General features: G+C 39.6%; 6 protein-coding genes and 1 long non-coding RNA gene across 11 annotated transcripts; 6 read left to right on the forward strand and 1 right to left on the reverse strand.

Annotated features, from left to right (window-relative positions):
* Positions 1–7,399: 7,399 nt before the first annotated feature.
* On the forward strand, positions 7,400–10,426 carry LOC137276642 (uncharacterized). Its single transcript, XR_010956577.1, has 2 exons — positions 7,400–7,490; positions 9,450–10,426. It is a non-coding gene; the product is annotated as an uncharacterized lncRNA (long non-coding RNA).
* Positions 10,427–25,409: 14,983 nt separating this feature from the next.
* Positions 25,410–44,775, forward strand: LOC137277648 (solute carrier organic anion transporter family member 2A1-like). Of its 2 annotated transcripts, none has more exons than XM_067809485.1 (10): positions 25,410–25,814; positions 33,266–33,987; positions 35,432–35,518; positions 36,108–36,305; positions 39,476–39,640; positions 40,054–40,231; positions 41,241–41,367; positions 42,202–42,356; positions 42,689–42,753; positions 44,160–44,775. In XM_067809485.1, exons 2-10 carry the CDS (start codon positions 33,267–33,269, stop codon positions 44,411–44,413), a joined length of 1,950 nt encoding a protein of 649 aa, XP_067665586.1. In that variant the 5' UTR covers positions 25,410–25,814; position 33,266; the 3' UTR covers positions 44,414–44,775. The 2 variants fall into 2 exon arrangements, with proteins under 2 accessions (XP_067665586.1, XP_067665587.1); XM_067809486.1 differs by lacking the exon at positions 25,410–25,814 and adding an exon at positions 32,608–32,850.
* A 5,285-nt stretch (positions 44,776–50,060) lies between these two features.
* LOC137277649 (splicing factor 3B subunit 6-like) lies at positions 50,061–53,931 on the forward strand. The gene is made up of 4 exons (XM_067809487.1): positions 50,061–50,121; positions 50,830–50,948; positions 51,341–51,479; positions 52,812–53,931. The coding sequence occupies exons 1-4, from the start codon at positions 50,098–50,100 to the stop codon at positions 52,899–52,901; spliced, it is 372 nt and encodes a 123-aa protein (XP_067665588.1). The 5' UTR covers positions 50,061–50,097; the 3' UTR covers positions 52,902–53,931.
* Positions 53,932–55,500: 1,569 nt separating this feature from the next.
* LOC137277655 (uncharacterized) lies at positions 55,501–69,336 on the forward strand. Of its 4 annotated transcripts, XM_067809496.1 has the most exons (6): positions 55,560–55,583; positions 57,985–58,023; positions 58,510–58,610; positions 58,754–59,111; positions 59,623–59,811; positions 66,031–69,336. In XM_067809496.1, the coding sequence occupies exons 3-6, from the start codon at positions 58,550–58,552 to the stop codon at positions 66,317–66,319; spliced, it is 897 nt and encodes a 298-aa protein (XP_067665597.1). In that variant the 5' UTR covers positions 55,560–55,583; positions 57,985–58,023; positions 58,510–58,549; the 3' UTR covers positions 66,320–69,336. The 4 variants fall into 4 exon arrangements, with proteins under 4 accessions (XP_067665595.1, XP_067665596.1, XP_067665597.1 ...); XM_067809494.1 differs by lacking the exon at positions 57,985–58,023 and having other exon boundaries at positions 55,501–55,583; XM_067809495.1 differs by lacking the exon at positions 57,985–58,023 and having other exon boundaries at positions 55,551–55,587.
* A 186-nt stretch (positions 69,337–69,522) lies between these two features.
* On the reverse strand, positions 69,523–76,967 carry LOC137277659 (33 kDa inner dynein arm light chain, axonemal). Its single transcript, XM_067809503.1, has 6 exons — positions 76,814–76,967; positions 75,484–75,626; positions 74,970–75,139; positions 74,358–74,536; positions 71,542–71,706; positions 69,523–70,272 (listed from the first exon to the last, which is right to left on the reverse strand). The coding sequence occupies exons 1-6, from the start codon at positions 76,892–76,894 to the stop codon at positions 70,237–70,239; spliced, it is 774 nt and encodes a 257-aa protein (XP_067665604.1). The 5' UTR covers positions 76,895–76,967; the 3' UTR covers positions 69,523–70,236.
* Positions 76,968–77,008: 41 nt separating this feature from the next.
* Positions 77,009–85,414, forward strand: LOC137277656 (ER membrane protein complex subunit 2-like). The gene is made up of 10 exons (XM_067809498.1): positions 77,009–77,075; positions 79,077–79,190; positions 79,447–79,511; positions 79,695–79,780; positions 80,969–81,026; positions 81,268–81,353; positions 81,844–81,985; positions 82,960–83,070; positions 83,526–83,630; positions 84,153–85,414. Exons 1-10 carry the CDS (start codon positions 77,051–77,053, stop codon positions 84,243–84,245), a joined length of 885 nt encoding a protein of 294 aa, XP_067665599.1. The 5' UTR covers positions 77,009–77,050; the 3' UTR covers positions 84,246–85,414.
* A 9,225-nt stretch (positions 85,415–94,639) lies between these two features.
* Positions 94,640–100,302, forward strand: LOC137277651 (AT-rich interactive domain-containing protein 1A-like). Its single transcript, XM_067809488.1, has 4 exons — positions 94,640–94,750; positions 97,092–98,664; positions 99,075–99,143; positions 99,682–100,302. Exons 1-4 carry the CDS (start codon positions 94,685–94,687, stop codon positions 99,885–99,887), a joined length of 1,914 nt encoding a protein of 637 aa, XP_067665589.1. The 5' UTR covers positions 94,640–94,684; the 3' UTR covers positions 99,888–100,302.
* The last annotated feature ends 5,018 nt before the right edge of the window (positions 100,303–105,320 follow it).

Here is a 105,320-nt window from a genome sequence, read left to right on the forward strand (position 1 = left end):
TTTTGTTGTTGATAAGCAAAGGTCAGGCCTACTGACAACTGATCCAACAGTTCAAACAGTTCTGTGTAATGCAGGCATGTCACGGAGTGCTGTTGCAGGAAATGTTGGTTGTCATCCATCTCCTTTCGGTCGATTGGCCTGAGGCATCAGCAAACCAGTGAAAGGTGCCAGAGGAACGGCGAGTAGTAACCGCAAGGTGTGATAGAGCCCATAGCGAACTCGCAAGGCTTCACCCGTTCAGGTTAAATGGCGTTATGTAAGCAGTGGCTACCACATCGTCGTTTGTCCAGAAAGATCTAGAATCGGCCATGTTAGGAGTCACATATGACGCCCCTTGCCATCCCCAGAGCAAAAAGCAGCACGACATGTTTGGTGTCATACTTGACAACACTGTAATTTAAGGTCATAGGAAACGGTCCACTAGTCTCTCGAAAGTCAATTTCCTTTGATCATGAGTTGTGTTTAGCGCACGAGAAATGTCACATCGGCACAACGGAATGTTTTTGATGAAGTACCGTTTGATGGGAATTCATTTATGATATGGGGATGACGTTCCAGATAGTTGAACCCACTCAACATAACCACGAATAACTATAAGAAGTGTGCATTTCTTTTGTTAATAAGACCCAGGACAAAACCACCAACAAGTTAATCCAGATTTCATTTCTCCCTTTCACAGGAATACAAGGAATATAGTACCACAAAACACTGAGTGAGTGAGAGATTAGTTTTACACCGCACTTAGCAATATTCTAGCTATGGGCGGCGGTCTGTAACTCTGGAGTAGACAAACCGGTGATCAACAGCACGATCATCTATCTACGCATTTGGGAACCGATGACGTGTCACCCAAGACCACCCTATCCCGTTAATCGCCTCTTACGGCAAGCATGGGTTACTGAAGATCAATATTCAACCCGGACCTTCACGGGTCACAAATACAGATTGACTACTATAAAGAGTAACATTCTGCTGTTTAACATACGAGGTCGTGCATTAGTCTTGTACTAATTTGGCACGTTATTTCATTAGCTCTGTTTGGTCATCCCTTTTTGAAGATCTGTGTCGTAAATGATCTTCAGCAGCCCAAGCTTGTATGAGGCAACTAAATAGATCGGGTGGTCAGGCTCGCTGACTTGGTAGACACATAATACTGTATTCCAGTTGTGTATATCGATGTTCATCACCCTACTGTCTGGTCCAGACATTTAGCTAGGACAAGTGAGGCGTAAACAGCAAACAAACAAACCACCTCATGTCTAACTTCATTATTCACGATTTCCGGTGGAAGAGGAATCTGTAGTGAAATTGCAGTGCTTAACTGTGTGGGGATGCAATGAATTGTCGATTCACAGGAGAAACGCCGAGAATGGTAGAGACGATATATTGAAGTTTCATTGTGTACACATAGCTATAAACGACAGGAATAAGAATAATCTGAACATCCGAACACCATCTTAAAAAGAGACTTAGAGAATGAGAAACTTAAAACTTAAGTTTACTTAGACTGATGACAATTGATAATGAAGACATTCAAGGGGTATTTGTGTTGGTTTCCCTACTTTCCAAATGCACGCCAGAAATAAATACAAATAATTACTTCTATGACGCGTCTTCGCTGAGAATTTTGTGTCTAATGACAAGCTGATGCACACTGTATCTCTAACGTTGAAGAATGTCCACCTGATCACAAAGGAGTGATGAATGTCGACACAGTGCCGTTGCCCCTCGTCTCAATACACCGCTGATGCTTGTCGGTGCAAGGACATGTTCTGTTCACTTCTGGTATGGTCTGAAAAACCAAAGACGAATATTAGTTGTTTCTGGTGTCCCTCGCTGTGACACTGCTGAAGTATTGCCGAAAGCGGCGTAAAAATACACCCACTCACTGTTTGGATTCGATTTTCTACAATTTATGAAGAAATGTATCTAAGATACCACAAGATGTGCTAATGTCAAGCCATGAATGTGCAACAACTCGTTGTAAAATGATTCACAATGCATCTGGCTCAATAATTACTCCTGTCATAAGTTTTTGCGTTTATTATCCACCGCCGCAACGCGGGTGCGGGGCACTATGTATTCAGTGGCGTCTGTTCGTCCGTACGTACCTACGTCCCGATTCTTGTTAACGCGATATCTCATGAACGATTGTACCCAATATCTTCAAATTTGGTGACCGCCTACACTGGGTGATTACACGGACACCAGTCAGTTTCGGTGACCTTGAGCTCATTTTCAAGGTCACCATGACAATTTGAACACTTTTCACACTCTTTAACATATCTCATGAACTATTTTATTTGATGTCTTCAGATTTTGTGACAATCTACGTTTGGTGAGTCTACAAAAGGGGATTGTCCAAACACCAGCCGATTTGGGTGACCTTGATCCCATTTTCAGGATTACCACAACACTTTGTCTACTATTAGAACTTATGTTAACGCAATATTACATAAAACATTGCAACCAATGTTCTCAATTTTGTTGACAGCCTACATTGGGTGATTATCCAGACACCAGTCATTTCACACACCTTGTGTGTGAGCAAAAAGTAAAGAGTAATGAATATATTATAAATATTTCATTCTTCTTTAATGGTGGGGGGCATTGCAATGTTAGTGACAAACACGTGTTTAGTGCTGTTCTATAACGCACAATGTGGCTGTTAAAATATCAAGTCCGTACCAGACAGCCAAACTTTTCTAGCGGGAAAGCCTAGTATTGGGGTCTACACGATTTACAGGTTTTACGTTTGTCAGAGCTCGCTGTACGACAAAACACGCTTTATGACGTGTTTACAAGTATTAGAGGGAACGTAATGCTGCAATAAGTGCTCAGATGTATCAGATAATACTGATTAATCATTATGTTTCCAGTTACGTTAATTGGTCTAAAAACTGTGGTCTGGTTACTGCACTAATAGGACTGAACCCAATCAACAGGAAACGAGACAGTTGTGAAATCAATGTTTTGGTTTTTCTGTAATATACCGTGTACACATTTCGCAGTTAGCATAAAATCATTTTAAAAACCTTTGTGACAGACTTTGTCTGTGGTGTTTAAAAATTATATTCGTGTTCATGCCCAGACCAGAACATAGTTGCTATTTGTTCAGCTACAGTTTTATTCTGTAAAAAGGAGAAATATTACCCAATCATTGCGATATCACTACGTATAAAGAGGTTGGTGATCCTTTAACTTTTAGCAGTTGATTAACATAATATGTTCATCTTTTCTAACGTAAGATAGCAAAACTGTAATTCCTGAAAATGAAGAACTTCGGAGACGACGGGTGTCTTGTTTCTTTTGCTTGTATATACAGTTCACAAGAAGTTAAGGAACGTGTCTTTTCCTGGTGACAGTAGTTAATCTTTAATATCATGGCATATGAGCAATAGTCATATGGAGGCGTTCTTTCACTTTTGTGTCGTTTATGTTTAATTGGTATCACAAGCAACGTACCCGGTCGTCCATCCGGTTCGATTCAACCCACTGGTACAATGAAGTAATTCCATTCTAATATACAAACTATAAAATTGTAACATTTTATGGTGGGTAATACTGAGAAAAACATTAATACTACTGCTAGTATGGTCGGGTCGATATTCATTTCTTCTACCACTATTATATCTGAAGTGCTATAGCAGAACAATAGTGGTAGAAGAAGTACATACTCCTTTCAGTTCAACTGACAATAATGTTGAAATGTCATATAATTTACGGCACGTTCATAAGCTAAATGAATGCCATTCATTATTCATTTGCGCCCATACTTACTATCCCTTTTGTCCATATGTCGACACTGCATGTGTTAGTTTGAACATTGTACGTAAACTTGGAACAGAGACACATGCTTCTACACAGCTGGGCACAGCCAATCACACCCAGCACTCGGGGAGCTTCTACATCCGTCTTTCTCGCTGTTACCATGGCAACAGAAACAATCAAGGCGACGGCGGACAGCATACGGCGGTTGAGGAGCTAACAGTTTAAAAGCGAAACAAAACAAACATGAGTTAAAACAAGAAGACACAAAACGAGAGATGACGACTGTTTGTCTTACTCTGTTAGTTTGTAATTCCACACTCAACAATCCTGATGTATTCTGAAAATAATTCAAGTGATTGACATGAGCGACGTACACAATACTGGACACCATGCCGAAACATAAGTCTCATCAGAGACCATATAATAGATGGTCTCTGGTATCATTAACCTATTCAGACAATGACCTACTTTTCAGTCAATCCGAATTTTCACGTGTGAAAGTGAAAATAAAACAACTTTGGTTAAACTGAATTCCTATTCCTTGTTTCATACGAAAACGGTTTTTACAAATGAATTTTAATATTAAAGTTTAATAACAATGTCTTTCTAACTTTATGTAGAGGTTAAGGCAGTATGCCTTGTTTGATGAGGTCGTAAAATGATTCACAATGCATCTGGCTCACTGTACGATGTGTTTGCTAGGATTAGGAGGTGTGAGTGCTTAGGCTTATCAATTCAAACTGATTAATATTTATGCATCCATTTAAATGCCATAGTCTAAAATTCTGTACTGGTTATCGCACTACGTTGCGCAATAGAACGGATCCCAGTAAACAGGAAATGAGACTGTTCTCTAATCAATGTTTTCACATGATGACATGCATCAGCCAAATCAGCCAGCTTAACCGGTTGATACCGATCGTCAGATACCCGGATCGCCACAGGAGAACATGGATGTGTATTGACTACGAATGTGCACAAGACGTGAATGTGTTGGTTGAAACGGTTATCACACCTATTAATGTTATATTTATTTTATAAGAGGAACAAGGATTCCTGACTGCGCTTTGAATTAGTCGTTGGACAACAGCTGACCTTTTGTTAGATAATTGGCCAGGTTTACTAGACGAGCACAAATGGAGACGTTTTTCAACCTTACTTCTGTGCCAAGTTCCGACTGGACATATGTTTGAAAACAACAGCTAGAAACTATTCCTGATTCAGTTCGTAAACATCCGAGTTAGAATTGTTCGTCAGAGTCCCAAGCTGACTAACGGGTGTTGAGGTTTGGTTGACACATGTCATCGTATCGCAGTTGCGTAGATCGATGTTGATGCTGTCGATCGTGGAATTGTCAGGTCCAGACGCGATTATTTAGAGACAGCTGCAATAATACTGGATTATTGCTGAGTGTGGCGTAAAACTAAACTCACCCACTCACTATTCCGGATTCAGGAACAACGATACGCTTATTTCAGGATATTCGACACAAACGTCTGCACATTCTTGAGTGAAATCACTATAAACCCAGGTTCACTGTTAATCACGCTGGACTGGACTTTACGTTTTAATTTGGAGGGCATCTCGAAACAACGTCCACATTGCAACACCGTCATCATGTATACATTTATACATTACAAGAAATCCCGTTCACTGTTGCATGATTGGTGTCTATTTAAAACTCATGATGATAAGTTAATCGAATCTGATTTTTGCCGTGTGGTGTCAACTCAATCACGTAACCAGTCTCCCAACTCAAAAAGAGGAAACATTCGTTTGATGATGTGTCACAAGTACATTGCCAAACCGGGTGACATTAATTTTGAGAAATTTTATGTTGGATCACGTTCATTCCGTGTTATCAATGATATGCTTAGGTTACACAATATATGTGTAATGCCATATTTCCGTATGAGTGAGTAAGGATTTGCGCATCTTTCAGCAATATTCCAGCAATATCACGGCGGGGGACACCAGAAATGGGCTTCACGTATTGTGGGAAATCGATCCTGGGTCTTACAGCGTGAGGAGCGAACGCTTTAACCATTACGTGTAAAATATATACATACATGAGTAGGAAAACCTATCATAAAAAAATAGTGGGACCAACTATCCAATAACCGTATACACACGTAATCATAAAACTAAACGCATTTGATTCAATCTTTAAGATTTAATATACCTATATTTATATATACCTATATACCTCAGGTAACATCATATGTGTTACAGGGGGCGTTGTCCACTGTGTCCACCTCTGGACTGGAAATGGACATGGCTCTTGGATCAGTTCTTTGTAATCGTAGAAGATGACGAAAGGCCAACTCACCTTATAACGACGTCCAGTCTCCCTTTCAGATACACGTATAGGAAGGGTAATGGTAGACGTTTGTGTGAGAGGGAAGAACGCTATGGCAGTGGAAATGTCACTAACTAATGATTGGAAACAGCTAACGCTGCATATTGGACCATAACACTAAAGAACCGATTCTACATACATCAACATGCATCATTGTCAGTGCATACCCTGTGAAGGTATAGCTTACCTTGGAAACACCTACAGTATGTTGTTTCTTAGAGTACACTTGCTTGCGTTATTCCCACGGGAGAAATGTTTCTTGATCAAAGCTGTGCAAACCTTTTCAGCATAGTGGTCTTACATTCACACTTTGCTCACACGACTTACGGATTATTTATTAATATAGGTTTTCTCTGAAAACTATTTTCGGTGATTCAGATTCACGGCGTTGTCTTGAGATCATCGATACGTTCAATCACTGTAGAGTAGAGTGCCTCAATGTAACTACACGAATAGTTTAACCCCTTCTTAGCTGAACAATGGTGACGGTGAAAAGCGTTTATAATTGAAAAATAACGGTAATCACTATCCTTGTTTCTGTTTTAATATATGCATACACCTTTTGGAAATGGCCACACGGATCTAATATATATACAAGATATGAAGACGGTGGGGATATTCTCATATTCCATATGAGAAAAAGAAAATATATCCATACAGATGGAACATTTCCAAAGGAATGGAATAAATTGTCACATTTTCCCTTAAAGTCTCTTCATCCGCTGTTTCTTCCTTGGCTTCATTTCAGTTGTAAATCTTGTAAATCCGACTTTCTTTGCTTTGTTTTAGTAGTATATATGAAAAAAACCGCCTACTGATAACCTGGTTGTAATACAACACGTTTCGTTAAATCAGAATGGTTTTATTGAAGAGGGCGTACAATTGACTTCGATAACTCTGGCTCTCACTCGGGTCCCTCCTCGCTGTCTGTGGCTGGTGGTATAGCTTGGTGTACGTCGGTTGTCCGTCTGCCCTTCCGTCTGCTGTGTCTGAGTGACAAAACTCGTTGTAATAGGCAGTGACTCGTGGCTTTTTAGGCTTCCAGATACTTCCTTGACTTCATCCTTCTGGAAAGTGAAAGATGTCAAAAATCGTCTGTCTACGCATGAAGATCAAGGTTAGAATTGCCCTTCAGTACACTGTAAACCATCACTGTAAGATATACGGTAGTTCGCTGTAATATTTTAACAGCGCTCCAGCGTAATATCTAAATACGGTAAAGTACTGTCAATATTACGTTCGTACCGTAAACAGATGTTTTGTGGGATCGTGTACTTGAATGCCGCCATTGTTTGAGGTTTGGGATGGGCTGACAGGACATCTGACAACCGCATGTCAACTGATATGTCACAGGTTACTGGTATGGAATATGATATAATTATCTGAGGAAAAGTACGTTGGTTTATGCTGTATTGATTTGCAGTATAGTCTCATGTCTTTCCCAGGGAATATGCGTTGTCCGTCTCCTTGAGTTTTCCAGTTGTGCACGAGGGTTATGTTTGGTTGCAAATGTTGTAGTTTTGAAACGTCCACGCTTAGGCACTATGTTGATATTACCACTTTCACCCAAATGTTCCAAATATACAGTTTCCATGCTGTTTCGTCACGCGTGAAAGGGTCCTTGATATACTTACTCAGCATTCAAATCTCGTACACTGAGAGATCATGGACAATTACATGTGTGTAGGTCAAAATCTACTCGGGTCTGGACATGTTTGAAATGTAGTATAGAATGGTGTGGAAGCCACTTTGACAGTCTAAGTAAGCATTTATCACTTTTAAGAGAACACATGTCTCTACACGAGGAAGTATTGTGTCCGTTTCAGAACTGGGGCCTTCGTTTTAATAAAAAGTCATCATTTTCTTCACATTTATCTCGCAAGCACCAAACCTCTGATATTCAACATATCTCTGTACACCTACTTCAACAAGCAGAAAAGGATGTTGAAGAATCCTACCAAGCTATAGGCTGCGATGAACACCTCTCAAGAACTTTGACTGACTCGGAACATAGTGCCACCACAGCTGTTGCTGTGGGTGAGCATAATTATCTCGACGTCATAGTTCCATTACAGAACAAAGATATAGATGAAAGTGATGTATCTAAAAGTCAAAATTGGAATGATGAAGGCAGTAACTTTTGCCCCATCACGAACGCACAATATTTGAGAAACTTGGCATCATTTTATTTGAAATTAGAAAGCAAGTATTTGCTTCCAGTTTCGAAAATCCAAAGCATTATTGAGGAGTTTAATTCATAGTCAAAAGTTTGTGAAACATGCTGTCACAGAAACGTAAAGAGTATGTGGGACAGATAATGATGTTATTGAAAATTTTAGAGAGGAAATTCAGTCACGTGGTATGTTTTCTGCCTGTAACAATGGACCATTAGAATGGACCGTAGAACTTCGAGAGATATTCCTTGGATATAGCAATAAACAGTTGCGGAAAACATTTCAGTATGTTTCAGGAACTGAAAGTCTGTTAGCACTGTATAGATATCAGAGAGATTCTATGAACTTGTGTCAGAAGAGATTCGTGATGAAGATGTTTTAACAAGTCTTCATCAAGGATCTATATTTAAAAATCATCCCATCTTGAGTAGTGGAGAAGTCTGTTTTGAGATCTTGTTGTACCAGGATGCTTTTGAGGTTGGGATCAGCAAGAAAGAAACATAAATTGATTGGCATGTATTACACCCTAGGGAAACTTTCCTGCTTATCGCCGTTCCAATATAAATCATGCGCAGCTCGTATTATTATGTAGGGAGGCATATCTTAAGGAAGATGGACAAGACAAGATATTTTCAAACCTATTGAGGGATTTACATGATGTGGACGTCAACGGTGTTGAAACTGGAGATATTAAAGGGGTAATTACCAGAAAAAAGTGGTTATTACCAGTTTCAAAAGTGGTAATTACCAGAACAAAGTGGTTATTACCAGATTTAAAACAGAAAATTCAAAAACAATTCTGCATATTTACCTTAAATTGTGGTTCAGAGCCATGCCCCCAGAAGCCTCTGTTCTACTTATCAGGGATTTCAAGCTTAGATTCACTGAAAATAGATGTTACCCTTGTCCTGTCTGCTTGTAGATGTTAAAGGTATGTATGTGGCCTGTATCTCAACCCTGGTCCAACCCTCCAGTATCAAGATGAATGGCTGTAGGATAAATGAACTGCTGCTGGAAATTAGACAGACTAATTGCAGACTTTCTGTTTTTCCTAAAACCGTAAATGTAGTTTACTTAGTCCTATTTATCTATTGTGAAAAACTTTGATAATGCAGAAGCAATGATGCTACTGCTTTCATTTCCAGATGCTTCGTCCGCATTGATCCAGACATGGGATCAAAAGGTTGCAGGGAAAAAGAAAGAAGAACTCATCAACGAACTTGCCGATTTTGAATGGATCGAGGCCTAAGAGGGCAAAGTCTAGCAGTTGGAATAATGATTGGTTTGCATTAAGGGATTAATAATACTTTAAGGTAGGAGGATGGATATCAGCGATGTGGTCAAAGGTTCAGTCGGTAACAGGAGAGAATATAAAGTGGCTCGGGTTGAATTTTGTTTCTTTATTTAACATTATTTGAGGACTGTCATGTCATGATGGGTAGCTTATAGGGTTTGCAGGGGAAGTAAATGGGTCATGAAAACAGTTGCATGTATATGGGATTGATAGAAAGCAATGTTTTATAATTATCTTAGGAAACTCCTCAAAATGCAAGATCTACAAACTGCCAATGTATATTAGCTTCAGTTGTGATACCTGAATTTCTTGATTTCGTGATTTTTCATTATATTGAAGTTTCCCAAGTACAAGTTTATTATGGGATACAATTTTCTGAAGTGTGCTTTAATTTTATATGCAAGTTGACTTGAGTTCATTGAGTTATTTGCTGGAAGAGAAATACAAAATTTCATGTTCAATGATAGCCAAACATGTTTTTTTTCTAGAAGTTGTTTAGATATTGTTTGTTTTCAGTTACTACATTATCAGGCACTGGTTGCCATATATCAGTATTGATTTTGCTGGTGCTATATTAGCAATATGTTTTTTCTTTTGCACTTTACCTATATCGTCCATGAGCTGTTGCAATCTTTCATCAAATGAAAGCATATAAATGGGTCATTTTCCAATAATATTGTTTTACATTTGACCAATGTCAGCCAACATAAATCCCAAAGATGTTATTTTCAACTGTTGATCATTGTGATATTGTGTCACTTACAGTGGCTTGTCCGCCCTATGCTTGGACTCATTTTTTTTCTTCTTTTAATAAAACTTAAAACTTCATTTGAGTCGTCTTTTGTAGACAAGGATATATATTGGAGCATCTTATCACAGAGGTTGGATGATATTAGGTTGAAGTTGGTTGAGTTAATACCCTGATAGTAAAGTTGAAGTAAAGTCTAAAGTTAAGTAGAAATACATGAATGTGCACACCACATTGTATGGTAATTGTTACCTTAGTTTACTGTTATATTATATCTTAAATGCTATTACAGGTTACTGTTATGTTTACGTTATACCGTGTTTTTACGGTAAAAGTTTGAAAGCCCAGCTGGCAGTAGTTTACCGTAAAAAATATAGGAAATGTTTACAGTGACACTGTAATTCTTACGGTAGTGTACTGTAAAAAATTACGGTAAATACTGTTTCAAATTGCTGCTATTTTTACGGTATACCGTGTTATTTACGGTAAAAGTTTGGCAACCTAGCTGCCAGTAGTTTACCGTAAATAACTACAGGAAGGCTTTACAGTGAGTTGCCGTAAGAGGCGACTATCGGGAACGGGTGGTCAGACTCGCTGACGTGTTGACACATGTCACCGTATCTCAGCAGCGTCCCAAATGCGTAGATCGTGCTCCGTCGCCTACTGTCTCTGGTCGCCCAGTGGCAGTGACAGTTTATATATTAACTGCCTTCTAGAGCGAGTCGTCATCGATCATAATCACCCAGTTTTCTGATCCCTCGGAGCATGCGTGGCTATCGTCACGGTACACTGGTCCTTTCGTAGAATAGCTGTGTTAAACACGCCCCCCAACCATGTGGTCATATTGATTAAGACGCATCCGCTCCTAAGCTGAAGATTTTATTTGTATTATTAATTATCATCACTTATTCATGTTGTTCTCCTTTCTTGTTTAATTTATCCGTGAAGGTCCGGGGTAGAATAGGCCTTCAACAACCCATGCTTGCCATAAAAGGCGACTAACGGGATCGTGTGGTCAGGCTCGGTGACTTGGTTGACACATAAACCATAAACAGTTGTTGTAGAAAGTGAATGCTCGATATTTTGTAGTTCCACTGAAAGTAATTCCCACCAAACAATGCCACCAGGGCCTGCAGAAAACAAACGCTGTGGTGAGTTTTCAGTCAACTTCGGGCCTAACGACCGACGTTAATTTCGAAAGCTAGCGCTACCTCCTATCGTAGCATTGTGATTTAAAGTGCCCTGGTCTGTTACAATACCAACAAAGCGGTGCTGACTGAATTTACTATTCCACCACGCCTACATCATTTCGCCCTATGCCCCGGTGTACAGCAAAAATATCATCATTTTCTTTTCCGATGGTGATCCAGCTCCATCGGTTCAGGTGCAGCCCTGCCCCTCCCTCCAACCGTTCATGGGCCATAACTTTAAATCGAGCCTATGGTGACGGCTTCATTATTTCATTTTGTGCCTTAGGCCTCCCATCAAGAATCCTACCAGTTGACGATCTGTTGCACTATTACCAGTCTGGCCATGGCTTACATACTTCACTTCCGCTATGGCCAATAGCCCCGCGGCAAATACTTGAACACATTTTTCCTGATGCTGTTTTACGTCCTGTAGTCGCTACTGAGAATCAGTGACTTCGGACTGCCTTGCTTGTTTTGTTTTGTTTTGTTCATTGTGGAAACTCGCTTAGTGGACAATGACAACGCTGTCCAGAAAGCCACTAATCCTATTCTGTCATGGGGATTCCTGCCCATCCTCGATGATACACCAGCTGTATATATCACGACCTTGTGGTGATTGTCCCAGAACATATGATATTAATTATCTTCATATATTGAATAAATCATGTGTTTGTGATAAGCACTTTCCACCATGTGATAAAATCAGATTGACGTTTCACTTATCAGTTCGTTGGTAGTAAAATATCAAGGCACACCGAAGAAACTCATTATTTTTTAAGATAATCTTTTCTTTTTGGATCTCACGTTGAATAATTCAGTATGTTATTTGCTATACTAGAATGGTATGCAACGGTATGTCTCTGTTGAGGGACCGGCTCCGTGGTGCGGTGGTTAGAGCGTCCGCCCGGAGAGTGGAAGGTCGCAAGTTCGGTTCCCTGCCGCAACATACCAAAAGACGTCAAAATATGGTGCTTGAAACAACACTTTACATATGCAGAACAACAGAAGAAACGCAAGGTTCGAAAAAATGAAATGTCATAAAAGTAAGCGTTCATATTTATGTCTTCTAATTATAAACCTGACAAAAACAGAGTCGCGTTTCTTTTGAAGATCAGTATATTTTCAGAAATCATTTGAATTACTGAAATATTGAATTAAATCGTATATAAAATACTGTAGGGTCAAAAGTTGAGCAGGATCAAAGGTTCAGTGCAGTTCAGTCACAACATAGTTATTCAACTTAATTATCGTGAAAACTATAAAGCTGCTGAGGTCAATATTTCAGTAATTCAATTGATTTCTGTAAATATGTGTAATTTTGTTTCTTAAATTTCAGGAATTTTCATATTTCTTGTAACATATATATGACACACTTGATATTTTAACGACATACTTTGTTTTCTAACTTCGCTACCACACCAAGACCCATCCAACAATTGTACTGCCTGAAAATCTCAGTTTCAGTATTCTGGAGCAAACAATTGAATTTAAGAATTTAAGGACACGGTTGTCTGGTTCATCAAATCTGTATGTCCAAAACCGATAGGTGTACAGTCATCGAAAAAACTATTTCAACAGTCACGAGATATGTTTGTATCAACTTTATATCAAACACAGATAGCTGCGAATATCGACAAAACATTTCCGATCATGTCATGAGATTATACCAATAAAGAAACAAATAAGGAAATGCTCTGTCTCGCCTGCGGCACTCATCACACTCATGAAAAGGCAAGTGATTTTTCTACACAAAATGATACGCCAAATACGGGAATTATATGTGACCTCAATTTGGACACCGATGAGTCAAATTTGGACGTCTTCCACCATTAATCTTTTGAAAGGACACATGAAGATCCGGGTAGAATAGGTCTTCAGCAGCCCATGCTTGCCAGAAGAGGCGCCCATGCTTGTCGTTAGAGGCGACTAACGGAATCGGATGGTAAGGCTCGCTGACTTGTTTGACATGTCATCGGTTCTCCGATCGGTTCTGCGCCGATCGATGTCCAGTCTCGCTTATTTACAGACAGCCGCCATACAGCTGGAATATTGCTGAGTGCAGCGTAAAACTAAACTCGATCGCTCACTCACTCTGTGAAACCTTACTGATGCTTTGTATGTTTAAACTTTGACCGAAGTGCCACATGACGCTCTTTTCACAGATTTCAGATCTTATGCACACAAAGTCGTTGCCACACAGTATAATTATTGCTAGGCATTAATGAGGAACCTTCCTAATCCCGTGAGGAAAACGTCATTTATACTATTACTGTAGACCCGGTGTTCATATCTGCGCTGACCGTAATACGTGAAGATTTATCTGTGTCTGTGCATAAAACAATGTTACCGAACATTATTACAAACACAGAACCTCGAAAGTTCAAAATGATGAAGAGCTTGAGTGAGTGAGTGAGTATGGTTTTATGCCGCTTTTAGCAATATTCCAGCAATGTCACGGCGGGGGACACCAGAAAATGGGTTTCACTCTCTGTAGAAGAGCTTGAGACTATTGGAGTCTTCAAATAGCTATTGACATCTTCTACGATTCTTACCATTTTTTTGCCATGCTATTTGGAGGCATGGCTCTTTCTGTACATTCGTTCTTATTTCACCTTTACCTCTTTACCTTTGACTTTGTTAACGATGGACCGTAAAGTAGATTTTACGTTAAACTATGGTTGACTTTGCTTGTGTTCTTTTTCATGGCAGTTCCGTTCCATACAGATTATTTCATTTGCATATCTTTCACTAGTTGCCAGTATATCAGGAGACTGATGGTTGGGCTTTTGCCTGTGTCTGAATATACACGTGTTAATCTGAAAATGGTTTGTATAAATGCCTTACCTTGTTTCACAGACCATCGGCATCCATCCAAAATGGACTACCCCAATGATAGTGCCGGTTAGCCCAGCAGCAATGCAGGGCGTTCCAACAATGACGACTATACAATTAACTTGGGCAGAATTTATGATTCACCGTAACACGTACATTAATCTAGCACTGACGCACTCGCAGTCAATGAAACCCGTGAAGGTCCCGGGGTAGAATAGGCCTTCAGCAACCCATGCTTGCCATAAAAGGCGACTATGCTTGTCGTAAGAGGCGACTAACGGGATCGTGTGGTCAGGCTCGCTGACTTGGTTGACACATGTCATCGGTTCCCAATTGCGCAGATCGATGCTCATGTTGTTGATCACTGGATTGTCTGGTCCAGACTCGATTATTTACAGACCGCCGCCATATGGCTGGAATATTGCTGAGTGTGGCGTAAACCTAAACTCACTCACTCACTCGCAGTCACTGAAACATCTGTATATATACCTTAACGACACTAAGACGGAATGGTCAATATTAATCGTAAATCAATCCTTAAAAGAATCCTGTGTGAAACCAACTAACGACAACTGTGATATAATCGACAATTGCATAGGTTTTTACGTTTTGGGGCTTATTTTCAAACCAAAGAAATCATCACAAAATAATTACAACGGCATTAAAATTGCAGTAGGAATAAAACTGCAATAATATATTTCAGCAATAATATCATAGCAATGAAGGACAATGGTGATATTATCACATGGAAGGTGTAAGTTAATGTTCTGCAGCCCTCTCTTCTTGCAGGGTTCTAAGTTGGATTATACTTGATGCTCCAGATCCTTTGAAATGAGTCGTCATTTCAATCTAAAATCACTAGTCAGTGCAACACGTCGTAATAAACTAAGGCTCCCTCAATTTCATTACGACAGCATTCCGGCTCATTCCGTCTCAGGTGTGAAGAGAGTATAACAATGATGTTTGACCGCCTCCATGGTATATATAGTGGTTAAATCTCCGTCCAGAGACCTGAAGGTCAAGGGTTCAATAACTGGCCGCGTCATACCACACGACGTTAAAATATGGTACATGTTAGTGTTGCTTGGCGCTCAGAACTAATGCGTACAAGGACTAGTCGGCTCGGAGTGTATGTGTGAGGTATTCGTGCCTAACTGTGGCACGGTATCTCACTGAGCTAGCGTTATGAAACCTGCTGGGCAAGCCAAAACATTGGTAGCAGAACAGTCTAATTTCCTGTATACTGGGTTCCGTCCTATTGCGCAGCTTAGTGCGAAAACCATTCCAGAACGTTTTAGACTGGTTCATTTAACCAGATCCATTCACATTAAACAGTATGATTTGATACGTATTGACACTTTTATGTTGTAACGCTCCTTCTAATCCTTGCAAACACATCGTACAGCGAGCGCTGACAAACGGAAACCTTAAAATCGTGGAAAACGAGGCTCTGATGCTAGAACATTTTGGCGGTCTGGTACGGAACTGATATCATATCAATCTGATTGTGCGCTACAGAACTACACAGATTGAGCGCAAAAACACACAGCAAGTGTAACCAGTGAGCCAGATGCATAGTTAATCATGTACCTCATCAAAACTGGTCAGTCTGTGATTTCTTAGTGGCGGTATGCTGCCTAAATTATAGAACTATGGTGTTATTAAGTATTAAAATTAAAATTCTTTTGTAAATACCATTTTCTTATGAAACAAGGAATTGGAATTGGAATTGTCTATTTTCACTGTCACACGAGACAATTCTGATCGGCATAAGACTCATGTTATGGTGTGCTTGTACACGCGGCCACACATACATACACACGCACGTAGTCATATGAGCGACGTGTGGTCAAGTAAACGTTAAACACCACGTCCTCCACTGAAATGTAACAGAACAATGCAATAAACTTACAATGATGTTTATAATGAATACCACTGCGACATATTACCAAACTAAGAAAGTGTGATCTAAGTACGGTGGCCGTGTATCTATCATGAGCAGTTTCTTTGAAAACACCTTCGTTGTACTAAATGTTGCTGTGTATACTTTTGGCTGGACCTTGACTGCGGAGTCAACACATTTCTCTGTTGCACATCCCACGTCTCAACAGGACATCCATCCCCACACAAGTGATATCAGGACAGTGATATCAGAAAGCTGACAGACAAATATTGTAAACAACTTGGTCTCGTGGTTTGGCGTGATATCTTAGTGCGCGTGATATTTGTGGAATTCGGGAGGTAATTGTTCATAACAGCTATGTAAAGCAAGACAGCTAGGTGTTTTATTGGACGCGTTCAGGACAGGCATCTTATTGAATTCAGCCAGGAACATTCAGCAATTCATCAGCTGCAACCACACCTTGTCGTTAGGGCACAGTTTATATTTCTGTGTTTCTCATCGCCAAGACAGGCTGTAATTTAGCCGCTGACCAGAGAATAAAACATTTTTTGTTAATTTCACCTGCTCGAACTCAAAACCTTATGGAGGTCGCCACGATGGTTTGTGGATGATTGGAACCCAGTCCGTGAAACCAGACTCCTAGATTGCTCTTTTCTTTAATAAAATACGAAAAGAATTCAAAGTGCAATAAATTATGTAAAAGATGAAAGAGATACGCTAAGCACGATAAGATATGGATATGGACTGAAATATATTTTGCTGAGGTATTCTGGTTGACCTCTTTAGAGATTACGTTTAATGTGAGTACATTTTCATCATCACAATGAACATTTCGGATCTCTATGCTCCGAAGAATAAATGTTGAAATGTCTGCAGAAACTGACTGGAAAATTGATACATAAAACTTCTGACACGTGTGAGATTAGAAAACTATGTGTTGGAGATACAAATTGTGCCGGAAACACAAATTAGCTCAACACAATATGTATTTTGTGGTAGTAAACAGATGCAAGGATAAGCACGTGCAAGATTATGTCTGGAAGCTTGATAGTGTTAACGGAGTAGATCAATAAAGGTGTCCTTTAAACGAAATTGTGCGGGGAATCAGCTCAACACAATACTTGCTTTTATGACAGTAAAACATATTCACAGACATGGTTATTGATGTTTTATGTGCAGACATTGCCGGAGGTTTTATACGAAATCAGGTTGACGCATCTTCGTCATTCACATCTGTGGATTTGAGGACTTAATGCCCGGAGGGATTTATCATCGTCGACTGGGAATGTGAAAAAATAACCGGTGAGTCAGGGAAAACTGTGCAAAGAAAATTGAGGTAAAATCTAAACGAAAATGTGTGACAAGAAAAAGTGGGGACATAATCCTAGGTAAATGCTGAAGAGAGAACACAATGTTGGCTGAGCGTTTCATTGTTTGTCTGTTTTTTGTTTAACATCGCACTTTTAACCCACACGAGGACGACTAAGGAATAACAAGTCTGGACACGAGAATCTCGACTTACATTTTTAAGGAGAAGTACGCCCTGTCAGCATTTCAGCTTAATGTGAACACACATTACTGTCTCCAACACACCTGCACAGCCTCGAACAAGACATGTGAGAGAAACAGCCAAAGTTGTTAAATATGTACATAACGTCCATCCCTCCATAAAAATTACTGAAAAATGTAACCATGTTCGAAAGGCCAGATGATCTTTCTTTGAAATCTTGATGAGGAGATCATCTACGTCAAAAGTAGAGAAATGTAACGCCAGAGGCTAGAGCTGTTAGAATTATGTTGACAGTGTACTCCGAGAACCACTTGAAAGTCGGTTCGAATTGTGGGTGAGATTTTCCTTCAACTGCCGTGCAATTCAAAGGCGATCATGCTCAGTGGCGTTACATAAACACTATTTTGTTAGCGGCTGATACCAGAGGATATTGTTTTAGCATACTTATAGCGCACATAACTAGTACGTGCTCGAGACGACATGACATGCCTAACCGAACGCCGTGTGTCATCACTGAACTCAGAGATGCGTTCACACAGTTTTCACAGCACCAAATGGAAGAGAGCTTGTGTGTTCATTTATTTGCAAACATATGTTCAAGATATATGGTTGGAACTGTACAATCGATATAACGTATTCGTACTTCTAATGAATGTGGAAGGCGACCTATCGCCTTTTCACCAAATGTCACCAAACACCGACATTGCACCCACGTATGTTGGCGTTGGTCAGAGTACCGACTGTCTTTCAACTGCAATATATCTTTTGTTTAGGATTAGGAAAGAACAGATTCTAGTAATACTCGCGGGTATGAGTCCCATCCCGGATTCAAACCCATACTCTCAGTCGGATACATCTAAGTGCCAGAACACAAAACATTACTCATATTGTAGATTTCACTAGTTGATCCATTCGTGACCAATTCGTGTTATTCCGGGACAAGCCGAATGTCTTCTTGGGGGTTACGGAAAGGGGCGAGTGAAATTGACTTGGCTAGCATTTCTCCACTTCACCAAGCCAAAGCTTTACTGATAAAAACATATAAATGAAGACTCGCCGGTCTTTTTGTTTTACCAGTAGCGTAGACTTCCTAAAGTGGGGAGTCTATATGGCCCTTCCATTCTGATACATCCACCAGATCCCTTCGCCGCTATAGTATAAAGACCCGAGAGTATCATTTTATAGTTGGTCCTCAGTACTTTACTCTGTTCGAAAAATTACTTGATCGAGTGGTCAGACTCGCTGATTTGCTTAATGCATGTCATCTGAGTAGATCCACACCCATAATGTCAATCACTAGATTATATGGTCGTTAAACAACAGCCAAAGATTTCGTGGATTAAAATCGGAAAGAGTACTTTTAGAAAATTTAGGGTGCAAACGAGGAAGGCCTCAAAAATACACTTAATCTGTGACAGTGTTTTATGTGCACCATGCATGTTTGACTGGGGCATGATATTGAAAAACGCACCCTTCGTATAACAGATTCCCGTGTCCATAATTCAACAAGAGATAGACCTGTCTGGGGTACAGGGAGAATGTCAACATTCTTATCGTATAGCGTTATTCTTACTTCTGGTGACAGCTATTAGTGCTCGTTGCCCCGTCATAAGAATATGCAGGAGGCCATGTCATATTTCTGTCAATTCTTAGGTCAATGGGCAGTCTGACGGCACAGAGTATAGTTGTTGAACCTGGGTGTTGTATATGATGATTTTGGCCAAATGTCTTCGAACACTGCCGAAAATTATTTCTGGATACACTCTCGGGATCTGTCTCCATTTGGAGACTGGTACGTCGTATTCGGAAACGCCAGTAGCCATAGACGAGGAACGCTTTGGCAGCTGTCATGGAAAAAGGAATTGCGTCGGATCCCTAATCAAGAAGACTCACCTACTCTGTTCGACGTCGGGTTCGGGCCTGCATCACTGCTAAGGGTGGCCACATTCAGTGTTGAACAATGTATGCTGCCCAGAAAGTTGTAGAAGCTCCCAGTCGATTCTTCGATTGGTGATCGAATACTGGATAATGCACCCCAGTGTCATTCATGTGATTATAGATCAAGAGCTAGGTCGTTTTTCTTTTTGTTGTCTATTGAATACTGTTGCTGAATGATTGCTCTTTACAATAAAACATTTAATGTTACCATATTTTGCAAAACTTTTGTTTTAGACCAGAAAAATGTTTGGTGGCGTTTCTTAAAAATGTTTGGTGGCGTTTCTTTCTTTCTATTTCATTTGCACAGTTTGAAACTGGCAAAGCAGCGACCGTGGTTTTAATGGTAAATGTACAAAAAGGTTCAGGGAAGGCGTCCATTTTGAAAACGTACATGATTAGCGCAGTAATTATGTGCTTGTTATGCGACACTCTTGACCAAAGTGAACATTCAGATCTTTGCTTAATTTGTGTAGTAGGTAAATATACTAGTATGTGTTTGTTTGCAGCAGAATGCTAGTTATGGTGAAGGTCGGTAAATAATCGACCCTGGGGAAGACAATCCAGTGATCAACATGAGGGGTTGTAAGGGTGTGATTTAGGTAAATACGCTGATGACTGACAACCTAATATCTCAAACGTGGGACGATGGTCAAAAGCTCTGACCTGCCAGTATGTCCGAAATGACAAAACAGTCTCATACATACGATATAGAGCTGTCAGCTGTTGTTTCCACAGGGCCTGACCAGCCCGATGCCCTCTAAACATATGTTATTATGATTAGATGCTTATTATTCGTCATAAAAACAACTCATCGGACTGGCTGTTCGTGGAACTGGGGCACCTTACGCAGTCTTAGCGGGTCATAGTATGTCAGTTGTCACACCCCAACTGACCCTCAACTACCACTCCGCTGGCGGTAACAAGAGACGCTGGCATTGTTTGTGACTTGCTCTACTCGCGATGAGGGATTCGTGACGTACTTCAGTAACGGTGAGTGGAGGGTCTCGGGGTTACGGGACGCTTACAATACATTGTACCACTCAGTTCACTTGTACTGGTTGCTTTTATGATACACGTTAAGCGCTGTTAGAAAACAAAGGATTCGTGAGATATGGTGAGTAAGTGAGTTTTACGCCACTTTCAGCAATACTGCTGCTAAGGCACGGCGAGGTACACCAGAAATGCACCTCACGCTTTGTACCCATGTGGGAAATCGAACCCGGGTCTTCGGCATGAACGAACGCCTTAACCACTAGGCTGTATGGGCCTGTGCTATGTAGCGAGTGAAGCAGACAGGTAAAGTGATAACAAATTGAGTGACAAAAGCATGTGCGAAACGTGGCATTTAGTATTTCAGTAAAGTTTGGTGATCAATGTGCCTTTATATGCGACGCATGCCACCCATGGCAGTCATGAAGGCTTTTAAGCCAATAAATGCCACCTAAAACAACCAAAAAGAAAACTGGCATAACAGTATATAATGTCACTGGCGTGGTTTTAATATTATAGAGTAGGATCTAGTGTTATGTTCCCGTCAGTGGCAAGATATAGTGTGTAAGTTTAGTTGTACGCCGCACTCAGCAATATTCAAATCAGCGAGTCTGATCACTCTATCCTGTTAATCGCCTCTTACGACAAGCATGGGTTACTGAAAACCAATTCTAACCCGCATCTTCAAGGGTTGACAGTCATACTTTGGTGCCAGGTTGTTTGTGTTACAAGCCATTGTGGGCGGGGCAGCATGTGCTCATTTCTTCGATAAACACTTGGTATTATCAGGTAGTCATTCTTAAACATAATGCTCATGATCCGGTCGGACTTGTGCGATTTATACTCTTATTAGATTGCTTTCAAAATGTTCGAGGATGAGTGTTGTTTTATGCTATAGTTATATTCCTACCACATCACGACTGCCTCTGCACCATGGAATTTTGGTGAGACAAGCCAGTTGCAGCAATACAAAATAGTACTTATGACACAACCGATAGCATTTCAGGATACGTTATAACCCTTCTGGGTGAGTTTGTGGGTTGTCGTTCCCTTTATGTAAATGTCAGATAAATGTCAGATCAGTTTTATCAAGGTGTTACAGTTAAATGTACACATGGGAGGACAAATATTGTATTGCGAATTTGCACGCCCGCGCACACACACATACACACAAACATACATATACGTGTGTGTGCGTGCGTGCGTGAGTGCGTGCGTACGTACGTGTGTGCGTGTTTGCGTGTTTGCGTGTGTGTGGTATTCAGCGTATAAAAGTACCACCAAATATTTAATTGCATTAATATTTCCAGTTTACAAATCTACCACATATATTCTGCTCAAAAAGAAACGCAAAAGTGTAAAAACAAATTGTGAGGGCGTGTTGCTGAAATTCATAAAAATACCAATATGAATTTCTCTCAAGTCTGCATACATCGGGAGCGGTCATGTGCGGCCTGAAGGAAAGTACTTTAACTTAATACCACCAACATGAAAGGAATGTGCAACATGAACTGTTGGATTATGAAAGTGATGGGCTTTTATTCGTCTGTCATCACAACTGCAAATCAAAATGAAAATCAAAAACATGTCAGACGGAGAGTAAACGCAACAGCGCCAACTCAAACAGGCCACTCGGCTTTTGCCTTAGTGAGGTTTACCTACGTATCGCCAAGAACCAATACAGGAGTATGGAGACGTTATCAGATGTGACCTTTCTTGATCTACAGAACAGATAGATGAACCGTTTATCCACTAGGCACAACTTAACATCGAATTCAGGCGTTATCCATGACTGATAGCTGTTGCCGTATACACACGGTGCAAATGATCTATCAATTGCTGTTTGATAAGTTTGACGAGTATACAAGGTAACCACAATCAATCACCCTCTGTCATCCAAGGATTACATATCTAGTACATAACAATCGGGACGTCAAAACATTTAAAATCTTGCACAACAAAATATGCTGCTGAATAGGCAAAAGGAGAAGATTCACATACTGAGATTATATATGATCCAACGCTTTGTGTATGCGGGTTATGTGCGTGTATGCGAGGTTATGCGCGTGTATGTGCACTATGTGCGTGTATGCGGGGTTATGTGGGTGTATGCGGGGTTATGTGCGTGTATGCGGGGTTATGTGCGTGTATGTGCACTATGTGCGTGTATGCGGGGTTATGTGGGTGTATGCGGGGTTATGTGCGTGTATGTGCACTATGTGCGTGTATGCGGGGTTATGTGGGTGTATGCGGGGTTATGTGCGTGTATGTGCACTATGTGCGTGTATGCGGGGTTATGTGCGTGTATGTGCACTGTGTACGTGTGTGTAGGGCTATGTGAATACATGCGGGGTTACAAGCATACAAACAGGGATATATATGCTTAGGTATGTTAGAACGTTAATGTAGCTTGTAAATGCCTAAGATATCGACCGGCACGTGCTTTCCTTCAAATCTGGTGAAATTAAGCATCGTTGGTCTCGGGGAATGCCTACTGGTCGTGACTGTGATAACAGAAAGAGTGCTTGGGAAACTGACTATGTTCGAATAATGGTCATCCATATTTACACACCACAACAAGTCCTCAGGCGGCTTGAACTGTGTATGACTACCCAAATGTCCACCCAACTTGGACGCCACTTTGTTAACTATGGCATATGATATTTACGTACATGCTTATATCTTTCCAGCTGTGAATATTCAGTGGCCAGCACTTACAACTAAAATAAATATCCTTGCCAACCAAATTCCGCGTGAACTGCTTTGAAGCTAGACGCATTCGTGCAAATTTAAAACATCCTTATTCAGGAACTATGAAGCTATAAAGCAATCTGCAGTGTCCCAGCCTGCATGCAAGGCAATGCACAACACTGAGACTGCGTTGTGCGGGTGCAGAACGACTTCGCAGCATTGACAAGCAGGAAGGGGTGATGTTGGTTCAACTTGACTTGTCAGCAGCATTTTACACAGTGGACCACGACACGCTCCTCTCCTCTGTGTTGCCAGTACGAAGTGAAGTGATGGAGTAGTCTTTAACTTTATAAGCAGGTGTTTAGAGCCAATGAGTAGGTACTTCTTCTCCTTATTCAACGTCAAGTAGCTAGAGATCATTCCCAATTTGATTTCCTGAATGCAGACCTCACGCTTGTTCATACTGAAGGAAACACAAAGATGCTTGACTTGTAGTAATCGTCCTCCTGTGTTTTGACACATTGGGCGTGTTCCGCTTAGAAACAACATTAGAAAGACATGCAGGAGTATAGAACCAACCCTATTACTATATCCTTTTAAATGGTAATAGGGTTGGGTCCGTACACTTCTAACGCTGTTTTGACCTCAGAGACTGCTTTGTCAGCTGTACAACGATGGTGTACTGTCACGTGAATAAAGCTGAACAGAATTCGCGGAGTGCAATTGATTTGATGGATGCATCCATCTGTAGCCTGTTACAGTGCTCGTGTCCAGTCTGACGTGTGAGTCTGTCAGATACCATTTACCTTACAACCAGTTGTTTCAGAACTAAGGAGGAAATGGTGTTGCAGCTATGTACACATGCATGTAACGAAGGCATGAATGGATACATATTATCCATCGAGGAAATAGTTTAACCAGTTAATTGTGTACCGTGCCCGTAGATGACGGGAGTAATCCGAAGGCTCGTGTATCGACATTAATTTGGCGCTCAGGAAACCTGCAACCGTTTCATATACGGTTTTCACGCAGTTTATATTGGTTCTGAGTGTCATGAGCGAATTTGATCACATAGCAGTTCAGGGACTGAAGATGGGCCTATATGGATCTGTATCTGAAGAATCATCATGATAATGAGTGCATAAGGTCATGTAGCTTCGTCAGTTTATCCACCAAACTACTTGGCAAACCAATCTCACAATGGCTAGGCAATGATTTTAACCTGTAAGGTTTTTATTCAAAATGATTCGTGGAAGTTTGCGTGTCTCTGTAGTAAAAGTACCAGATGTGCACTCTGAATGTCCAAAGGAAATAATTTTTTATACCGATATCCCTGATTGTGCATGCCTTTATGAATTCATGACAAGGATCTTAAGTAGCAAACATTAAAATGAAGTAGGAAAAGCCATTGATGCTTGTTGTTTACTATTCATGTTTGCATATTGGAAAACTACCTGAAGTCAGAATCGCGTAAACAACAGGTAGGTATGATCGAGCGAGTGAGTGAGTTTAGTTTTTTTTATGGTTCAGTCCATAACAGCTCATCCCTATCCGTATCATTTTAATGAAATATAACCATTGCATACCTGTCCTGAAAATAGGGTACTTGAAAAACAAACACGCGCCCTGTTCGTAGTCGACAATTCTCCTGATAATGGAAACTGTCGTATTTTACTTGTAATATCGGTCAGTGGATTGTCTGCCCCATAGGTGATCACAGCTGGGTCACGTCAAATAAAACCGTTGCATGCCGTTGTCCTTAAAGTAGAGGGTACCTGAATAACGAAAAGCGCGCCCTTTCTTCTCCTGATAATGGAAACTGTCTTATATTTACTCGTAGTATCAGTCAGTAGATTGTCTGCCCCACGTGCGATCACAGCTGGGTCACGTCAAATATGCAGTAACTTAGTTTTTAGATGGATAGATTAGTCTACCGTCATTCATGGAGTTGACAGTCACAGTGAAACGTGATGAGAGATATTACACGCCAGTATTAGCTTGGAGCTGTGTGCGCAGTAAAGTTGTCAGGCTGCTGAGGGACTAGCGAGACCCCCTTGAGTTATAAATATTAGTCAACCACCACAACACGGGTACATACAACGTGTTTGACTGGACGTGTGTTATGCACACATGGGATACTTGCCGCCAACATAATACATATGCACAGTTAGGGCTGCATTACATTGTCGCAGAATGAAACATGGATATTGTATGGGAGTGTACTGGTAGACATTTGCCACAGGCAGTTGTATTTATGATCCAGGTTTGGGGCTTGACGTGGACAAGGAATGCCCTACATTGAGTTTTAACTTGATATACTTACGTGAGTATATATCCAGTCAACACAAGCATCTGAAGATACTCCGCGGGGTGTGAAACCAGACCGATGAATCTACCTGTGCTTCTAGCTTAAGGTGAGGGCATTTTTTTAGCTGACGTTTTATGTTGTTTTGAGATGCACCTTATCAGGCCATCAACTGTATGTTGTATTTGGGATTACACCTTCTCAGTATAATTATAGCATCCCATTACAGTAGTATATATAGTACGTGATCTGAGACACCTGGTGTCCGATAGTAGTGGCAGGGAGCGACTGGCCCCAAGTCTGATTTATTTACTTAAGTTAGAGTTTTTACTCAAATTTGAGAAAATACATATCCCAGAATGTAATGAAATTGATATGACAGTTTGAGTGTTGTGAATATATTGCTTAAGGTGTTTGGACATTTTCCATTTTATAAAACATGCATTTGTGTTTAAAATAAAGCAGTTTCAAGTTGTCAAACTCAGTTTGAAATTTGAGTAAAAACTTCAGTTTGATTCGAGAAATCAGGGCCTGAGCGGGTTAGATCGTTGACTTTGTGTGCGGGTGGTTAGGTGACTCTGAGAGTGTGGGTTCGAATCCCAGATGGGACAAATTACAAGAAAATGTAGTTTACTAAGAAAGTGTAATCCAGTATACACAAGGTTATATGTGACCACCATCTAATTGACATTGTTTATCCGTATTCTCTCTGCACTGTGAAAATTTGTTTGTTGATTTTAATAGAACTTGACACAAACAAACAAGTATTTATCTCCGCTTTATTTTTTTTCGTTCAAGACATGCTAAATTCTGATAATCATCAATTACTCAATCAGTTGCATCGCACCTTGCCACAATTGGGTAATTCGAGCACCTTTGTAGTTCGTCGGACAACACTCACAGCATCGGACAGTCATCAATCAATTCGCGTTATAATCTTTTGCATTTCACTTTGACACATATATGGGCATATATCGAGAACCTCAGCTGGTCGTTGGACAACACACAAAACAATCTGACATTGATGTATTACCCCCTGTAGTGAAGTTCCTCCCATAAATTATCTCACGACATTCATGTAACGAGCACTGTTGCAATTTGGAATAATGCTGACTCACCATGCATGGGAGGGCGGCATGGACATAATCAAATCTGGACCAGACAAACCCTTTATCAAAATCACGTGCAACGATCCGTGAACATTGACACGCTATGTCACCGAGTCAGGCCATCCGATCCCCTTAAAGAAAATTTAGTTTTACGCCGCTTTTCAGCAATATTCCAACACAAATCACACATCGTGACCATGCGGGAAATCGAACCTGGGTCTTCGGTGAGATGAGCGAACACTTCAACCACTAGGCTATCCCACCGTCTCTTAAATACATGCGAAGAAAACATTTACCTGTGATTGTATTCTAATCTTGAAGCCTTGGGAAACACTTGACTAACTTCAAAAGAATTAACCAATGATATACGTAAAACGTCATAACGTCATGGAAGCAGGGAAACACCGAGCTCGAAAAACTAATTCTTTCTGTGCTCCCATGACATTCAATACAACACATTGAAATGCACTGGTATGACGTTCTATATTTGTTATATACCCTCTTATCGTGCATGAATCTGTTACTGATGTGATAACGTAGCGATAGATGAACCGGCAGGGGCTCAGTACGGAATCTGGAATGCACTACGCAATATGACGCCATCCGTATTCCATCCCTGTATTACTATCCTAAGACTACAAGGTGTGTTACTACTGTTTAACTTACCCGAAAATCCAGTTGTTTGAGTACCTAGTTCACTTGGAATCGGCTATTACTAAAGAAAACCCAACACAAATGTCAAAACACATAGCCATGATTTTATAAAATGAGGACTCTTTGAGAGAGCGTCATGTTTGTTTCACATTGCCAATGTAGCGTTTTATCATCTGTTAAACATCAACTGAAATGTCAAAACAGCGGGTTTTGAAATCAGTGGCCACCTGCTGTAAGGCTCCGCGGTTTCTGCTGGAATGTAAGGAACGCATGGTGATGCAGCGTCACAACCGGAGTCACGGATTCACATCCATATCTCTGTCACGCGCAGTCGCGCAATCACTTTTGACAATTCTAACTAAGATACTCCAGAGGCACATGGATTAGTGTTTGATATATTTCACATACCTACTCTTAAAACTCTAGCTTGCAAACGTTAAAGAGTGAAACTCTTTCTAATTCTCGGGTAACATACATTCATCTTAGACAATGTCAGCAGTACAGTGACGTGCAATAAGTGTGGTGATCTGGCTAAGGTGAAATGGATGAGGTGATCTGGGCATGGGGGAGGTAAAACGAACTGCATAAATGTGAAATTTATTAAATGAACTGCATCGTCACAAGTTGGTGAGTTGAGCCAGGCGAGGCGACATGCTGTTGTGAAACTGAAGTCAAGGTGACCTGGTTGTGGCGAACTGTTTGGGGTGAATAGTAGAGATGACAAAATGGGAAGTAAAATAAATGAAGAGTGAGTGGATAAGTTGGGGGGGGGGGGGGGGGGGGGAGATGTTAATACCTGGCACATTCATTGCAAGAAAAGTTTCCAAATTTCTGGGCCTTAATGTAACGGGCATGTTACTCTACCGGGTGGGCATTTTGCTCTGGGGCTATAGGGTGGGGCATCAGTTTTGTACATAAGTACTAGGAATGAGGTTCATCAGTTTTGTAAATAAAATGTAATTTTAAAATCATGCACATAATATGGGAAGGGGGACACTGATTTTGTATATGACAAATTTTAGGGTGAATCATTCACATTGTACACGTTTCTCCATACAAATCATCAACGTCCCACCTAGCCCCAAATTATGAACGGACCCAACTTATGAACGGATATTCCAGCAATATCACAACGGGGTACACCGGAAATGGGATTCACACGCTGTACCCATTACAGGAATCGAACCCGTTTCTTTGGCGTGACGAGCGAATGCTTTTACTCTACTGCGCCACTAGGCTCACTCCGCCACAGCCGCCACCCCAATCAGTACGTTCTAATCAATTATAGTAACTGTCATACATACATAGTGTTTGCGTTATTTTCTTTATGTCACGTTATTTTACACCTGTCACGATGAAACCCTTTAACAATATTCGCCTACTTGTGTAACCTCGTGTTGGTTTGGTACACGTGACTTGGTGTACGTGTTCAGTAATAACGGTAGTAGATGTGTTGAGACTTTGACACGTGATGTATTGAAAGCGGGTCGATAGGTCCAAAGGATTCAACTTGCCGCAACCACGGCCCCGACTCGGCTATTGTGAAATCTGAGTGACACTTATATAACCGGGGTAGACGTCGGGTCAAAACGCTGTGAGTGAAGGAATTGGCTGAACGCCCAAGTTCGTAAGGTGAAAGGCGTGATCTAGGTGAGGTGCGTAAAACGAGTGAGTGAGTTTAGTTCTACGCCGCACTCACCAATATTCCAGGTATATCGCGGCGCTGGGTAAAACCAACTGTATAAGGGGTAATGTAGAAGGGAAAAAGAGTGTGGTGAACCGACGGTGAGAGATTGGATGTGGTGAAACGGTTAAGGTGAAATGGATTAGGGGTAACGTAGAATAGATAAAGAATGTGGTGAACCGACGGAGAGAGATTGGATGTGGTCAAATGATTAAGGTGAAATGGATGAGGAGTGATGTAGGATCGATAAAGAGTGTGGTGAACAGGCGGGGGCAGGTTGGATGTGGTGAAATGAGTAAGGTGAAATATATGAGGGGTATTGTAGAATAGATAAAGTGTGTGGTGAATCGTCGGTGGTGGTGGGGGGTGTGGGGGGGTGGAGAGATTGCATGTGGTGAAGTGATGAAGGTGCAACGGATGAGGAGTGAGTGAATACGGGTTTTGACACCTGGGATGGAATTCACACAATGTGTCACAATTTTAATAGAATGAATACAATCAGTGTCTTAGGCGTTGTGAGTGGATGCGTTAATCACTATGCTACCCCAATCACCACAAATGTGAGAGGATATGGGTGAAGTAAAATGGACATGGTGAACTGGAAAGGTGAACTTGGTGTGTGTAAAATAGGTGAACTTGAAAGGTAAACTGGGCGATGTGAACTAGAAAGGTAACACGGACGAGGTGGACAGGAAAGGTAACACGGGCGAGGTGGACAGGAAAGGTAACACGGGCGAGGTGGACAGGAAAGGTAACACGGGCGAGGTGGACAAGAAAGGTGAAAACGCATACTCCGGGAAGGTTCATAAATAACTACTTTTCTTTCACAATTGAATGCTACTTTTTTACATGATTACAAATAAACCCTCTTACGTACTGTTGTTCATCATTGGAATTTAATCTTCATGTAATGCAATAAAAGGAAACAAAGAATATCTATCTTGTGAGAGTACTCTCCAAATATCTGTGCCTATGCCCCGTTGTGAATCGAGTCAGAGTCGTCGACGCGACGAGCAAACGCTTTAAACTAGGCGAAACAACAACAACACAACACACCCCACCCCACCCCTACCACACACACCACTCCTGTAATAAACGTTATCAAAAGTACCTTCAATTCTGTTATAATAATTCTTGTTATCATACTTATAGATATTTTGTGCGTTGTCATTTTTACCACAAGGATACTTTGACAACAACAGGCTCTCCATGAGGCTGTATATAGCCACTGTCTAAAATTTCACCTCAACAATATTCGCCTAGATATATAACCCTTTGTAGACTTGGTACACGTGATTTGGAGTACGTGTTTCCTAACAACGACAGTAGACATGTTGACGCTTTGATTCGTGCTGTGGTCGATAGGACCGTGTAGGTCCGGAGGATTCAGCTACAAGCAAACACAGCCCCGACTCAGCTGTTGTGAAATCCCACTGACATGTATATAACTAAAATAGATATTGGGTCAAAACGCTGCCAGTGAATGAATTGGTCGAACGCCTGTTTGTGCCAGTAGTCTCATGTCGCCGCGTGTCAGTGAGGAAAAGCTGAGTGCCATGCCATGACGCTCTTTTCTTCTTTGAGGAACGACCCGTGAAGTTCTGGGGTAGAATAGCCCTCAGCAACCCATGCTTGTCAGAAAAGGCGTCTATGTTTGTCGTAAGGATCGTCTAACTGGGTCGGGCGGTGAGGCTCGCTGACTTGCTGACACAAGTCATCGGTTCTCAATAGCTCAGATCGATGCTCATGCTGTTGATCACTGGATTGTCTGGTTCAGTCTCGATAATACAGAAAGAATATTGCCGAGTGTGGCGTAAACCTAAACTCACTCACTCTCGGAGGAACACAGCATGTGAAGACGTTTGTGTCTTCATTTTGCGCCATACAATAACGCGGGTCTACATGGAGGGTAAACTGAATGATGTACGTGCAAATACAAATACGCAGGGGAAAACATGGTATATATTACATGTTATGTAACACAACAATATCAATACAGTTACGCTCTCGTCTTCATTTTGTACAACAATATACAATGATGATCTTCCTCCTTGTGAAGCACAAGATCAATTATCTAGCCTCATGTAAGAATGTCGAGTTTTGAGTGGTCCACGTGACTGATAAAATACCATGTACATCCATCACGATCCGCCAGAGGGAATATAAAAGTCGTATACTCCCGCTGCGAAAGTCATATCACTCTGCTACGCCTCGGTGACGACGCGAAGTGAGAAAAGCGTGCATCGACAAGCCTTTAGTAACGTGCGGTGCGTTGTGGTCAAACGATCAGCTGGTGTCAACATGAGAGCAAGTCGATTCGATGCATGTTTTGTTTTGATTTAGTGAAAACATTCAGCTAGATAAATGCGTTATGACATCGTGTCTCGGGAAATACAACCTTACTCGGGACTGATAAAACCCCGTGTTTCCCTCGACACGATGTGATAACTTTTAATATTGCTCACATCTTTTTTTGTGTAAGTGAAGCTGCCGTCTATGTAATGTATACATATAAAAATTGATTATGAAACGCACGTATTTTCTCACACTGAGCGACGTTAATGTATTGTGCATAAACTTTGAACAAAATTTCCGTAATATGTGAATTTTGTTGTAAAAAAACACAGTTGAGGCGAAGCATAGCCAGGATTATATAATCTTGTTTATTTGAACATGGTGCAGATTTGGAAAAGAACTTTTCTTGCACGGACGTAAGTTTCAGAACCCTGTACATATCTTGTTCACGGAACTGAAGAAAATCGTCTTGTAAGTCCTAATACTGATTTTTTTTTCTATCTGTTTCCACGAAACCTCCCTACACACGAACACTTGACTCATTGCGCCTCCTCATTCCTCGGATAAATCTCCGGATTTGATTCCGAGGATTCTTGTTCCATTCCTCATGGAAAGGAGCCGTCGATTAATTGAGAGTAAGGACAGATGGGTCTCTCCGTCGAATCACGATGGCCGAAAATGCCCCACAGATGCACAGTGGGATTGGGATCAGGGCCCTTATTCTTGAAACGTTCGTAGCCCTAAGCATTGTTAACTTTGATCGTAGCCAATGTGTTACGAATGGGCTTAAGAAGTTCTTAGGGCTACGAACGTTTCGAGAATAGATAGCTTGGAAAAGTTACGAGATCTCATAAAACGGGACAGCGGCATTGTCATTCATAGGGATGGGTCTTGTGGCTACAGGATGGTTATCAAAATGTGGGACAACAATCCCCCCTAGAACCTCCTTGTGGTACTGAGACCCATTAAGGTTTCCAAGAAGGTTCATGTTAATTGCAACCCAAGGCAATGCATCCCCATACCATGACTGATCCTCCCTATAAGGAATTACGGGAGAACCACAACAGTGTTCCTTTGTCCCAAGTCACGTGTACCACCGACCATCCAATAGGAAACGACTCTCATCGAAACATTAAACCCTCCGCCATGATGAAGTATTTAAAGGTACAGCGAACAAGTTGAGTTGGATACGCATGGTGGGTCCTCTGGCCCCGTATGTTGCTTCTTTCAGCGGATTCCTGACGGTCCTTCAGGAAATAGCTCACCTTGGCAGCAACTGTTGCCTTTACGGTGTGCTTGAGTCCAGTGAACAGCGCCTAACATTGCCTTGATATGATGGAAGGGTCGCGCCCGACTCAATATCCGATTTGTCTTAGGGACATTCCCGCATTTCGCATACCTTGGTACAGAATATTTAATTCAAACTGAAACGATAGAGTGTGACATCTTATCAGCAAAAACGTGATTTCAACGCCGTTTGAGCATGTCAGTTTACGAGCACTGCGCGCCGTTGCACGTTCATTGAATACCTCCAAAATTGTTAAGATATCATTCAGAAAATTGCTGTTTCTTAATTATAGATCTGTGAATTGGGCGGTGTTTAATTCAGTTTCCTAGGAATGCAATTGATAAAAGTTCTTCGAGAGGCATTTTTTCCAATTTGTTGGATCTTCTGCTTGATAACAGTGTTAGTACCTGAGCCGAAACGTCGCACTCATGGCAATAAAGAAGTTGACTACCCTTTGAACTTGGTTTCCCTTCATAATTGATAGAATCATGAAAAACTACAGTGTCCATAAACATGTATTGTCATTTCAGAATGACGACAGAAAAGAAAGGCCAAAATGGACTCCCTGTTCCGAAGGTGGAATACAAACTGGAAACAAAACCGGACAAAACTGGCCTATCAGAGAAACATCCGAAGTCAAATGATGTAGACACAGAGTGTGGGCTATTGGTGTGTACTCCTCACAGCCTCCAGCGCTGTGCGAACATTGCAGCGTTCACTGCATCGGCGGGTGCTGTCTCACTCTTCCTTCAGACTTTGTCCACATACATCGCCACTCAACTCACATCCCTTGAAAAACAGTTCGGTTTAAGCAGCACAGACAGTGGATTCCTCGTAAGTTGCAATGACATCGGCTTTCTCTCGACAGTGCTATTTTTCAGTCATTTCGGAAGAAAAGGACACGTACCGCGAATCTTGGCAGTATCTGCAATCATCTATGGACTGTCAGGCATTGCTTGCAGTCTTTCACAATTCATTCAACCAATGTCTCTACCAGCTGGCACCAGCGGTGGTAATTCTTCCTCAGAAAACGGCGATGAGTACCTGTGCACACCAGACGGAAGTAAAACCAGACAGAACGAGACATGCTCCGTCGACGAGTCACGTGCTTCCGGTACCGGTCATTGGGTAACATATCTCATCGCAACGTGTCTCATAGTTCAAGGGCTGTGCAAGGCGCCCCGGACGCCGCTGTCGACGTTATACATCGATAACAACGTTAGCGACAAGAAGAAAACAGGCCTGTTTTTAGGTGAGCAACGATATGTTTATATTTTAATATAATATTATAAAACTGAATGTGTCATTTTGTTGTTAAACGCCACATTCAGCAGTATCACAGCTATGTGACCAGGCGATCCAGTGATCAACATCACAAGCATCGATCTATGCAATCGGAACGCAATATGTGTCAACCAAGCCAGCGAGCCTGGACATACAATCCCGTTAGTCGCCTCTTACGACAGGCATGGGTGGCTGAAGAATAGGTGAGAGTAGTTTTAACCCGACTGTAATTGCTCTGGGGCATCATCCTGTGTCATCATCCTACATCCTACCTGATACCACCTTCCCTCAACCCTGGGTTAGAAAAGGTCCAGTGCCGACCATAAGACCAAACTGATGAATCAGACTTGGTGGTTGTTTGTCTTCGTGCCAGAAGGCGTGAATCGTTGTCCATACCGTATACTGAAGAAGCACCTGTTCAAGACTCGATAGCCTGCAGGCCGCCGTCGTATACCTAGAATATTGCTGGACGTAGCTCTAAACAAACAAACGTTTACACAGATAGGACTCTGATCTATGACCAAGGAGACTGAAGGCCATATACGGCAGACTTGTTTCTGTGTTCAGTTCTCGATATGAGTACAGACCAGCCCTTTCCTGGGATCCACCAACTCAAATACGCTGGCTGTACCCGAAAATCGAAAAACTGATACTGACCTCGATTTACGAACATTATCCCATTTAGTTGAATAATCTTGGTCTGGCTGTATACCTACAATGCTTTTGTAAAAATGTTTCTTGACGTTTACCAGCAAATGGAGGGATGCAGCTGGAGATTTGATAAATTTCACCGTGCGGATTACATCCGGTTATATAATATACCCCTTTAGAGAGGCGACGAAACATTCATGTTTAAGCAATACGTGTTATCAGATACATTTGTCATGATGTTAACGCTATCTTTTTTATTTTAAATACCTGAAGATCAAAACAGTACTTTATAACATCACATAATTCCACAATAAGTATATTTTGTATATATGGTGTGCAAGAACCGTTGCTACTGCTTCTTCTTACGAGAAGGTTGACACTTTATCGTTGTAGAAAATAATGTCGGTGTATTCCCAGAGTGCCCCCGCCCCTCGTGTATAACATAATAACCAAATTACGGGTCCACTCCTGGACAACTCTTTAAGAAGCTGTGAACGTTGGGGCCAGTATGGAGCAGCTTATTAGTTGTGAAAGTAGGAGTTTTTTCTGCTACTGTGAATTGGTGACGTTGTTACGAAGGTGTGAGCGTCGTCAAAACAAAGCACTAATCTGCTACCGTGAAAAGATATTTTCATCTAAGCTGAACATGATGCTTACATTCACGCAAATGAACGTTTAACCTTATAACGTTCTCCTTTCGTCACGTTTAGGCCACCAAGAATGTTTCTCTAATGGATGTAGTATTTATCATGTGTTCACAGGTGTGATAACGACACTGACTCTGTTCGGCCCTGCCTTGTCCTTTGCAATTGGAGGCGTATTCAGCAGGGTACCAGTGGACTTGAAGGGTACAGTCGCCCATTATTGTCTCCACGGATTGAATGATCGTGTGAGTGAGTGTATGTATGCCTGTGTTAGTGAGTGCATGTGTGTCTGTATGAGTGAGTGAGTGTATGGTGGAGTGAGAGAGTAAATAATAACGCCCCCGTCAATAATATTCAAACTAATGTGCAGATGAGTTCTGTTACCCTATGCAGAAGGTCCTCTTTTGTCATCCTTGACAAACACGGGGTGCTTTTCACAACACGATTAATATTTTCGCATATGATTACAAACAAGTGAGTGTATAGACAGAGTATCTTCCAACGCTTAGTGCCGGTCAAAGACTACGTGTAATATATATGTCCATTTCGAAACGGAAATATTTTCATATATCTTTATCTACTAGATAACGAAATTTCAATATATTTCAATAAACATGAGATAGCCGGAGACGAGATGATTTTGATTCAAACTTGCTGGGACCGTCAATGTACCCACGGTTTGCTCTCTTTTCTACACTGACGTCTCTAAGAACTTCCAACATTGAATTTCTGAGTGCTGAAAAAGTTGTGACGTTGATGAAAGACGGTGACGTTAGATTAATCTCATCACCAGACACGTCGCTAACGCCATCTGACCCTCGATGGATAGGGGCGTGGTGGATGGGGTTCTTGGTGTTTGGCAGCCTTGCCGTGGTACTGGCGCTTCCCTTATTCTGCTTCCCCCGGAGACTGAAGACGTCTTGGAAAGAGAAACAAGCTGAGGCGGCTGCTCAAGAAAGCAAAGAAGAGAGTTTCTGTGAAAAGATTAAAGGTACGTATGGTTCCGGCGGAAGTAGTACATGCGATTTGGGGTCTGATTTGAGGTGTTGAGCGTGGGTGCATGGCGCCTCGCTTATAGGTGTTTGTGTACAGAATCTTTGTGTTACAGAAAATATAGCTACAGGAAATAAAAAACCCGTGAAAATAAGGGACAGAATTGGTCTTTACGTCAAGAAGGAAAAACATGACGCCCTTGCTACTAGTTTTAACTCTGTTATTACGTTTTGGCATAGAAACTGATTTTCATTGGACATTGAAACAAACACCCTTTACTTTATCCTGCTCAGACTTTTGCAGGGAAAAAATAATCATAAAAGCTATATTTATGTATTTAATCTTGCCACCAAATGGTGTAGGTTTCAGAAATACAATAGAGTAAATGTCAGCCATGTGACCTATAAAAGTTCACTTTTCCAGTGGACCAGGAAAGGTCATGTTCTACATCGTCCTTTCTGTATTCTCATACATTTAATACTTAATAGTTTAAAAAGATATCTGTTCACATTATCACGAAATCTGACGTTTGAAAATACAGTTTTCAGCAAGTTGATGGCAACTGGTAAGGTAATACAATCAAGGTGAGCAGATTTCTCAGAACGAACGGTGTCGCAAGATAGTCACTGTACATTTCAGTCTAGCCCAAGTCAGGTATGTTTAAAGTAGGTCAGGACTTACCTAGATACGGCATGAGCGTACAGATCGTGACAACAATGCATAAATTTCAGACGGTGACAATACATGCTTGTACCTCTTGGTTTGGTCGGGGCGGTCGTCACACCGAAGACCGTTGTTTGAATCCTCCATGGATCTACTTTTACAGTGTGATCAGACCTCATCTAATGTTCGCCTCAATATTGCTAAGAGCGGCATTGAACACATTCCTAACGCGCTCTCCTGTGTGTCACGCCTGGGTTCGATTCCCTACGTGGGTTCAATGTCTGAAGCCCATTTCTGGTGTCCCAGTAAAGTAAAATACCTTCGTTTCGTAGAGCTGCACCTGTGGTTAACATCAGTCAAAATTCGATCAACGTTCAGGGTTTTATTTATCATGGTGATATTATTGTTAGTTCCGACACAAGCTTACCTCTACAGATTTGGAACTAAAAATTACATATTTACATGTTCCTTGTCAAATCCTATCAAATCAGGTGTCATTCATTTATGCCAAAAGTCAAGGTCAAGTGACTTAGTGACTTTTTCACTTTCTCTTGAAGATATCGTTCAAAAACTTTATCTTGAAGATAACATTAATAACGTGTGGTGTTACTGACTGTTAAAATGTATAATGTTAGGACAATGATACATACGTTTTTTTATGGTAGAATGATGGACGTTATGTGTTTCAGTGTGTGAGGTAGCTGACTGTGACAATGTGTGATGTAACTGACAGTAGTACAATGTGTGATGTAACGGACTGTTACAATGTGTGAAGTAACTGTCAGTAGTACAGTGTGTGATGTAACGGACTGTTACAATGCGTGATGTAACTGACAGTAGTACAGTGTGTGATGTAACGGACTGTTACAATGTGTGAAGTAACTGACAGTAGTACAATGTGTGATGTAACAGACTGTTACAATGTGTGAAGTAACTGTCAGTAGTACAGTGTGTGATGTAACGGACTGTTACAATGCGTGATGTAACTGACAGTAGTACAGTGTGTGATGTAACGGACTGTTACAATGCGTGATGTAACTGACAGTAGTACAATGTGTGATGTAACGGACTGTTACAATGCGTGAAGTAACTGACAGTAGTACAATGTGTGATGTAACGGACTGTTACAATGCGTGATGTAACTGACAGTAGTACAATGTGTGATGTAACGGACTGTTACAATGCGTGAAGTAACTGACAGTAGTACAATGTGTGATGTAACGGACTGTTACAATGTGTGAAGTAACTGACAGTAGTACAATGTGTGATGTAACGGACTGTTACAATGTGTGAAGTAACTGACAGTAGTACAATGTGTGATGTAACGGACTGTTACAATGTGTGATGTAACTGACAGTAGTACAATGTGTGATGTAACAGACCGTTACAATGTGTGAAGTAACTGACAGTAGTACAATGTGTGATGTTACTGTTACAATGTGAAATGTGATTGTGTTACGTGACACATGACAAACAGTATCGCAAATTGTAATGTTACAATTGTTACAATGTGTAACGTTACTGTGGGTGTTACAACTTGTGCCGCTATGGCGTTACAATGTGTCACATGCCTAAAATTATTGCATTATGTAATGTTACCCATTGATAAAATGTTTAAGCTTTCTACAGTGTGTGACTTCACTTTGATACAATGTGGAACATCACAGTGTTACAATGTGAGACTTCATTGTGTTACATTAGGCGACTTCACCATGTTACAGTATGTGAACATACGACAATACTGTTACAGTTATGAGGTTACTAGCCGTGTTATATTCTACATCACTTACAGAATTACAGTAAGTAATACTACTGAAGTTATTTTGTTACACGAGTGACAGCAACACACTGAGATAAGTTGCACACTGTTGCTACGAGTAGTACTCCCTAGTTGCCATGTGTGTCCTGACCGACAATATCATAATGGATAACGGTCTTTACAATAGATGATCTGGCCACTGTGAAAGTTTAAATACTAGTATACATTGGCGTAAATCTAACGTCTTGAATATTGCCCTTGTAATAGTGTGCTTGTTTGTATGTCTGTTGTGTAATGCCACACTCAACAATAGTCCACCTTCACTCTTCGAAAACAGAAACGCATATACTATTTTTAGAGGAATTTATGACATTAGTTCAAGAGCAATTGTTTCATGTAATTTCAATAGCAGAAAAGTGAACATTCACACGTCTATAAACAAAGAGTTCGACAATGGCAGCCTTGATAACTGTGCTCCTGTTTACTTGAGTCCACAAGATGGCGTCAAAGCGATTACTCTGTTTGGCCACCATTGGAAGCCAATAACATGGTTGTATTAATAGTAATAACATGGTTTTATGACCAGTTGTGGAAGTGTTTATGGCGTTGTTTGACGATGACGTTGACGTCGACGTCGACGTCGATCGAGTTCATCCCATAGGCCGGTGTTCTAGGCAGTGTATATGAGGGCGTTCTGTAAATAGTCGGGTCTGGACCAGACAATCCCATGATCACTTGTTTTACAGACCTGCCGGTGTCAGTGCTGCGGGTACTACGGAACCCAATGTACACCTGTTCCCTGTGCGGCATCATTTTCATCAACTTCACGGTGGGCGGATATGTCGCGTTCGGCCCGAAGTACATGGAGACGGAGTTCGGGATTCCATCATGGCAAGCTAACATTATACTAGGTAGGATATGCTGCTGACAATCACGTGACTCTGTCCTGCTGTATATTTTACAGTCTGGTATATACTGAACAGCAAAAGAAACCCAGGTTTCGAGAAAATGAAATCTCATAAAAGCAAACATGCATGTTTATGTCTTCTAAGATCTTGACAAAAAGTAGCATGCGTTTCTTTTGCTATTCAGTATACTTTACAGTCTCATAAAGAAACCCTTTTGTAGCCTAATCCTGTTCTATAGTAGATAGAGTCACATGATGAAGTTACTGTCTGTGACATAAGTTTTTACGGTTTCAGTTTATAAACAGTGGCGAGGTAAATAGACGTACCGCAATGTGCTCGTGTCTTCAAAAATGTTCTGTTGGAAAAAAATTCTTTGTTTTTACATTATTTATTCTAATAATATCTTACTTTCACAGGCATACAGGCCGCTGTCTCGCTGGGTCTGGGAACATTCATCGGGGGATTCCTCACGTCTAAGTTCCGCTTGAATCCCCTGGGGTGCTTGAGGTTTGTCGTCGGGGTGTGCACAGTGGCTGTTGCTCTGGAAAGTTTGAACTTCATCTTCGGCTGTGACAACCAGCAAATCAGAGGACTGTTAGTTCAACTAGACTACTATTTTATACTCTAACAACTTTATTTGAATACTATCCATAATACTGCTTCCACAATGGGAATATGTAGTAATACTATTTCCACAAAGTGAAAGTGTTAATGCTGCTTCCACAAAATAAACAAATTAATAATACTGTTTTCACAAAGAGCGTGTTAACACTGTTTCCACAATGTTCATAACATAGTAACACTACCCATAAAGTGAACGTGTTAACACTGCTTCCACAGAGAACGTATTAACTGCTTCCACATGGTAAATATACCGATAACACTGTTTCCACAAAATGAACGTGTTAACACTGCTGCCACAACCTGCTATAGTATATTAACAGTACTGCCACATAACTCTCATCACTCTGTTACAGTCAATATTCTAAACCGTTTGCACCCTGAAAAACATGGTACATAGTTAATACTGATAGATGACTTCGGAAATGCTGCCTGTTGTTATCCTGGCTGGTTCGCGGCATTGTAGTGTATTAGTGTATTAGAAAGGGACTAGTTCTAACTAGTGTATTAGAAAGGGACTGGTTCGGCTCGAACGTAGTTTAACTGAAGTAGACTAACACTACATAAGCGATAATAGCCCGGGTTGTAACACGTAACCACTCAAATATGTATATGCACTTTGCTGTAAGTGTGATAGTCTTTAATGAGGTATAAACACGTTGCGCCTCATTTCATGAAATCATTAAAACTCTAATCTTTTCTTTGTTGTCACACATATCATGATGCAGCATTTTGAGAACATATACGTATCTGTCAATAGAACCGTAACTATGAATGGAGCCAGTATATGAGAGCCTTTACTTGAGTGACATTAATAGTTTTGTTTTGTATGTTTGTAAGTCTTTGTGTGTGTTTTGTTTTGTATTGTTGCTTTTTCTCAAAAGGTTATTGTATCGCATTTCTAGCATTTAGGCAAGCACATATTGTCTTCTGTTTAATGTAGGTTTTATATGCTTCGGTGCATGGATGTTTTATATTTAAGGTTGCCGGACAACACAACGGCTGATTGTGACTGTGAAGGGGTCAAGTTTCTGCCTGTGTGTGGTGATGTCTCACGAGAAACGTATTTCTCGCCGTGTCACGCAGGATGTCGCGTCCAAAACGAGACAGTGGGTTTCTCATTTTGACTGTCATCAGTTTCTCTGCCTCCATCACCCAGACCCAATTCTTAATAGTTCATAGTTATAGGGCTGTCTGAAATTTTCGACAATCGGAAATATCGCCAACAGAAACGATTACTAAATTAAATGATTATCGATATGAACATTGATTTGTCGATTATATCGAAAGTTACCATTAACCTGTTCTCATACAATTTAAAAATTTAGGGCTTTATTCATACTTCTAAATTATGTTCTAGCCTCTGTTTTGTTAATAAACTATAGAATAACATGTTCCCCACTCACTAGTGATGCAAAATATGTTCATTTCTTTTAAACATTTTGCTGAAAGTTACATCTCCGATATGCGCCGATAATCGGTCGATATTTGGTTAACTTATTGATGTCTGCGATCAATAGCCAGACCTACACATTGTAACACTGGCTATATATCAAAGTTGAAATAGATCCGGTGGTTCTCTGTAAATGAGTATTGGGTGACATCCTGACAGTTGATGAAGCTGAATAATGTCACATTGGCTGCTGATGGTGGTAGTCATTTGCAAACCTGACCCAGCATCTAATACAGCGACGTAGCTACAATTATGTCAGAAAGGCCCGGACTTACATATAACTGTTGCTGAAAAGGTTGGGCAAGCCTTCTATGCTATCAAAATGTAAAGCTATCAAACTTATAAGCTTACACGAAATTCAAGGGCAGTATACAATGTACCAAGCTTTCTAAACGTCGAATAGTTTTGCTCTGTGCATTCTTGATCAACCATATGAATACTTATTATTTTGCCTCAGCTACATCGCCTTACCATGCTGTTATTTCTACAGACTTACGTAGACTGTTCGATGGAGATGGGAGGAAGGGTGACGCCAGGCCAGTGTGACTCCGGGTGCCCCTTCCTCTACCCCTACGTCATCACGACGGTATTCTACGGCTTGGTGGGGACTCTGTCCATCATTCCGGCCTACATCATCATGCTCAGGTACAGGGGTTGATATACAGGGGTTGATATACAGGGGTTGATATACAGGGGTTGATATACAAATACCCTTCTTCTTGTTTTAGACGAGACAAAATGCTGCCCCAAACCTTCACCAGTATTTCCTGCAATATCCTTGTTACTGTAAACCAGCTAAATATGACCTTTTTCATACAGTTTTAACTATTTTATAATTATAATGATTTCGCGCTTCATCTCCTATGAAAATAATATTTACATTCCTAATCTGTTTTGATGGATCATCATAACTGATAATTGTTTGAGGTTGACATATTCTACAATACAATTATGGTTCTCGTGGCCATTATTTACAGGAGTGTTGGAGACAATGATAAAGCTATGGCCATTGGGATTCTGAGTTTTTCCATTTCCTTGCTGGGTAAGTAGGGAGAGAATGTTCATCTGCTTTTGATTATGTTATAAAGACGCCATAATTATTTAGTATTTGTGCAATCTCACGGCAGGGAGCACCAGTAGATAGACTTTCCACCACGGAGAGAACGAGTGTGGAGTGGGTTGGATTTTTTTTAAATTCATTTTTGAAAGTTATGTTAGATGAACAGCTAAAGGGGAATACTTTTCACATAATTGTCACTCGGCATCTGTTGTCTTAACTGAATGACTTTAAGCTACTTGTTTGTTATATTAAAAACGTTATGTACAGAAAGATTTTCGCCTTTACCATGTCAACTGCCTGGCGGTCGCTAGGGCACTATGGCATTATATAACCTGGAAATATATACACCGAGATTATTGAACCCATAAAGCAGGAGTCGATCTTATCAGCATGACTATTTGGATGAACCATGCATGTAATACCATTGGGTGGTCAGAGTCTGTGAAGACGGGCATGATTTTCACACGATACCAGAAATCAAATCTACCCTGAAACGAACTGATCACTAGAACTTGTTGACAGCCCGCATGGTATCAGCAATGCCAAACGCTATGGATATCAACAAGGGTCAATAAGTTAACACAACAGACTGAAATATCCTTATCTGTGATTTTATCTCTGTGGTCGCCTCTCTGTAGAAACTGGTCATGTACTTATGGAGCAGATGGCCTGTCAGATCAGTAAGGCCATGTATGGAAAGATTGTTATGTATTTCTCATCTCATTTTCATGTATTTTTCACCCGATCCAAAAAATCGTCCTGACCCAAAGATTTGTTTCTATTTTTTATACTAGGGAAAAAGCAACTCTGACACTCAAAATGTGCATGAATTTTTCACACTTCTAAGTCTGGATTTTCTATCAGAGAGAAGGTGTAAATTTCCACAGAAAATCAAGGCATTTGAGACATAATTCAATAAAATGTAAAAGTCAAACTCACCCGGCCGACCCATATTTTATTTTCAAAAGTGAAGACGAACAAGAATATTTTTATGTGGCCTAAAACCTTGAACATCGCAATTCGGAAGGGAAATAGTATCTATGGGGTTTAACCTTTTGACAAATGGTAAGGTGATTTCGGGAAACAGCAGAGAGGCACAGCTTGTGTGGCACTGGACAACGACAACCTCACAATGGGGTTAACACTACGAAAGGGCAATATTCTTCGACGGGCTCCGGTCATACCTGCTCAACACCTGAAACACCCCGTCGATACTCTCACGATCTCTGCCACGCCCTTTGATCGTAGGAACTGAATAAAGTACCAGTGAAACCTTTCTTAAACGTTTCTGCTGTTGTGCAACAAAGAGAATGAGAATTGTAACTGATTTCTTAAATGATTGTGAAATATAAAGGCTAGACCTGAATATCAACTCTCTCTTATTTTAGGTTTCCTTCCGGCGCCAATAGTTTATGGAAAAGTGATCGACACCACCTGCACGCTGTGGAACTTCACGTGCGGCACACGGGGCTCATGCGCCTTGTACGACATTGTAGATCTACGAATGAAGATCATTGGCATGAACGTTGGGCTGCGCGCTACCTCGGACTTTGTTTTCATAATTGCGTTTTTGATTGCCCGGTTTGTATTAAAGGAAAAGGAATTTTCTTCTAGCAGTGAAACATCCGATACACGACTGTGAGATAGACGTCCCTCTTTGACTGATTTTACTTTGGTACGTTCCAAAGTTCCAGAGTTTTTGTTACTTTTTGAATGAAATATTTACATATTTTGCAAGGTTCCACGCAAGTATAGACAGCGCTTCACTAACATTGATTGAAATAAGTGCAACGTATTTAAGTCAATAAGTGAGTGAATACATATTGTATATTGTAGCCTAGATCTCCATGTCCATTTGGTGATTTACGTGTGCATTGGCCCCTTTTAAACAACTCATTTTCATATTTGCGTCCTTGGGAGATCAGCAGAGATATGCCAAAAACATTCTGTAATAAAGCATGTATTCAACTTTGCTATTTTGCTAAATAAAATACATGAGCACTGTTTCACATCGTTTGTCTTAAGAACCACTCTACAGTCTGTTTGGCTCAAAAGTGAGTCGATGAAATTCAATCAATGAAACAATGGTAGTAATTAAAACATCACACCAACTCTGTGTGGTTTCTTAGGGAATTCATGTCCTAAAAATGGAAAGGTGTTTAACCAATTATTATAAACCTACTGACGAAGTTCACAATTTGTTACGAGGGAGGAGTGGAGAGAAAGTGACAGCCAGCGTTTCATTTGGTATTTTATGTTTATTAGTTTTCGAGTTAAAATGCAATTCATCGGTTCGCTCTTGAGCCAACTGTAGTTAAAATCCAACGCCGATGTATAATAAAAAAGACTGCCTAATCTGGACCCAAGTGAACCTTGAGGATTGGTCTTCAGCAACCCGTGCTGGTCTCAATGGTGGTCGTGTTTGTATGTCTTCGTATACCAACTACGTGGACAAATGTCAATCACTGGGTTTCCTGGTTCAGACAAAACTGTTTATGTGCAAAACCTTTGAATAAACATTTCGCTGACATCAATATCTATCTGCATTTTACTGCCGCTTTATTCAATCTCTACCACTTACAAAAGCAACGAATGTATTAATTTTAGAACAATATCGACAGCCACATTACATGGTATTCGATCCGAGATATGTCAAAAGCACGACATATTCATATATTTCTAGACCTCCCGTCTCTTCATGGAAAAGTGAGTGAATGAGTTTGGCTTTAAGCCGCTTTTCTCAATACCCCAGAATTATATACACGTGGGACCACAGGAATGGGCTTCACATATTGTACCCTTGTGGGGAATCGAACCCAGTTCTTTGGTATGTCGAGCGAACGCTCTTACCACTAGACTACCCCACCGTCCCTCAAGGAAAGGAAAGCTTTCACAACGTAAGACCATGCAGGATGTTGACAATGTAAGACAATGTGTTAAATGTGTTAAAGACATTACGTTGAAAAAGTGCTATATCAATACCCCGTATCAAACCACACACGCCAGGTGACAAGCTCTGTAATGCTATATCGGGTGTCTAACGAATGATTTCAAATTGTACCTGGTTACCATACAAAGTAGCCTCACATGTAGTCATTACTTCTACCATGGATAATGTCTGCTTCTACGATGATAACGGGGCGTGATACCAAAGTTAAGAGTCATCTCAATATTTCTAGTTTCTGAAGAGCATAAGCTGTATAATACCGGTCTAGTGTTATTTAACTGTGTTATCCTCACCTTGCAGTGTGTGTGATATTTTTGGCGATAACTTAATATCTACGGTAAGGAATGCTCGTAGATCGTTCTTGTCGTTTTCATCAATGTGTCTTAAGTAACTCTTCATAAGGCATGCTTCACAAGAAAAACTGTAGAGCAGGGGGAATGCTCCAAACAAGGTTTCTAGTTACAAATCCTTTCCAGTCAAAATGATTGGCACACTGCAATGATTTGGATGATCAAGTTATCAGAGGTGATGTGTCCCTGTCCTTTCTTGAAAGTTATCTATCAGTTATGAACACATATACGATATGAACATGAACTTTACACGAAAGGACCTCAGAGCGGTGTGTTTCTTGTGACACGATGTACCTAACATCCTCCAGACAAGTATACTGTTCTTCTGTTGCCATCGCTTCTTTTTATTAAGTTTCAAAATGCATGCAAGTATGATTATAAAGTAATTATGATTATGAGACCAAGTATAAAGACGTATATTGACAAGTGTCAATACATACTGGTGAGTGAACGTTACAAACCAAGTAAAGTTAGCAAGTGAAAGAAATTTATCGCGCAGTATTTTCAGTTCGACACCGACCTCGCTTAGGTTATGTTACAGGTTGTGTCATGCAAACTCCTTTTGGTAATGATTCAAATACATATTTATGTAGTTTTGAGTTTCTAACTTGGTGAAAACAAACCATAATCTCATTAATTCAAAAGGATTCGACGTCACGATTTTCATAAATGGCGGCGCCCTGTCTGAGGATGAATGCTATTTAAGTTTCTTTTCACCGACATACAAAAGCAAAATTACTTTCTGCTGGTTGTAAAATTTTTAATAGCATTTTGATGGGTTTATTTGGGTTTTTTTCTTTTTTTTTTTTTTTAAAAAAATGGTGTTCCGTTTATGACTAACCTGAAGTCTTTCACATGCTGTGATAAAAAGAGTACCAAAAAATTGAGTTGCGTTGTTCTGTAATGAGAGACCAGTTTCTATGATCGTGTATTCAAAAAAAATAATAATAATAAAGATGGAAAAAACGTCATCAAAATATTAACACAAACATAAATATAAAAAAAAACAAAACTGTTGACGGTAGAGTTGAAATTCAGCAGATTTGTATTTACTTGGGACATTTCTCTTTGCTATTTAGCTCATACTATTTAGGAGATAAATAGTGTGCTTTGTTCAATTTCCTGAATTCATTGGCATTCAACATAGGCACATTTAGTTTAAACCGACGGCCAATGTATTCATGTGCTGTTATTAGGCCATCATTTTCAGGGATGTCGAATACTATTCGACAAGAATAATTAACCAATCAGATTGCAGGAAACAGTCACTATTGGTTTACAACTGACATTTGATGGAGGCTATCGACTTCAAAGGTTAATGACGTGATTATAAGTTATTTTTAAAAAATGTGTAAATGATATTGCTATAAAATGTTAACCTGGTTAACAATAGACTAGTGATATGCTTTTTTTAGTTTAAGAAATGCTTTTGGACAAAATGATAATTTGCTCTCAGAATTAACCTACTATATTTCCTTTCGAGATACGAAATCAGTTGTTCTTTCTGATGGCTTTGTTCATACAGAGAATTTAGGGCCTCGATTTTCACTGGAGGGTTCACCTGCTGCATCACCCTTGGTTGCCCAGTTATATGAAGGGCGTTGTAGAAAACTTTAGGACTCTTGTGGTGGGCTTTCAGGAGTATAGACTTCCCAGTGGCGTAGACGCCAATCCAACCTCAGAGATACGCATGCGTCTTAAATCAGAGTCGATAAAGGAACTGTCAGAGAGTCCTTTGGTGAGAATCGGCTTCATAAGCATATAAGCATTTAGATCTTAAGTCCTCATAAGCTGGACATATCATGACAAATTAAAATTTACCTTCAGTCATGTCGCAGTGTTTTTATTTATGAGATAAACATCACGTGTTGACCAATTTCCGTGTGTTATTGGATATTTGAACATTTGGAACCGACATTATAAACAAAAAAGTAAACCAAAGGATTTACTGTCTGCACTCGTTTACATCAAGTATGGGTACATCACGTACATTTACGTCACAATATGATTTGAATGACGTGACCACTTTTGATGACACAACAAAACAATTGTTTACGAAGTTTCTATGTGTCAATACGCAGCGACCGGTCTTGCAGTTTCCGTGAATCAAATACCATTCTAAGATGCTTCGGTGAAAGATCAAAGGCGCCGACAATACTTTATCAGACGATAACGTGCACTTTTTGCATTACGTCACAATGTGGTGACGTCACTGCGCCATTCCTGTCTGCCCCCTCGTAATCGAACTTTTTTGCATACGTCACAATGTAACCGACGTCACGATGGATGTCAGTTGCCATCGCCTCGTACAGCCTCCCACAGTAAACTGCTTCGTCACATCCCGTTTCTTGGTTTGCAGTTGCATCAAACAGCTAACATCACTGGTGGAAACATTACGTTTATGTTTTCCGAAAGATAAAATGTCTCATAGTTCGACTCAAAATTTTACAGAGGCGCGGTAATGTTTGCAGTGTTTACATTCCCTCAATGCAATCATGGAATGTCTCATGACTAGTCATCTTCAGCTGAATGTACTGATCTAAACTTTCGTTGGTAGTAGAAATCAGACGGTTTAAGAGAATCACATATGTAATTAAAATGATCTAGAGAAGATATTAACCCGAACGTAAACCGTCACCAAACTGTTCATCATTTGATTCTTCAAAAGCATTTAGAAGTTGACAGGACATTTTTTATGGATAGCAACTTCTTGAGTTTATTTTTCACGACGTTTCTTTTCACGACGTTTCGGGGCTTATCCTAGCCCCCTCATCAGGTTGAGCTGAACTGAACAGTAAGGCTTAACTGTTAACTCTGCCCACGCCCTCACAATGCTTATGACGTCACAATGTTATGACAACATACCAGTAGCTAACAGGAATACCATGACAACATAATAGAATTAGAAGTGAATTGTTACAACTAATATGACTCATAGAATGAATGCACATATTTGAGAATCTTATCCGGCCTTTCAACATTAGACTAAAAGAACACAAAACTTCAGTTGAAAAATCTGACCTTAAATCTGCACTCTCAGAACACATTGTTAAAAATCAAAATCACTCTATCAACTGGTAACACTCTCAAATCTTGGCGTCCAACGTCAGTATCTGGAGGAAAAGAAAACTTCTTAAGTCAATCTTCATTAGAAGATTAGTACCGGAGATCAACAGACATCTAGGGGTTTACCTCCCTAGTGCCTGGTGCATCACCAACAAATCATAGTAAATAGACCAACAGGTTCGTAGGAAGATATGACAAGTAACCTCTCTGGGAAGAGAATGGGGCACCCATGGATGAACAATAATTACGCAAGCGTCCTCGTACTTTAACTATAATAGTTCAGGGCGAAAGTGTGCTTTATTACACTCTATATGGTGGTAGAACTAACTGTATTTCTTAATTTGATCATCTATTTCAACCAATCAGAATCACTACGCAGTGACTTTTGGTTTACAATACGTTATAATATCGCTCAAGTTCAACTTGTAATCTGACCATGTCAATACGCACTTTCACGTCGATATAAAGAACAGTCATCATGCGTTAAATCCAATTCCGGTTGTATGTTGAATTTGAATTAAATATAGGAATCATATCTATTGCTACAAAGCAAGCTAGATTTTCCACATCCACATCATTTCCACGGTAGTTCCACTTTTCATAGCGTGAAATTTGCCACCTTTCCTGAAAACCATACTTTTAGTTCTAGACAAATATTAGTTTCACTGAAATCCCAAGATGATAGTAATATTTCAATCTCGATTCTTAATTCCAAACCTTTTTAGACATATTTAATGAATTGTGATGTTCTGTTCCATGTTCATATTTATATTTATGCAGGTAACGCGACGGGGGTGAAAATGTTGTTCAAGATGAAAGAGATATTTTTCTTCTCTTGAGTAATAGTAACTGGTGTTGGTCATTGAATGCGCAATCGGCAAATGGAGCGCAGAAGCCCAGTCAAGTATCGCAGCGCTTCTGATTTCAGTTACCAGTTTTCTTGTTGACAATAAAACAGTCAAGATGGCGATGAGCAAAAGAGGAAACGTAAGTTTTAGGCATTATTTCGATTTTCTGAAAATGATTTTGAGTAAAGAAACCACAAGAGTTACTTTCGAGACATGAAGTTTACATTTTGTGCAAATTGGTGGCGTGTTTAGTTCAGCGTAGTGAATGAAACTTGAACAATCAAGTCCTTCAGTTTTCGTGCTCGTGTGCCATTCGTCGTGGCATGTTAAAACATTGCGTGTCAGCATAGGGTAAATATGAAACAAATCATCTAAACAGAATTGGCTTCTGCGACACCAGACACCAGTGTGTCCATTTTCAATCATCCGCAAATGTTTTACTTTTACAGAAACGAGAATCACTCGAACTATCGACACACGAAAACGTGCTAAATACGTTTCAAACGGCCAAATTGAACCCCAAAACAGACATTTCTTTAGACTTTACCTAATGTCTTATTATGATTTAGTTAGTTAGTTCCAAACACATGAAGATATAAAGAGACTTTGACAAGCTTTTGCCTGTATGTGAAGTGTATAAATTGTGCATTTTTTAAAATATAATTTATCTTTTAAAATAAGATATTCAAAATTTTTACATTGATAACAGGTATGGTAACTCCTCATTGCCACACTATCCTTATGGTGATAATCTATCAGTACAGCCAACGTGTGGTATTGTTATTTATAGTTGCTGTCAAAAGTATAAGTTCAGTCACATCTGTACATTTATTTGTAAATATTGTAGGTGCGGCTCCCGCCTGAGGTAAATCGCATTCTGTACATCAAGAATCTTCCATACAAGATCACCGCAGAAGAAATGTATGATATCTTTGGGAAGTATGGAGCAATCAGGCAAATCAGAGTGTAAGTATAGAAAATAGTGTGTGCTCAAAAATGTGATCTATATATTTCATAATGGACATCTTTGTTGATGTGATTCTAGTTTATGACATACTTATTATTATTATTGTATTATCAAACCATGTTTATCATATTATTTTCCTACTATACCCAGGAGTTCAAGAAACTTTCACTGGTACTGGTAGAATTGTTAAAAATCTACTTGGGTCGTTTTTTTTCAAAATGTGTCTCATTGTTTAGAAATAGTTACAATATGTCTTGACACTAATAACAGTATGTATGATGCTGTTTGATGATGCAGCAGTTACTGACTAAGGTAAACGATCAATATTTGTGTCTTTTCCTTCCTGCTTGAGGACTCTTCATGCTAATAGTATGCATTGCTTTGTGTACAGGGGTAATACGCCAGAGACGAAGGGAACAGCCTTTGTTGTATATGAAGATATCTTTGATGCCAAAAATGCTTGTGATCATCTCTCAGGATTCAATGTCTGCAACAGATATCTTGTTGTTCTGTACTACCAGTCAACTAAGGTAAGCTCCTATTTAAGACCCACACATCTTGCACATTAGCTATGCTCTGTTGCATTTCTTGGCTTGCATAGACATGCGAAAGTCCTGGATCTCCTGTTCACCCCAATTATGGTTCACAATGCTTGTGGGTATCACAAGATTGGTAAATTTTGGAGGTTTAGATCATTTGTGCATGAAATGCTGTTCAAAATGCCAGTTTAACGAAAGTCAGTTCCCCCCCAAAACAAAGTCACATATTCAGTCAAAGTTAATCATGTTTACTGCTATCTCTTACTATCACCGTGAGTATGCTTTGCTACGGTTGCAAGTATTGACCCAGCCTCCCCACGCCAAGGTTGGTCCAGGCAAAGTTGGAAAGCCGATGTATGGTGCTATTTTTTCTTAATTTTACATTTGTTGATAATTACAGTGCAAATCATAAGAAACGTTAAATGGTAATGGGTCCTGTGAATTTTCATGGGGTCAGACAGACATCTAAAACTTACAGGATCAAATGTCCTGTTATTTTGGGTTGCTGTCCGTGAACACTGTTAACATGGTTAATGATGTCTTAATATGGTCTAGTTGGCACATCATTGTGACTATCAGTCCCTCATCATGTAAGACACAACCATACTTTTAAGATGGGTACGGGCATTGTTTCCTGGGTTTTTTTTTGAGATTTGTAAAGGGTGGAGTGCCTAGATGCATGAGTGGAAAGACGTAGAATTGATTCTACAGATCTTTGGAGCCTTGTCATTTTATAGTTGATATATAACAGCATAAGAAAAGGATATGTGGGGTGATTGGAGATGGTCAGAATTGACTAGTTGTGGGTTTGAATCCCAACCTTTCTCTTTGTCATGGTCTTTTGTAATTCAGTCCTGTCCTCAGACTTATTTCTTTCACTGGCATGTTGACCATCTAAGACTTGTATGTTCCCTTCATCATTACAATGAACAGACCGCTGTAGTATTAGCGCAGTGTGTGAAAAATATTTAGTTATGCCCAAATGAACTGCCCCATTAATACCATAGTGCATCCTCCCAAAAATGTAGAAAATTCTTATGACTACAGATTCTTTATCTGTTATTCAGAGAAAATATTTTTAAGGAAGGTAAATACCGTTAAATGATGTGAAGATGTGTACAAATGATGTTCAACGAATAACTCTTCTTGTTTGTGAGATTGCACACACTTGAAGTTTGCTACTCCGAGATTAGTGAAACATATAGTGACACTTATTTCTTCCAAAATCTAGTTATTACAAAAAACACTATTATATTAGATAAAGACTTGTGTATCTATCGTGAAATAATTTAACATATTAAACTCTCTCCTCTGTGTTTTCAGGCATTCAAGAAAACAGACACTGACAAGAAGAAGCAGGATATTCAGGACATGAAGGCTAAATACGGACTGAGTACACCAGAAAAGAAGTGACTGTCTTATAAACTGGATGTACATAGTGTAAATACATCAACAAACATCATCATCATCATCATTCATCACCAGGAGCATCCACATATTTCCAGGATTACAGATTCTCTGTAAAATCAGAGTGGCTGCATTAGATCATGTACTGTCTAAAAGCTCTATAACAAAAGTTTACTGTGTTGTAGACAGCAGTACTTGCTGTCGTGTATTAGAAATCAAGGAAACAAATCCACAATGCAGTAGACAAGGAGTTTCCAGTTTGATATTTCAAGTAGGATGATGTGGTGGTTTGAGACTGTGTGAAGAGAAGTCTAGAGTTCTGGAAGTCCAGTTGATCATCTACCCTCAACTAGCCATCCATGCAGGGCTTGCTCTCATATGGTGCTGTAAACTTGTTGATCATGCCGATAGATTTTTTCTGATTTTTATTGAAACAATTTAGGTAACATTTTTAAAAGCATGATTGACTTACAGCCATTGCAGAAACAGAGGTAGAGGGTCATATGGAATTGCAAGAATCACTACACAATAAATATGCAAATGAGATCAAAGGACAGGAAGTACTTTTAAGCCTCAGACGGATCAAATATCTGCTTATTCAATACATCATTAAAAGACACTCCTATTACTTTGAGGGAGGGAATTCTTAATATGGGATGGTTTCCCCACTGTCACACACTGGGTAGTTCAATCAAACGTTTTCATGTGGGACAAAAATACGTTGGAACATTGACTATATTTATAGATTGCCCCATAAGAAAAAGTGGTCATTACCTTGTGTTTTCATATTGTAAAATGACACGTTAGAAATTAAGAATATAGGATTCCTGATTATATGATGGAACCCTCAGGTAATATTCTCTATTGCTAAGCATTTAATGTCTCATGTCAGTGTGATTCTAATTCAGTTTGCAAAGGAACCAATATAACTTTGACATTTGTGTAGAAGTAACCTGAAGTGATTGATGTTGATACAAGGATAGATACATATTTCTACATGTATGGCATAAATGAATAAAACATGTGAATCCTGGCAGTACTGTTTGTCACCATTACATGACATTACATCAATGATTTATTCAGCTGGAAGGTTTTAAACATTTGTCTTGTCATTATTGGTGGCTATCTTTCCAAGTTGTTTCCATTTCTGCAAGAAAATCAACGCATGTATTGAGACGAGCATGCTGGCTGTTAACAAAATGTATTAGTCCGCTAACCGAGTGCGCTTGTTTGTGTAACTAGCCCACTGCGATATATGGCATTTTGCATATTTTATCTCGGAGTACACATGAATACTAGAGACTGCTGATTGTAGGGGTTGCATGTTAGAAATGATTTCATTGTTATCTTGGATTTATTGCTTGGTTCCATACTCATGGGCTACTCAAAGTGTTACAAGTCATGCCTGTATAACGTTGGGCTGTCAACTGGATTGGGTTGGGGATACAATAATGATTTACAGTGATCAGATGAAACAACAACTGTATCTGCAAGAAATATTTTGTGGGACAGTCATTTATTGTTCTTATATTAACAATTAAAAATCTGCTTTAATTACTAAATTTAAAATGTATAAGTTGCCCTTTAGACTGGTTGAATGAGTGGCCATTTTCAAACTTTAATTGTCTTACTGACCATTTATTCATTATTTATTTATACTTTTTAGAATAGTTCAGAGGAATATACTTGATAAAAGACACGATGATAACATCAGTCCTTGTACATGTAGTTTGCAGCTTGTAATATTAACTAGTATATCTTTAGTATCAGTTTCTTTCACTTCCAAATTGTTGCCTAACAGAAGCACTAAAAACTATGCTGTGTTACATAGATGTTTATTCATGAAAGATGTTTGTGGGAGTTTAATCACAGGCACTGTAATATCAGCAACCATGATATTGGTATCATCTGTCTTCAGCTCATTATCAATCAAGGGTCCCAGTCGGCTATGAGAGGCCAATGCAGGGTTGTGTCCCTTGGGCAAGGCTCAGTGTAATGGCTCATTTTGAACAGACCGTACCTAGTCTGTTGTTTCTAACAATACACCCCATGATTATTGTCAGATATGAAATACACAAAATGTGTTTGAGATCATCATGCTGAGTGGCATGATTCAGCTTGGTTGCTCATATTACTGTTGACATCAGTTTCATGGTGGTCACTCACTCAATAAAGATGTCTTTGCTGCGAGAGTTTACTAGATCCTTAAAAATTTGGAGACTACAGAGTCTTTAATTTGTAAATGTCATATGGTACTTTAAAAATGCGTGATCCATAAAAATGCAAAATCCATAAAGTCTATGGACATGTCAGATCTATTCCATTGTTCTTGTAAAAGGCTGGACCACAGCACAGACCTCATAGTCGTTTTACAATCAGATACACACTCGCATACAAATCATTTGTGATATCGAAATGCTATTAACTTATTTCGAATCAAGCAAAGACGTATATTCATTCAACTGTACTAAGGGCATAGATAGGATGACGACCCCTTGTGCTTCTGTCGTGAAAAGCAGAACTGGATTCTGTCTCATCATAATAATATCCTAGCGCATAGAAAGACGCGAACCATTTTCACAAGACGCTTTCCGTGATTTCAACCAATGAAACTACGACATACTTTTGCTTCCAGTCACTTCCGGTGTCACCAGACGAAAATCGACTATCTTGAAATGATAACAATTTGTAAGTAATTATTACTCAGCGGGCAGTGTTTTGTGGATGACCGCTGATGTATGTACAAATGTACAAAATTAATTTATTGAGTAAACTGTTGTTTCGTGTGCATATTCTGCGTAGAAGGGACACACAGACAGACAAACATTGACATGTGCACGTCTCGAAAACATGTCAGATTAAGATCCAGCTGATCATGAACCATGATGAGGCAAATTTGTGAAATTACATACCCATTTTTTACCATTAATTGACACCAAAGAAAACTTCCTGCAAAATACCCAACGCTTCTCTACTGGGAAGGGGTGCTAATTATATTTACTGTAGAATAACTCCCGTTTCTTAGTCAAAATTTGGGTCCTAAATTGTTGCCACCAGCGGTAAAACGATAGGCTCTCGACTCTGATACATTGCTTATAATTATGACCTAAATATGTAACATATGAGATATATAGTTTGATCATATTTATAAGTATATCAATACCGAGCGCCTATGTGTGAAACATGGAGTCTATGAATGGTGTCTTAATGTAAATATTTGGTTGTCTGAGTTACCCTACTGTGTTTTGATCACGGGAAACTAAACCAGTACTTTCAACATCTGTAGTTGGAGTTGTCACTTGTGAAATGACTAAAGACCTCCCTGAAACTAATTGTTACAGGCTCAATTACATTGTTGGCTACAACTGAATTGAATTTATGCCAAAGCTCCACTACATGTATGCCATTTCAGTGGTCCTTGCATCACTGTGCGTCCCTCAAGAAATGCAGATTTTTCTCAGCTTCCTTTCTACACCTTTGGATATACAGTACTCCGAGCAGCATTGCATCTGGACAGTGTAATTGCGTAATTTACTCAGTTTCAGTTAACAAAATGCAATTTTAATTTTTGATGCACCACATGTCACGCAAAATTAATATTATGTACACAGTTTTGTACTAATGAAGTATGAACTTTGTAGTTATTATCTCCAGGAAATTATGGTTAAATTTAGTATCGAATATTTGAAATGAAAGACAAACAAATTAAGGAAAAACCCAATGCTGGAAATATATACAACCTTAATACATACAACTCTGTGGATACCCGCATTTGAAAAGTTGATGAGTTGCATAATCCACATTTGGTAATTCTTAGATACTACACTGCAGGACACACTTAGGCATCAAGTAAAGACTGCAATTGATACCACACTAGTTAGGTAGCAATGCATGGTAATGTCAGACCTTTTTGAAATTTCTGAAGCGTAGATATTACAGAGCACATTCTCAAAAGAGCGGTAGATACAGCTCTTTTTCACTAACAACTTGAAATGCTGATTTCATTTCTGAGAAAATAATAGGTCATGTATCCTGAGTTTTATGCAACACAGAAATGTGCATCCAATACAAGCAAATAAATAGAATGGATGCAGAAACATAAAAATGGATGAATGTTGCATCCATTGTGATGCACAATAATATTCTGTTCAGACTTTGTGTCAAGAAATGTTAAGTTCATGTAATTAAACCTGAACATACCAACTACATTATGCCTAATGCCTGATTCCAAACTTTGATAAAGCTTTTCGAAAGACTGTGAGTAAGGTGATAAAAATTCTAAAAAGTCAGTTTGAAAATGCAGTCCTGAAATTTTAAGATTACACATAATGCAGATTCTGACAGTGATACCTTTCTGTGTGAACTATGCAGATTCTGATACCTTTCTGTGTGAACGTACAGTAACAAATTATATTGGAAAAAGCCAAATTCAAATTATGTATTTGAAATATAGCGTGATAAAAAAACCCACATGCGAAATTGGATCGGTATTCAGACGATTCACTAACGATTAACACCCCATCAATGAGCTGCACAGTGATTAGGTTCATGCGGCTTGAACTGAGAAGGCAGCTCGTAAAAACATGGCAAGTGTTGCAAAGAAGGATTATCACTGTGGTCAGAGTTGATGAAAAAGAGATGTTTCTTGTATTACAAGCATCTTGGATCTACAGGAATGAAAATACACACTGGCCCCGTTCTTAGTTGCGTATTGGCAAACCAAGTTTTCAAGAGAGTGCAGCATTAGAAATACTAATTTCATTGTGAAAAATTGCTCAGGTTGAAAACTGAAATGTTTTGATACATGTCTCTAAACAGAGAAAAGCATGTTGATTGTGGTAAGCAGTCTCTGTCACAGACAAAACTCATTCTATCGATCTGCTAATGGCAATATGCAATATACAGCTTCAATCATTGACAGCATGTAGTTTGAACTTAACACATATCAGGCTACACACCATAAACAAAATACATTGATTTATGGCTACTGCACCTGGGTCTGTCTCTGTGACATTCTGTTACACAGAAAGGCAGGTGTGATACTTGTGCACATGACATGTTGCAAACCAACTGCATCCATATTTCTCAGATGACAGGATCGGAGGGGAGCCGGTGTGAAACCCAGATTGTGAGTTTTAAGTCCTCCTTTGTACTTGGATGAACAACAATACTAGGATGAACAACAGTTTCCAACCACACAGAAGTTCACCATCTCAGTATTTGTTGATTAGATTGAACGCAATTGCAGACAATGTATTTACAAAAAACAACATCTCTATATACATTCTATACCTCCTCCTATTTTATATGATGCGACATTTCGGTATGGATTTTTACACCGTGTCACTGTTTCTTGACAGTGGTACATGAATTCAAGCTGAAATTTTTATCATATACAATAAAAAATGTTTTTTAATTATGTTTGTTGGCTGCCATTGATCTGCCACTTCTTCCATGATGTTAAGTCCGTAAACTGTTTGATTTGCATGGCCTTGCATTAAGTGTATGGGTCCAAGAACGTGCAGAAAACGCAATGAATTTTTCCAAGTGAACTAATACCTCCATGGTACTCATGAGGTCAATGTAGTGCACTGATATAGTGATTATCCACTAGACAGGAGGAGGGGCTGTGATTCTGGTATGCTGGAACCGGGATGCAGACACAAGGAGTAAGAGAAGAGCAGCATCTCCGTGTAGAATTGGAAATAACTCCAGGTGAGAATTTTCTTGTTCCAGAATGGTTTTCATTACCTTGTGGAAAGTTCTAGTTTGAATGGTACCCTGGTGTTTATGTTGCCCAGAATCAATCATTTCCAGTCCACAGAGATATGGTTTAATTGTCTGATGTCATATTTCAGGTAAAGTGGAAAGGGAAGCTGTTTTCCCAGTTGACTACTTCACAGAGACAGTAGTCACATCTGATGATACAACTGTTATTCCCACTGTTGTATCCACTGAAGACCCTTCTGTTGCTATAGCAATAGAGTCCAATGAATCACCGGTATCACCAGATCCTGGTGTTGTGACATCCGTGAGCCTTCCTGCTGTACCCAGTGGGGCTGTTGACAAGTATGTGTCAACAGCAACCTTGTCATCGGAGGCGTTGGCTGGAGGTGCTGATGCAGTAGAAGGCAAAGTTGTAGAGGTCAAGGTCATTCCAGTTGAGATGCTTTATGATGGAACTCTTTGGTCTCAGTTTGATTTCACCAAATCTGGGTAAGAATAGTGAGAGAATTTTGGGCAGTTTGTTTTGTAAATGACCATACTTATGGTTTGTCACTTGCATTGGTAAAAAATTCATAAGCCATGAGGGCGGTGGGATGTTGCATTGGTTTGCTTATTGCACTGAAGACCTGAGAGTTTGGTACCTCCTGAACTCTTGGCACAAATCAGGAGAGTGCCTGGATTCTCCACCAGGAGCACAGCAATTCTGACAATCTGGGTAATGCATAAGGCTGCAGTTTTGGAGAGCCTTCATATTCTCTGAAAAGATATTTGTGGGTTCGACTAAGCAGCGTCTCCTGGGAGATGTCCCATTTGCTATCTGGGAGGCATGTAGAGGGGGCAAGGGCTGACTCTGCCACGATCACCCGAACCCTCTCTGCTGCATCTTTGTCTTTAATATGTAAAAAATAATATTTTTGAAAGTGCTGTGTCCATCCACAAGGTGCATGCTTACTCAATACAGGAAATATGGTAATAATATATGTTTGTGATAATGTTGTAGAGATGAAGAGATGTTTGTTAGTGAGAATGACGTCTCCCCACTGACTCTATCTGATGGTGTGTCTGATGTGGCCCGACAAGTGGAGGTGACTACCAAGTCAGACAGCATGTGTCTGTCCATCAGGGACATCACTAAGAGAGAGAAAGATCGGATTAAGAAGCGAGAACTCCGAGCTAATCCTGTCTTCAGGTAACAATGGTGTTATTGCAGGGGCAGGGGCAGGGGCAGGGGCAGGGTTTTACCCAAGGTCAACATTCACTGCATAGTATTGACCCATCTAGATGCTTCAAACCAGGAGTCTCGTGAAGATCTGAGTTAGAATTAATCTTCAGTAACCCATACTTGTTTTAAGAGGCAACTAAGAGGGTCAGGTGGTCAGGCTTACTGTCGTGGTTGACACATATCGTAACCCAGTTGGATAGATCGATGCTCATGCTGTTGGTCATTGGATTATCTGGTCTAGATTTGATTATTTACAGACTGCCGCCATATAGCTGGAATATTGCTGAGTGCGGTGTAAACTCAGTGACTCATGCCAGTAGCAACTGAATTCTGTATAGACCTGTGGCCTATTATCATGCTGAATAAATATTGAGTGAATACAAAGTACAAAACAGCTGGTCAGTGCAAATAGGGGGTGCGCAGCATTGACAATAAGACAAGTCTACGTATATGCAAGCGAAGCGAGCAACGGTTTGAAACGTACTTCCCTCGCTTCAGATCGAAAAATATTTTTCTTGTCAAAATAGAATATCAAAGGTACACTCCCATTTTCTCAGTTTGTTGTGCCCTCAGATTTCCTACCCCATATTTAATAATTACTCATGTAAAATATGCTTTATTCAACATTTTAAGCGCCACTTGTATTCAGATTGTTCTTCGCCTCCATTGCCCCTGACAGCTTCTGGTTGAACTGAGTGATGAAACAAGAATAAGCAGAAATTAAGAAGAATTACCATGTTTCTTATTTTTTTGCTTACCTTACTATAGGTCTATAGCATAATACCTCAAGCTTCACCCTGGCATCAGGTGTGGACAGCGCAAGGGCTATCAGAGTTGATCCGGAGTTGATGATTCCGCCACATCCTATGGTGGCTGACGCCATATCCTGCTTGAACGAGGACTTTGCCAAGTTGTCTTAAATTCCACAAGTAGGGCACCCAGGTGGAAGAAGCAGGACTAAAAAGTTCACAGTCTTGATTTTGCGGATTCTGGGGCAGTGTTCAGATGAGGCCATTAATGAGAATATCCTCCAACTCCACATATAAAGTACAGGATTCCAAAATGCAAGCGATTGATACAGAGCTACGGAGTATCGTGAAGCTGGTCTCGGCGCTAGCGTCAGCAATGTCAGTGGCGGCTGTTGATTTGACTGAAGTTAACGAGTCCGGGTGTGAGCATTTGTTGTTGTTATTCCTCTGGCAAGGCAAGGCGCTTCATGACCTGTGACGACGGTCATGCATCGGATAGCCTTTTAGATGCATGTTCGTGGCAGGAGGAGTTCAAGGGGCGTCTTATAAGAACTCCCTTTTCCTTAGAGGCCCTCTTTGGAAATGCTATCCTGGAGGTTTATAGGGAGCAAGAGGAGCTAACTAACACAGAGATGTCGTCAGCATTTGAGGCCCTATCTTCTGCCATTTGTGACAGCGCTGGAGGGGGGAATCTGTCAGATCCGCCTTTACCAGAGGTCGTGGCCAGGGCAACGTGGCAGCTGATCGTCGCAAGCCTTCAGGCGCAACCAGGGACGCCCCAATCAACCCCGGCAGAGGGAAGGGGAAGCGCCACTATTCAAGATATTGAGGGTGTTACCCATCATGACTGGGACCTCTCGCCCCCAGCTGTGCCAGTTTTCCCTACACCGGTCGGCGGGAGACTGGGCATCTTTTGGAGGAACTGCTCCATTCTCGAAGATCCTTACGTTATCAGAATCATAAAGAAGGGCTACAAACTACCAGTCATACATCCTCCACCACTGATATCTCAGCCGTCGGCGAGGGTGTATTCAGAGTCGCAGCGCCAGTTGCTGGCAGACAACATCGAGGTGTTGCTAGGGAAGTGTGCCATCGAGAAAGTGTTGGACCCACACCTCTCACCAGGGTTCTACTCACCAATCTTCCGACAAGTTATGCATGATCCACAACATGGCAGCGTTCAACGATTGTTATTTGATGGAGCCTCCTCACTCCAAGATAGTGTTTCTGGAACAGCTGCGCCTCAAGTCCTGGGAACGTGACTGTGCAGTCTCGACATACAGGATGCCTATCTGCACGTCCCCATCTACCTGGCTCACAGGAAGTTTCTGAAGTTTGTGTTTGACGATCCACAATAGCAGTGGCATGTCCTGCTGTTTGGCATTTCCACGTCCTTGTGGCTATTTACCAGAATCTTCATCTCAGGCAGATAGAGTTCGACCCATACATAGACGATTGCCTTCTCAACCAGTTCGAACCTCAGTTGCTATGCAGACATCTACATTTTGCCATCCGTCTCCTGGAGCAGTTAGGGTGGATAATCAACCGGGAAACATCGCAGTTGCATCCCACGCAGGAATTGGTGTTTATCGGGGGCTTGTTCCAGATACAGTACAACCAGGTTTGGATCCCTCTCGACTGGTGGGAGGTTTGTAGCGAAGGGACTGTCAGAGCCGTTGCTTCTTGGGGAGTGGCAGTCTCTGTTGGGCCTACTGACGTTGGCACGGGACTTAACATGCAGAGAACGCCTGATGCTACGACCGTTACCGTTATGCTACCTCCTCCCATACATACAGGCAGACGATGTTACTGTTGCTTCCAGTACATCTGCACCAATACCTGCAGTGGTGGACGATTGAAGCAGGGTGGCACATCAACAATGTCGAGCTAGAGGCAGTGATTCTAGCTGTAGACCACAGGGCACCACTACTACGTCACTCCATCCATTCAGACAACGCGACTGTGGTATGGCTGATTTTGAGACAGGGCACAACCAGGTCCAAGTCCCTACTGGATCAGATGTTCAGCTTGGCCAGCGTTCTAGACGCAAACAGCATAGAGCTCGTCATATCCCAATGCTCAGCTTCCAATGTGCGTGTCTCCGATACCAGATCCGGCAGCTTGGGCGGTCGATGCTCAGTCGATGTCATGGGAAGGAAAAGACATGTGTGCCTGTCCGGTGCGGGCCCTCAGATTATATATCGGGAAGTCCTCTCCTCGTCGGAGAACTAGAGAGTGTTTGTTTCTGCCCTTTTCCATGACTACTATAGGGGAAGTCACCAGGAACACAGTAGCCTTATGGTTGAGGCAGACCATCCTGACGGCTTATGACACACAGAATCTTCTGCACTCGTCTAACAACCCACACGAGATTCGAGCGCTAGCATCAACAATGGCTCTGCACAGAAACTGTACAGTCCCAACATTATGGCTGGATGCTTCTGTCTGTCCTCTACGGTGTTTGCTAGCCATTACTTGCGGGACTTAGAGGTGGAAGATGTGGAGGGGCTGCAGTGTTTCGGACCAATGCTGGTTGCACAGCAACTCATGCGTCCGCCTGACCTATAACGTACCATCTTACTTACCTTGGTCTATAGGGGTCTTGTACTTACGTGAGATTATGTACTGTGCCCCTTCGGTGGTTAGTACGTGACTTACTACTCTGATTCGGGTTCCAGTTGACCTTCTCAAGAGATTGTTGCGGCAGACCGGTGAACAGTGTTTGTGAATCAGTAGTGGTCCGGCTGCCCCGAGCCATATGTGGGATGATAAACGTTTGACAGTCCTCAGGAGTCCTGTACCACTGTCCTGTCTGTTGCATCCATATGCTATAGACCTATGGTAAGATAAGTAAAAAATTTGTTAAAATCCTTCCCTTACCATATACTCCTCCCCACTACAGACTCTTTGGACCGAGAAGTAAAAGTGAAGTTCTCGTGGAGTCTGCACGCATGCGCAGTGGGGAGATCCAGATACTTACGTATCATTACAGTGGTTGAATTCGAGGTAGCCATTCAAGATTGAATAGCAATGCAACGCTGTCAGATCTCCTACCAAGCGAAGCTTGAAGTAATATGCTATAGACCTATGGTAAGGTAAGTATTTGAATATCTAAAATATTTAGATTTTAGCAAAATTTTATCATGAACCTATTGGAGTTTATTTGTCTTTTTTGTCGTCGCTATTGTTAGAATTTCCGTAACATTCATTCCACATAAAAGCACTTCTGGCGTAATGGGAAGCAGGGGAGGGAACTGTAAGTATTCCATATGGAATAATACCCGTCTGTTCCTTCACTCTGTTGAGCTGGAAGGGGGAATGGAGGCGAAGAACTATCTGATATACCACAAGCTGCGTTTAAAATGTTGAATAAAACATATTTCACATGAGTAATTGTTCAACATGGGGTTGGAATGTGAGAGCACAACCCAGTGAAGAACTGGGTGTATACCTTAGATGATGGTGATATTTATTTTGACATGAAAAATGTTTTTCGAACCGAAGTGAGGAAAGTATGTTGCCAACCTATGCTCTCTTCGCTCTCATGTAAGAAAACTGGTCATTTTCTCTATGTTGCACAACCCATTTGCGTTACAGGTTGCCTGTGTCAAAATGTATGCTCCAATGCAATAATTTTATGAAATATATCTTCCAGTTTGACATGTATGATTATTTAAGTAAGAGGGAACTACTACTTTCAGAGCTATCCGTAAGGCATACATGTCCAGTACCACTGCAGTATTAATGCACTGTCAAGTTAGAATGGAATTTCACACCATATGTGAAAAGCACAAGATGTTGCCATTCTCTTCCCACAGAGGTTACTGAAGTCATACCTTCTTATGTAACCTCTCTTCTAATATGGCACTTCAATGCTGCATGTGTTCATTCACAAAGCCTCGGTAATTCCTATATGCTTCAGGAGAACTTTCACCTCTTCCCCTGCGTGATGTGCAAACGTCTCTTCTAGACTGCACTCGGTCATGTAGTGGTGAATCAAAAGTGTCTCCATCGTTAACAACGGACAAGCTAGCCATTAAATATCTAATATCTTGTGTGTCACTTCATCATAAGTCTTCAGCTGAGGAGGGATATTTGTGGTCCCACTTTCTATTGCTAGTTTCTGATTTTCAGTTAAACATGAAATGATGAATCTATCCTTTGCATATTGATCAACTAACTCTATGGCGGCCACCATATTGGATCTAAGTTGATGTAACACATGTTCTGATTGGATAGAAAGAAGGGAGATATTCAATTTTTTTTGCCGCCTGGGCATTTTATGAGAACCAAGAAATACGGCCGTATCAGAACAGAGGTTATGGCTGAAGATATGACTTGAGTAACATTTGTGGGAAGAGAATGATGTTGATACATGCAGAAACCAAAGTGTTTGAGCTACCAATCAGTGAACTCAAAGAGCTTATCGTTAGCTTCTAAAAACTTATGTTCTTATTGCTTTTGATGTCATTGGACAAATATACTGTGTGGTAGATTTTAAAAAATATTGACAGAATAAAGCTATAGATCCACACACAATAGCCATGTAAAGTTGAACATCACCCCTAACACACAGAAAAATACAATGTGTTCAGAAATAGGGCAAGATCCAAAGGCGATACACAGAAATGGCAAATGTAGTTTGATGTTTAAAGTGAGTAGACTATTGTAAGAAACTCTGCATTTCAGCTTGTAGGTTCAACTTAGGGAGTAGAATTTGAGAACATGTACCTGAAGTAAAGTGAATCCAATATCACCACATCACTAAAAGGCCCATGTGTTCACAGGTAATAGTGTGTGTATACTAAGGTTGTTACGATTTACTCATATTTTCAGTGAATCGAACGGTAGCCCTTCATGAATTCAGTTCACTATTTGCAGTCACCATAACCGAATATGAATGAATATTTATCATTTTATGCTTTTTTAAGAGAGTGTGTTTTACTTGAATCTTACTGTCCTTTTCCAAAGATATGCAAGAACGTCACAGACGCACATGGTACTGTCAGCTGTTACCTATTACATGCCCAATATGAGTGTCATGAGATCACTGGTTGTCAGGTTGACACTGTCAATATGAGACTTCCTTGTGCGTAGTCACTTCACTACAGTAGTTTATTTCTGAATAATTACTTGTATTCATATCCGAGTATTTGTGATCTGTATCATGTTCACTACATAGTGTATTCGTAGTGAATACATACAGCACTCTGTTGTCAAAATAAATGCAGTTGTAGGTACTGAAGATTACTGTTGGTCAATTTATGTTTCCAAGGCATGTTTTTTTATAATTTAATAAGCATGTTTTATGTGTAATAATGTGAATCAATCTTGAGAAAAACATATTGTGTATTATATTAACCATAGGGTGCACCGATGAACCCTTTCAGTCTAACATTCAGATAATAACAGTCATGATATTGTTTTCATTATTCAGGGAGAAAGAAAAAGTTAAAGCCAAGGAACGAATGCAGAACCGTAGACAAGATCCAGTTTACCGTGAACAGGAACGACAGAGAGATAGAGAAAGGCGACAGTTGGCCAGGAGGAGAAACATACCTGTTAGAGAGCGAGAACGTGAGAGGGACAAAGAATACAAGAAAAATTTCCGTTATGGACACAGAATTCATAAATCAGATGAAACATCGACAGACACCGACAAAACATTGGATTCTCTCCCTTGTCATGTGTACATGAACACTCAGTATACAAGTATACCCAGCTGATACAGGGATAGAGATTAGAGAGTGTGATAGGCACACTAGTGCTTCAGATAGGTCAGGTTTACAGCTGTACAAAAGGTCTTACTTGCTATAGAGATTATAATCCTCTGACGGCCAGTGCATTCATTGTTGTGGTTCTATTCTTTGTTTGGCTTATACTTGACATCCCTCTCATCCTCAATATCTCCAGGGTAAATGTTAGGATAAATCTCCACTATACACAGGATGCATCTAAGGCCGATAATTTTATGACCTCCTGAAAATGCATCCAGGGTACAGTGGAGATTTATTGGAGCGTATATAATCCCTGGAGATATCGAGAATGCATACCTGTCTGACACCAAATATACACTCTTCCTGCTTCTCTGTGGGTGTCCCATCTTGAAAGAACTTTGATGACATGGTGCCATGTTTGCCCTGATATTTTTTGTATGTTTGGAACATTTGAATGTAATATTCACTAACTGTTGTATATGGTTTAACACCATACTTTTGTATACTGACAACAGACAGTGTGCAGTGTGTATGTAACAGGTGAATACTAGCCACTGAAATCATCATAATTTCTTCGCACAGATAAGATCTTCTTTTGCAATACTATCTCTATCATAATCTGATCATTGTGTAAAAGGCTGATATAATGTTACTTTGAATAACGGAGACTATTATTCCATTAGGTCTAACTGCATTTAACATCACTGTTAAAAAAATCATGTAATGGTCAGCAAAAGTGGGTGACAGTATGTTCTTTTGCCTGGTCACTCAAGGTAGTGTTTTTACTATGGGATATTATACATGATAACAGGTATAGCATGATGCTGATATTGGAAGAGATGCATTGAAGTTTGTGATCAAAGTATGGTAGAATTGGGTCTTTGGTGTTTAGATGGATTTTCAATTAAAACATTAACATAGAGATACCTGATTGGTGGTGGTGTCTCAGTATGTTAAGCTTCTAAGCTTATTTGGCAAAAAGATCCTCAAAGATGAATGATACAAAATGGCAATTATGTAGAACATAGTAAGTGTGCAAGTGCAATTATTCTTGCACCAGGTAGCTGATTGAACTCAGGAAATGTGGAGACATGTTACAGGAAGTGCGGAAGATACATGTGCTGTATGTACTGCGTACTTGGTACATATAGTTTGATTTTTCTCATTGTACATATTGCCAAGTAGTAGGCCCAGCAACCCACCGTGCAGTCTGACTCATATATGAACCATGGTCCATTGATCATAGGTTTGAATCCCAGATTGTACCTGAGTGTGACCTTGTGACCATACCAGTACTTGTTGGATTCACTGACGTGATAGACATCTAAGACCTGCGTCATATTTCATCCATCTGTGAACTTGCAGGCTGGGATATACTGGTAGCTGAAATACAGTTCGGACCAACTCACTCACTGTCTGGTTGAAACACTGGAACTTTTGTGTACCTTTACATCCCTCCTTTTCCTTATATGGTGGGGGATACTGTGTTTCATGGATCATGGTCAGAACCCAAATCAGAATAAGTCATATTGTTTATTACCTTGTGTATCTTGCTTTGTTGGTGAATGAATGTTGTTTAAGTTGGCAGTATTTATTGCTGCATTATCGCCCATTGAAACTGATCCAGTCTGGTCCAGACAAACCAATGACTGATAATATGAACTCAGACCATGCCATGTGTGTGAAAGGAGACTCAATCAGCTAGGTGGCTAGGTGGATACCTGAGGTATGTGGGTTCCTTTCAGCCAGAGATTTCCTAAGACTTCCTTGACTTCTAATTTCAAGGTTATCACCATGATATGAGGATCCAGATTCGAATAGTTTACCAACAATCTGCTCCTTCACTGCTTGTTATTGAAGACAATGAAACAAGATATGGTAGTCAGTCTCTGGACTTGATGATTGTGTGTCATCAGTATGGACCTGGTAACAAAACTGCATACAAGCATTTTAAGTACCAGGTATTACTTATTCCTTTGGACAGAAAAGCATAATCTAGCCAACAATTTATGTGTTCTGATGACTATCTTCATCCCCTGGTGAGTAGTTTAACAGCAACAGTAGGTTGTTAAGTTCATCGGTTCTGTTCATCTACACATCTGTAGTAGAAGACCAATGTTGAAGATACTTGTTTAAACTGAGAGACATGGCTTGGAAATGTTTTTTCATCAACTGAAGAGGTATTGTGGGAATGTATGCTTGTGTAAAGTCACTCTCAAGAATCCAGTCACATGATGGTAGATACCAAATATTACTGGAGACTATTATGAGCAATTCATGACATCTGGTTATGATGGCCATGACCTTGACCTTTGATTCAAGTGACACCTGCAACCACTGTATGTTTGTGTGGGCGTATTCTAACATAGAATCCCAACAGAGTACAGTATAGAAAGTATGGTCTAAGTTCATGTACATATGAAGTATCACACTCAGCCTGTATGTAAGTCGACTAGAAGCCAGAGTGAATTCAGGGTTGTATATGTTTATCAGGACAGCATGTTTCAATATCTACAAATAGTGAAAGCAGTGTCTCACCTTGCCACACCAACCAGCTTATTTGCATACAAGAATCACAAAAGAGTTAATTTGTCCTTTCAAAATGTTAATGCACATGATCTTAATGATGAATGGCATGAACACTGCAGAAAGCTAGGCATGGTTTCTATAGTCTTGCCATTTCTGTGTGTAATATTTAAATAGTGTTGTGATGAAGTATCATCAAAGAGTGTCAGTAGCAAAGATGAAATCTCGGGTAGTACTTTTGGGATAGAGCTTTTCACAAGCTGTTTAGGTGTAGTATCTGCTTATCTTAGTGCCATTCATATAGTTATGTGATAAGCATGTTTTGTTTTATCTTTTTTTTCAGTTTATTAGTACACACAGAGTATTTGATCAAGAGATTGAATTATCTACTAATATTTATTTTATGCAAATATTTGTTATTTCATTGTGTCTGTAAGAATGAAATTGTGTTAATGATTCATGTGAAGATGGGTCCTGAATAAAACCTGTCCTCAGACCAAGTGTTGGTTCAAGTTATGAGTTAATCAGCTGTCTGTGGCAATAACTGTTGAAACTACTTGACAAGGATTGTTGTGTCATGTCAAATAGTTCAATTAATTTGACTCATTAGTTGAGATTACAAGACTGGGCAGAAAGACTGAATGAATAAAATAAAACTAGTGTTAGTGAGTCAGCACAACAGATGGTTATGGTATTAAACTTTATTCAGTGATGTTTTCATTTAACAAATGATATGACAAATTGTCCATGAAACTTGAGTACTACCAAACACATATTGTAACAGTTATTGAATTTAGAATGATTTCACTTTGATGAAATAAACAAGAGCATAAATGGCATAAACGGTTTGAATGATAAATCTTCAACAGCTTGAAAGCAAGCACAAACTCATTTACACAATCAGAAGACAATTCATAATTAGAATTGAAATGGTCAAAAAATAATGCTTGATGGAACATGGAAGCTGCCATCAGAACAAAAGATTTGTGAAGAGACAGAAAATATTAACTCAGTCCACAAATATTAAAGTCAGCATAATCTGTATAGAGGTCATTTAGTGCAAGAAATCAAAAACGCTAATCACAAATAAATTCAAATCCATTTCTTACATTTCCAGATATGTGATTAGGAAGGAAGTATTTATTTACAATTTACAGATTCTTAATTCCAGGGAACACTTCCCATCATGGTCAACCCACATATCACAGCTGTTTTCAGTGTGCAAGGCAGTATCAACAGTACCTACATGCAATTGATATATTTACAAGGGTTGTACTTTGTGTTGAATCCTCCCATCATATACACTTGACACAACATACAATTATTGCTATATATACCATACAGATTCTCAGAGTTAAATATGTACACTTGGATGCAGATAAAATGTTTTGTTTGGGATTTTATTTCTTTGGGGCAATGATTCCTTCCAGTTGAGTCTGAAAAACAAAAGATTGTCTGGTTAATGCATTTGCACAGTCATCAGCATAGATATCCAATTGGAAAGTAAATTTATTGTCTGAAAAGTATATCTGGTAATCATCAATTTAAATAACTAGCTCATCAAAGCTCTAGTTAGATACTTTGATTTTATCATTGTTTAATTGCAGTTGAATGAGGTTGTCAAAGCTAATCAATAGTCAGACTGGGGAAATAATTATTTGATTTTGTGTATTTTCTTGAGTTTACCAATCAATTAGTGGTGAAAAAGACTGGTGTGTTGTGTTACAACACACACACACACACACTAACACACACTAACACACACATTTAATGATTTTCTGTCCTATGACCAGTTCTACAAAGTGAGTAAGAAGTTTCCTAACATTGATGACTGCTCTTTGCAGAAGCAGTTGATAAAATAATCAGTCTGTGATGGATCTTGAAAATGATTATATTTAACAAAACCAACTATCAGTACAAAAATCTATGTACTGAAAAAAATGCTGTTTTCTTGCTAAAAAAGTAAAATAAAAAAGTATGGAAAATTGAAAAATAATTCAGAAAATCAGGCTTGTAGACATGTTTATTTTCTTTAGAACAAGCGGTAATCTTCGGTCTGGTTTTTCCTGTACTGACATGATACAATAGCACCAGACTACACTGCCATAAATATTTGATGTCATCTCCCAACACCCTTCTGATTAGCCTTACTGAGAAATAATTGATGGCACATCTCTCACTGCAGGGAAGGAAATCAATTTCAAATGAGAAATCTTGTTTAGGAAGAAGATTTGTGGACATATGATAGACTGGTAATGGGTAGTTATCTCAATACATTATGGGTAGCTCTTCGTTGGATTATTTATCCATATATTTCTCAAGGATATCAGAAATGTAATGTTTGATCAGTACATTTAATTTTTGTTCTATATTTAGCTTTTTGAAGTCCAAAAGGGATAAACCATTTCTTATGGTTCGGTGATGGGGTGGGGTAGGGTGGGGTGACATTTTCTTTGCGACAAAAATGCCTCAGACCTGTGCTTAAAATGGCTTGTTGGTGCTTAGAACATTCTTTGTATATGTGATACATGCGGTTTCATGTTGTTCACAGCAGGTAATGGGCACCTTGTGGGATAACTCAGCCCGGGCAGCTTGAATTATTCGAGGTAATAATGATCAGATTGTGTGCTCAGAGCAGAATATCTAGCCTGTAAAAGGTGCATTATAAATACTCGCATTATTATGTTTTTTTATAGTATAGTCACCTTCAGCTGCTGGTTAGTCCTCTTTAGGAACTGGATCTCCTCAGTGTGCTTCTTCTCCTCCACTTGCCTCTGCTCAGCTGCTCGCTTTTCAATCTGCTCACACTTGGCCTTCAGCTCATTAACATTGCGCTCCAGATCACGTTTCTCCTGTTCTAGGTCTGTAATCTGAACACAGACACACTTTCTGATTACCGTGTCAGGGCATGGTATAGTCAGCACCATACTTACCTCACAGACAGTCACAGCTTTTATTTACTCAGTACATCAGCAAAGCGTATTTATTTTGGAAATGATAGGTAATGGAAGCCTTTATCAGTACAAACTGCTTGATGGTCTGTTGAGAAGCTGTGTGTCTGTTTAAATCTAATTCATATGCATGTATGATAAGATGCCATTCTGGAAAAATATTGTACTGTCAGCTTTCTAAATTGGAATCATTCAGTTCTGGACCAAAGCAAAGGCAGTTCCATTCAAATGTGTTGATGACGTGCATGAATCATGTCTTCAGTTACAGAAATAACTGAGCTGAGTTATACAGTCAGTATGACCAGATCACCATCATATAGCTGGTATATTGCTGACATTGAACAAACAAACAACACCTGACCATATTGGTAATTCATTAATGAGCTTTTCTGTAGCATCATGTACAATCAGACCAATCAGTGCTCTTCAGTCTTTAGACATCTTATAACTACAAAACAGGAGAGTTTTATGAGCACATAATGTTGATTAATGTGTAGATGCTGATGAAATGATTTTATGAAACATACCAGTTAACAACATTATATTCCTATCAACATTTCATTTGTTATAATTGGTGAAAAGCCCAAAACGTAACCATGCCAGCACAACAAATTAACATACATAGGGAGTGAAGGGTATACATTTACATTCCCACTTGCACACATGCTGTGAGACAATGCTAGGTGAAATATTCAGTAACAGTTGCAATGTGAAGCATTCAAAGTTCCTTTTCTCTATTCAGACTTACTTAAACCGAGATATTTTTCCATGCATTTTCACAAATCTATAGATAAATGAATCATATCCTAATAATTCAGTCACAAGAAACCAGTATTTGTGACAGTTAGATGCAGAACTCCTTGCAACTTGCAGCTTTATGTAACTAATGCATTCATTATTATTCCACTGGACTTACAAACTCGATGAAGCCTCCAAAACTTAATTTGCCTACCACACATCCATATCAAAAACAGCCAATGTGAACTAGTTGATGATTTGTATATATTAGCAGTAAAACCTGCGTGTCCAAAATGTCTAGAAAAGAAATTTGCATTCATTTCCCAAGACTTCAAATGACATGCACCTTTTGAAAGTCTGTCATTCACCATTCCATTATGTAGTTCATTATCAGTGATAATGAAAGCTTACCTCATCCTCGGAGTCAGCCTATTTGATATATAACATTAAATTGAATTGAAAGATCTGTGTAAACATGCATGTTTCCAATTCAATAATTAATTCTAATTCCGATTTTAATGAATCTGATTGAAAAAGTATGATTCTGAATATTTATGAGTAACTGTTTAAAAATTATTGTAATCAATGAGTCAGCATCAATTTTGAAAAATCCTGAAATGAATGCGTAATATATGGTTTCTTGAAAAAAACGGTAGGAAATACAGGTTTGTCAAAGGCAGAAATATTTTTAGATTGGTGTGAATATTAATTCATTGTGTGAGGTTGATGTAATTTGTAGAAGGTAATACAACATGCATATGACAATGATGCATTCAAAAATGTACAATATAAAGATGTATATGTAAAGTGTAAAGATTAAAGGAAGGTGTTGAACCTTTAAAAAACATCATGCTATCATTACCCCATGAGACTGCAAATATTGGATGTCCATATTAGTAACATATTACAAATTTACATAATACTTTTCAAGGAGACTAGGTTCTATGAATCACCACTTGCATGCAGGTGACATGTTAACCATATTTCACATTACAGTATATACAATAAGTAACGCACAACAAAAGCAACAACATTTAAAACTTACAAATAATGTGATTATTTAAAGCAATAATGGAATTTTTTACACTGTCCCTCTTGATTGACTTAAACTTAAAGGATACTGACTGCTATGAAATATTCACGGAACTAGCATAGGACCTACAAAATAAACCTGCATAAAAATTGATCAAACACATTATATACACCAATGTGCCCAAGACGGTAAGCAGCACAAAAAAGCACAACAATTGTGACTTTACTTCAAATCTTCAATTGAAAAACCATGCATGTTCTAAACACACTGCGTATTTCCAAACAGTGAAATGAACCGTGGTCTCAGAACTGTTACAATCTCTCAAAAAAGACTGTGGATCTCTGTTTGAAAATACAGCTAGATTTTTAGGATGTGTTAAGAAACATGCTGGCCCGTGATTCCAAATATAGTGTACTGCTCAAAATTGCTTAAGTGCTTCATATATAAAGTGTTCACTCAATTTTAGGTTGGAAAAGGTATATGGAATATGCAAGGAGATGACGGTGCTAAACCTTAGCTGTTAGGGCTTGTCTTAATCACTATTACTGTTCATGTTTTCATTACATCATTGACGCTATTATGTTAATGGGAATAAATGATTAAAATATTTTATTCTAAGTCTCAATGAAGTGTGTTTTTTCAACGAATACCTGTCCTTATTTGAATGAAATGAATGTTATATTTTGATATTGGTAGCATCTCATGGTATTTTTTACATACGAATTTTACTTCATGATATGTTGTTTAGCAGGAAATATCAAATCGGAGAATTGCCAACAGTTGTTTTATAATTCCTTACCTTTTTCTCCATGTCAGCTTTGCCTTGTTCTGCCTGCAGTGCCTTGCGCATGCCAAAAGCTACGCTGCTCTCATACAGAGTCTGATATGCAGCAATGGTCATGCGGATCTCGTCTCTCACACGCAGCAACAGTAGTCCACGCTCGGCACAGTTGATGGTTACTTGACGAATCAATTCATCTGACAAAGAATAACAAACTAATTTCATAGTTGTTATCAAAGTTCCTGGAAAACTATCAGGTTCAATGAGACATTTGTTATTAGTAAAGTGACTTTGACAGTTTGAGACTTAGACAAATCTAAAAGACATATTGGACTCATGGCAGGTGTAACGTGACCTTCTATTTTCCCATAACTTGAATTCACAAGCCTGAATGTTTTAAGGTTTCCGTATCCATTATGTCAAACTGTACATGTTCCACTGACAGACACAAAGATGTTGTGTATGTTATTTAATCTCTTTATTTGATTTGAAACCATGCCTTGTAACATTTGTAACTTTGGCTGTGCAGATAATGAACACGGTCAGGTGACAGTGATATAACATCCTGTCTGCAAATATCAATGTACTTTTGCACCCTGAGAGATATGACTTCATTTTAACTCTGCCTACCAAAACACTGTGAATAGAGTTCCCTCCTCACTGGACAGATGCCAGTCTCACGAGCTTGTCTCTGCTGAAGCCGCCTGTCTAGCTCTTCCTGCAAGTTGACCACGTCCAGACGAGTAGCTGGAGTGCTGGACACTTGTTGAACCCACAGCTGACCACTCTCTGTCCATTCCCTAATTAAAAAAATGATATGCCATTGACATGTTTCTGAATAAGACTAAGTGTGAAAAGTACACACACAATTTATGCTATCCAGTAGAATGAAATGTCATACCTAACATCATGGCAGTTTAATAACTGAATTTAAAATTTGAGATTAAAATCAAACACCATGGCCATCTAATTCTGCCAATGATGATAAAAAGGTAAAACATGGAGCATGCTAAGGTAAAAACAAACCGAGAATAACATTCTGGGCAGCAAGATGTGGTGCCCCAACACCTGTACTACCCAGGCCTGTCTAAGGTGAATACAGATCACTTAAAAGAATAAAGATTTTTGTATGTATATTGTGTACCTTGGTGGAAGAATACTGTTGAGAATTTCATCTGTCTGCTGAGCAGCCTTGGCATCTACTGGAGCAAGTTTCTGTTTGGCAGGAGGATTTGGTACTGGCCCTGTGCCTGAGGGAGGGGTAGGGCTCACCTTCAGTGCTCGTGCCTGGATCATAAAAGTACATGTCAATATTTTGATCAACAGATCATCAATTACATGAATGAGCTGATGTATGGGAGTATTTGAACCTTGCTAGTAACTGATAACTTGCCTAACAAATCATGTCTCATTCACTGCATGCATTCAAATACCTACCTCATATGCAAAAGGTAGGTATGATGTAATAATATGTTGATTTACATATGGAACTCATTAAAAACTTTAACAAACTAGTGACTGATGGCAGGGACACCAATGCTTGATCATTGAATGATTACACAAATTAGACATTTACTCATGTTATAATTATCATAGAAATGAAACTAAATATTAGAGATAGAAAATAGTGAAAGTTTTACCAATCAATATATACAGTATAGTAAGTTACAGTAAGTACTAGCAGAAATTAATTATTATCAAGTTTGAATCCAGTAATGTAAACAGTGATACTTTTAACATTTAGAGATACCTAACAATATTCACACAAACCTGCACAACTACAATGAGTAAGCATGGTAATAGAGTCTGTTGCACTGAGTAACTTACACAGGTTTCATTTCTTGTAGAGTGTAGACTTAATGTGTCAATAGCTAGTCATTTATTTATATTTCAATTCTGTGCTTGTGCAAGATCATGAATAATTAAATAGATGCCATGATAAGTATAACAAGATTTGCCTTTATTACACAGCATGATCATGCCAACAATTGCACTTTGTCTGTTGGACATTGATAACACAGTGGTAACAAAATAAAATGGGGTCATATCTTCTATTTCACTGCCATTATCCTAATTGGCACTGTGATAAGATATCAGTTCAAATTACTTTGGCTGAAATGTGTGTTTTATGTCTAGAATATCATGTTATTCCAAATTGGGAGAAACAGTTTCATTTTGCCAACCGTTCTTATCAATCTTCATCTAAATTTTGGGGCACCTGTATATGGCTGGACCTAAACTCAAGAACACCATATAAAAATTTTAATGTGCTGCATATATTTCCAAGAATTTGAAATTGTCAAAATGATGGCAGTGGCAGAATTATCACCTTTCTGCCACTGGTCGTCTGTTTTTTGACAATCAAATAATAATGGTTTGGGGCTACATGTTATTAATTCAAAATGACACTTGCCCAAACATAAAACAAAACAATATAAAAAACGTGGGCATCTATTTTTTTCAGTTTTACTCACCCGTGGGGTTTTCTTGTCTGTGTTTCTGCTTACAAGCACTGGGTTATCATATTTCACAAGAGAAGCGTTTGGTGGAATCATTTTGACTGCTGTGTTACAAGTGTGGAACTCAAACTCCGCAAACCAGTGTGGAGGTTTGGTAAAGACGCTTGATTTGTAGCTATAGCAACATCGCAAGGCGCATGCGCGGTAGTTTGCGATAATCTCGTTACAACAACGGGAGTTAGCATTTCCAAGATGGCGCGGCACATAAGTTGGGAAGGTGTGTTCGAGGGAAACCTTCAGTCACTGCCTTTGTTGCCGAGTGAATTTTGTATGGCATAGGCCAGAATACACTTGACTTGACCCAGACGCTATAGGTTTTACGTTGTATACTGAGCTTGTGAAAACAATAGAATCGTTACATTAATTCTGTATCACGAAACTGCATGCACTTTAATCGCCATTCTAGACGAAAGGTGTATGGTATTTTCACGAAACAATTTGAATATTTCTAAGAGTTTCTTAATAAGAAATATCTATGCATGGGGTATTTGATGCACGACGAAACAAATCTTTATTCTTTTGCTGTTGCTTTCATGTGAACTATATCACATCACAAGCAGAAAATTGGTCATCGTATGTCAATACATGTACCCGGCGATCGCTAATGCACACGGTGACCTGGCTACAGATATACAAGTGAATACAAGTGAAACGGTTATCCATGACCCGGTTATCTGTGAATGGGTCAGCTATGTATCAGAAATATGATCACGAATAATTAAATATTTTTCACTCGTTTGCATGATAGCCGGCCTTAGTCTGTAATTGACTATTAAACAGACAGATTTTATTCAGTGATTTTGGCCAATTGAACCATACTGCAATTCAGTTACTGATGTTACAACACTTTTGTTGTCATGTGATAAGGAAATAGAAAAGCCATGTTTAGACACTGTTTCAAACATATTTGTAGAATACACATTTCAGAGATTTTCCTGTAGCTTTAATGGTATGTCTATTTTGTGAATTTAACAAATTTATCAATTGAGATTTACCTGCTTGCCATTGAGATATCTTTAGGACTTTATTCTCATATCACTAAATTCTGGGCATTGTAGTAAAATATGAAATTCATCCTGGACTAGACCGCTGTTACAATGGTTACATAAGGTGTTCTGTCTTTCAGCATCCTTATTTCATCTGGTTGCATGTACATTCACGTAGAGAAATTCAGAATTTAAAAAAAAACAACTTCAGTAACGTCTTATCCTGAAACAGATGTGTAATACACACTTCAGGGTAAAAGAACTAATTTTACAAGACATTGATATACTATATGTGCTGTTATTTAAGTGATCAAATCATTTGAAAAAAAATTTATATGACAGGATTTTAAAATTCCTGAACAATGCAAAAAATGTGGCAGTCCTCTAACTTACTTAATCCTTAGGAGCTACTCTACAATAATGTTCACATTTATGGTGTTTATTTTAGTTTGGGTGTATTTTTCTTTGCAAGTTGGTGATTTGACACACAAATTCAAACTTAATGACTAAGTCATCATGCTTTAAGATGTCAGATGAATTGGAAGTAAAACTTAACATTCGCAGATACCGGTAAAACTTAAATTTCAGTGATAAATTCATCACACACACACACACACGTTTTGTTGAAGAAGTGCCTTTATCACATAGTAATATTTAATTCCACCTAATTCTTTAATCACTGCAGTATATCAGGTTAATTCCATCTCTACAAAGGTATTTAATTCAGGTAACAATATGAGTACTAATAGGCATGTTAAGTGACCAGCTCCACATTGAGAGCACAAATTCAGTAACAGTGGTAATCCCCTTATTTTCTGTAGTGAATGTTGCTGACTAGTTTAGTGAGTGAAATAGAAAGTACCAAACATTTATCATTACCAAACTGCTTGCATTTTTTGATAGTTTCATATTTATGATGGATGTGTATTATCTTGTCCTAGTAGTCAGTTTATGATTATAATTGGCATTTAGAAATTCAGTATGAAGCAACTTATGTCACCCAGTGGTTGAACAAAAAGGAACACTCACAGACAAGTGTGACAGACAATACAGGAGTTAAATTCATATACCTGAATGAACATTACTTACTAGTAATTCTCTTAGTTTGCCTATGGGTATTTTTATGAAAATGAATCGCATATCTTGTTGCTTCTTCTGATGTTTTTTTTTTGTTTTACTTTTGAAATAATCCTCATAATCTGTTAGCTTATGTATATGTTCTTGATTTTTAGAAGCACGCAGTATTCTGCGCAAATTACGTGAGGAGCAGGTTAGAGATGGAGACACTGTTGTTCAACTCTGGGAGAGTTTCCTCATGGAACAGAGTGACAAGCTGGGAGATGAATGTAGGTTGTTGTTCATATAACGTTCATTATATAGAGACCAGTAACCCTGTCAAGTGTTGAAAAATGTTTGTAGTATGAGTGGTCACACTCTCTTATTGCATTTAATTTAATCAATAATCGTTTCCAGAATGGTTAATGTAGTTTCCAGGGATGAAAAACTCACATGTAACCTCATTTGTCAGTGACATTAGAAGGTATATGATTGTGTTCAGAGTGTTGTCATGGTTTTTCTTTGTATATGGTTATATTATTTCAGCTTGGATGGTACATGAACAGGTGTGCATAGCTGCCTTAGACTGCCAAAGATTAGATCTTGCTGATGTGAGTTGTCCTTAGCTGTTTTTTAACATATTTTAAGCTTAAATCTTGGAAAATGATCCAAGTAAAACAGTGAACATTTCACAGTTTCATGGAAATACTGAGACAATGTATATTTGGTTTACAGAGATGGTAAAAGTCAACATAATCAAGTGTATGTTGAAAGAAGTGCTTTCTTTGTTTTAGGCTTGTATTGAAACTTTGGAGTCAAAATTCCCACACAGTATCCGTGTTCAGAGGTTATGGGGGATGTACTACGAAGCAGAAGAACGGTAAAATTTAATCTACTTGCTACATAGAAAACTTTGTCCTGACTCTTATTGGTTTGGTTTTCTTTTAGTTTTTTGTTTTTTTGTTTTTTGTTAGTAATATATCTGTTCATGTGTATTTTGCAAATTCTGACGATGCAAAGTATGTTTAGGGCTAACAAATCCAGAGCTGTTGGTTTTGTGTACCTCCTTTACTTCATAGATTTATAGATTTTAATAGAAGTTGAAAATAGATTTTTAGAAAAAATCAGGGCTATATGTTTAAAGTGATACAAATGCAGGTTTTTCCATAATGATTATACACCTTAGTGAAAATATTGTCATTGGTCATGTATGATGTATACTACTCATCAAAAGTTCAGACTCATTAGCGTAAATGTAACCACTTACTTTGGCGAACTATTCTAGATTTTGCAAAATAGTCAGTTTGTTTAAAGGTACTGTTTACACATGGACTGATGTATTGTAAAGCTAGTTCATAACATTGAAAAGATTATTGTCATGAGTTCAACAGATGATGAAATGCATGGAAATTTGTGAATTCTTAACAAAACTTTAAATTACTCCAAAATGCAGCTGTTCACGTCAACGATATTTGCACATGCATCAAACAATCATCAACATAGAGTTTGCAGTTGGTTCCTCAAAGTGCTGATGTAGCAAAAGGCAATATTCACCTAATTCTCACATTTGTTTGCTTTCTCCTTTATGAACATAACTGGTTTGCATGGTGGATATGTTTACCAGTTCTGTAGAGGTGATCTAGTCACAGTCTGAGTGTTGGTATCTGGCAGTAATGATCAGAACATTTTGCTCGTATTATGTTAGAACTGCTCTAGTCTAGTGCATGGACATGTAAATATGCATAAGGGGTGTGGTGATGCACAAATCTGTTTCATTTGCAAGAAATACCCTCCCCGACAACCTATGCTGATCATAAGACTCTGAAAGGTTGGGGTGGTCAGGCTTGATGGCTTAGTTGATTACATGTTGTTATAATCACCCTTACCAGGTGGTGCCTCAATCAGTTGGTTAGATTCAGTGATTGATAGATAGCTGTCATCTTACCTTACCATGAGCATTGCTCATAATATCATTGTCCTGACTGTTATCATGATGACTGTTTTATATTAGCTAGTGTAATACTGAATGCAGTGTTAAGCATACATTCTCTTGTGGACTTCACTCCAGGTATGAAAAGGCTGATGATATGTACCAAAAGATCATAGAACAGGACAGCACAAATATGGTAAGTGTTAACTTCATAGAAGTTTTTGGTTAGTTTGCACTGAGTTAAGACATGTTAATCTATGCTTTTAAAGCTCCAACATGCATCATATAATACTGTTTTTGATATCTGTTTTTTGTTCCTCTGTGATTGTTTCTATTCAACAATTTGTATAGACTAGATTCTTGGTTGTATAGTTGTCATTCCTCACCCAAGAATCTGTTTTAGGTTTGCACATCCTTCTCACCGTGTGTTATTTCAGTTTGCCAGGAAGAGACAAGTTGCCATACTTAAAGCTCAGCAGAAAACTACAGAAGCTATAGAGAAGCTCAATGAATACCTCAAGAAGTGAGTGCCTGTACCATCAGAAATAAGTAGTCACATGAAATTAGAATGCCAATCTAAGTGCCAAGAGCTGTAATATTGAGCTACTCATCGTAGTGATTGGATTGTGTTACAGGGGTTTCTATTGTAAGTCTGAGGAAGTCAGACATTTTGTATATGGATATGAATTTGTTTTCCTGTCATTTGCTTTGGACTGATTATTGTCTTATAAGTCTTAAATTACCTACAGAATTAATGCAGTGTTGATGATGTCTTGTCAATACGAAAGGCCAGTTGCCTGCAGTTTACAAACACTATCCCATGTTAACTTTTTCTTAACTTTCTTTGATTCTTTTATTGCCATAAAATTACCAAGTTCTTGTATATATAGTCAGGGAGAGTGTTAAAAATACATGTGTACAATTTATAGTTTCCAAAATTAACATGATTAGCCAACTCTTACTTTGTACCAAGTTCTTTTGTATTAATATGGTAAATGTATTGGTGTATGTAGGTTTATGACAGACTATGAAGCGTGGATGGAACTATGTGATCTGTACCTAGAGGAACATGACTACAATAATGCAGCATTCTGTGTGGAAGAACTCATCATGTCCAACCCTCACAATCATCTCTTCCATCAAAAATATGCTGAGGTAATGTGGCACTCTGACATTGTAGACTGACTAGTTGTCAAGGAAGAGTAGGATGAGACCCAAGAGAAATGGAAGGTTGTCTGTATAATGACAGGCTTCACATGTTTAGGAAAATTAGGGGCCTGGATAGCCTGGTAGTTAAAGCATTGGCTTGTCGCGCCGAAAACCCGGGTTCTCAAAGTTTTCTAACCGGTTTAAAAACACAATAATCACCCATACAAGGATACATGAAATGACAATCAGCTCAGCTGCAAGTTACTAAGCCAAGTTCAACATCAACAGCTTGCTCCTAAAATACACTACTAGGGACATTCTGCTTTATCAAGTAACTCTTTTATTCCTTTGCATTCAAAGAAACTCTCGTATGTGATGCTGCTTGGTCTTTTTAGACCTCTAAAGAATTTGTCTGTTTGCAAATGAAGTTCGGAACCATACGCTTTGTCATATTCAGTATACGTATGTGTGGAGTAGCTGTCTGCATTGTAAAAGGGTACCCTAATGAGTACTGATGTATTGAGGTACATTGTCTTAAGGCAGTTTAGCAACATGACTTCATGCCAACTTAGTTGAAGTGCAGTTTTCAAATCAAAATGCAGTTTGGAGATACACACCTAAGTTACCTATCCATTGTGTTGGTGTGTTGAACACATGAATGCCTAATTGTGCTTATTAGATAAGGTGGAGGAATATAGCATTTTCAGATGAAACCCTCTTAGAAATTTGAAATCCTGTAATTTGTGTATATTTGCAATATATATCTCATTAGTAGTGACCTTAACCTATCACATATAACCAGTCACCAGTCAGACTATGTTTTGATGAACATTCTGTGAATTTTTACCTGGCTGACATTCTGCTTTATCACCTGCTGTCCTTAAGACTGCTTTCAACCATGTCCAAATTGAGGCCAATCCTAGTTTGGAGTATATTCTACTATTCTGAAGACGATGGTGATGATTTGTCCACACTTACAGATAAGATATACGCAAGGTGGAAATGACAACATGGAACAGTCAAGAGCGTATTTCTCCCAGGCTGTGAAGCTCAACCCCAACAACACCCGGGCGCTTTATGGCTTGTTCCTGGTAAGGATGTAATAATATCACTGTAGAATGGCAAAGTACCCCATTTCCCCTCTTGAGATGTTTATGAGGTGTTTCCTGTTCTTGGTCTCTGAAATTGAAAATGTGAAACCTTGTAAGTAATCTTTCATGTGTAAAAAATTTGTATGTAATAAACACATGTAGTGTTTTCAAAGACACAGAAATTTAGGATTAGAATTGCTCTTCAGAAACCCGTGTGAGGTTATGAGCGAGGTATGGAGGTCTACCTTGCTTAACTGGTTGATGCATGTCATTGTGTGACAGTTGTGTATATCAATGTTCAACATATCAGCCATTAGATCTTCTGTATAGACTCAGTTATTGATGGATTTCAGCCATACAGCTGCACTAAAGATGACTGTTTTTTAACTTCCAAACTTACTCAAGGTTGTACACCAGCTTGAACTCCTACTAACCTGTATGTTTTCTCACTGCAGGCTGCCACCAGTCTAGCCATGAGTACAGGGAAAGGCCTTAAGGAGAAACAGATGAACAGCAAGTATGCAGCATGGGCTGCTGAGCAGATAGTGTTTAAATACAAGGTTAGTATGTCCTTTGTAACCCATGCAGTTGATCCCTGCCTTTGTATATGGTGCCCAAAGGTTCACTCACATTAAAAAAGGGTAATGATAGTTGATAGGTTCTTTACTACATTATTTCAAACACTTCTTGTTTATATGGTTATATATTTTGAAAAAGGTTTGAACTCAGAAAAACGTAAAGTGACATGGTTCTACATTTTTAAATGAAAACGTTTGAATGCGACAAATCAGATATAATTATGATGGACACATAAAAAGTGGTGATTAAGATACTGTTCAGTCCTGCAACCAATTCCCTCCTTCTTATAAATGACCAGTTCCTCTGAGTTTTTTGTTCAGGAAAAACTATTTGTATTCTGTAACTGAACTAGCCTTTCATTTTACTTGAGGTGTGACATTATTTTCGGTAAAACATAAATTTCCCAATCCATGTGCAGACATGTTGCCGTTCAATATGTTTCTTACCTAAACTAATGTTGAATATTACTTTGCAAGGTGAAGTTAATGATGCTTTCTTTGCAGTCGTATCTGTCTGAGGAGCAACTACGAGACATGAGAATCCTAGAGTCTATAGAGAAAATGTTGGAGTCCCTCAACTCGTCAGTGGGCAGCTAAATTGCACAACTGAGAATGAATAACTGAATAGACAAGCTTGAAGCAGCCTTTCTGTCAGGACGGTGACAGTGTAAAAGAAACAGCTTGGTCCAAAAGTTTTATTAATTTGTCTCTTGTCATTGATTCCAAGGAAATGGTAAGGCAAGTTAGAGCAGATGATTACCATGGTTACCATTTGGATGTCAGGGATAAGTTTCAACATTCAGTTATTTCTATATTAATCAGAGCAGAGTCAATATTGCTGAAGTGAGAGGACAGTGGGTTGAGAATGAAGTGCAATATATGGTGCAGTACAGATTTCAGTACCGTTCTTTAGGGTGCTTGTCAATAAGAGTTGACTAAAGGGATAGATGGATTAGACTTGATGGTTGATGGATGCCTTTGCATCCTAAATGTGTAAATGGATTCTCTGCTCATGATGTCAATCACTAGATTATCTGACTCAGCCGAATTTTAGGTGTAATATTGCTGAGTACAGTAAGAAATTAAAGAAGCTGCCTTGTTTCCAAAGGAGGGGCCTGGGTACTAGGAGTAAGAAAGTGAAAATGGAATATGAGTAAGCATGTGTATTCATTATTTAAGAATTTAAGAATATCTGATAACATCAGAATTTCCTTGGCTCTTATTACTATTTTCTGTGAAAGCCCTATTCTCTTATATAGAAAGAGGTGACTAGTCCTTAAGCATGGGCACAAATTAAGTTATCATCGAGTGAGATGATTTGAAAAGATCTTTACATACTGAACTCATATCTTCAATGGGCATTTCAGTTTTCCAAAGGTGCAGTTATTTTTAAGGTGTATACAAAGATAATTGTTACTTTATTATTTGTTCATATTGAGGAAGTTACCTTTGTGTTGCATGTAATATGAATGATACAGTGAATGCATGTTTTGGGTAGTGTGTTTTGGGATTGGGGTAACTCGGTCAAACAAAGAAGTCCTTACAGAATACGGAGTGAAAGGTCTGTGCCTGTAATATACAGACGGTTGTCCAGCAGACACCTTGCTTGCTGTTGGAATGTTGTGTGTCAACTGACGTTCTGTTGATCTCTTTCCTAATAAAATAAGGCTATATACCAGATGTATTTATTGCTAATGAAATTGTAAATATTTCATGTCACTCGTAAATGTCAGAGTTGAAAAACCTATGAAATGTCCCATGTCAAATTTGGTTTGTGTTATTTGTTCAACTTCACTCTTCATGGACCTGAAACACAATACAGTGAGTTGCGTCAATAAATAAGTAATGTTGATACACGGAGACCGGTAGATGTATAAGCTCATGACAAATGTTGGGGCAGTTGGAGGACTAAGTGCAAGGTGACAGTTCAAAACAGCTGGTCGGGTTCATGACCTGATGCTGAGAGCAGATGTTTGGGATTTCACCTTCTCAGAGGACAGATTGTAGCACCTTTTGTGAGTAGATTCTCATTCTGGATTTTAGACCATACTGTCCAAATTGCCAGCTCACAAAGACAGCAATTTTACCCACTCTGCCACCACTGAAAAAAGGGATGTCTGGTAGCTGTTGTGAATCACTTCTGATAAGTATGAATTTGCAGGTCTTTTGGTCATATAGAAAGTGGTCATGTAATATATTTAGGAATATGCTACTTATACTGTAAAGACAGGAGTACTTGTGGGGTAATATTTGTGAAAACTGCACTGGCTGAGTGGGTCAGACTTTGTCCACTCCCGCTAGGTAGATAACTGAAGGTATGGGTTCAAATCCAAGTGACCCGTGAAGGTCTGGGGTAGAATAGGCCTTCAGTAACCCATGCTTGCCATAAGAGGCAACTGTGCTTCTCGTAAGAGGCGACTAATCGGATATGGTGTTAGCTTCGCTGTCATGGTTGACACGTCTCATTGGTTCCCAATTGTGCAGATCGATGCTCATGCTGTTGATCACTGGATTGTCTGGTCCAGACTTGATTATTTACAGACCGCCGTCATATGGCTGAAATATTGCTGAGTGTGGCGTAAAACTAAACTCACTCACTCAAAAAAGTGAGCCAGATGCCACCCCATTAGCTGCATAAGGAACACTCAGTGAATACTACAAGTCAAAATAAGTCATAACATTAGCAGAGTCAGATAAGATCTTCAAAGTGTAAACAGCCAATGAAGGATTGATTCTATTGGGGGTTCTATGTCAAAGATAGGCCCAGAGATGTCCGATAGGGTTCATATCAGCGACCTTGTTATATTAATGTTTCGATGGCGGCGTTCTGCAAATGGGTGTTGACAGCTCAGGAGGATGAGGTCTGACTGTCAACCATGAATAAATGGAATAGCAGACGACTGACAAGGGGATGATTAGGAAAATATGGCACGGTGGCGGTATCCGCTGCTTCCTGTTGGTAATGTTGGTAGTTGCATAAGGCAATGAAACGCAGACTTGCAGCCATACGAAACAACCCAGCAACATCTATACGCCACTGCCGAAGGGCTCTGAGACATGGATCACCTCACGGTGATGTGCCTCGTAAGACGTCTCCATATGCGACAGCTGCCTTGGGTAACATGTTGCTGTTTTCTGGGAGTAGGATTCACGCCCAGACAATCCTGTCTGTGCCTATCCGATTACAAAATGATGTTCTCTAGGGACAGCGGCACGCAGCATCCTTCAGAGTCTGAATCCCACTTTCCATTGGCTGCGAAGTTATTTCGCTCTGCAATGACATCTTGCCAGTAGGATCATGACAGTCATCACGATCACTGGTCTCCTGGCTTACCAGGCCTTGGACGATCCTATGCTTCACCGCTGGCCACAGAACACCCGTGTCATGCATGCAGTTAACTTGTCATCGTGTATTGTCGGAAAGTCTGTGTCTTGCCATGGCAGTGCATTTTGTTTTTAAATCAGCTTAGAAATTGGGATGGGGTGGTTAGGTGTGTGCACAGTTCATATCCTCCAGTTTTCACCCCACGAGTGTATTTCTAAACAGTGTATTAAAATACGGTGCATGCTCACTCGTTTTAATTCAAGTAGAAATTCAGTAAAGTGGAATTAAAGTTTCTAATCACAAGTGTAGTCTATATTTATCACACATTTGCCTTAAACACAGGTTGACAAAACCCAGAAACTTCAGTATGATCTGTGAATCGCCTTCCTGCATGTATAGCGAACAGCAAAGGAAACGCAAGCTTCAAAAACATATAACCTCATCAAACTAAGCATTCATGTTTACGTATGCAATTTTAAAACTTAAAAACATAAGTTGCGTAACCGTTGTCGTTGAGTATAGTTCTACCTATAACTTAAGATCGTCTATATACGAGTTTAGTTTAGTTTAGTTTTACGCCGCACTCAGCACAATTCCAGCTTTATTTATGGCGTCTGTATACGAAGACGTGTTACAGTCATTTTTCTTTCTGCAGACGCCATTTACATATTTTATCTTTGTCTCTGCAGCAACTGCTTACAGACCCCGTCTGACAAACGAGACCGATAAACTGCTGTGCAAACTACAAGTATACACATATAGAATTTCAGCCTAACATGACACTCGTTAGAACACATTGGCTGAAACACTACGAACCTAAGGTCCAAACAAATATTTCACCTGCATCAAGTACACCGCAATGGAATGATTATTTTTTAAAAAAAATAACGACAATGGGCATTTACATGGCGCATCCACACACCTGTGCATGCTCGTGGCGCTACAATAAAATCTGTTGTTGGTATGCAGTAAATATACATGGTGGGTGTGAAGAGTAAGTAACAGGTGCTCTGCAGACTTGAAACTTGCGAGAAAGAATGAGAACGTTGAATGTCTATCGGAGGAGAATCACCATTTCATTCTTTTCTTTAGCCACCTTCAAAGATGGCAATTACAAGAAAATATACAAAATTTGGTCACATGCTTGACCTTTCATTGAAAACATTTTTCAGATATAGAGCAACGGATGTAATAACTGAAACATTTTCACTATTTAACACATTTATCATACATTGGTTATTGATATTGTGGTGAATTGGCAGAAATTTGTTCCTGAGAGATTCATATTTACTACAAATAAATAATACGCGTAATTCATCTTCCGTACCCAGGCTACAATGAGGACATAGTGCGTCAGTGTCAAGTTTGGCATTTTCTCGTCGTTTCTTGTTAATAGAAAAATTGTGCAGGGATATTCGGAGTTTACAGTATGCTCGTCTCAACTTTTTATCCAGTGGCAATGTAATACATCTCTCAGGTTGCAGAAGAGACAGTTTCACCTGCTTGTTATGGTGGCTGATTCGGGCCATCGCTTTATCGCCCTGTAAAATCAAGGCGACATTGCGACAAAGCGATAGCACGACACGACATTGCGATACGGCGACACGATATAGCGATATTGCGATACAGCCAGAAAACGAAATAGCGAAAACCCGACACGATATAGCGATAACACGACACGAAATAGCGATATCACGACACGAAATGGCGATAACAAGACACGAAATGGCGATAACACGACACGAAATGGCGATATCACGACACGAAATGGCGATAAAACTGGGCGACATTGCGATATGGCGATAACGCGAAAAGGCGACATTGCGATATAGAGACACGATATGGCGATACAGCGACATTGCGATATTGCGATATTGCGATATTGCTTCCTTTCCATTTATGAAATATGGAAAAGCGGGTAAGCTGATTCAGTTTTAGAATCTGATAGGTGGAGTATGTGAGATAAACGCATTTGTAAAACCACCCAGTTTACAGAAATAGCTATAGCTCATCCAAAAGCACGATGAGTGATGACATATTTCAAACTGTGATAGTTGTGCAGGCCATGGTCATGCGAACTTTGTAGGCTATAGGATTTCACCAGAACGGATTTGGCATCATACTGTGCCTTTTGTTTTCTTCTTTACGAAATGAAAATATGATCATAAAGAAAAGTTGTAGAAGACTTCTTATTCTTGTATCTATATATAAGAAAATATTACATTGTACACTGAATTAATTTCAGTAAGTATAGTAAGTCACTCTCAGAATTTAAAGAATTTAAAGCAAAATATATTTGACGCCGAATACAGTATTGTGGACCCACTGATGACCTTCAGCGTTTGAGGAGAAAGCCCAATTAAACAGTCCGAGATACAATATTACACATGATTAGATTAAACAATTTGATACAAAATTGGGTGGAATTGACTTTATTTTAGGTTTGTTGAGGCTAGAGCAATAGAATTTTACAGGAAAGGTACATGTACGGGGATGTAAATGTTTTTGGGGTGAAACATCTAGTTAATAAAATACAATGTATATGATTAATGCACATGGGTTTCAATCTATCTCTACAGATATTTATAGATTAAGAAAGTGTAGGTCTTGTAGTTGTTATAGCATGATCCCTCTGGTAAACGATTTGGAAACAAACAGATAAAAACATGTATGTTTGTTTGTTTGCTTTCTGACCATGTCAATGTTGTATTTGAATGGTGGGGTGGTTAATACTATTACAACGTCGACACATTGTTGCATACATAAGGACAAAAAATATTACACTAAATGTAGAAGTGTTTGAGATATTTACCGATTTTTTTCTAAATAGTCATTAGCAGGGTTGGGTGTTACCAAAATGTTCGTATTGCGATGTTTTGTGATATACGTTGGCGTACTGCGATATGTATTGCAATACATTGTGAAAGTGGAACACATGGTTTAAGGTCATGAAATTACTGTTTCATTTCTTTTGAAACAATGCTACTAGCCAGTTAGGAATCAGGTGTGATTGTAGGAGAGATCAAATGAACATGTTTCTGAATGCTTTGCTCTAATGTTTGGAACTCGAGAAAAAGCGTCTGCAGCAGGGTCAACCATTTCGGTTTGTTTATCCCCACAACAAGTGCCCTACCAATCTATTTTCTTTAATTCACATGGTTTAAAATTCATGCTAGTACAATCACATGACCAATAAACATTTTCGAAACTAAAAATATGCGGTTTAAACAGTATTTATTCAAAAAGAAAGAAAGAAAAGACATCAGAAAGACAACAGATAACCCACAAAAAGGAATGGCAAACAGATCGAACAATGCCTGTATTGATGCCTCTCCCAAGGGAAAACAGCTTAAACGAATTAAACACGATTAAGAGATTGTAAAAGGATGTATAATTCAATGAGGCAATTTTCAAAATCAAGAAAACGAGTTTATGTGTTATTTAGCCATACGTTTGGAGTTGAATTATGAAATGATAAATGGATGTAAGAAGTAATTCTGCATGAATATTGGATACGTTATCTTTGCCACAGATTATTTCTTCAACAGAGAATCTATTGCGGTAGAAGTACTGGTTATATTATGTCTGATATGACGAAATACAGGGCCAAAAGTGAAGTACGGGGTATCTTCTGTTAAAAAGCCACATTGGTATGAACTGTTTTCTTTTTATGTCTTTCGAAATGGTATAAGTTTAAAACACTACACCCAGTCTCAGTTTGGACATGATAATTTGGAAAAAGCGCGTGGCAATAATTAAAGTATTTATAGCTTTGAAAATGAGAGTGTAATAAGTAAGATATAATTTAAATTTATACAATAACTCTGCCGATTGACATAGTCTTTCAGATTATTGTAGCCTTGTATGGCTAATGGAAGAAGAGGGTGTTATAGTGTTAAACTCGTCTAGTTGTTTTTGTTCTGGCTGTCTTGAGTATCTTTGGCATTATGAAGGCAATAGTGAGTATTTTTGCCCACTTCTTGTGGAGCTTATACTGTTAAGTACTCTGGCGTTAAACATGTACCATCTTATAAAAAATAAACCATTTATGATTCTTTCTCCTTTGAACGAGAGATGGCATACATGTTTCTTCGTCATTTGTTTAATGACTGATACCCATGATGGCCTCGCTTAAGGTACGATGAGCATCAAGGTGTAATCTTTCTAGTACTGATCCTTCTTCTTGGGATCAGTTGTCCCAAATGAAGTCACAGTATTCAAAGACAGGAAGGAGGAATGATATATACAGTCTTTCTGTTAAGTTTATTAGTTCACATTTAAGATTCCAAAAGCAATATATTATAGGACTAGTTTCTTTACTTGATATTCGATTTGCATATTCTATATACCATTGCTTTGAAATCGTAGCCCTAAATGTTTATGATAGTCATCCATCATTAAATCTGTTTTCGCTCTAGGTATTGCCTTTCTGTGAATAACGTTGTCACTGGTTTGGGGGGACTAAACGACACCTGCAATTCATTTCTTCATTGAGACAGATTAGCAAGATCACTGTTCAACATTCTTGGTGCATCGGTGGGGTTACGTATGATTATGTAAAGGGAGGTATCATCAGCAAATAAAAGTATGTTGCTTGATACCAATAAGTGATTCATTTATCTAAACAAGGAACATAAGAGGACCCAATACGGAGTGTATTAATATATAATGATATAGAGGAAACACGAATATTAATTTAGTAGTTTGGCTACATCACAAAAATGGCAGATCGTATCGGGTGAACCGGTTTGCGAAATATAGTACTGTGAAGCTCGTATGGCAATATAACGGTTAAGCGGTATTATCGGCCACGTCCACAAATTTATCATTGTCGTACTTTAAAACGAACTTCTAAGCTGCAACCAAATCGAGAAAGTGTTAACTTTAACAAGTAAAAGATAAGGTTCTAATTTTAAATAAATAAATAAATAAATAAATAAATAAATAAATAAATAAATAAATAAATAAATAAATAAATAAATAAATAAATAAATAAATAAATAAATAAATAAATAAATAAATAAATAAACATGAGATGTTACTAGAATGCGCACGTAAAGCACGTTCTTCATCCAGTATATACCAGTCGGCGGCAGGATGATGTGCTCTAAACGAGCCTAGCACATTGAGGTATACTAGTATATTTCAAAATTGCACTTTGTGCATTATGAACTGATAAAAATCATGACATTACTACTAAACATTAACTTGACACGGCAAGACGTAGACTTTCGGAAAACGGGAAATCAGCTTCATTAATCCTTTTGTGCACATTACCATGACCACACATGAGTTTAACTGTTTGTTTCCAAATCGTCTTCCAGAGGCATCATGCAATAACAACTACAAGACCCAGACTTTCTTAATCTAAAAATATCTGCAGAGATAGACTGAAACCCATGAACATTAATCATGTAAATTATTTTTTATTAGCCAGATGTTTAATCCCATACTTCACATATTAGATTCTAAAAGTGAATAAACTTATCCACTTTTCCACATTTCACAAATGGAAAGGGAGCAATATCGTCATATCGCAATGTCGCTGTATCGCTATATCGCTGTGTCGCTATATCGCAATGTCGCTGTATCGCTTTATCGCAATGTCGCTGTATCGCCATATCGTGTCTCTATATCGCAATGTCGCCTTTTCGCGTTATCGCAATGTCGCTGTATCGCCATATCGTGTCTCTATATCGCAATGTCGCCTTTTCGCGTTATCGCAATGTCGCCCAGTTTTATCACCATTTCGTGTCGTGATATCGCCATTTCGTGTCGTGATATCGCCATTTCGTGTCTTGTTATCGCCATTTCGTGTCTTGTTATCGCCATTTCGTGTCGCCGTATCGCCATTTCGTGTCGTGTTATTGCTATATCGTGTCGGGTTTTCGCTATTTCGTTTTCTGGCTGTATCGCAATATCGCTATATCGTGTCGCCGTATCGCAATGTCGTGTCGTGCTATCGCTTTGTCGCGATGTCGCCTTGATTTTGCCGGGCGATAAAGCGATGGCCCGAATCAGCCACCATAGCTTGTAGTGATCGAGAAAACTTGAGTTGTTGATGGACTCATGCCAATCTTGTAAATAAATATCAATTAAACGTTGATTAAACGTGTATGGAAACGGTTTATGGTCCCCGACATCTTGTATCATCCAAACATATGAGATTTACAATATTCAGTATTACGAGATTCGGCAATATTCCATCAATATCACAGCAGAGGACACCAGGGCTTCATACACTGTACTCATGGGCATTGTAGTCGAACCCGGGTCTTTGGAGAGACGAGTGAACGCTACCCCACCCCACCGCCGTTGTTAAGCAAAGCTCTCCATATTTAATACAACTGATATCAACACACATTTATGCACATAGACTGTCTTGAACAATGCCAAAGTCATATGAACAAGTAAAACTAGTGAATCCAAATCCAGTATTGCAGAGTGTCGCACACCCTAGCTTATCCATGACGTATTCGGAAGGTGACTTTGCCACAAAGGTGTTTTTCAAGTGTACCCGTTGTGCAGCTGTAAAGCCACCGAGAACAGACCTCATGCCTGTGTTTCACAAGTGGCAATCTATTTAGACATCAAGCATGACGTCATATTGCATCAAGTGACAAGCATTGTCGCAACACTGGTGATTCATCATCACTCGGTAAGTCAAGTTGATCAAATTAAAATATTTTGTGCAATTAATATGCCTCATAAATTAGTTCCATAAATTGGTTATATATGTTAAAAGTCCTATCTCCAAAACAGTCTAGATTTTGTATTTACAATATAAGATGTTTTCAAAAGAACGAGGATATGGCGGTCTCCACGTGATCTCAATCATGCTTTAAACGGGGAAATCGTTTCAAATTGTGTTCAGACCTCCTGGAGGATGAGAAGAACAGGAAATAAACATTAGTAGTAACATCCATAGTAGTAGTAGTAGTAGTAGTAGTAGTAGTAGTAGTAGTAGTAGTAGTAGTAGCAGCAGCATTCATTGTAGTGGCAGCAGCAGTAGCAGTAGTAGTAGTAGTAGTCGCAGTAGCTGCTGTTGTAGTAGCATTCATAGTAGTAGTAGCAGCAGCAGCTGTAAATCATCGCCATCACGTGTTTCTCTAGACCTTGGTGCTTGAGATGTAACACACCACGAAGATTTCAACCATAATCATACTGAATGTTTAGTATATCTCGTATGACACATCTTCATTTTATTGAAGCAGTAAAGTGCACCATCTTTGAAATGTCGAGTATGCGCTCAAAGGAGAAAGACTAACGAAGAATAAATTCTTAACCCAAATTTGTATTCCATATTTGCCCATTATGACACGTCCGATTCTGTTACAGAGGACATGCATATTTTGAAATCCTACAAGTCTCAGTTCTTTTTGTCAACCCATAGTTGTGTTGTCTGTAGAGGCATGGTATATTATGACGAAAGGTCAGTGAGGAAACACAATGTCCCTTGTCCCTGACATATCACACGCCCTGGGCGATGTCCATTATTCAATGTTACAATTCAATCAACTACTATTCGGTGATGTAAACGATGGACACGCCGTCCTTGTAAAAGCCCAGCGCACTGCAGCCCAATAAAAACCCAGTTTATGGCAGCCAGACAAGCGGTGCACTTCATCATGCCACATGCCAAGTTGTCATAACGCTGGTCGACGTGAACATTTCAGTCTTGTGGAGCTCCGACGGGAGCAACTTTCTCAAAATGGCGGACATGGGGTTTGGGTCTATTTATCTTGGGATATTTTTGTCCGCAGGGATTCTTAGTCAGGTTTGTACTTTTTTCTTTGATGGTAAGTTGTTCGTATTGATTTTATTTTGTAGAATTTTGATACGTGGATTCACAAACGAAAAGATATATCGCTTTTATTCATGTTTTAACGCTGGATCCATGTGCATGACATGACATCTTTGAGGACGCGTGTCAGGAAGCGAAAACAGATTGCGTCCGTTCTTTAAGTGCCAACTTATATATAATCTCCACATTTGTTTAACAGTACGGGATTGTACTCATTAAGAAGTACAAGTTTGTTTCAAGAATATTTAGTGCAATTAAAACTATTTCATGTGGAAACACCTCAACAGCATGCCGGGAGCGTGGCAGTTTTATTGTTAAGGAGTCACCCAGTTATTAATGTTTTAATGTGTTCTCGTGTCTCGCCGGCCACTGAAACAAGATATCCGCTACTATCCGTACAACATACCTCAAAACAATGAGCCAATGGCACTGCAGAATTCCATCTGACACGACTGTCAACGAAAGCATTGTTCAAATACCATTGACAGTGATCTTTTTACCACCAATCTGAGGTTGAACAAGGTGTTTTAAGACGCGTTCGTGAATAATTCACATGTCAAGCCCACTGAGGATGAGCCATTGTTGTTTTACGCCGTAGGCAGCACTATTCCAGTGGGAGCTTGGCAAAATGTGATTCTTACTCCGGCAGGTCAGTGATTTATAGGAATACCAAGGTTGACATACAAATAGTTACATTGCAACCACACAATCCTTATTATACAAAATACTGTAACTGGCACTAAAAATGGAACGGCGTAAGTAGAGTCTTGAACTATATTATTTTCCCTTCCGACCGGCCCTTTGCTCTAAACGATTAGAGTCTAGATTCAAAATAGTGCGTGTTATTGTGTGCGACATTATGATGTGTACAAAGAGCATGCCACTGCATGCGAGATACATGCCATTATGTCGGAAATGTAAATTATATTAAGTGCGATATGTATGTGATGGTTTAAAATATGGGCTTTTTTTGCATGCGAGATGTGGAATAATGTGTATGAGTGAGGGAGTGAATGAGTTAGATTTCAAGTAACATCGGAGATATTTCAGTCATGTATTGACTTATGTGCACGACTTGTCTGTGATTGCCTGCAAGATGTATGTTAGTGTATATAAAGAGTCCGTTATTGAGAGACGAACATGGAAATCTGTAGAGACATATTGATTATAAACCGCCACAGAACACATATGTATCCTCGAAGTACACGTACCCTTTGGGTAAAACAGTAATAAACTATATGGATAACAACTACTTTATTATATATGATGGGACGTTTCGGGATAGATTTTAATAACTGGTTTTGTAAACTAGGAATCTAAGAATCGTGCCAAGAAACGACTGGAGTTATAAAATATCCACAACAATATCATGAGGTGTATTTGTACCGTGTATGGTAAAATTATAATGCATTTGTTCACATTTGAAACTCTCGATGATATTCCTTTTTTTGATACGGAAATATATTGTAATATTATATATATTTGTATTCAAAGGAACGCAAAGGGACGCAAAGGACTTGAATGATATTGTATAGCGACTGGTTGGTTTAACAACTCCATGCTTAGTTTACGCAGTAAGGGGCTCTTATATTTCAAATTGGTTTGTGTGTTTTTAGCTCTGCGCTCAGCATTATTTCAGCTAAATGGCGGCGGTATGTAAACAATCAGCTCTGGACCAGACAATCCAGCGACTCGTATCATGAGCATCGATCTACGCAATTGGGATACGATGACATGTGTCAACCATGTCCGCGAGCATGACGACCCGTACCCATTTGTTGCATGTTGCGACATGGGTTATTGAAGATCAGTCATAAACCGGATCTTCATGGGTTATTTTCAATAGGTATATTCAAAACTATGAGTCTTTTTGTATCTAGTCGCCTCTGATAACAAGCATAGTCGCCATTTGTGGCAAGCATGTTTTGCAGAAGACCTATTCTATTCTAGATCTTTACGGGCCAAAACACAAAGGAACAGGTCATTAATGATAAGAGGGAATTGGTATATGGATTGAACAATATCGTAATCACCACTGTAGGCAACATTTTTATAGACAAGACACTGTCTCATGGACCGAGTTGCGCCACATTGTCGTTCAGACGTCAGAATATCGTTTGTTTGAATCACCGTTTTCGGCGCCATACCCGCACTCGCTGATTTCACCAAAGCGAAACAGTATTTTCAGTCTCAAGTTTAATCTGAAACGCCATTGAAATACGGTTCGATGACACATGTGAATGTGTGAATATTCTACAAATTCAAACCTGTTTCTGTGACTTGCTGACTGATTATGATTTTCTTTCCGTTCCAGGTCTCTGTAGGCGCAGTAGTACAAGAAGTTCACGTAGTCCCATCTCAAGGTCAAACCCCAGGAGGCCAACAGTATGCTCCTCCGAGCGGCCACTATCCCCATGCTCAACACGCCTACCCTGGGGGATACCCTGCTGAAACCCATCCCTCGTACGCCACGCCTGGGGTTAATGAACAGTATCCTGGTGCAGTAGCACAGGGCTCGTACCCTGCCATATCATACCCTCAGCAAGGAGCGGAATCCCAAGCTGCTGGATACACCCCCCACACTGCAGGACAGCTGACTCCGGGGCAGTCCCAAGGAGAGACGGCTTACACTGATCCTTTCGCAGCTCCGGCCCAAAGTACCTACCCTCAAGGAGCTCAGCCTTACCCAGGACCAGATTCTTCTGCTTCTGCACAGCCTGCATATCCCGGGTCTCCATCTGCTACTTATCCTCAAGGTCAGCAACCGGCGCCTCAGTACCAGTACCCATCTCAGCAGTACCCTGGCGCGGCGACTCAGTATGCTCAGGGTCAATACCCGCCCCAGGGATCCCCATTTCAAGCTCAGTCTGCCTTCATGGCTCCTGCGGGTTACCCTGGACAACAAAGTTACCCGGATCATGGTTATCCTCAAACTCCTGCAGCTGCAACTGCAGCAGCGGCGGCGGCAGTAGCAGCTACCCAATCCCAGAATCAGACAGCGCACACGGAACAAGCATGGTCTGGAGCCAGCTTTCAAGGCGCACCTGCACCTGCTCCAACGGCCAGTCAGGCTCAACCAGCACCTACTGATGTTCAGGCTCACTCAGCTGCTACTGCTACTAGCACCTTCACCGGACCAGCAGGTGCTGCTGATGCCGGTGCTGCTGCAACTGCTGTTGCTGACACTCCTGCTCAAGGAGCTGACGCCCCCTCTCCGGCCAAAACCCCGTCTGTTGCGACTCCAAAGGCCGAATACCCTGGCAGCAACGCTATACCAAATCAAGCCGGTAGCTTCTTATCACAAGGCACGAATCCAGCCCAGTATAAGTACCCAGACAGAAAGCCACTTACAGGTGCTCCTGGCTTCCCAACAGCTGTAGCTGATGCGCAGGCTAAAGCAGCATCCGGAGCACCCGGATATCCCCCAGTAGCTCCACAAACCAGCCCCGCGGGTCAATACCCTCCACCGCCTTACTCTTTACCCAAGTCAGGCAAGGCCCCAAATTCAGTTCCCCACGGCTACCCCCATAGAGGCTACCCGTACCCACCACCCTACGGTCATGTCCCTCCGCCATACGGAATGCATCCATACCATCCAGGCATAGGTCATGCTCCCTACCCTGGTTACCATGGAAGGCCTTACCACCACCACCCACACCACGCAGGACAGGTACCTCCCCACGGTGTTCCCAGCCCTTCAAATCATATGGGTCATCCCATTCGTCCTCTCCCAATCACAACAACGCCCATACCCGAAACCACACTGGGAGCCACGCCTTTCCCCCCAGAGCTGAGGTGTTACATGCAGAGTGAGTGTGAGCTTGGGTGCTGTTACGCCGAAGACGGCTCCATCCTCTGGGACCACCATAACAATTACGGGAAACATGGTAAGAAACACGCTGCATGTATGACCAGTTAGAATGCTCTGAGATTTAAATGGAATATAATAATTTGTGATGCATTTATTTAAGAACTTTAATTCCTATTAAGTCATTCAGAGATGTCTTCGTGAGCTGAGAGGTAGTGGGGTATCCTAGTGGTTGAAGCGTTCGGTCGGCACGCTGAAGAGTCGGGTTCTATTCCCCACATGGGTACAATGTATGAAACCCATTTCTGGAGTACCCGCCTTTGTTGGAATATTGCGAAAAAACAGCGTAAAGCTATACTCACTCATCACTTCGTGAGCCTTTATAAAGCATGTGCGTTCACTTCAAACACGTGGTTTTCATGGAACAGTGTCTCTGTTGTATGTAAATTGATACCCGGAAGGATCAATATGACCATTGTTGTTTTACAGGATACTGCTACCAAAAGACGACAACTATTCCTGGAGAGGGTTGTCACCCAGCATTTTGTCCTTGTGAAGGTAAGTCACTCTTTTTCTTGGGTCCCAATCCACATAAGGTTCACCACGACAGTATAAGGTATTCTTTCAACACCGTACACATCATGCACGCTGTTGCCAATAGTACACACAAAATATCCATAGACAGATGTGCTATGAAATATTAAAACGGGTGATCCAGTTGTGTAGGTTGTCGTCTAAGAGTTGCGTCCCTTTGAACATTAGCGGTCTGAAGCCGTAGGATCGAGTCATGGATCGCCTTGATTGCTTTTCTATCTTGGTCAGAACCGTAACCGTGTTCATGGTTTCCAAGAAGTGCTACACGTCTGGGAACCATATATCTGCATCACTTTGAGCTTTCAGGATACATTGAGCTGACATGCCTTGGTGTAACGGGAACACGGGGCAAAAGAAATGCTTCACCCAACTCACTCACAAGAATAACACAGGCACAGTGTAGATAATTCAATATGTGTATGATACCACAGATGTGATCAGTTGAAATTAATTTGTGCATTTACTGAAGAAAAAGACAAATAATCGATTTTTCTATATTCAGCTGGTCAGAAATGTACGAGCGTTCCTTCTGAGAATGCGACCATCCCTTCTGGTGCTGGCGAGGCGGCCGAAGGGGCGTACTTCGGCAACCCCAAGTGTTACAACCACGACCAGCAGTTACAGATACGGGATTGGCTCAAGAAACTAGAGAGAATCGTACGAGCATGTCGCCTGGACTACTTATGCCCTCTGAGACCTGCTCACTGAAAGACCAACATTGGGAGCTTGGTGTAGGATCTACATCATAACATAAAGAGCGTTTAATATTTATTTTTCAAAAGCATGTTTCATATCCTCTGAAACTGATGTAAGCTTGTGTTTAAATACTTCTAGTGGTAATGAAGGTGGATTTGATATGACGACATAAATATGGAAAATTGCGAACTGACGCCTGTAACCGGGGTTATTTCTTGGTTCTTAAATGAATGCTTAACTGATGCTGTCATGTTTAGAGTATTTGTTTCGATACGTGCCAAAGGCCTGTCACATCGTCGGGAGTAACAGAATAAATAGCTTGTTCTTCATTCTGAGAATGATACCGTGGTATGATATACTGCATGAGATGCTACATTGACTTAATGTAGGTTAAATAAAGGAGAAAATGAATAAAACATTTGTACAAGCTCTGTGTTCCTGTGATGGCGTGGGAAGGGACATTGTACTATGTGGGGAATCGAATCTTGGCCTGAGCGAACGTTTTAACCACTTGGCTGCTCCACCGCTCCCAATGTATGTATAAACAGTACTGACGCTGAGTGAGTTTAGTTTCACGCCGCACACAGGAACATTCCAGCTACATGGCGGCGGTCTGTTAATAATCGAGTATGGACCAGACAATCCAAGGACCAACAGCATAAGCATCGATCTGCACAATTGGGAACCGATGACATGTATCAGCTAAGTCAGCAAGCCTGACCACCCAATCCTGTTAGTCGCCTCTTACAAGCATAATCGCCTTTTATGGCAAGCATGAGTTGCTGAAGGTCTATTCTACCCCGGACTTTCACGGGTTGCACTGACAGGCGCACACGCACACACATGCAAGAACGCATGAAAGAAAGGAAAGAACGCACCTAAAGTTAGGTAAATATATCCTTAAAATAAAACAATCTACCCTAGATCTTATGGTTTATGGTATATTGGGCAGATATCCTATCGGTGTTCATATAAAAGTAAAACTCATCACTTACTGATGTAAAGTTATAACTGAAACTATTAAATTTCCTGACATTCTTTATCACTTTATGAAGTTAATAGAACATGTACAAATTCGTTGCAAATAGCATTACCTGTGACGAATTTGTACGTGTTCTATCTTCTAAATGACATTTTTTCTGACGAATTTGAACATGTTCTATTTTCTAAATTAACTAGAGAGTCCGGCGTTGTGAAGAATATGTTTGACTGCTTTAAGTTGGTTTAAATCAGCACTCTGGGGAGATGATCTAAACTTCATTCTGTTATAATGATATTTGTGACGAATTTAATGTTATTTTATCAAATAAACATGTTGAACGTAAGAAGACACACCCCACTTATTTCGTAACAACCCACATACGGACAAATTTATCTCGCTTATGAAATCAGATTATGGCCCGCTACTACTGAAACTACAACCTGCTCTAAGTCATTTCTAAAACTGTACGCAATAAATCTCATCATAATATTATATTACTATTATATTATTATAAAGGACTGTATGTTCTCTATATCATTCTGTATGATTGATTAACTTCTGTTTCGTTCTGTTCTAAACACAGCGCTTGTGAGTTGGAAAGATTATTCGTTTCATGTGAACACTATTATACACAGGGACACTTTGTACCGTTGTGATAACCCATTAATTCATTAACCTGTTGGAAATGTTATTTACCGGCCACAGCCATGCAACTGAAATGTGGCCTTCCCAGCAATAGTCATATATAAAATGACTTTGCCGGCCTGTCACCATTTCAATAGACAACCAGTGATTTGAAGTTCTAAACTTGGTTATTGCGAGCCTATAGTATTAAGGTAATTATAACAAAGAAGGTTCTAAAAAAGCAAACGATACGACACTTGATAACAATGAAAAATTATAATAAGCATTTGAAGACTATACATTGTACACAGCATTATAAAAATGTTATTCAATTTGCCATTACTACATAACATTTTAGTCCCTTTTTATTTAATTCTTAGGTTTAGGGATATACTGATGGGGTTTCTACGTAATGCATCGTAAATATAAAATCTGATTGCAACAGCTTTTTTAACCATAATCTGTGCCAGATACTGCTTTGTGAGAAAGCGGGGATACACACTCACGACAAACGGGGAGCGCACACTTCATTTTCACCTGTTTTCAGTGGCCATGCAATAAACTTCAGTGAAACAAAAGATGGGGGTCTGCACCGCCCTCTGGATCCGCCTATGATAAATTATATTTATGTGTGTCACTTAAACATACTTTGTACATAATTTTAGGGGGTGTCAGTCACATTGTGCGCGTTTCTCCAAAAAAAAATCACCATCACCCTTCCAAACCATAAATTAAGGAGAGTCCCTAAGAGTTAGTGCACTCTATCTGATTTGGGCACCTCAGTTCCGCTAGTGTTGCCAGTTGGTTGGGTAGCACAATTTTAGCTTGACATGTGAAACTAATTCTGCAAGTGGTCACCATGTATGTTTGGACCTCAGCAAGGCACCAGGAGTATTTGTACAAAAGTTACCAGTACATTCTGCCACATTGTATACTTCTGAATCATTCACAGATTAATCGATGCATTTTGAGTGGTCTGGTCAGAGTGAGTGAGTTGGGCCAACAATATTCCAGTAGTATCACGGTGGGGACACCAGAAAAGGGCTTCACAAACTTTACCTTATGTGGAGAATCGAACCCAGGTCTTCAGCGTGATGAGCTTTAACCAGGCTACCCCACCACCCCCTTTTTGGTCAGATGTTATCCTGAGACATCTACAGTCCTTTGACAGAACTGTGATATACACATGAAGGGAACAGGTCAAAATGGCCACATGACAAAATGGCCACACTGACCCTCATCAAGATGGCCACCCAAAAAAGTCAAAATGGCCACAACCCGTAGTTAAAATGGCCATACCAAAATGTCAAAATGGGCATGAATTATTTGTTATATATTTATGTTTTAAAACTCATAACATTTATATGATTTGATATTAACGTCTTAAAATGAAGTTATATCTCACAACACTTACTTACAGTGTATGTTAATGGACCTACCTCAGTGTCATTATACTTTACTATATAATGATGGACAGATATGAACTGGATACCACTTATCTCTATCATGGCTGTCAAGTATGTAAACATCCACACACAGGCAAACTAAGAAAGTTCAAAAGAAGGACAGCTATCCGTGATCTTCGCGGCCTAGGGCCTCTACGAGGATAGAAAGCTTAGCCCCATAGAGCTTGTTTGTTTGGTTAGCATTACTAGAGTAATGAGAAAGTAAGATTCTCTATGGATAACAGCTTTTTTACTACAACATGTAGGTATGAATCAAAGGGATTAACAGCAACAGTGTGATGGTGGTAATGATGTGACAATAAGAAGCCAATGGTAACTGAGGTTCACCTTGACACTCGCAGTGTTTTAATGGACGTCATATACACACAGGATGACTAAGAGTGTGATAGCAACAGACAGCTGCAGTCTTTCAGTGGAGGTCACATATACCCAAGAAAACTAGGAGCGTCATATCTTTAGACATCTGCAGTCTTTTAGTGGAGGTCATATATACCCAAGAAAACTAGGAGTGTCATATCTTTAGACAGCTGCAGTCTTTTAGTGGAGGTCACATATACCCAAGAAACTAGGAGTGTCATATCTTTAGACATCTGCAGTCTTTCAGTGGAGGTCATATATACCCAAGAAAACTAGGAGTGTCATATCTTTAGACATCTGCAGTCTTTTAGTGGAGGTCATATATACCCAAGAAAACTAGGAGTGTCATATCTTTAGACAGCTGCAGTCTTTTAGTGGAGGTCACATATACCCAAGAAAACTAGGAGCGTCATATCTTTAGACATCTGCAGTCTTTTAGTGGAGGTCATATATACCCAAGAAAACTAGGAGTGTCATATCTTTAGACATCTGCAGTCTTTCAGTGGAGGTCATATATACCCAAGAAAACTAGGAGTGTCATATCTTTAGACAGCTGCAGTCTTTTAGTGGAGGTCACATATACCCAAGAAAACTAGGAGCGTCATATCTTTAGACATCTGCAGTCTTTTAGTGGAGGTCATATATACCCAAGAAAACTAGGAGTGTCATATCTTTAGACATCTGCAGTCTTTCAGTGGAGGTCATATATACCCAAGAAAACTAGGAGTGTCATATCTTTAGACATCTGCAGTCTTTTAGTGGAGGTCATATATACCCAAGAAAACTAGGAGTGTCATATCTTTCGACAGCTGCAGTCTTTTAGTGGAGGTCACATATACCCAAGAAAACTAGGAGCGTCATATCTTTAGACATCTGCAGTCTTTTAGTGGAGGTCATATATACCCAAGAAAACTAGGAGTGTCATATCTTTAGACATCTGAAGTCTTTTAGTGGAGGTCATATATACCCAAGAAAACTAGGAGTGTCATATCTTTAGACAGCTGCAGTCTTTTAGTGGAGGTCACATATACCCAAGAAAACTAGGAGCGTCATATCTTTAGACATCTGCAGTCTTTTAGTGGAGGTCATATATACCCAAGAAAACTAGGAGTGTCATATCTTTAGACATCTGCAGTCTTTCAGTGGAGGTCATATATACCCAAGAAAACTAGGAGTGTCATATCTTTAGACATCTGCAGTCTTTTAGTGGAGGTCATATATACCCAAGAAAACTAGGAGTGTCATATCTTTAGACAGCTGCAGTCTTTCAGTGGAGGTCACATATACCCAAGAAAACTAGGAGTGTCATATCTTTAGACATCTGCAGTCTTTTAGTGGAGGTCACATATACCAAAGAAAACTAGGAGTGTCATATCTTTAGACAGCTGCAGTCTTTCAGTGGAGGTCACATATACCCAAGAAAACTAGGAGTGTCATATCTTTAGACATCTGCAGTCTTTCAGTGGAGGTCATATATACCCAAGAAAACTAGGAGTGTCATATCTTTAGACATCTGCAGTCTTTTAGTGGAGGTCACATATACCCAAGAAAACTAGGAGTGTCATATCTTTAGACAGCTGCAGTCTTTCAGTGGAGGTCACATATACCCAAGAAAACTAGGAGTGACATATATTTAGACAGCTGCAGTCTTTTAGTGGAGGTCACATATACCCAAGAAAACTAGGAGTGTCATATCTTTAGACAGCTGCAGTCTTTCAGTGGAGGTCACATATACCCAAGAAAACTAGGATTGTCATATCTTTAGACATCTGCAGTCTTTTAGTGGAGGTCACATATACCCAAGAAAACTAGGAGTGTCATATCTTTAGACAGCTGCAGTCTTTCAGTGGAGGTCACATATACCCAAGAAAACTAGGAGTGTCATATCTTTAGACATCTGCAGTCTTTCAGTGGAGGTCATATATACCCAAGAAAACTAGGAGTGTCATATCTTTAGACATCTGCAGTCTTTTAGTGGAGGTCACATATACCCAAGAAAACTAGGAGTGTCATATC

The sequence above is a fragment of the Haliotis asinina genome, chromosome 3 (assembly GCF_037392515.1).
Source record: "Haliotis asinina isolate JCU_RB_2024 chromosome 3, JCU_Hal_asi_v2, whole genome shotgun sequence".
Classification (NCBI taxonomy): domain Eukaryota; kingdom Metazoa; phylum Mollusca; class Gastropoda; order Lepetellida; family Haliotidae; genus Haliotis; species Haliotis asinina.

Bases quoted from the DNA above. Each gene is read 5' to 3' on its own strand.
- LOC137277659 (XM_067809503.1), bottom strand. From the start codon at position 76,894: ATGATTCCACCAAACGCTTCTCTTGTGAAATATGATAACCCAGTGCTT. The intron at 75,627-76,813 runs GTGAGTAAAACT...TTTATGATCCAG, and splicing joins CAGACAAGAAAACCCCACGG to GCACGAGCACTGAAGGTGAG. The intron at 70,273-71,541 runs GTGACTATACTA...TTTGTTTTTCAG, and splicing joins GGACTAACCAGCAGCTGAAG to ACTCAACTGGAAGGAATCAT.
- LOC137277648 (XM_067809485.1), top strand. From the start codon at position 33,267: ATGACGACAGAAAAGAAAGGCCAAAATGGACTCCCTGTTCCGAAGGTG. The intron at 33,988-35,431 runs GTGAGCAACGAT...ATGTGTTCACAG, and splicing joins GAAAACAGGCCTGTTTTTAG to GTGTGATAACGACACTGACT. The intron at 35,519-36,107 runs GTACAGTCGCCC...TCTCATCACCAG, and splicing joins GGTACCAGTGGACTTGAAGG to ACACGTCGCTAACGCCATCT.
- LOC137277655 (XM_067809494.1), top strand. From the start codon at position 58,550: ATGCAGACACAAGGAGTAAGAGAAGAGCAGCATCTCCGTGTAGAATTG. The intron at 58,611-58,753 runs GTGAGAATTTTC...GTCATATTTCAG, and splicing joins AGAATTGGAAATAACTCCAG to GTAAAGTGGAAAGGGAAGCT. The intron at 59,112-59,622 runs GTAAGAATAGTG...ATAATGTTGTAG, and splicing joins TTTGATTTCACCAAATCTGG to AGATGAAGAGATGTTTGTTA.
- LOC137277651 (XM_067809488.1), top strand. From the start codon at position 94,685: ATGGCGGACATGGGGTTTGGGTCTATTTATCTTGGGATATTTTTGTCC. The intron at 94,751-97,091 runs GTTTGTACTTTT...TTTCCGTTCCAG, and splicing joins CCGCAGGGATTCTTAGTCAG to GTCTCTGTAGGCGCAGTAGT. The intron at 98,665-99,074 runs GTAAGAAACACG...GTTGTTTTACAG, and splicing joins TAACAATTACGGGAAACATG to GATACTGCTACCAAAAGACG.
- LOC137277649 (XM_067809487.1), top strand. From the start codon at position 50,098: ATGGCGATGAGCAAAAGAGGAAAC. The intron at 50,949-51,340 runs GTAAGTATAGAA...CTTTGTGTACAG, and splicing joins GCAATCAGGCAAATCAGAGT to GGGTAATACGCCAGAGACGA. The intron at 51,480-52,811 runs GTAAGCTCCTAT...CTGTGTTTTCAG, and splicing joins TGTACTACCAGTCAACTAAG to GCATTCAAGAAAACAGACAC.
- LOC137277656 (XM_067809498.1), top strand. From the start codon at position 77,051: ATGGCGCGGCACATAAGTTGGGAAG. The intron at 81,027-81,267 runs GTAAGTGTTAAC...GTGTTATTTCAG, and splicing joins AACAGGACAGCACAAATATG to TTTGCCAGGAAGAGACAAGT. The intron at 83,631-84,152 runs GTTAGTATGTCC...CTTTCTTTGCAG, and splicing joins AGATAGTGTTTAAATACAAG to TCGTATCTGTCTGAGGAGCA.